Source organism: Sceloporus undulatus, chromosome 4 (assembly GCF_019175285.1).
Source record: "Sceloporus undulatus isolate JIND9_A2432 ecotype Alabama chromosome 4, SceUnd_v1.1, whole genome shotgun sequence".
NCBI lineage: Eukaryota > Metazoa > Chordata > Lepidosauria > Squamata > Phrynosomatidae > Sceloporus > Sceloporus undulatus.
In genome coordinates, this window is record NC_056525.1 from 135,894,695 (window position 1) to 136,036,859 (window position 142,165).

The window sequence follows — 142,165 nt, forward strand, 5'->3', positions numbered from 1 at the left end:
CTCATCCCAGCAACACAGAACTGAGAATAGCCCCCCAGTGGGTGAACTTTGGCATTGCTGATAATGTAGCATTAACCAGTGGCTGGGAGTTTTCTTCCTCCTTGGGACACATACTCTAAGACAGTGATGGTGAACCTTTTACAGACCGAGTGAAACTGCAACCCAGACCCCACTTATTTATTGCAAATACCACGTCCCTCTGGTTTTCTAGTAAGAACCCTGGTAAACTCTGGTGCTAGGGCAACAACATGTGTGCCCACAGGTGGCTCTGAGTGCCACCTCTGGCACATGTGCCATAGGTTCGCCATCATTGCTCTAGGACAGTCCTACTCAAAGTGATTTTCCTGGACCATTGAGCCATTGACTGCTGGTCCCTGACAAGTTTCCAAGAGAAGAAGAACAGTTGTACCCAATGGGCACAAATTTAGTGCCAGTCCCCTGGCCATTGGAAAACAATAATTGCCTGCCCTCACATCATAAACCACGGCCCTAGGGGCATAATCTTCAGGAAGGCTGCATATGTGTGGGAATGGGTTGGAGTTGGTGGAGCCATTCTCTGCCACTCATTTTCTCCTTCCTTCCTTCCTTCCTTCCTTCCTTCCTTCCTTCCTTTCCTTCATAAGCAGGCAGACTACACATTGCTGTTGCTAAGGTCTGAATAGATTAAACATTCAGGACTGCAGGTTGACCACAGATGGTTTTGCACTTAATATTGTTGCTTACATTTATTGTATTTAGACATTCTGGAGAAACTGTTTATATTAGACAAAGGATAAATGGATTTGTATGTTTTGTTTTTCAATTAGGACTGTAATATAGATAACTGTATTTGTCTGTGGGAGACATGCAAACAGATGATAAGTGTCACTTTTTAAACTTGTGATAAAAAAAAGTAAATGGAAAAAAAATTGGATTGACTGGAATTGTGTGAACATCCCATGGATATGTATTGGTCCTTTGGGTGAAGACAGAGGGTTATGGAATTTTGTCTACTAGGATCGATTGCCTTATAGTCAATCAATCATTGGGCAGGCATCTATAGAAGTTGGTTGCTGAGAGAGAGAGATTTGTAACAGTTATCCGGCACACCAAGAGAAGAAGACAGAAGCAGATGTGGATACCCCAAGCCTTCATAACGGCAGTGCTGCTGGAGGCTCGAGATTACTCAAAGGCCAAGGCTAAATCACTCACGATACAGCTGGAAAAAATATATATAATACCTTTTATTTAAAGTTATTTAATAAAGTTTGTAATGAAATCATCTTACTTGGATTAATGTATTGGAACCTCAGAGGTAAGATAACTACTGTTATACTCATGTATAAATCTAGAATTTTAGTCAAAAATCAACCCAAAAAACCTGGCTCATGTAAGTACTGTACCTTACCTTTTTTCAAAACAGGAGTTATTCCCTTCTCTGAGCAGAAGTGGCGAAAGTGAGAGCTTGTCCATCCTGGGCAGAACCTAAAAGAAAGCCCCGACTACCTCTACTGTCTCTGCCACAGTGGCCTTTCTGAATGTTTAAGTGGGGAAATAGTGGCATGCTTTGGCATAATTTCTTTTTTCTTCATCCATTACTCCTTTGCTACTGATCCCAAAATCTTAACCTCGACTTATCCACAGGGTTGTATTAAAAACCATAATTTTGGCCCCAACTTATCCTTAACTTCTACATGAGGTCAACTTCGCATCAGGTATATATGATAATTGATTAGCACATCAAGTTATCTATCAGGTTATTTTCCCTAGTGATTTCACACAACTTTTTATGTTCCACAATTATGCTGAAATTTGAAACAGTAGACTTTAGTCAGTTAAGGTGGATACCTCTCCCCTCTGTTGGTTCTGGGAGACCTGCTCCCTCAGAAGACTAATATTTGATGAAAGCGCATCACATGGCTCTGTTAGACAAGCTGTTCTGTTTGATTTCTTTGGGATAGATAATATAGGAAGTTCAATAGTACATGTAATGTTTATAGTTGCGTATGTACAGTCAGTCCTCCATAACGGCACAACTAGTCATCTGTGAATTGGAGCATTCCACAAATGACTCTGCTTTTTATCAATGGCGGTGCAATCAAGCAGCTGTGTCGCTCCAGCCATGCGCATGTCAGTGTCCCTTGTGGTTAATGAGACTTGAGGTCCCATGTTTTTGGTATCTTGGGGATCTGGAACTGGACGCTCGCCAATACAGGGCTGACTGTGTGTGTGTCATGGAGAATATAATAAAATATGCATCATATGTTTGAAAAAAGTATTTACATTTTTAAAGGAATAATGAGGCATTGTGGTACATATTCTTCATTTTGACAATAATCATGCAGTTTTGGTATCTATAATTTAATTAATGCAATGTTAGCATTTACATAATTTGCAACATATACATTTCTCTGCAGTACTGGGGTATGGCCAAATTAAAACAAATAGAAAACCAGTAGGATCTTTACTTAAAAGCTTGAAGACATCTAATAAGTTCAATACCAGCCCATTGCTGTTACAGTGTTCTTGGACATGACCAGATCATGCCCAATCAGACTGATCTGCATGACCATCATGTTTAGACTGGATAAGCTGTCAAACTTTATGGTCTAAAAACGCTAATCAGCTTAGTTCAGTCTTCTGGTCTAAGCATGACAGCTTGTAAGCACTTTAGGCTCCCTCTACATTTTCATAGTTGTCAAGGAGATTTGAATGCTGGTCTCTCTGTGTCCAATTCTGCACAGCATTTCTGTTAGTGTTGTGCACCTCTGTGGGGATTTTAAAAAGACTAAACAAAACTTTTCTCTAGGACATTGTGGCCTGTTACAGACAGCCAAAATAAGCTGCTTCGAGTCACTTTGGAGTATGGTTTTCAATGATGCATGAATCCTAAGAGTCTGGAGCTTCACCAAGCTGCACTCCATCCTTAGGACTGGAGCGTGGCTTTGGTGCGGCCTTTGCTCTTAGGACGCATGTATCATTGAAATACCATACCTCCAAAGTGACTCAAAGCAGCTTTATTTTGGCTGTCTGTAAACAGGCCTGTATATCCTCTAAAAATCATCCTTCAAGCAAAACATATGTTAAGTGTGACAACTATGCAGTGATGGGGGAAATTGTGCAGGGATGATCAACTGTGCCTCACCAGATATGTTTTTAACTGCAGCTCCCATGATCCCTTGCTATTTCCATGCTGACTGGAGAGGCACAATTGCCCACCTCTAATTTAGTGAACCTATAGAAAACCTTTAACAATTCTGTTTGTTCATTTGCTTACTAGGAGTAAGTTATGTGTGGAATCCTAGACTTCCTTCTGAGCACATATGTTTATAGAGTCCACAATTTACCAGCTTCCAGGGAAACACTCTCTAAGCTGGCGCTGTCCATACGTGTTGGACTACAACTCCCATCACCCTGGCTAGTTTAAAGCAGTGGTACTTTTGGATCATATGTGTATATTATTTATGTTTAAGTGAGAATTTGTGTGGTTCTCCAAATGTGGCTGCAACTATTTTTCACCATCATCTGTGGCTACTCAAGCATGGAGAATTGCAGTCTAACATCACACAATTTCTAATAAGACTACCTCAGTCCTTCAACGTACAAACAATTGAAGGTTGGCCTTAAAAACAGCATATTGCAATATTTAAAAATGCAAATCGAAGGGTCTGATACAAAACAAAATAACAATCTTGAACTTACATAATCTGCTAACTTACATACTTTATATGCTTTCATTCATTCATTCATGAATATTGGGGTGGGGGGATCATGTAACCATAACGATGTTGCTCTTTCCTTTCTTCCCCTTCTGGGTGATTTGTATTTGTTTTGTTCCACTGTACGTTGGCTCTCCTATAGGTGGATTTTTTATACATGGATTCAAACACCCATGGCTTGAAAATATTTTTTTAAAAGTAAAAATTCCAAATAGCAAACCTTAATTTTCCATTTTATATAAGAAACACCATTTCCTATGCCATTTTATTTAATGGGACTTGAGCAACCACAGATTTGTTATTCACAGGGTCCTGGAACCGAACCCCAGCGGATAACAAGCGGTAATTTAAATGTATAATATAATTTTTAATTTTGCTAGTTGTGTTTATGTCCATATTACCATGGCATTCAGTGATGTAGGAATTACAATATATGAGTAATTAGTACAGTGGACCCTTGTTATACGCTGGGGTTGGTTGTTCCACAAATCTGTGGATGCTCAAGTCCCATTAATATACTGACATAGCAAAATGGTTGTCCCTTATAAAAAATGGAAAATCAAGGTTTCATATTTGAATTATACTTTTTTGAACATTTTCAAACTGTGGATGCTTGAATCCGTGTATAAAAAATCCGTGTATAGAAGGGCCGACTGCACAAAATCATTCCTAAGGATGTCCATGGTGTGTGTGTGATGGAAGTCAGTGGGGGGTGGTGTTTGACACCATGAGTGACCACACTGGGTGATGCCACTGGGGTGCCCCATTCTCCAACATACGTTTGCCATGTGATCCCGAGTGCCTCTTTCTTTTCCAAACCCTGCTTGGACACCCCTAAATTTCTCCATGTGTGGTGAAGGTTGTAAAATGTGCTGTGCATTTTGGCATCACCTTTGCTTGCATGTGAAAACAGGTACACATATGTTTAGCCTGGGAAAAGGATGTTAAGAGGTGATACGACAGCCTTGTTTAAGTATTTGAAGGGTGCCATATTGAGGAGGGAGCAAGCTTGTTTTCTGCTGCTCCAGAGACTAGGACCAGGAGCAATGGATGCAAGCTAACGGAAAAGAGATTCCACCTCAACATGAGAACTTCCTGACAGTAAGGGCTGCTGACAGTGGAACAAACTCCCTTGGAGGTCTTTAAACAGAGGCTGGATGGCCATCTGTCAGGTATGCTTTGATTGAGAGTTCCTGCATGGCAGAATGGGGTTGGACTGGATGGCCCTTGGGTTCTCTTCCAACTCTGGATTCTGATTCAGGCAGGATTTTAAGGTGTCTTCCTAATTTTATATCCACTTGCAGGAATGGACTGTCAATGGTCTCCAAAGTTTGGTCTGTAAGGGCTTTTGGACTTCAGCTCCCAGCATCCCAGACTATTGGCCAACATGGCTGGGCTTCTGGGAGATGAAGTCCAAGAAATCTCTTCAAGGGCACAGTTTAGGGACCACTGGAACTGAAAACAATCAATTGACTAAAAATGCCAGAAAGAAGTGACGTTGTCAGAGTGCCAACGTCACTTCCCTTCCTCCTCCCTTTAACACCTTGCCATCCCTAGCCTTCCTTGCATCACCCGCCCTCAACCGGGCAAAAGAAGCGGCTTCAAGCTCGGCCAGTGCGCATGCGCGGAGGAGGCATGGCTGTGCGCTGCGCGCTGCGGCAAAAAAGGAGGCGTCGAGGGTGTCTCCCTGTCTGTCTCGTCCCTTCATTTTCGCAGCCATGGCTGAGGAAGAGCCTCTCAGGAGACAAGCGAGCTGTGCGGCGCCTGAAGAGGAGAAGGCCAGCCCTGAGGAGGTCAGGCTTCGGGTTGAGGTCGACTCTTGCGTGGTAGACTCGGGGCTGCAGCCACATTGGAGAATAACCCGGTTTGGCACCGCTTTAACTGCATAATGGCTCTTTGCTATGGAATTCTGGGAGTTGGAGTTTGTTGTGGGGCCCAGGGGCCCCAACAAACTCCAACTCCCGATTCCATAGCAAAGAGCCAGACAACGGTGCCAAACCGGGTTATTAGCCTCTGGTCCAAATCACACTGCAGAAATAATCCAGTTTGAGGACCGCTTTAACTGCCCTGGCTCAGTGCTAGGGAATCCTGGGAACTGTAGTTTAATGTGGCTCCAGAGCTCAATTGTCTCCCAAAACCTACAGTTCCCAGGATTCCCTAGCATTGAGTCAGGGCAGTTAAAGCAGTGTCAAACTGCCATTATTTCCACAGTCCCTGTGATGGGGAGCATTTGCAGATTGCTCTTTTTCATAGCTAACAGCTGTATAATCTATATTTTGGTTGACATGTATCTCTCTTTCAGATTGCGGAGCAAGTGGCAAAGCTATTGGAGATGAAGGCTGACATATGCCCCGAGGAAGGGAAGCATAAGTTTGTCCTCAAGACACCAAAGGTAAAACGTATGTGTAAAGTCACATTTGTACATCACACAAAGGTAAACTCTTTGGCTCTTTCTCACCTACAGGAAGAAGCACCAGCGCATAGCGCCTAGGTAGAATCTCATGGATGGTTTTGTTCCTGCGCAAAACTGTCTTAATTGTACAGTTTTAATTGCTGTGTCTTATATACATTAGCCGCCTTGGGTCCCACTTTGGGAGAAAGGTGGGATAAAAATTAAATAGACAAATAAAATGTTGTTCTGGCGCACCCCAGAGCCTGCGTACTTGTGCTTATTCGGTTGGTTTTTTAAAGCAGAAAGCTTTCATGGGAATCAACAGATTCTGACATCTCATGTTTTGTGGTTCCTGATGATCCTGGTCTAGCAGTCGTGTTCTGCTGGGATTAAAAATGTATGGCTTCCCACCATAGGACTACAGGGATATCCTTGTAATTTAGGCAGGTGTAGGTAGAAGGTAAGTTGGTAAAGATTTCTGCTCAAAACAAAACGAACTCCCTCCCAAATCCATCCCTTCCAGGGTTGGATCTTTGTATGGCGCAGTGAGATGGTTGTCTCTCTTCAGCTCTCTAATCAGAACAGCAGCACTGCACCAAGTTTCTGGCCTCAGACTTCTGTAATTCTCATTGTTTGGGTTTTTATTTTATTTTTTGTATCTAGCTGTAATTTGTGTATGCCACGAAAAATCAAAACCCATAGAACAATAATAATAATAATAATAATAATAAGATTTATTTATATCCCGCCTTTTCCCGAAGGAGTCAAGGCAGGTTACAATAAGTACAAAATGAAATACAGTACATAAAAATTCACAAGGCAGTACAAGAAATCTGAATTAAATCACTATCCCTTACATGAAATAACATAGCACTATTAAAATTATATTAAACATTACATTAACAAACAATTATAAAAAATACAATGAGTGGCATTGAATAATATCACTGTGAGGCCTGATTATATAGAGGAGAGAAGGGAGATAGTTGCACAGTTTCCACTCTCCCCAACACATTTTGTCTATCATTACAGTCTCCAGTGATATAGGAAAAGAGAGATGACCTACAATAATGTCTCTGAAGTATGCCTCTGAAGTCTTCCCACTCCTGAGACTTTGCCACAGGCTTGGAGATTTCTCCAAACTGTTTATCTGATTGTGCCATTGTTGGTGTTAAGAAAGAATGGCCCTGAAAACCTTTTCCTTCCTACAGTATATGCCAGTGATGGCGAACCTATGGCACACGTGCCAGAGGTGACACTCGGAGCCCTCTCTGTGGGCACATGTGCCATCATCCCAGCACAGAGTTTGCCAGAGTTTGTTACTAGAAAGCCAGAGGGACATGGCACTTTGCAATAAATAAGTGGTTTTGGGTTGCAGTTTGGGCACTCGGCCTCGAAAAGGTTCACCATCACTGGTATATGCTGTATGGCTTGGCTCATTTGCTTGAGTTGTTCAGAACCGGTGATTGTGCAAACAGGGTTTTGCCTTGATGTTCCTTTGGCCTATTTAAATTTGTATTCTACGTATCTTTTTGCAAACCTATGAATTCCAGAATTGCCCTTCCAGCTCTGTCACAAAATCACATCACATAATAACCTGACAAATTCACCTTAGGCTCTGTAATGGGTAGCATTGTACAAAATTGTTTGTTGTTATCCTGGGTCAGTACTGCTGTTAACTTAGCTTGGTATTACATTCCTGCTTCAGTCAGGAGGGCGTGTTAGTGCTGTCAGGGAAGGCATGTTATTAAGTTAAAATAATGGCACTGCTGCTTCTGTGCATTTCAAAGCACCGATATACCTAGAAACCCTGGGTTCAGACTTTTTTGCTAGAATGAAAAATTCCCACTTTCCTGTGCAAGTTTGATAAGGAGGGAATGGCATTTTGTATCTCTGATTTGTTTTAAAAGCCAGCTTTGAATGTATTGATTGAAGAACAAATTGGTTATCCACCTCTGGAGTCCTGTGCTTCATTTGGCTGTGAAATATGAGTGTTCACACATGTGTGTATTAAACAAAAGTCCTTCTTAGGATCCTAGTGGCTGTTCTGTTTAAAGCATTTGATGATTCTTGTGGATATGTGAAGGCCTTTAAAAAAAAAAAAACACAAAAACTGTGGGGGGAAATAGTCTTCACTAAAGGATTTTTAAAAAATTAGAAAAACTGAAAATGGGAAAGAATGGATTATAGAGTATTTTTTTTAAAAAAATGGGCACTACAGTGCTTAAAATCAGATATTTCTATATTGTTGTGTATCTTCAAGGTATTTCTGAGTTATGGTCACCCTGAGGGTTTTCCTGGCAGAGTTTGATCAAAGGGGGTTTGCCCTTGCCTTCCACTGAGGTTGAGAGAGTATGATTTGCCCAAGGCACCCAATGGATTTCTATGGTTGAGTGGGAGATTTTGGTATTATGAGAGACTGTAACATTTCTATCCATTCTCTTTAGCAGAAATCATACATTTTCAAAACTGTTCGTACCTATTTTTCTAGACAAAAAGTCCAAAATGCTATAGACTTTCTGACTGATCAAGCGTCCCTACCCCAAACTTTGAAAGAACTACCATGAAATTATTGTTGTTGTTGTTGTTGTTGTTATTATTATTGCTCAGTGGTAGAGATACAGTGCTTTATTCTGTCCAATTTTTCCATTTGTTTTCCTGAACATATCATGGGTTTAATGGGAGGAAGTTCCTCAAGTTTTTCTCTAACTTGGGTGGGGAACTCTGGTGGACAGGGAGACCAGATTTTGTTCCTACAATATCACAGTGGACTTGAGAGATCACAAAAACCAGCTGGGGGCATCTGTAACCTAGAGACCACCTTTCCCATCCCTGCTCTGATTTTATTCTTTTGGTTTCGTGTTTTCAAGGGAACAAGGGACTATAGTCCCAAGCAGATGGCCATCCGAGAGAAGGTCTTCAGCATCATAATCAATTGCTTCAAACGCCATGGAGCTGAGACAATAGATACACCAGTGTTTGAACTAAAGGTGAGATGGTGTGACTGAGATAAGTGCTAGTAGAAGTGTCATCAGTCATTATAGAAGCCAAATACAAATTTTAGGCATGTGATTGGCTGGTAAGTGAAAAAAATTATTGGAGCTAGTGCCCACATGGAATATATATCCTAATAAATTATACCCTAAAACTACAATCCTGTAGCCACTCATTTGAGAGTAAACTTCGAATGAATTTGATTGGACTTATTTCCACTTTAATATATATATATATATATATATATATATATATATGTGTGTGTGTGTGTGTGTTCAGCTTGTGCTTTATTGATTATAGCAAAGCGATTAGATTGTGTAGATCATGAAAAAGTATGCTCGCTGTTTAAAAAATGAGTGTGCCACAACATTTTATTGTCCTGATGCTTAACCTGTACTCAGGGCAAGAGGCTACCATCAGGATAGAATATGGAGAAACAGAACGATTTTCAGTTGGCAAAAGGGATCAGACAAGGCTGCATTTTATCACAATATCTGTTTAACTTGTACAATGGGACCTTGGTATCCGTGGCCGATCCATTGCAGATCCCCCATGGATACCAAAATCTGCAAATGCTCAAGCCTGCGTTGTCACCAATGGCAGCGCATGCACATGTCTGTGCCACCATTAGGGACAATGGGACTTCAGATGCACATGCCGCCACTAGGGACAATGAGGGCTGTTCCTAATGGTGGTGCAGCCATGTGCGCATGCCACCACTGGTGACAGTGCGCACTTGCCATCCAAGCAGGCTCAAATCCTCAGATAGCAAGTCCGTGGATACTGGGTTCCCACAGTACATTGAATGTATATGCAAAGAAGGATTAGATTCTGAGGAAGAAGATGTGAAAACTGAAGGAAGAAACAATTTAAGATATGTCGATGACACCATGCTACTAGCAGAAGATAGCAAAGACTTGGAAATCAGAAGAAAACTAGGACTTTACCAGGCTGTGCCTCTATATATTCAACAAGAAATGTAACTTGGAAGTGAACAGAAGTCAACTTCCAGTTAACACCTATATTCTCAGCCAGTTTTCAAACGTATTTGAAGGGGTCATGATACCTGGTGGAAAGTACTGTAAACCACCATGTTTGTAGGCATTTTTTCTGGATTTTGAGCCATTTGGGGTTGATTTTTCATCCCCCTTCCTCTTTGAGATATCCTTTGGGAGGCTCATGATGATTTGGATCAACAAAAAAGATTGTTAGGGCTGCGCATAGACCACACTAAAATGTCTAAGACCTAGTTACTCAAGGGATCACTTGTTTTCTATAGGCTTGCCCAGGTATTGAGTTAGCAGACGCTGTTCTCAATATCATGTTACAATGAGCCCAAGAGTCAGGGTCTTTTCTGTAGCAATCATGCAACTGGGGAGCACCCTTCCAGGTGTGGTATGTCACACACTCCCTTTCAGCGGCTCCTACCACAAACTGAAGACATACAGTCTTATTTTTTAAGCTCCTGTATATTTTAGTTTTCACTGTATTCAGTCTCTGTATTTCACTGTATTTGTACTGATACTGGTTGTTCTTTTTTAAACAAAAATACATTGATTGCGTTGTTTTTGTTTATTCATTTGTAAGATGCTGTAAGTGTGCAGTAGAAAAGGGAGAAAGAAATAATGTAACAAATTTATATGCAGTTCTCCCTGCTGTTTTAGGGCTCTATGAGAACATTTATGTACGATGATTCATTTGTTCACAAAAAAAATCAATTGACTATAAAAAATGTTACCTGTCATTATTCTTATGTTTTACTTCTCTTGTCCCCTCCTCCCATTTTTACATAGGAAACGTTGACAGGGAAGTATGGAGAAGACTCCAAGCTCATCTATGATTTGAAAGATCAGGGAGGAGAGCTCTTGTCTCTTCGATATGATTTGACTGTATCCTTAAAATATTGTGCCCCTAGCTTCGGCAGAAGATACTATTTAAGCTTAAACCTCAGATTCTTTAATTGAAACCAGCTGTTCATAACCAAGTATGTAAATCTTTGGAGCATCATTTTTTACTGTAGCTGGCTTTTTTTTAAAAAGATCATTCATTACGTCCATTACTTTGTCATGCATAGAAAGTGGGAGCACACATTAGGATTACAGGAACAGTCAATCCCAGGCCTGGTAGCATTTCATGTTAATTTTGAAAAGAGGAAGGGACTTAGTTGCCATTGCTCTTGTGCTCCATTTTTGCGAATGTTTTTATTTCAAAAATGAATATGCATCTCAAAATGGTGTTGTCTCCCCTAAAGCATTCCTTGGGGTTGGCTTCCCTGGCTTTTGTCGTATATTCCCTCCTTTTCCAAAAATCATGAATTTGCATCATTTTGTATCATTTTTTTTATTATTAATGTCATCTGGCAGCACTCAACACAACGGATTCAGTTTATCTATTTTGATGATTCACTTGTATACAGTTAGCTCTTACTGTGAGAGAAAAATAATCGAACCATTCTCTGCACTTTCAGTACAGTGTGTACAAGGGGGAAATAGAAAGATTACTTCCAAGTCATAGAGACAAACTGAAGTGAAAAACAAGAGAGTTTTATGAGAGAGACCATGGAGAGAGTATATGGCCTGATGCAAGTGAAGTACCATAGCTGCCAGAATGGTAGACTCCTCTGGGATTTGGTGGCTGTAAGGCTGTATTCATTTGTTTTTGTACTTTTAGCAGAAATGGCTAAAAGGTCCCAAAGCATAAGATGAAGCATTTTCAAAGAGAATTTTGACTGCAGTGGCACCTGTTTCCAACTCCCTGGAAAGATCATAACCAAATACAGCTCTCTGACCATGTATAATATTGTGAACACTGAGATATGTCTTGGAAAGATAATATGGGAGTCTTTTGTCTTCAAATTAGGGCAGTCCTTAGGCAGACACCAGTACCTGATCACAGTTCAGATCTCACTACTGCTGCCTATTTAAAATTAAAAGCTTGGAATTTGAGGGAGATATCCTGAACTACCAACAAGCTTAGAAGTGGCATGTCCTCCTTGTATTCTAATGACATAGCAATTACTTTTCTGTGGTTCTCTGCAATTTAACCCAGAGAAAGGACTCTTGAGACTTTCCTATATTTGCCCTGGCAGAACCTTACAGACAAATAAATGTGTGGTCAGCTCACAATTTAAAATGTTTATTGCCTGTTAAAATGTTCTCCTTAGCCTTTTCTTTTCAGGTTCCATTTGCACGTTATTTGGCTATGAACAAAATCACCAATATAAAACGTTACCATATTGCTAAAGTCTACCGACGGGACAATCCAGCCATGACAAGGGGCCGCTACAGAGAGTTTTATCAGTGTGTAGGTACAAGCAGGGTGCCTTCAGAGTTTTTGTGACGATAATAGCGTTCCTGACTATTCTTTTTTCTGAAAGCCTAGTTGACTTTTTCTCCAGTCATCATGCTTCTCAGTCTTGAATACACTAAATGTTTTCTTTGGCCAATTTAGCACTCTTTTCATAGTTCGTATTTGGGACTACAGTGCAAGGCTCAAGCTGCTATGTTCTATGCCACTTAACCTGAATGTATGCTAAGTTACAAGTCCTCAGTCACTGCCTATGTCCTTTGTTCTCAAGACTTCATATTTTTGACCAGTTTCTCTTTTGGAGATTTTCATTTCTGCAATTTGTACCATAGGATTTTGACATCGCTGGCCAGTATGATGCCATGATTCCTGATGCAGAATGTTTAAAGATTGTGCATGAGATTCTGAGTGCCTTACAAATAGGAGACTTTCGCATTAAGGTGAGTATAAGGATAGAAACATAGAATTTAAATAGTTATAGGAGTAGAATAATAGAATCACAGAATTATGCGGTGGAAGGAACTTTTAGAGCTATCTAGTCCAACCTTTCTGCCATGCAAGATTCTATACCTAAAGATCACCATACAGTGTCTGTTTAAAAATCACAAATGAAGGAGAGTTCAATACCTTTCAAAACAGTCTCTTTCACTGTTACTATCAGGAGATTCTTCCTGTTTAGATGGAATCTTTTATTGTAATTTGAATCCATTGATTCATGACCTAACCTCTGAAGTAGCAGGAAAAACAGCTTCAGATATTTAAAGATGGCTATATCTTTCTATCTTCTTTTCTCCAAAGCAAAATTAGAACTGTTCATAAGAATGTATATAGAAAATACACTTCTACTTAATAATCTTGGGTTTGGCAATGAACATGGCGTAAGAAATGCAGTTCAGTTTCTTTCATCTTAATTTGCAGCATACATTGAGTAAACCGTCGCAGGTTTGATCACCTGAATGTTTCCTTTCTCCACCATGTTTTGTTTATGTGTATCAGGAATTAAATGAAATTACTTGTAGAGCTATCTCCATGCTAGAAAAGGAAAGTGAAAGCTTATATATATAGAACGTGTGTGCTCAAATTTTCCCCAGGACATACATAGTGATAGGTTAAGTACCAGTTTTCCTGACCTGTTAATCCAGAAGTAACTAGTTTGTCCAGTTAAAATTTCTCCCAAAGCCTAGTTCTTCCATGTGCTAAACTCAATTAGAGATGAAGTGAACAGGATTGAATTAACATTCCCACACTAGAGGTTCCTTGTCCAATTTAAGGAACTGAAATAGTTTGGATAGTTGATGCAAATAAAGGCACTGCAGGGAATGTCATATCCTGAGATTATTTCCTCCTGCTGTTTTCAATTAGGGTGTATTATTGAGTACTGTATATTTTTATGGTGCATATATATAGCATGTTTTGTGAATTTTTATATTTGAAAATTTAATTGCTTTTGTGTTATTAAATTTTTAAAAATATTAACAGCTATTCTGATTTGGAGGAAACCTTCCAAACACAAAATCACCTTTCCTTCTGGAACGTTTTCTTCCTCCATCAAAGAAAACTCTCAAAGCTTCCACTATTTAGCCCCAATCAATTTCATTTAAGCTTTGTTTTTGTTTTTTGTCATGGTGCAAAAATAAAACTTTAATGGGTCTTATTATGCTGTTGTTGTTGTTGTTAACTGCCCTCAAATCGTTCTTAACCCATGACAACTCTGTGGATGAGGTATCTTCAAGACCCCCTGTCCTCCACTACTCTTCTTAATTCCTGTACATTCATATCTGTGACCTTCTTAATAGAGTCCATTCATCTAGCATGCAACCTTCTTCGCTTTTTACTTCTCTGCACCTTTCCTAGTAGTATTGTTTTTTCCAGTGAGTCATGCCTTTTCATGATGTGACTGAAGTACGACATCTTGACTTCCAGAGAGATTTCTGGCTTGAATTGCTCTAGGACCCATTTATTTGTCTTTTTGGCTGTCCATAGGATCCTCAGCACTCTTCTCCAGCACCACATCTCAAATGAATTGATTTTCTTCCTATCTTGTTTCTTTACTGTCCAGCTCTTACATCCATACATGTTAAAAGGGAATACAGTGGCTTGCATGATTCTAACTTTTGATTCTCAGTTGTATATTTTTGCATTTTGGGATCTTTTCTAGTTCTTTCGTAGCTGCCCTCCTCATTCTTAATCTTCTGATTTCCTGGCTGCAGTCCCCATTTCTATCAATATTTGATACCAGATATGAGAACTCTTTTATTGTTTCTTTTTCTTCATTGTCTAGGTTGTTGTTGTTATTATTATTATTATTATTATTATTATTAACCTTTATTTATAAAGCACTGTAAATTTACACAGCGCTGTACATGTGTGTAGATTCTCCATGGTCATTATTTTGGTTTCCCTTATGTTCAACTGTAAGCCTGCTTTTGGACTTTCTTCTTTGATCTTTCTTAGTAATTGTTCCAGGTCTGGGAGGCTTTCTGCTAGTATTATGGTGTCACCTGCATATCTTAGATTGTTGATATTCCTTCCTCCTCTTTTTACTCCTCCTCCTTCTGTGTCCAAGCCTCATTTTCTTACAATATGTTCTGCATATAGGTTGAACAGGTAGGGTAATAAGATGGAGCCTTGTCTGTTCCCTTTGCCAATTGGGAACCACTCTGTTTCTCTGAAGATGCTGATTTGGTCAAATCACTAATCCATGTAATTCATCACTGGCTATTTCTACTTCCATTCTTATTTCTCCATTGTAACCAATAATCTCCTATGCAATGTAACAGCAATTGCTTTAGAGTCCAAAATATGTCTTGTACAGCATCTACCTGAATAGCATATATCTCTCACCAAAATATTGGTGGAACTCCCTGCTGCTAGGTGGTCTCAACTATAAAACTTACTGTTGCTGCCACCACAGTCAACCCACTACTTTTCAGGAACCCAGGAACCTTTGTTACAGGGTAGGCATGGGATTTGCACAACCAGTAGCGACAAGATAAGCAAAACAAATATTTCTCATGAGAACCATTTGCAAAAGGAAATAAACTGCAATTCTTTAATGTTAAGGCTGCATTGATTTCCATTCCGGATAATTAAGAAAGTCTTCCCCACCTAAGCTCTCAGTAATGTTTCTGTCAGATTGAATTTCCTTAAGCCTCCTTTCTAGCCAGTCTTTCACAATCAGGAACAGATGTGGTACAATTTGCAGGAAAATTCTGTTTTAGGAGCTGTTTGCTTAATCCTCCTCTGGTCAGCATTTCTAGTGCTGAGCTCTGCTTCCTGATTCATTGCCAATACTTTGCAGCACAATTTCAAGTTGGGTTTCCTCAAACTGGGCTTTTTCCATACACAGTTCTGACTACTCTTCAGCCATCAACAATTAACTATCCCTAACATCCGACTTACATCCAACCTCTTTCAAATTCCCTGGCTGCATCTTTATTCAAACATGTTCCTTATGCAACTTCTAACTGCCATTCATCTTTGTACCCTCCATCCTTAATCAATCCAAATAAATGTAGTTTCTCCTACTAGTGATTTTCAAATTCAGCTAGAAGGTCCTTTTATAGCAATTGTTAGCTAGGCATCTGTAACTGTCTTACAATAAATAATGAAAATATAGTGTTTCCTCATAGATGGCCCTTGTGGTCTCTTCCAACTCTACAATTCTATGATTCTTACTTTGCACTTCAGAGAAAAGAGTGTACCTGGCATTAAAAACAGAGCTTGAATAGAGGGATGGAGGAAGATAACCATCCTGTCATATTAACTGCTATTATTATTGTCCTTTAGGATCAACTAACCTAGGGTCTAATCTTCCTTTGTAAAAGGGATGATGGAGGGAGGAGCAGAAATGACTTCCCCCTTCTCACTCTGCCATAATACCATCACAGCTTGTGGTCAGACCTAATGTTGATGAAAGAAGAATTTCACCATGACTAAATTGGTTTAATTTACAGTTCGTTTAGTGTTTTGGATCAGGTGTCCACATGCAGGAGAAACATCAGGCAGAAACAGCTGCATAACCTTCTGCCACTTCTTTCCACCCACCATAAAAAGGAAATGCGTGAAGATGTAGGAACTATGGGTTGCTACTGAAAACAATTCAGTTTTGTCATAGGTCAATGACCGGCGTATCCTTGATGGGATGTTTGCAGTTTGTGGTGTTCCAGATAGCAAATTCCGGACCATTTGCTCCAGTGTAGACAAACTAGACAAGGTAAGAACTCTAAGCTGTGAGGGACCTTAGCGTGATCAAGGCTGTTTGTTACAGTGACTCAAGTGAATGGAAGCCATGAGGAGGCCTTGAGATCAGTGTTACTGGGCTTATACAATGGCATTCTTGTAGCTGCTGCTCCTACTCAAATTACATCTGAAAAGGATGTATATATGCCTAATTCCCTAGACCATATAACTTAGACCAGGGGTAGGCAACCTGTGGCCCGCAGGCTGGATGCGGCCCGGCGAGGCCTTGGGACTGGCCCCAGCCCGGTCCTGCCGCCGATTGCCGCCAGGGACTTTGGCCTCTCACACGCAGGGGCAATTGTCTATAGAAGCCTCAGAAACATGCATTTATATTAACATTTTTTTAAAAATCAGCAAATTTCTTTGCGTGTCCTCCACTTTTTTTAAAAAAGTGTCCACCATTTGAAAATTTTGTCCTACATTTGTCCCGGTTTATTTATTTATTTAAAATTTATAAAAATTATTTAACTATTTATTTTTTGGCTTCGGCCCCCCAGTTGTCTGAGGGACAGCAACCCGGCCCCCGGCTCAAAAAGGTTGCCTACCCCTGACTTAGACATTAAGAAAGTGTGGAGAGGGATAATCAATATGGTATATCCAGCTTTCAGAATAACTTTTCAAGGGAACAGAATTAAAAATGTGGGCTCACAAGGTGATGAGAACCCATTCTGGTAGTTTGGGATCCTTTACTAATTCCCATTTCTACCAACACCACTTGTGAAGACCTTCTATGGTTCAGGTGTGGGACTCTTTCTTCCTATAATCCCACAACTAGACACCATTACCATTGAACAACTGCTGCTACCACAGACACCATCAACCAATAGCACTACAGTAGTGTAGTGTTCCCAGAGGCACTGATGTATAATACAAAATTAATATATTAGACCGATATACAATTTACAGTTAAAAATAAATTACTTACTAGAGCTAAATCCTAATTGACTCACTAACTCTCCATGTCTCCTCATAATCCTAGCTAAACCTAACTAACTGTCCTGGGTCTAACTAATATGCAGCCCCTTGTAACTGTTTGTCCCTCCCAGAGCCCCCTGGTTTTTACCCCCAAATCCCCCAGGAGATTAGGGGGCAATATTGCCATATGTTCTTGGCTACCTCCTGCTGGAGAAAAGGCTTCTTCTGGGCTAAAATGACCTAGAGAGGATAAGAACCATGGCAAAATTGACCCCACACATCTTAGAGAGCATTTGGTAACAAATAATATTCACAAAATTAGGGAGGTGCTGCTTTCCAAGGTCTCCTGGGAGGCCACGTTTTCAATAGAGGCATCTATCTTGTTTCTTCAGGGCCATCTGGTGATTAAATATCTACTTTCAGACAATTTTCTCCTGCCATGAAGCCAGAATAATTTCCCCAAAGGCTACTTGCATATATTCCCTGCCCAAGATTGTAATGGAAGCTTTCCAGGTGATCCTCACAAATATCCCAGTGCCTGCTATTACTTTGACTGTAAATATGTTCTACAGATGACAAAAGTGCCTGATTATCTTACTTTATTCTTTTTAAATTACAATGATGAAGCATTGAGTTTATGGAGATGGTAGATCTGATTCTAGGCCAGCATGTGGGGCAGAATTTGGGAATAGTTAAGTGGTGGGAGTTGAGTTCAATAAGAGATGATTTGACATTGTAATAATTTGTCTCCCAGAAGTTCAGAGGAGTTCAAATTATGCCAAAGGAGAAAATGGCTTCAAATGATTCTAGGAAGTGAGCTAGGCCACACACTATTAAAGGAAGCCCAGTTTTACACCAATCTGGTGAAGGCTCTGCATAAAACTTAACATGGAAATAAGGACCCTAGTTCAGGGCATAAAGAGAAATAATGCATCCCCTGTTTGTTGTACACAAACCCATTCTGAAAATAGTTCCACAACTCTGCTCCCAAATGTTCCTATTTCTCATCAGGGCAAGAAAAAGAAGGAAAATGGTATCTCTTCCCACTTATAAATGCATCTTATTGATGCAAGCTTTGACTACAAAAGATTTGCTTTTCTCATTGCATTTCATCCCAGGAATTGTATAGAATATTCTGACTCTTCATCTGGAGTGAAAGGCTTTTGAACTACAGAGAGAGATAATAGGCAGAACTGAGAAGGGACAAAAATGCTGCTGGCCTCTCCTAGGCTACTGCAAATGGTAAAGCAGAGTCAACATAGCTCTCATTCTGTCTACAGATGAGCTGGGAGGATGTGAAAAGTGAGATGGTTGGAGAGAAAGGACTCTCACCAGAAATTGCAGATAATATTGGCGAATATGTAAAGTTTCATGGTGAGTGTGAAAGCTGGTGCCATTTCTGTTCTTGAGTAAAATAGGCTAAATAAGAAACTAGAAAAAGTCTTACAATTTTACATTTATTCATTGCTGACTTCCAGTGGACAGGGGAACATAGGGAATTCAAATGGAACATGATGGTGCTTCTTTCCTCACATTTCCAGATGTCCAACTTAACATTTTCATTCACATACTCCAAATGTGGGCCCAAATTGTTACTCTGTTGGGGAGCCTATGTACCTCGAAGGGACAGAGGGTGTAGAAGCGCATCTTGACCATCCAGGTCTCCATAGTGTACATAAGAGAACTTTCACAAGAATTTCCCCAGTATTTTCTTAGCATTTAAAACTAATCCATGTACCTTCCTAGGGCTGTTTGAAAAGAGCCAGTCAGGAAAGAGTAAGGGCTTCTAATACTAATCAAAGCCACTCCTAATTCTGTGTAACACGGACAGAAGTTATGTAAGTGAAAATGCCAGTCTTCTCTCTCCCCCTTCCTCACATTAGGAGTTTTTACAAGCAACTCTGTTACTGTTGTGTTCACTGGAGAGTTTTTCTTTACTGATAGAAACAAACTTAATACACCTCATAATGTACTGGATCTCAAATGCTTTGTTTGCTAATTATGTTCGTTTCTGTCAAATCGTTAAAATACTAATTTGAAAAGAGTAGTCAGTCAACCCTAGTTTACTATGATAAACTAGTAAAGTATTGAGTTCCATAGTACATTTATGAAAATATAATCTATACAAGTTATTTCCAACTTATGTCACACCTAAGATGTGTGATTTGCTCTTAGCATTAAATAAGTCCCTTTCCAAGAAAGAAAAAAACACATCAGACGAGAAGGTGGAATGAAATGTAGCGCTGTTATGGATGGAAGAGGTTTCAAGGAATGTTGTTCGTGCTGATGTATGTTTTATTGCATGTATCAATTCTGTAGGTGGCCTGAATCAGATTGAACAGTTGCTTCAGGATCCAAAGTTGTCACAGAACAAACTGGCCATGGAAGGACTTGGGGAGATGAAGCTGCTTTTTGAATACTTGGCCCTTTTTGGCATTTCAGATCAAGTAAGTGAAGTACATACTATATCCTGCCCATCTCATCATATTGCCTTGAATGTTTCTTCCTCCTAATGAGGTTCCAAATCTATTCTATAGGTCTCTTTTGATCTGAGCCTGGCTCGTGGCCTGGATTACTATACTGGAGTAATTTATGAGGCTGTCCTTCTGCAGCAGCAAAATGACCATATAGAAGAGTCTGTTGGTGTGGGCAGTGTAGCTGGAGGTGGCCGTTATGATGGACTAGTAGGAATGTTTGACCCCAAGGGGCGGAAGGTGCCCTGTGTGGGAGTCAGCATTGGCATTGAACGAATCTTCTCCATCATGGAACAAAAGATGGAGGTAAGCAGCTCCTTTTTGTTTCCTCGCCTGGGTTTGTCTGCAACTACATATAAGTCTGCTTACAACAAATGGTTATGAACTCCACTGTTTTTTAGTCTGTAGCCATGTGACTTCCCAAGTTTTGCAGTTACTGTGTTCTCAGCATTTAAGAAAGCATTTTAGATCAATTAAGGTCACACAATATGAAGACCTACCTATTCAAGGTGTTGCAGGGAATGGCCAAAATGCAGAATATCAGCAATTATCTGATAATCAGGGTGCAGATACTAAATGTTTTTCTGATTAAAGTACAACAGCTACATAATCATATAACAATTTTCTACTACAAAGTTGTTATCAAAGTGTGAAATCAACTGAAGTTTATATCACTGACTCAACAGAACTGATAATTTGTGAGAAAGGTCATCCAGAGATGTAAAGTCTGCAAAATGATAAATAAGAGACACTCTAAGGAAGGCTGCTGTCTACTTCAGCAGAACAAATTACTCCATGGAATCACATGTATGAAAATACCAAGCCTAAAATATTATTTTAGGCTAAGATGCCTTGTAAGGACTAGAAGAGCATGGAGGAAGCCACCATTATGGAAGACAAGGAAAACAAGGGTGGATGGGGCCATGAATGTAGGTTATAAGGTGTTTTGCTATTCTTCCTTATATCTTGGTGTGTTTTTTTTCCTCCTTCCGTGCATGAGGGTGTTTCTCTTTCTAGAAATGGTTTGCTGGAGTGGAAAACTAGGTTCAAATTCTTGATTTTGTTTCTTGGAACATGGACCTCACCTGTGCCTTGTAGTCACCTGATCTCCCTTGGTAAAATGGATGTCGGCTGGCTGGCTATGAAAAGGGTGCTAGGCCAGCTTGGCTTCAAGGCAAACAATCACAGCTCAGAGAAGCTGTGAAAGGGCTGCAGGGGAAGAGATGGTATCAAAAGGCAGAAGCTTGCCTCTGAGAAGATTCAGACAGAGATTTGGTTTCAGACAGACAGGGTGTTGAAGTGATAGAGACAGAGTTCTAGATTTGAGGAAAAGGAATATACAGGGGAGCCTAAAGAATAGTACATTAGCATTTATTATATTCTCACACTGTGTTTAATAAATTTCTCTTGTTGTTTTAAACCTGTTTCTGACTGTCTGTCAAGATTAAATTAGAATCAGGCCACATATACTAAACCTAAAGAACCCACACAACTACAAGTCCCCATTTATAGAGATCACCCTGAAACCCAGTAACACAATTCAGGAATGGAGGAAACAAGGGGAGGATGAGCAGCAGGATTCCTAAGGGTTGGAGTTTTGGAGCCACTGGGGTAATGGGATTTGTCACACTCCGCCACCCCCCATGAGAGCATTTTATTCATAAGGGTGAGTGCCACTTCTTGGACCTTGTATAGATTTTCTTGTGAACAGCTCCAAAAACTTATTTCTCAACATTCTATTTCTGCCTTTAGGCTTCAGAAGAGAAGATCCGGACAACAGAAACCCAGGTGCTTGTGGCATCTGCTCAGAAGAAACTTCTTGAGGAGAGGCTGAAGCTTGTGTCTGAACTGTGGGATTCAGGAATCAAGGTACAATTGTAGTGTATCAGGGTGAAGCCCAGAATAGTGGCTACAGATTGAGTGTCTATCTGTCTTTACAGTTTGATAGCTAAGAATCATGAATATCTGACATAACACCTATTTCATCTCATTTTGATAAGTAAAATTGTGAGGTGCCATCTTGGTCATCCTTATGATACACCCCAAATTTATTAATTATAAGCCTGGTTGCAATCTTCCATCTAGAGAGTGAATCCATATTGCTGCCTTTGCTCATTCCAATAACTGTTGGGCTCGTTTCCAAAGTAAACAAGCTTTTCTCTAAAACAGAGTACAGTATATGATGCAGCTGATCATCTTCATCTGTCTCCAAGTAATTACGGGGTATTATGCCTAATGATCTTATTTCTTTGACATATTGACATCAAACCTTGCTTCCACCATAGATATCAAAGTGGCAAACTTAGATTTTACAGGTGGTTCTCCAGGCAGGCAGTAATAAGATCTTAGATTCAGCAAGGTGGCTGAATCATTTGCCTTGTTCATTAACTTCACCCTAAAATAGGTAAACACTTAAAGTAAGATGCTTTGAGATGCGCATAGTCAGATGACAACACTGTGTTTTTTTATAAAGGTATGTAACTGTGCCCCCCCCCCCAATCATCAGAGTATTAGATAGCCTAAACATCAGAGTTGCAGGCCAACATTTGGAGGGGCACAGTTGCCCACTTATTTTTTCGGAACCAATCAAAATGCCACACAATAGTTGTGAGTTCTCCAGACCTGCTCATTGAGTTAGGTATTAAGTAAAGAATTAACCAAAGAAGACAAACTGGCAGGATATTGAAGCCAATCTGTATTTACTCACATAGGGTGTTGTAGAAAATTGCATACCTAATTGAAATAGACTGTGCTAGCTGCTGTGCATGCTTCAAGTATCTAAAACACTGAGAAACACAATGGCTGACCCCATCTGATGAAAACAAAGTCCAGCGATTTCACAGATGTATAGCCTTTTTTCAAAGAAACAAACAGGTTATGCTTGGAGCTAGCGTAATTTAAATTAAATGTGTTCTTTGAGAAATCAGCATGTTTTGGAGGAATGGAATCTGGAAACTGTGTTGGCAGGTGCTAGGCAAACAACATGTATCAACTCATCTGCCAAAAAGTCCCCAAATGATAGTTGTGGATATCTGGTGTGTTGCAGCGGATTCTGGGGCATGTTCCCGTGTGCATGATTGATTCATATAGCCTAGCTCATCTCATTTGAACAGAAAATATTCCCTGGAATATTGTCAACACACAAGTCCAGATTACTGAAAGAACTGGGAAGGGGGGAAAGCTTGTGTGTCATTAGCATTTTGGTTTTACTTATACTTTGGGTCCCATATGAAGCAGGATATAAAACATTAATGAGAGTGTTCTTTTTATGAAGAAACCTTGAATAATCTTCCAAAGAGGATGGCAAACAATAAGGTCTAGGAAAAAGTAACTATAGAAAGATTAAAAAAAAAGTTTTATTATCTAAAGTATTCAACGAGTATAGTAATAGTAATTGAAAACATTGATGTTCACTCATGCACTTTGAATGTTGGACATTTTTATATTCTGTATGCCACTTGGGATTTATAGTTTTCCGCCTTTTATGTATATTGGCAGAATTTTTACTTTATACTTCGTATGTAAACAGACATTGTATACCTTACTTGTTGTTTTCATCCTCTGGCAAAGCACATTGCCTTGAATATACACAGTTGCCTGGATGTTAGAGAATTACTGTTACTATACTCATTAAATACTTTAGATAATAAAACGTTTTTATTTTTCTTTCTATAGTTACTTTTCCCTACTAGACCTTTCTGTTTGCCATTCTGTTCTTTTGGTTTAGGACAACACCTTTTTGCTTTTACTTAATCTTCCAAAGAGTCCATGGTGCACCATTTGAAAATATTGACATAAAACAACGGGGATTGGTCTCCAGCTTTGCCTGTGTAATTTTCCTTTGCTTTGCATTTTTTTTCCAGGCAGAGATGCTGTATAAGAAAAATCCGAAGTTACTGAATCAGTTGCAATACTGTGAGGAAACAGGAATTCCTCTTGTTGCCATTCTGGGAGAGCAAGAATTAAAGGATGGAGTAGTCAAACTGAGAGATGTAGCTACAAGAGAAGAGGTGGGTCTTTCCCTTCATTTTACAAAGATACTGAAAGCAATAACATAGCATTAAAATGGAATTCCTTTGTGTATTGAACCTGGGGAGACAGTACAGAGCACATAAATACCTGTAACATTGATGAAGTCACTGTAAGTCAACAGGCAGTTTGAAAGTATACATACATATATACACAAATTTGCACAAACATACTCATATCCCAACTTCCCTCAAAGATATCAGTACTGTATACATGGTTCTGCTCAAAGTTCCTTTCTGTTGTAGAATATGTTTAAAGCTTACAGTTCCTTTTTATTGTGGGATAAGTTTAAAGCTAAAAGATGGTGAGTGAGCCCAGTGAACTTGATAATGTGATTGGAATTTAGTCCATCAGTCAATTACTATGCCAGGGCTGGACAAAGTGCAGTTAACAGACCGCATGCCCTCTCCCCCACATCCCCAAAAATTAAAAAATGTCAAATAAGTGTATATGAATATGTTTGTAATAAATATTATTTTATAATACTTTTAAAAATGTCACCAAAAGCTCAAATCACCACTCCAAATCAGCATGCAGCTCCCTTCCATCCAACCCGCAGCACAAAAAAACTGGAGCTTCCAGCCAGAGGTTTCATATTTTTGGCCCCAAAAAGGGGTAGTGTGGCCCACTGTCAGTATGTGGGACAAAAATTAACACTGGCTGCATTCGCCCTTCTTGTACTACATCATACTTTAAAATCACATCATTCCTCAATTTAAGTTGAAAGTTGTTGCTGCTTATTAGGGTTACTAAATTTTGTTTAGGTTTCCAAATTCAGAAAACAATGAGTCTGGTGCTAAAGGAGACTAGAATAAGGTGTGAAGTACCTAATTCAGCAGGCAATGGAGTCTCTTACCTAGTGAACCATAAGTATTACTGTCAAAACAATCACAGCTTAATTTCATGCCCATTCCATAGGTACTTAAAGACAAGAGTCCCACTTCTTTCCAGTCTAGTAGTTTCCAAAGCAGTTTCAGGTTACATCCTCATTTGGCCAGCAGTAGCAGTTGAGCAAAATGATGGGAAACTAAAAGCTGCTTATTGTAGTGTAAGGAACTACTTGATTTAGGTGTGCAACAGGGGGTTTTCTTGCCTTTTTCTAATATGTAGGCCAAGATCTTGAACTGCACATATTTTGGGAGCTGTATTTCAAAATGGTGTTTGCTTAATTATGGTATGTGGCAGTTTCCTCTTCCCATATTACTTCGAAAATCTCATGGCCCCATTCTGTCACATCCCAAAATGTAATGTAGAAATATTTGTGCAGTCTGTTGCTCTAAATACATGGAGCCTTGAACAGTGGAAATGAGTGAGAAATGTAGAGAGACTTGACATACAAGTCAATGTCAAACAATATGCTTTGAAGTGATAGAAATGTGTCAAGTGTGTTTTGATGGTGAATGTAGGCTGGAGGGACAGCTTATCAGAGCACAGAAAGTTGTGTATGTGGGACATTCAAAAGCTGTAGAGGTGTGAAATATACTGGGGAAGAGAACTTAATGTTGTGTAGCTTAATCATATTTCTTTCTGCTTTGTAGGTGGATATTTCCAGAGGAAAGCTGGTTGAAGAAATTAAAAGAAGAACATCTCATCCACAGAGTGTGTGACAGAATTCCCTTCTTAATATTTGCTATATCCTTCACAACAATGACAAAGCACCCTCCAGTAGGAAGGGTTTTCCTCTATTTATTTTATTGTGAGGCTCCTTTTCATCAGGCTTGAGCAGTGATGGGCTGTAATTTTAAAAAGAAATAGGTCACTCCTGCAAAATAACTTTTCTGTCAGGTTTCTAGAAGATACCATCTGCTATATGAACACTCGGTAACTCTGTAGTGATGGTTTACAGTGGCAAAGTCGAGGCTGATTGTTTCAGCATTCCAGTCTAAGAATTTCCTTTGTTTTGCCATAAAACATTACAATTTTGGAAAATATTATTGGCCGCGTCTAATAAAATATATTCCTACCCCCCATACTTCCTGCTACGTTTGCATTTTGTTTCAGTAATAAATGTGTTGAACCATTATTACATTCCTAAAGCTGAGGTGGCATGTTTATGTCCTTAAAAAATGGCCAGAATTTAGCAAAGCTTATTGTAAGGCAGATGTGGGAAAGTGCAGCCCCACAATGGTCAATATTTTCTTTGCACAAAACACCCCTATGTTAAGTGGCAGGATGTGGAAAGCCTTTCCAGTGGGACCTGGGAGTATCCAAAACATGCCTGCATGTCCCCAGAAGGCATCTGGGGACAAAAGAACCGTTTGTTTGTTTGTTTGTTTGTTTGTTTGTTTGTTTGATGGGAGCAGGTGTGGTGGCTATCCAAAGTCTCCTGGAGGGCTAAAGTGGTATAGAACTTTCTTAGATAAAAAGGCAAGATTTTATGCAGGCTGTTTTGCACAAAATTGTGTATTTTCTACACAAATGAATTTTCCCCGATGAAGGATAGTGTTCATACTCCATGGACATTTTCAAAGCAGGGAGAAAACTGCTGAAATTATTTGTCCATGCATGAGGGAACAAATCAGTGACGATTCATATCCATAATCTGAATTTCTGTATGAAACCTTTAAATAAAAATTGCAGTGGATATGGATAATGTTTTGAAAGGTAGATGTGGGAAAATGCACATATTATACTTGTTTCCTCATTGTGACAGATTAAACCCTGAGGCCTAGCAAGCACATTCCATTTCAGTCTGTTTTGGCCTATTTGCTCCCTTTCAGTGGCCTATCTAAAGGATAAGGGGAAAGAGCTCTGGACTGGAGCAATGGAGTTATGTGGGTGCACTAAGCCAATATAACTAGTTTGGCATAGACAGAAGAGCAACAAAGGATGTAAGGCATTAGCGAAATAGCCTGCTTAGAGCTGGTAGACTTTCACATTACTCAGTAATAGCACTCTGATATCACTTTACCTGCCATGGTCCCATACTATGGAATCCTAGGATTGGTAGTTTTCATGAGGTATTTTGAATTCTCAGTCAAAGAACTCTCTGTGCCTCCTCAAACCACAAACCTAGTATTCTGTAGGATACAGCCATGGCAATCAAAGTGGCATAATTTCATGATGGTATGACAGAGACCTTGGTCTGCTTTCCTTTGCTACTATTACCTTGGAGAAGGTACAACTGCTAGCATCATGAACTAAGATTTGGGCCATGGCTTTCCGGGCTCATTTTGGAATAAAATTTGTACCATCCTGAGATATTCACAGTGTTGATTCCCGCAAGAGAGGAAAGTTACAGTCACTTTTGTGATGTCCAGAGGCATAGACCATAGACTGTATTGAAACAGACATTCCAGAGAAGAAACCAGTTTTTGGAAGCAGATGATGGTACTAACCTCTGATAAGCAAAATGAAACCTTGGAGGAAGGAACAGATGCAAGAGAGTATGGCTTTTGCAGTGGCCAGATATGCAGAATCTAGGGGATGGGAATAGGAGAGTGGCTTGCTGTTGGCAGGAAGAGCCCCCCTACCATAATTCATTTTTGAGAACTTGAGCTTGTTTTATTATTCACTTAGTAAATTGTATAGGCTATCCAATATCAAGCATTCCTGGACAACTCATAGAACTGAAGTGTAAAGTGAAGAGCAAGGAAGACTTCTCAGGAACAGCCTATATCTATTTGGAATGGGAAGACACTGCAGGAGTCCATCATGGAAAGGGTGACAGCTCTAAATAGACAAAGATAATTGACATACTTCTCTCATCACTAACATGTCAGAGCTGCACACTACTCATGGTCCTTCTCTGCTGGGCTCTGCAGTGCTGCCACCACCTACAACTGCATAAGGATGCTAAAAAAAAAAAGCATAAGGATGCTCAAGAGTCTTCAAGTTCTGTTTACAAAACTTTACTATTAAGTATATACAGCACTATATACACGACAAGGACTCTCCAACCAACCATCAACAATTAGCCACACTGTTCACAGATCACACCCATATTTATACATATTGACCATGGCATGATATCCTCACACAGGTGCCTGCAGCTGTCCTTTACATGAGCCTCTTGAGTCACCCTGGACATGCCCTCCAAGTGGTGTGATGATGACACTCCATGTCTGCCACTGGATGTTGCATCACCCAGCTGCCAAATTCTGACCTGTGAAATTCTTAATACTAGTGGTGTACATACATACATGCATACATACATACATACATACATACATAGACACAAATGCCTTTCAGCTTTAGCACTGGCACAGGTCCCAAAGGGGTAGGTGTGCTCCATCCAATGCAACAAAAGCAAGTTTGTGACAGCTTACAGAGCAACACTTCCAAGGATTATAGCTGGAGTTTAAACCTATGTGTGCACATGTGCTATAACTGGTTATGTCTATGCAGTGTTTTTAAAATACAAATCTCTTTTTGATATGACAGAAATTACACACGTACAGTCAGCCCTCTGCACAGGCGGATTCAAAATATTCAAAAAATATATAAAGCAGCAAAAAGCAAACCTTAATTTTGCCATTTTATTGAAGGGATACCATTTTACTATGCCACTCTGTATATAATGGGACTTGAGCATCCAGAGGGGGCCCTGGAGCCTAACTGGATACACCAAAGGGTCAAAACAAACACAGTATACAGATTGAACAAAGAGATGGCACTGAATTGGGGGGAATAAACAGTAAAATGGTTGCAACAGTGTCATGCAAAGCATAATTTTTTCGTTCCGTCAGTGCAGCATATATTGTAGAAGCCGATTGTGGTATTATGTGTTTATAATACAGCACTACGCAGGCGTGCAGTTACGTTTCTGTTTACATTTGTCAGAAGAAAGGACCATGTGTTGTACAGTTGACCCTCCTTTTCCATGGATTCTGCATTCATGCCTTGAAAAAATTCCAAAAATATAACTTCCAAAAAGCAAATACTCATTTTGCTATTTTATACATGGGACACCATTTTACTACACCATTGTATATACGGTTGGCCCTCCATATCCACAAATTTTTAAACCACTAATTCAAGCATCTACAGATTGAAAATATTGCAAAAAATAAAAATTCCAAACAGCAAACTTTGGTTTTTGCCATTTTATATAAGTGACAATGTTTTACTATACCACTGTATATAATGGGACTTGAGCATCCATGGATTTTGGCATCGATGGAGATCCTGGAACTAAACCCCAGCAGATACTAAGGGCCCACTGTAGTAATCAATCAGCATAGAATGTTCTAAATCAATACCATTCTGTATAAAGCATTACCTTTTTTCCTTCACATTTTCTCTCCTTTTTTTGAAATTGGGGTATGACCAATATAATTGCATTAACATTTACAACTGTAAATGTGAAATTGAGACATCATGCTTTGTCAAGGGAAGGTGGAGATTAATAATGTTATTTCAGTTAAAAAAAATATTATGGAAAAAATGAAACTGGAAGTTGATGGAGGTCTCTGGAAACAATCACATCTACAAATCAGTTTTCTTTTCCAAACAAACCTCTTTCTCTTCCAGCAGAAAACACACCTGCGTTGGTAGTTATAACAGAGTGTTCTCAGGTAACCAAACACCCTTATTAAGTTGACCATTTCCCTCCAAAGCTTCAACCATTCTCATCCAGGCATTCTATTTAGCTGCTTGATTTACAGCACAATAGGTTGGGTTCTGTATGCTGGCAATGAGGCCAAAGCAAGGACCAATGGAAGGTATGTCAGCAAAGTGGCCCCTGAGCCCTGCTTGAGCATGGCTGCCCTGCTGCACTGCAGTGAGGAGAGAGGCAGTTCATTCAGGACATAGTCCTGGTAATCCAGAGGGGAGCTGCATATGTAGTCATGAGGCCAATCGGGCAGCAAGGCCTTGCTGGTGGCCAAGTCCTGGATTTCCTTGATAGTCTGGCGGCAAGAACAATTGTAGAGATTGTGTCCGGCTTTTAAGCTATGCAGGTTTTTCAAATGCAGAAGGCCTTCAGTAGGAAGCTGCGAGAGCTGGTTGTGATCTAAACTGAGCACTTCTAGACTTGGAAGCCCCTTGACTGAGGGGATGGACTGCAGCCTGTTGTGGGACAGGTAGAGCTCTTTCAGTCCAGGGATGGAGAGGTCTAGGGTAAAAATGTGATTGGCACTCAGATCTAGTATCTCAATGTCAGGGGGCAGTGACCTGTCTATGTGTTCAAATCCTGTGCTGGACAAATTGAAAACACGTAGAGATGGTGGCCACAAGCAGGGAGAGGAGACGAGTTCAGGCACGAAATCATTCTGACTGAGGTCCAAATGAGTGAGCTGGTTGAGATGAGCCAGAGTCTGGCACACTGTCTCATAAGAGGTCAGATTGTTGCCATGTAGTTTTAACACCTGGAGCTGAGGGAAAGCACCTTTGCAGAATGAGTTTTCTCTATGTGGCCCTGGTCCTGGAAACGGTTCCTGAAAGATCCAAGAAGCGCAGTGCTCTCAATACTGTGCTGATTTTGCATGGGATAGATGTGACTTCTGACTCGGTTACTGACAGGTTTTCTAGGGTCTCCAGCCAGCTTCTCAGGCTGGATATATCAACTCTGTCGTCCAAAGAAGCAGCCATGACTTTGTGGAAATGCAAAGAAGAAACCTTTAGGTCAAATCCATCTGTGTCAAGCTGGTCAGCAGATCTAAGGAAAGTACAGTTTACAAACTTCAGTTCAGAGACCTGAGGTGTGTAGGAAATAATTTTCAGGGCTACTGGCAAGAGAACTTCTGGCACAATGAGGTCTGTAAAGATCAGCTTGCTTACCTGGAGAGCCTCCAGAAAGTCAATTTCATTTGACTTCAGCTCAGTTCTAGAAAAGCCATTTCTAAAAAACTGTGCCAGGTTTCCACCTTGAAGCTCATATGTAGTGGCTGGGAGGCAGTTAAAGAATGTTTGGGCCTCTGACTTCTTCAGCTCTAGTAGTGAACACACACAGTGCTGTTGGGACAAGTAACACATGCCTTTTGCTTTAGGGAAGTTCAAACCCAGCAGAAGGAAGAATACAAGGGCCTGAGTTCTATGCATGATGCACAGCCTGAAAAAGAGAAAAGCCACAGTAAAGCTACATCATGGTGTAGTGGTTTGAGAAAGAAATCCCAAGAAATCCCCACAATGGTGGCAATATGGGTGGCAATAAGTTGGAAATGTTCTGAAGGTGCACAAAAAAATAACAACATACTTCCAGCTTGATTTTCTAAAATGTTTCTGACAATAAACTGCAGGATAAGACTTTTTTTTTTTTATCAAAGGCAATCTGAAGCAGCGTCTGCTAAGTAACACCCCTGAACTCTGTGGCTTCTTAATGCCTTCTCCTTCTTAACTATTTTGCCCGTACTGGGTGATTGAAAAAGAATGCAAAAGTAAAGCTGCTCTTATTTATTTTTGCACCATTCTCTTTGAATCACTCTGTATATATAGAAGCAGCAGTTCAAAACTGACTCGTGGAATCTAGATTTTTGTAGATAAGAAAAACATGGGCAGGATAGAGGCAGGACCTGGCTAAATTACTCACTAATAGCTTCAGTTTGACCCTTCAAAGTATATGAGCCCCGAAGTAGGAGGTAGTGAGAAGCAGAATGGACATAGGAAGGGAAAGGCCAACAGAAGACCTGGGGGTCAACAGGCTGCAAAAATGTTTGACTTTATTATCCAGCCACCTAGCACCATATGAGCATTAAACACACTGAAGTAATACAAAGGAGTTGTTTGCTGTGTGCCAATGTCCCTTTCCCCAGTAGATAATCCCTGTAGTTTGGGATTTACCAAAGCCGATCTAAACAGGGTGGGTGCTGCTGGCCCTTCAGAGACATAGGTTTGAGCACCTGATGCAAGACCCTGCTGTCAACAGCAGCCTCAGCCCAGCCAAGCTGTAAAGCTAGTGATGTCTAACAAGTGTGTATGATGTCTTGTATGTGGCCACCCTGATGGTCTTTGGTATAGGAGCTATGATGGTTAGAGGTGCTCATGCCCCTGCATTCTTTGGCATGGGTGACTTGGTTTCTGGTGGCAATCTCCCAAGAATTCATGGTACGTAGTAATGCAGGGCCTGATCCATCTGCTAGGCATGGAGGCTGGTGCCCACAGAACAGGGCTAAAAGGAAACAAAGTGGGGTGTCAGAGGAACGAAGAGAAGGAAAGGACTGGAGTGGCTATAATGAAGAAGTTGCAGAGCAACAGCAAACACATCCTACTGGAGTGAAAGGCAGGACAAGACTGGCCTTCTAGGGTTGGCTCCACTCACGTGGGGTCACCAAACTACAGGATGTGGGGCTCTTATCTACTGGGAAATAGGACTGATTTTTTATATAGGCTCATTTTGAGCTCTTTACAAGTGTCCATTCTCCTCCTGGTTGGTTCCTTGGTCTTTTAAAAAGAGCATACAGGTTTTACAAATATACTACTACTTGCATGCAGCGAGTGAGCAAATAACAATCTGCTTCTAGAGATATCCTGTATTTCCATTTGTGCTTTCACTATACAGTGGATTTTAAAAAGTATTATTTTTATTATTACTTTCTTAAGCTCTACCTGGCATTTCCCCTGGCTACCTGCCCTCTGCTCCACCAGTCAATTGGCTGGTGTATAGATTTACATAGTTTTTCGTTCCCAAAGTGCCAAGATTTTTCTTTTAAAGCCACGCAGAACATTTTTTTGTTACATAGAGCGGACCATGCAATTTGAAGTTTACTCAAAAGCCACCTGTCACTCCAGCAGTGCCCTCCCCTCTCCCTTCATATTTTCATGTTTTGTTTTATTGTTGTTAATAAATTCTGGCCTACTTTGTTTCACTAAATGTATGGAATCAGGCTCCTCATTCAAGGCAAAAACTGCTAAACAGTGTCAGTGATGCCATTCCTTTACTATCAAGGCCTGTGAGGACCTCACTGATGAATAAATAAAGCCCAGATAATCTGCTACACCCAATTTAGACAGCATTCCTGTGCACACCTTTGGACGTAAACTGTGACTGAACACAGTGGGGGACTGGGTTTTGGGGAAATGTGGACAGGAGCGCACTGCACATGTGCTAGGATAGCTGTCTGGTAGAAGGCAGGAGAGGTATTGAAATTAAGCAACAAAACAGAACTTACTCACTATCCAAATGCTCTAGTTGTGCCAATTCCTTCTGCTTCCAGGATATCCTAGTTGAAGACACATTAATTTTGTTCGCAACAGAGCACAAATGACTTCTCTTTATTTTTTCAGCGGCAAGTTGCTCTTTCAAATCTGCTTATCGTTCCTAAACGGCACATAACCAAAACCAGCTTCTTGTCAGCACTTCTTCACAACGCATTTCAAGTGTTTTTTGAGGAACTCCACTTGCAGAAGGATATTGCTGTGACACTGTTACGTAACAGTCCAAAATGTGCAAATAGGAAGAGAGAGGAAAAAATATCCCTGCTTCTGTCCACTCTTTCAGTTCTGAATATCCAAAGCACAGGCAGAAGGCAATTACAAATAGCCTAACTGCAACAATGGTTTTTCTCATTCTTTCAGATTGCAGGTACAGTTTTGGTTCATAAAGGCAAGCTGTGAATTAGAGATAGGATAACATCAAATTTTAGGGCAGTGGTGGCGAACCTATGGCACATGTGCCAGAGGTGGCACTCAGAGCCCTCTCTGTGGGCACGTGTGCCACCACCTCAGCATAGTGCTTGCCAGAGTTTGTTATTGGAAAGTTAGAAGGACGCGGCACTTTGCAATAAATAATTGGGCTTGGGGTTGCAGTTTGGGCACTCAGGCCTGTTACAGACTGCCAAAATAAAGCTGCTTCGGGTCTCTTTAGAGGTATGCTATTTAAATGATGCATGGGTCCTAAGAGTCTGGAGGTCGTGCCAAAGCCACACTCCATTCCTAAGCCCTGGAGTGCAGCTTTGGTGCAGCTTCCGGATTCTTAGGACGCATGCATCATTTAAAGAGCATGCCTCCAAAGAGACCCGAAACAGCTTTATTTTGGCAGTCTGTAACAGGCCTCAGTCTCTAAAAGGTTCGCCATCACTGTTTTAGGGATTTCCTAGCCTTCAGAAAGTGCATGCCTTGTTTCTGAAGCACAATCTTGTTCCATACAGATAGAGTAGCATTTGCTTTACAAATCAGAAGCCCTTTGCACATGCCCACCAGTCCTTTAAAATCAGTTTCCCTGGGGGGGAACAATCTGCATATATTTGGAGGCATTCAGTCTAAGCTGTCAACACTTTTAAAACAAAAGGCGCCAACACTAATCTTGCCATCAGGTCCCAGATTTTAATGGACAATAGTTTCAATAATTGTACCATAACTGATTTTTATCCTACTTTTCAACTAAAAAATATCATGCATCCGAGAATACAGGCATTTGGATTAATGTACATATTTCCTGTTTGTGCAAAGCTACACTGGATAGTCCAAAATGTACCAGTTCTTTCCACTGGCATCTACTAACACCTCCCTCTTTTAGGATCGCTGGGTCAGGAGCAACCCCAGGCCCTAACATTTCAGGGCCGAAACTGATAACTTGAATCCAGTCCAACATTCAAGTATTTTAGTCCTAATCTCAAGTCAAGTCTCAAGTATCTACTTTCTAGTTTCAAGCTGAGTCTCCAAGATACTTCAAGTATTGCCAACTGCACTTGTTTTCTATTGTGTATTTTATTTACCTACCACACAAAAGCCACAGTCTTTTGGGTTAGTTTGTTGTTGTTGTTGCTTCTGCTGCTGTTGTGTGCCTTCAAACTGTTTCCAACTTATGGCAACTCTAAGGCCATAAGTTCATATCATGGGGCTTTTGAGGCTGAGAGTGTGCGACTTGCCCAAAGTCACCCAGTAGGTCTCCATGATTGAGCAGGGATTTGAACTCTGGTTTCCAGAATCACAGTCCAGTGCTCAAACCATTACACCACGCTGTCTCTATTGGTTAGTCTAGTGGCTCTTTGGAACCTCCAGATGTTTTGGACTCTTGACTTTGCTCTGTTCTTTCCTACTGTAATTTGGATAGAAAACTGTAGTTCTGCTGTCCAGCAGTAGGCATCTACATTCCCGAAAGAGAATTTGAATCCTAAAAGCCAGAGTGACATGGTCTGAGTGTTGAACTATGACTCTGGAGACCAGGGTTCAATCCTGATTCAACTATATAAACCCACTGGATGACCTTGGGCATGTTACACTGTCTCAGCCTAAGGTTATGGCAATGGCACACACACACACACACCCATAAGAAACATTCCAAAGGAACCCCATGATAGGTTCATCTTTGAATTGCCATAAATTGGTAATGACTTGAAGGCACACAAAAACAAGAAAAACAACAATGAGAAAATCAGAATCCCCTCATTCTATAATTAATTTTAAGAATTCTAATTAAATTGGAATTCAGGACTGAAGTCTCAACTGGCATCTTCCTCCTCTTTCTCACTACTACTATAAAATATTATGCATTAGTTCTTGGAGTCAATATCAAATGTAGTCTCATAGATTTCTCCCTGTTTACTAAACTGTAACTATAAAGACAGAAGCCTTATCCTTGAATCATAGAATCATAGAGTTGGAAGAGACCGCAAGGGCCATCCAGTCCAACCCCCTGCCATGCAGGAAATCTCAATCAAGGCATCCCCAAGAGATGGCCATCCAGCCTCTGCTTAAAGTCCAAAACATCTGGAGGACCAAATTTTGGAAACCACTGCTACTAATCCCATCTAAAATGGCCCAATGAATCAATGGTTGAACAAAAACCCACTGGCTAATCCAATTGATTGCTCTGCCCTAGTCTGGACTAACAATACAAATTAAGTCAAAATGTTTTCAGTAATACATTAGAATAATGGCTGAAGGCTATTGTTCCAACACTAACAACACTCCAGGATAGTTAGGAAAATTAAACACACTTTAGGTCTTCTCCAAGCCCAGTGCAGAGTGCAGGAGTCCGAAAAGAGCTCAATTTTGGCTACATCCACACTCCAGAAATAATCCAGTTTGACACCACTTTTACTGCCCAGGCTCAGTGCTGTGGAATTCAGGGACGTGTAGTTTTGTGAGCAATTCAGCCTTCTCTGTCCGAGAGCTCTGGTGCCACGACAAACTACAAATCCCAGAATTTAATCACAGTGGGCCATGGCAGCTGCAGTGGTGTCAAACTGGGTTATTTCTGCGGTCCAGATGTAAGCTTGATCAGCAGTGAATCAGAAGCAAGTTCAGAAAGGCTAACTCCCCAGAAAGAGAGTGTAAAAATAGGGAACAACTTCAGCAGGAGTTCCTCTAAACAAAAAGTGATGAGCAACAGTAGAGGTGATTACGCCAAGTTACTTTTTCAACACTGCATTGGGCAATGACCATTAATGAATTAATTAACTGTGGTGTAGTGGTTTGAGTGTTAGATGAGGACTGGAGACCAGCCTTTGAATCCCTGCTAAGCAACAGAAACCCATTGGATGATGTTGGGCAAGTCACATACTCTCAGCCTCAGAGGAAGGCAAAGGCAACCCCCCCCCCTCCAGTCTGAGCAAATCTTGCCAAGAAAAACCCATGAAAGGGTCACCTTAGCATTGCCATAAATTGGAATCAACTTGAAGGCACACATAACAAGTAACATGAACATTAGGGGTTTAAAAAATGTTTTTGTTCTGCATACACTCGTCTCTCCACATTTGTGGCTTTGACTTTTGTGGATTTGATTATTCACGGATTTTATTAATATGTTCTCTCTAGGAATATCTAGGTCCTCCGTTGCAACTCTATGGTTGACTATAACTAAAAGTCGCACTGAAAGACCTAGAGATTCCTAGAGAGAACGCTCCACTAGGCCTTTGTAGCTCCTCCAGGGCAGTCTTATGGTCAGTGTCTGCTGGACATTGACCACAGAGTTGCACTGGAGGACCTAGAGATTCCTAGAGAGGTGTCCTCTTGGGTAAAAACATGGTGTTTTGTGGGTTTCTACATTAACAGGGGTCCTGTGCCCTTAACCCCAGTGAATGTGGAGGGACGAGAGTATACTCTCGTATGTTACATATAAAACACAGAACAAAATAACGACGTAACATACCTTGAAAACTTACACGATCTACTAACTTACATTCTTTACGTACTGAACATTTAACAAAAGCGTTCATTCATTCTTGAATATCTAAAAAAACACGTAATGCATAACATAGACGTGTTCCTTCCTTGAGTCCTGGGTGATTATTGTTTTGTTCCACTTTTTTTCATATATATATATATATATAGTCTCCATATGTACAGTCAGCCCTCCTTATATCCATGGACTTTTTTTTATCCACGGATCCAAGCATCCACAGCTTGCAAATACTCCAAAAAAGAATACATTCCAAATAGCTAGACTGGATTTTGCCATTTTATATAAGGAAATGCGCCATTTTACTGTGCCATTGCATATAATGGGACTTGAGCATCCATACATTTTGTTATCCATGGGAGTCCTGGAACCAAACCCAGCGGATAACAAAGGCCCACTGTATGAATATTTCACTTTACTCCTATTCCCAATCAGTGGTCCCTAAACTGTGCTCTTTAAGGGGTTTTTGGACTCCATCTCCCAGAATCCCAGGCTATTGGCCAACATGGCTGAGGCTTCTGGGAGATGAAGGCATCTGGAGGAAGAGAAGCCTCTGGAAGCTCCACCGCAGCAGCAGCACCCAATCAGAACTAAGGAGCCTCTGGAAGCGCAGCAACAGCACCCAATCAGAAGCCTCCAGGAGGAACTGCCCTGTTCCTGGCGGGATATAAAAGGAGGCACGAGGGGAGAAGGCAGGCGTGGCTGCGAAGGTGTGGCTCTGCTGGGAGTTGCTTGCAAAGTGTGCAGGTGCCATGGCTGCTCCCCTGCAAAGGAAGGTAGGGATGGAGGAGGACTGGGTGCTTCAGGAGTAGGAACTACTTTTTGCACCTGAGGAAGTAGGTTTTAGCCTAGGAAAGCTTCTGCTACCAGTTTCTTTCTTTCCAGTGAGTTTCAAAGGGGCTTCAAGGTCTCTCTCTCTCCATACATTTGGACATTGCATGACATAAATGCACCTGAGGAAGTAGATTGAAATCTAGGAAAGCCCCTGTTGCCAACTTCTTAATTTCTGTTAGTCTCAAGGGGGCTTCAAGTCCTCTCTTTGCATAAATTTGGACTTTACATGCCATAAATGCACCTGAGGAAGGAGACTTTAGTCTGCAAAAGCTCCTGCTGCCAACTGCTTCCTTTCTGTTCCTCTCAAAGGGGCTACAAGACCTCTGTCTACATGCATTTGGACATTACAAGACATAAAATGCACCTGAGGGAGTAGACTTTAGGAAAGCTCATGCTCATTCTTCCTTTCAGACAGTCTCAAAGGGTCTACAAGATTATCTCTACATATTTTTGCTGTTGTTGTTGTTGTGTGCATTCAAGTGGTTTCTGACCTATGGCCACCCAAAGGTGGTGTGAACCTCTCCTGGAGTCTTCTTGGCAAGATTTCTTAAGAAGGTTGGGCTTTGTTATGTTTTGTTGTTTTTACCACTGTCATCCTCTGAGGCTGAGAGAGTGTGACCTGACCAAGGTCCCCTTCCAATGGGGTCCATGGCTGAGCTGAATCTCATCCTGGACTCGAGAGTTGAAGTCCAACACTCTATAACCATGCTATACATACAGCTAGTAGGTACTCAGCCTTTTCCACTGGGAAAACTTAATTTCTGTTCATGTTATTGTATTGTATTAGTATTGGTATTAGTATTATTAATGCTTATATATGTAGCACCATAAATCTACATGGCGCTTTACAGACATCATAAAATCAGCACATGCAGTGTTACAATCCTATTTCACCAATGTTTGATTTTATTTTTATTTTAGCTTTATATATGTGTTATCAGTTTGATTACAATTTACACTGTACCTCTATTTAAAAAAAGCAGTTTCAGGAGAGGGACCGGTTTTCCTCGTTGTCTCCATCATGACTTTTTCTGAATGAGGCCAGTGTTTGAATTCTGCCACTCGGCCATGGAAACCCACTGTGGAGACCTTGGGCGAGTCCACACTCTCTCAGCCTCAAAGGAAGGCAAAGGAAAAAGTAATCCAAACAAATCTGGTGGGTGGTAAGACTTGGGCTGCATCCACACTGGAGAGATAACCTGGTTTGGCACTGCTTTAACTCTTTCTGGCTCAAGGCTATGGAATTCTGGGAGCTGGAGTTTGTTGTGAGGCCCACAACAAACTCCAATTCACAGAATTCCATAGCCTTGAGCCAGGGCATTTAAAGCGGTACCAAACCGGGTTATCTCCAGTGTGGATGCAGCCTTGGAGGCACGCAACAACTTCGCTTTCCACTCTCCATGCTCTGTGCTTCCACCACCTCTGAAGCTCAAGGCTTTAAAGTGGTGATTCCCAAACTTTGTTTGTCCAGGTGTTTTGGACTTCAGCTTCCAAAAGCCAACAGTCAGGAATTCTGGGAGCTGGAGTCCAAAACATCTGGAAGACCATAGTTTGGGAACCACTCAATCTACTCAAAAGGGTGGGCAGCTGGTTTCAGGGCTTGGGCCTGACTCCCATCCCTTCCCTTCTGCACTTAGCTGACTGTGAGGCTCCTTTGCTCTTTCTTCACTTTCCTCTGTTTGTGTTACTACAGTGGTGACTTGCAAAAGTAAGCTGAGCTGTGCACATCTCAGAAGGAGTACTTCACAGTCAGTGAAAGTGCAATACACAAAACTGTATATTGCAGTGAGCTTCCCATCTATGGGCCAGTGTGGCAAAGCAGTTTGAATGTTGGACCAGGGTTCAATTCTCCACTTGGCCATGAAACCCACTGGGTGACCCTGGGCAAGTCACACTCTCTCTGCCTCTAGGGAAGGTAGTGGTAAAGCCCCACTGAACAAATCTTGCAAAGAAGACCCCATGATAGAGCCTTGGGGTCGCCATAAGTTGGAAGTGATTTGCAAGCGCACAACAACCACAGCCCCATCTGTATATATCTTCTCAGAAAGGGATATTTCACAGTGACTGGGTGTGTATTCCAGTGAATTCCCCCAGTTCTGTACACATCTCCTTCTGGGGCTGCCTCCTCTTTCTCTTTTTCATGTAGAAATCTGTGTTTATTGATCTCCTTCCATCATATATTTACTCACTGTTTATATAATTGAATTATTATTTTAAGGAGGTGAAAGGAAAAGGAGATGTCAATTTTGGAAGAAAAATACCAAAATCCATAAGAGGGCAAGAGGGAGAGGACTTCTGGTTCACTGCCATGTGGCCAGCTTAAACAAAAACATGGTTTAAAAACATTGACATAAGGCCTGAACAGACAAGCCAAAATAAAGCTGCTTTGGGTCACTTTGAAGGTATGCTGTTTAAATGATGCATGCGTCCTAAGAGTCCAGAAGCCACACCAAAGCCACACTCCAACCCTAAGGACTGCAGCGTAGCTTTGGCGAAGCTTTCGGACTCTTCAAATGCATGCATCATTTAAACAGTATACCTCCAAAGTGACCCGAACCAGCTTTATATTGGTCTATCTGTACGGGCTCTAAGACTGTAGTTTAAAGCTCCATATCCTAAGCTTGCTGGCAGGATTTCACATCATGATATGGGCAAAACCATTTTTATAATTCTGCTGCCTTACCTTTATGAGAGAAATTTCAGTTTATACGATGAACGTCAAGAGCAGGGTATAAATACTCAAATAAGTACGGAGAGGAGGATTTTGCCTTTTGCCTTAAAAAGTTCAGCCAGTGGGGAAACCTGCTGGATTCTTACCTGAGATTGTTGCATGGAGCTAAGCAAAAGTTTTGGCTTTTCATTCACTACAGTTACCATTGCAGGAGCTGCCTATCAACTCTGCTTATGGAAGGTCTTGGAGGTGTTGGGGCCAGTCTGATACATGTTTGTGTTGCAGGTGCCTTCTCTGACACTGAGTGAAATAAATCAGAGTAGAAAAAATGAGCTTCTGGCATGGGTAAAAGACACAGGAGTTAAGTTACTACAGATCAACGGCCAGAGAAAATATGGTGGCCCTCCACCAGGTAAGTAAAAAACTTGACTTACGAGAAGCATATGTTAACTATTTATTCCAAATAGTGTTATTGCTGCTGGCAATAAAAAGGCAGCATCCTATCTTCTGAGGTATCTTGCTATAGTGACTACTAGTTGCTGTGAATCTCTGTCCTTAACAAGGACATATTTTTCCTATGTCATGATTTGAGTAGAAGGAGCAAAAGTAAAGTGTATAGAGGAGCAAGGGAGAATTATTACCAGTCTGGCCATCTGTCCCCCCCCCACACACACACACCCAGCATGCAAAGCTCTAGACTTTTTATAGACGTATCTACTCAGGAACAAGATCTAGGGAGAGTATCACATGGGTCAGGTATACTGCAATTACAACAGAATAATTTCATTTTTGGTTGGGATATACTATATGATGTTATTCCTCTTCTGTTGTTCCCCTGGTAGGAGACCATTTGGAAAAAAATGTTACCTTTTCAACCACAAAAAATCCATATATAATCCCCTTTCCTGCTTGCTTCTGCTACAATTTATAATGTGAAAGTTATGCTGGTTTGGGGTGGTCAAGACCCAGGAGGTGTTCTGTGGGCGCCTTTTGGCTGTGGCTTACTTTCCTGCACTGAAAACCTTCTGTTTACCTCCAGTAGTCTGATGAGAAGGGCTAGGAAATGTAAAATGTGTTTCCTTTCAATTTGGGATGGAAAAGTAACAAGAGAAATTTTATAACCTTTGTTTGTTTGTTTGTTTGTTTGTTTTGGTGGTGGGAGGAGTCTATAGAAAAAATATTCAGTGGCAAATGACCCCTCATTCCCAAATGGGGGCTTGTCAGAAGTGGAGAAGGCAAAAAATATTGCTTCAGACTTCCCCCACCCCGTTTCCTTTTCCAGATAGAGCAGTGCAGTTCCTGTGTGTGTGTGTGTGTCTCTGTCTCTCTCACACTAACATACACCCCTGGAAATGTAAGTGTAAATGCGTCTCACAGTTAAAAGAGCATTTGTTTCATTGACACTGCCTCCTGCCTCTTCATACTTCCAGCTTCAGATTCAATTGCTGGTAGATGAAAGCCGTCAGCTGCTTTAGCCTGATCTCTTGTGAATCGAGAAGATTTTTTTTCCCCAATCCCTAGGAAAAGAAGACTGGAGGCAGGGAAACATTTGTTTTTATGTCTTTGTGATTAAATAAACACCCTTTTAAATGTAAGACTCTCTTCGTTTATATTTCTATGTGGTTCGGTCATTTCTCTGTGCAGCTGCGGCTGTGAAAAAGGGTGTGTGTGAATTTTCATGGCTTATATTTTAAAAAAGAAAAGATTCTAGTCAGGATGGGGAAAGGGAGGCTAATCTCCAGAGAAATTGCCAAATTAGAAAGAGGGACAGGGATAATGTCTTGGCAGAGGTACTAAGTGGGCAACCCTAAGTCCTGTGTGTGATAAAGTTTTAGTGCAAATGAATGCTATGATTCTGGAAAGTTTCCCGAGCCATTAAAGGAAAGAGAGGATTCCCAACTATATAATGTTTTTAAAAACAATGCTATTTTAGCAGGAGAAGAGCCTGGTGTTGAAACTCCCAATGCAAAAAGTATGGTGTTTAAAATTTAAATGTTTTAAAATTTCTTATCTCCAATCCCTGATATGGAGGTAAGAGCTAGATTTCACTGAACTGAAGGAACAAATCCAACCAGTGATTGGGGATACATGGGGATTTCCTGCACAAGGCTGGAAGAAGAAAAATGTGGCCTACAGAAAAAGCTTCTGTGCCAGATAAAAGTCCCATAGGGTGGATGTTCCCTATCCTTGTTGTAGGATGCCTTGTAATTTAATGAGGAAATAGCCTTTTGGTGATCTCTTTTTTTCTTGTTCTCTCCACAGATTGGTTTGGCAGTCCCCCACCATCTGGTACAGAGGTTTTCATAGGGAAGATCCCACAAGATATATATGAGGATAAACTAATTCCTCTTTTCCAAAGTGTCGGAAAGCTCTATGAATTTCGCCTGATGATGACGTTCAGTGGGCTTAACCGGGGCTTTGCTTATGCCAAGTATTTGAACCGGTATAGTGCTCAGAAGGCTATCACTGTGCTCAATAAATATGAAATCCAAATGGGCTGCCACATAGTTGTTTGCAGAAGCACTAACAAGTGTGAGCTCTGCATTGATGGCCTTGCTCCCTCCGTGAAAGAATGCCATCTTCTGCCAATGCTACAGGAGCTTACCACAGGAGTCCTGAGCATTTCCTTGCACCCTAGCCCCTTCAAGAGACAACGACAGCTTGCAGAGGTGAAATATATCTCCCATCAGGCTGCTGCAATAGCCAAGAAGGCTCTGGTTGAAGGTTTGTCTCAGCTTATGCTTTAAGAGATAGTGGGTGGAGCATTGGATGCTACTGATCATTTATAGTACACACCATTCATTGTGAGGTGAGAGTAGAAAACAGTTGCTCCTCCAGATGTTGTAGGGCTGCAGTTCCCAATCACTATCCCTTGTGTGGGCTGGGACTTACAAATGTTGCAGTCCTACAGTATCTATGCAGTCATGTGCTCCCAAATCTTTTACTGGGTGATTATTCTGGGCATAAATGTCACTCAGTTACTGTTGATGAAGAATTCAATGGTAATATTAATCACCCTAGATACTTGAGCTCTATATTTGTTACAATAAGCTATAATTGGTGTATGTGTAAACACAAATGATGCTCATCTGCAATCATAACACTGTCACTTCTTAATGTAGTATTTTTCCTTCTCTTGTCTTGGTGCATGTATACTTGACCTTCAGGATTAGAGCTACATTCAAACTGATAGATGAATTGGAAGATACTGTAATATAATTTGTTTTCTGTCATATGCAGGAACGTTGTGTCTGTGTGGAGACCAGATTGAAATAGACTGGTTGAAACCCAATATAAAACAGGAGCTACGCAGTTCCTCAGGGCAGGCCATCCCAAAGATCTTGTCAGCTGGTGGTTCTTGCAGAGATTCCCTGAATGAAGAGCTTTCTGAGCCTGCAGACTGCCACAAACTACCAATGTTGGGCAGCATGTTGGACTACCTCAACTTACAGTGTGAGAAGCAGCAGCTGGGGCGCCCTCAGTTCTTCACAAAATGTGTGCAAAGCAACCCAGAAGGGTGGTTGCAGTTCTGGTATCATGTAGTCATACCTCGGTATTTGTCTCCCTTCAGTGGATTTGTATGGATCAAGCCAGATGATTCTGGCCTGGAGGACAATGAAAAGGCCAAGAATGTTGTGGCACTGCAGCTACTCGGTGCTCTGGGTAAGTATCTTTTTAACATCTTTGTCTAAAGCTAGAATGAAAGCCAGCATGAATGTTTGGACTATAACTCTGGAAATCAGGATTCAGTTCCCCACTCAGCCATGGAAACCCACTGGGTGACGTTGGGCAAGTCACATATTCTCAGCCCCAGAAAACCACATGATGACAAACCGCCTTAGGGTTTGCTATAAGTCGGAAATTGCTTGAAGGCACAGAACAACAAAGCCAGAAGGTCAAAGCTGGGAGCTTTTAAGAAGGTGCTTTGCTTCTGTTAACTATTAGTTTGATCTGCTTGCCCAAGAAGGATGTTTCTTCTATAGTTTTTGTGGGTTTTTCAGGCCACAGATGCTGGTGAAACATCAGGAATAAACTCTTCTAGAACATGGCCACATAGTCCAAAATCCCCACAAAAAAACTATGGATGCCGGCAATGAAAGCCTTCAATGTTTCTTCTCTTCACACAGCGCAAAAGTGATAGTAGGTACAAAACGAAACATTAAAAGTTGATAAATTTTCAAGAACATAACAGTAGAACACACAGACTACTACTACTTTCTTACCCGCCTCTCCCCATTGATCAAGCAAAGAATAACAACAGCCCAAGAAATGCACCTTATCAGTTAAAAACACACATCAGTTCAAAATAACAAACAAGACACATACATATTAAAACAATCCACATTTTAACATGTATAATTCAAAATAGTCTGAGCAATCCTGTCAGAAGAAACTGGTCTTTAATGTTATTTTAAATTCAGACAGCGTATTCAGCTCTAAAGTTTCTTCTGGCAGGTTGTTCTACAGTCTAGGGGTGGCTGAAGAAAATGTCTCATCTGACTGAGTCTAGTAAATGTCTCCCTGAGGACCTGAGTGTACAGGGCAGACTGTTTGGGAGAACTTCTTGACAATAAGAACTGATCAACAGTGGAATATATTGCCTTGGAAAGTGGCAGAATCTCGTCCTCTGGAGGTTTTTATAAGAGGCTGGATGGCCATCTGTCGGGGGTTCTTTGATCGCATATTCCTGCATGATGGAGTTGGACTGGATGGCCCTTGGGCTCTCTTCCAACACTATGATTGTATTGTATTGTATTGTACAGTAACCTGGATTCAAACCATGTAGGGTTTAAAGGTAAAAACATTTTGTACCTTGCCCAGAAACTAATTTTCAGCCAGTGGTGTGGTTTTAATATTGGTGTGATATGATCGCTCCTGGATGTCACAGTAACCAATCTGGCTGCCATGTTCTGAACTAATTGAAGTTTCTGAACTTGGTACAGAGGTAGCCCAATCTACATTACAATGCATGTGCAACAATCTTTAGGTCATCCAGCTCTAGGTAGGGGCACAGCTGGCAAAGCTGAAGCTGTTACTCCTGGCCATTACATCTATTTGAGCTGCCATTTGGAGCAACGGAGCCAAACCTACCTCAAAACTGAACAGTCTTTCAGAGGGAGTTTAATACCATTCAGGATTGGTTGGCTCATCTTCAAACCAAGTTTAGGACCCAGTCGACAGTAAGCACCTCTGTCTTGTCTGGATCCTCATCCATCGTATTAATTTCCTCCATTCAGAGCAGACACACCGTCTACAGTTGAGGCTGTATTTGAAAGATTTAAAGAATGGGATAGGGTTGAATAAGAGGCTTCCCAGTCACCTCTTCACCCACCATTGTGATTGGGGGTGATCCTCCCCCCATCTGTGTTGTGTAGTGAATGCAGTGGGGAGGCAGAATAGGTATGTTAAGGATAATGACAGAACGCTTTGATTTAATGACTTCAGAGAGCAAAATCATAAATCAAACACCTTCAGCTTCATATAACATTAATTGGTAATGTTTACTAAAAAATTAGTAACTGGGGAGGTCTACTTGTATATCTCAAAAATATGACACCAACACAATACAAATGCTCTTTGGTACATGCTCTTACATACAGTGAGAATCAGTTTTCCATTCTGCTTAGCTGCATACTGTTAAAATTTTACTGCATCCCTCTTGAAAGTATCAGGCATTTGTCATTGTGTCCTTAACTTTATTATTATAATATTGGGAAGTAGATTGTACCGAGAAGAATTTAAAAAGCTAAGAATGTTAGGTTATCATGCTCTTCCAGATTAGTAAATTACAACAAACCAAAAAATAAACTAAATGAATGATGGGATGGCCAAAAGGATGGATATTCCTAACCTTTCATACTGTTTGTGTGACTCATTAGTATAAGAATGAAGAATGAGCTACATATATCTTGCTGAGCTGACTATTGGTATCTCCCAAATTTGGAGAGTCAGGAAAAAGTTACAATTAGCTAAAGGTCTGTGATAAGTAGTATGTCTATAAATACCTTAAAGATATCAGATCCTTTCTGATCTTGTAAGCTAAGCAAGGTCAATCCTGGTTAGTAGTTAGATGAGAGACCATCAACCGATACCAGGTGTTGTAGGTTATATTTTAGAATCTTCCCCTTCTAAGGGGAGACTTGGTTTTTCTTAAGCAAGGAATACTCAGAGCTGGTTTTGCCAGTTCCTTCCTCTGAAATAGAGCCTTTAGCACCCTGGTATTTGTTGGTGGTCTCCCATCCAAGTACTAACCAGGGATGACCCTGTTTAACATCCAAGATCAGACAAGATCTAGTGCCTTACATTGTCAATTACCTGTCATGTTATTTCTGTACCATGGTTCAAAACAGGAGTCTTCCACCCTTTTGAAGGGCACGTTTGGAACATCAGTAAAGTACCATGGGGAAGGGGTTGCCTGTTGGTAAAATGCACTGTTATATAGTGGGTGGGTGAGTGGAGCATAGAGATACAGATTCTCAGAAATTTGGAAGCCATGCAGGAGAGATGGGTATTTTCTGGTTTGTTTCTCCCCACAGAAGAGATGGGGCATTTTCAGAAAAGTTAAAATATATATATTATGTACATGTCAAGAATAAACTCTTCTAGAACATGACCACATAGCCCGATAAACCCACGTTTCGCCGTTTTCCCACTGGTCAAATTGAAAGATTGACCTAGGAACCAATGGGAGAGGGGGCTGTCTCCAATTTGTTCTGATTTTCTCTTTCTTGGGCCTTCATATCTCTAGTGTTGCCAGTCACAAATGATCCCAGAAAGAGAAAACAGGACAAGTGAAAGCCAGTCTCCCTGAGAGTCTGATTATGTCCTATCAAATTGCCCAGAGTGCAGCAGAACAGAAGTGCCTTACCTGCAAGCGCCTGCCATCTTCACTCCAAGTTCATGTGAGTCTGGAGGCATATAAAGGAAGGGATCTCAGTGGCACAACAAGAGCCTGTAGATGCCATGTTGGGAGCGCTTGGTTCAAACATTCCCTTTATGCCATGGTGGAAATGAGTTGCATCTACTTCCCATGTGAAACTCACTCAACTGCTGCTTAGGTTTTCACACAGACCAGTGTCAGACAATGTCTTTGAAAAGAAGGACCATCTTTTAAGAGTTGTTCAGACTTGTCTTTCTTTTTCTAACAGGGTGCCCAGTGGTCTAATGAATGTTGCAGAACGACTCCTACATGTGGAGGATGCCTGTGTGTCCAGCCCTTCCTCTTTTAAGTTGGCTCTGTAGGCAAACCTATGTGAATAGTAGGTGCCTGGCCTCCTTTGTTTTTGTTGGTTTGGGACATTGGTTCCTGTATCTTAAGTTCTACTAAATTGTTTGGTTGAGTTGTTTGAGCAGCCCCTACAGTTTTGGAAGGAAAGGATGCATGCTTGTTTGCTGGCAGACAATGTAAATGCACTAGTACCACGTAAGCCTGCAGAGGCCTGGACTTAGAAGCTAAAAGAAATGTGTAGTGTGCAGGAAACACTCACTTTCTTATTGTCTGGTCTGCTGTGCATAGGTAAGGAAAGCTTAAACATTCCCACCTCAACTGGGTTTTTCCTTGAGTTCACCTCCTCCCCAGATCACAGATGGAAAGGAACAAAACCTTTATTAACACCAGTTGTCTCCACCTCCCTCGTCCAGTAGATCAAAATTAGAGTGGGCCCATCCCATTTATCAAGATGTGAGAAAGAAAGCAAGGCTTTCCCAAACAGAAGGTATTAGGTGTAGTATCTAGTTGAGCCATGTGATGCCAGCTATGGTCCAGATTCAAGAGTAAGAGCTGTCTCCTTTTCTTTGTGTTTAAATCTTGTTTGTATTACGTTTGGAATATATTTTAATTTGTTTACATGGCAGTTTGAATCACATGCCATATAGCTTAGATCTTTTGGGGAGGGGTGCACTTAGCAAACTTATTGTAGGGGAACAACCAGATACAAGTAGATTTTTCTTCAGCCAGGCCTTTTTCTCTGATGGAGGAAAGAGGCTTGTATTGACGGTGCCTTACTGTGTTACAAGCTAGCTCTTGAAGATGAAAACTTAAATGAACAGGGTGACATTACTTCTGAATGCTTTCTGATACCTTTTAATAAGCACAGCACAGCTCGTGCACAGCCAGGTGGCTTTTTAACACAGGGAAAAAAATGTTCCCAATGAATGAGAATTTCAGAGGACAAGATCTGCTTGGTGCCTTAAAACTTTACATTTTAGAATTGCATGGAAAACAGTGAATGAGTGTGTAACATCAGAATCGTTGGTACTTTAATATTAAAGTAGTTTTGAAAGAAATCTGTGTAGTGTCCTTTTTCTTCTTTTTTTTAAGTGTCAAGAATCTAATCTGCAGTTTGCTAAAGTGCCAGTAGCAAGTTCCCACTGGGAATTTGTGAGTGGGGATGGTATGTTGCATGCTTCTACAATTTGTCCTTGATGTGCAATTTAATCTCTTAACTATAATAAAAAGTGTACATACAGCTTGTTTGAATAGAAATGTTTGCACTAACTCAAATGTAGATCCATGCAGTCTCCCTAATATAAGATATTCTGAATGGTTTCCCTCTCCCTGAATACCAGGTGTTGTAGGCTGTATTTCAGAGGAAGGAACTTCTTGCTTTTAAAAACCCTATGGGATTGCCATAAGTTGACAGGCAACTTGAAGGCACATATATGCACATGCAAGTACTATGATTATGAAGTCTGCTTTATAAAAAACTCTTGCTTTGTTTTTACCAATGGCTGTCTTGTGCTGAAAAAACAGAAGATGCTAAAACAGAATATGAGTATCACTTCTACTATACTGCAAAGAACCAGAATCATCAGTTCTTAATGTAGCCATATATTTAGTCCAGGAAAACATATTTAGTGGTTATCTCAGGAATTCCAGCCACATTTGTAATTTGAAGCCACAGCAAAATGAAGCTTTATAAATTAGCATAATATCTATTTTTATTAAATGACACTTTACGGATCTGCAGCATCAGTAATTCATGATGCTGTCTTAAGGAAAAAGCAGAGGAGGTAACTGATAATTGGCAGCATAATAGCACCAGACAGCCATTCAAAGTAACATGTTTTAAACTGGTTTGTCTAGAACAATTCCCCTGACAGCTTAAAGCAGGGGCAAAGAAGTGTAGTGCATGGGATACTGGTAGCCCCAACTGCTTTTGCAACCTCTTACCCCCCCCCCCCCAAGTGATCTTTCAAATCCCAACTTTTAAAAAAAGAAAACATTGGTTTTAGGGCAATCCTGGTCCAAAACTGGAATGCTCCCAAATCCCCTAAAAATGGCACAGTTGAGGTTATATGCTCCAATAAATCTTCCCAAGCAATAAAATGTGGCCAAAAGCAACTAAAATGGCAACTTCGAAGTGGTGTGTCAATTTCAGTGTGTCTAATTGGCTCATGCCCCCCAACAGTTTCCTACCCCCCAAAAGTATCCTAACTATGAGAAAGATTTCCTACCTCCAGAAATACTATGTTTGGGCCCATTTTATATGCATCATTGTGGAGGCAGGAAAAGAGAAATGTTAATATTTTATTCACTCCTGAAATTCACTACAAGTAATACGGACTCTTGTGCCTGCTTGATGAACAAAACAGTCTTCTCAGGGAATGGGAATGTAGCATCGTTACATACAAGTACAACATCTTTCATCTTAATTATAAAAGCCTACAGTTTGTCTCTTTTCAACTATTTTGTCACAAACCTGTTACACTTGGACAGACAAGTTTGTGGCCTCCAAGTGAGACTACAGCTCCCAGCATAGCTAAGGCTCACAGAAGGTACAATCCAAAATGTATGAGAAGTAGTAGCATTAAATTAGACAATTAGAATGGATAAAATACAGTGGGCCCTAAGTATCTGCTGGGGTTTGATTCCCATTATAATCAATAGCATAGTAAAATGAGCAGGTAACTTGCCCTTTGTTTGTTGAAGGGAGGCCAGTTCAACTGCTGTCAGTTAGAGAAAGATTTAATTACGTACTGATTTCGATTATGTTGGGTGGAGAAGATGCTCATGTGTTACCAGCATTCTTCAAGTATTAGCTGCTTATAAAGAGAACAATATGAAAAAGTGAGTAGCCCCAAGGTCCAATAGCAATATTCTATGCTACACATTTCATGGTAGCAAGAAAAGGAATTTTTTTAGTTAGGACAGTTTTTTCAACATTGTATCATAATCAGAATTACTGTATAAAAAAAGGTTAGACTGGAATGATCCCCTTCCCAGGGTTTAGCCCTATTAATGTGCTACAGGGGGGGGGGGGAACAGTTTTGTGGCACCTAAACAAAACCAGGAAGTTTGACTTTGCCAGAAGTATACAAGAGTTCATGCCAAATACAACTTGCTAGTTTCTAATGTGTTACACACTTCTTGTTCTGACAATCTCTTCATATTTTTGGTATCTAAATGAGGATCATGTCGGTACAGAATAAATTCAAGAGAAATAGAACATCATGAATCCATGTTACTTATGGAAAGAACCTGAGGCATTTATGGAGACATACAGTACTAAAAATAGTTTTACTCTGGAGTCCTGAGTGGTTCTATGAAATACTGGTAGGTTTTTGTGCAAATTGTTATTTACCAACAATTATGTGTATCTCTTTCAATTTAAAAAATATGGTATGAGAACCATTTCTTGTTGGGAATGTAGTTGAAAAGGAACCAGATCAACAGCTAGGTGAACAGTAGTGGAATTACACTTTTAATAAGGTCAGTGTAGGGGCAGCTATCTAAGTGAAGTAATTTTTATTAGGTGACAGACAATATGAAGCTGGTTTTAATATCAAAACACAAGATGCTATCATTTCTCTCACTCCAGAACTGGCTTCAGAGGATATGGAATATAATAATGCCTGAATGTGATCTTTTAATAACAAAATGGGACAACCAATTCTGTTCATGCTTTGGAAAACACAAGTGATGGTGTGCACTCCATTTCAGTTTTGCCCTTAATCTTCCCCCTCCCTTTCTTTGCAGGAAATGAGTGAAAAGGGTCTTTTTGACCTTGTATCTGGATATAAGAGTGCAGGTTGCCAGCTTCATGGCTTTTCTTTGGCCTGACCTTGGGAGATCTTACAATTGCCAGTAAGCCTAGACCTCGTGAGATCGCAGAAAATCTTTACCAGAAGTACACAAGATGTTACTGTTTCTCAAAGGTCTGGGGTAATCCTTACTTTGAGATAGACATACTCAATGGATAATGATATAATAAATTATTAATAAAAATGGTTGAACCACGGTTTTAATTCTGCTAGCTAGAAGCAAAATTTCTACAGGACTAAAAAGTCCCCTGCTAGGTGTAAACAGTCTGTGGCAAGTGCCTGTGTTACTTTCCTCAAGGAGTTGCTAGCATTTTCACCATCTAAATTCTAGCCTTCCCACCTTTGAAAAAAAAAAAACCTTCACTGTTGCAGCAGAAAAGCATATACTCAGTCCAACCATGAGTTTTGCATATTTTAGGAGGCAAAAGATTTCCATCAAAAATAATTTTAGTAACCATAATTCTAAGAAACTAACAGAAAATAAATATTTCCAAATGCATCAGCTGTTACCTGCATCTCCCCAATTTATAGTAGTCAAACTACTGTTCTCATGAAGGTATTTCAGAAAGACAATCTTGCTTTCACAGAACTGCCAAACATCAAGACTTGGCTTGACAATGTAATAGATTTCATTAGGCCAAGCAAGAAAGGTTGAAATGTTCTGTTGTTTGTCTCACAGTGCAAAGATGCATACTTGAATTTCTGCCAAACCATGGCAATTTCTGGTCAGACCCCTTGAGAGGAATAAGCCCCATCACACATGATCAGTGTAACTCTCAGTCACTGTCACTCTCAGTGGCCACACTGTCCTCTTCTTTTAGGCCAGCAGGTTCCTCTCTCAAATCTGCAAAGAAGTCATCCCCACTACCAAATGCTTTGCTACTCAGTGCTTTTAGCTGGCCACTTTTCTTCTTCTTCTTTCTGTAGTCATCCACAATCACTGAACGAAGAGAAGAGATGTTCCAGAACTTCACCTTCTGGTCATGGCCACAGCTACCAAGGAATAGGCCGTTATGACACTGAGCCAGCTGCTCAATAGGTTCCCCTACATGCTGCCCAATGCTGCCTATAACCCGGTTGGGCAAGATGTATACTGCCCTGAAACAAGAAAAGAAGCCAGATCAATAAGCAGCCTTTGTCATTCTCATAAATTCTGCTGTAAAATGTTCATGTTCAAGGTGGTAAGAGGACTCAGCCACGTTACTCAAATTCTTTTTAATTACATAGATAAGATGCCAAATGACTATAGTGGGCCCTTGGTATCCACTGGGGTTTGGTTCTAGGACACTCCTGTGGATGCTCAAATCCCATTAAATACAGTGGCATGGTAAAATGGTGTTCCTTATATAAAATGACAAAATCAAGGTTGGCTTTTTTTTAATTGACATTTTTTGAGGAATATTTTCAAGCTGTGGATACTTAAATGCATGGATTAAAAAAATCTGTGGATATGGGGGGCAACTCTAATTTTACAAAAGATACCTGTGTTAGTCTATTTCAGTATACATGTACAGGGAAAGCATTCTGTGCCATTAACACATCCCCCTTTTTATGTGGGAGTTGTATTAACAGATAGATACTATGTAAATTCTGTGTAAAAACATAATCAGGATATGAATGGGGCCAAAAAGGAAGAATACATTTTTTAAAAAAATCTCAAAACAGGGGACTTTAGTTCCCAGGCAAGAATAATGCATAAATACCATCATTTCTGCACTATCTTCACATAAATTGATCAGATTGTTCTATATTTATATCACCACGTTAGCAGTTAAATTGGTCAGCTGCCAATTCTCAGTGCTTAGGCAACTAGGTACAGCTTTTCCTTGTAGAATGTCTCCCATAGTCCAATAAGTTACTATCTGCCCAAAGACCTATTTTGTCTCTCACCATCTCCTACCAAGACAGAACTCTTACTCCAACATTCCCAACTGTACACTTGAGTAAGATCTCTGCTTACCTGCCTAATGTTAAACCAGACCCTTTCTTGGCAGGCAACCCAAGGTACTCTCACCTGATGACTCCATCTGTTGAGCCTGTGCACACAATATTTTCTGTTATGGGAACCATGCAGTCAATGGATTCTGCCTTCAGTGCAAAACGGTCACTGGTAGCACCAAAGCCATCCCAGTTGAAAAGGTAAATAGTCCCTTCACTGGAGCCACAAGCCACTTTCTTCCCTCTCTGACCAAGAGAGAAAAATAAGTTTTAATGGAAGAATGCATAATCATAATCACTCCACTCTCCTCCCTTGCAACATTTTATTGCAGATCAGTTCAACAGAGAATACTTAGCAGTAAAATATTCAGAGCTTTACTACCATTTGTGACATACCATCAAGCCCATGAGTTCCTAGCAAGATCCTATAGCAAGCAGCCCTTTCTTGAGTACTGACCTTCATAAGAGAGACAGCTGTCAGCTCTCCATTCTGAGGTTCAGACAGTAGCTCAAAACGCCTCCTCTTGATGTTGAAGACTCCCATTGTTCCATCTCCACTGCAAGAAATCAAATACTACATATTGCATGCATGTATTTACAGGAGAGTTATTTATTCCCACTTAAAGTAGCACCAAGGCAGCATAATCACATCTGGCTGAAAGGTGTTTTCAGGCAGATACAATCAGCTCTTCTCTTCCTCGGGCTTTGCCACCCATGGACTGGAGTATCCATGGGTGACCTCACCCTGTTCTCCCCAATAGTGGCATATGCACATGACCACACCAATGCAGCTGTGTGCACATTGCACCCTCTATTGAAAACAGCGGGACTTGAGGTCCTATGGAATTTGCTATCTATGTGGGGGGAATGGAACAGAACCCTTGTGGATATGAAGAGCTGATTGTACTTATATTTTATGTCCCAGAGAGAGATAACAACAGGAATCTGTGTCAAGGGCTCTTGTAACGAAGAAAAAAAAGCATTGCTTGTGCCTGGACACTTGTGGCCCAAGCTCTTTACTTTCCATTACAGAAACATACAAAGCACTGTATGCCAAAGACTAAGTCTATTTCCACATCTGGTTAGCAGCAAGTGCAGGAGTACCTGGTGGTGAGCAGCAGTTTCTTGTTTCCATCCACAGCTATATCACTGATGTACTCCTCGTGTTGTTTTGCTTCCATGATGGAGGTCCCTTTGCGTAGGTCCCACACTTTCAGTTCTCCACTGTCATCTCCTGTAGCAAACAAGTGCTCATCTATCACCAGCAGACTGTTCAAAGCAGAGCTGTAGAAATTCCAGGCATTTAATAGTGGGCAACATGCTTTTAGCCAGAATATTACAGAATAACTTAGAGCCTTCAGTAAGGTAATAAGATTGCATGCAGCACTTCTACTCTGAGCACACTATGAAGAAGGGAAGCATCTGCAACTCCTATGAAGAGCAAATACATAATTAACCTGATCTCATAAGACTCTTTAAACTATTGGAAGACTTGTGAAGAAATTATGTGGTTTTTTTTTTTAAAAGATGCTAAAATACACTTCAGCCATGCATGGTCCTTAAATAAGAACCCAAACACTCTTGCTCTGGCATTCTGACTTTGCTAGAGAAGCTCCACCTACTGAACTTGATATCACTCAGATCATCACACCCTTCTCTACAGTTTTCTAATTTAAAAATGGGAAGAAATAAAAAATATGCATAAATAGCAAAATATTATATGTACAGTAGTATGAATTGAATTGTCCTCAACCACAAACCTAGATTCCTTGCTAAATAACCTCTTGCAGAATCTACTCAAACATTCCTTCACTTCTTTTTCCATAGTACTTTTGTTCAGTCTTGTTTTCACGATGCTTTTGAATGGCAGCGCTACACACCATTTGAGCTTTTGGGGTTTTCCATCATTATGACATTTGTTGATCCTATTGCAGGAAATTTCACTTTTTATGCTCACTAATAAGGACTCAAAGAAAGTAGCAGCTGTGATGCCAAAATGGCCATTGGCTGCTTTGTGGAATATAAGCAAACTGGTACTTCCAAATTTTAATGGTGTTTTAATTTAATAAAATAAAATTTATTTGGTTTCATGGTGTTTTAGCAAACAGACAAAAGAGGTGAACTATGCCGGTGCCTGTTTTTCCGCCGAGGGAAAAAGAACCTGCAAAAAGTGGGCTCACCACACTGGCACTTGCATAACAGTGGTGGCGACCATGTAAACAGGGCGCTGCCATTTTTACGCTCCCATCAAGTGCGAGGGTTGCGGGGCACGTTCCCCAGGCAATCCTCACACATGATGAGAGCGCCTGAAAGGCCGGTATGTACCAGGCCTTAAATTGCTTCCTGAGAGAACTGCATTCTTATTTTAAAAAAAGGAAAAAAAAATTGAAAAAAACATCTGAAAATATATATTGTATTGTTACAATATGATGGTGGGACTAGAGTTCCCAGGTGCTCTATGTAAGAAAAAAATGATTACCAAAACGAACCAAAATTTGTAGTCTTTGTGGTCCTAAGAAAAGTATACCTATTTTTAAAATATGAATAGCCAGTTTAGGACTCTGTTTCTCAGTGGAAATTATAACAATGATATCACCAGGCATTTCTGCAGACCCAAGTGTACCAACAACCCATTGTTCAAGAATTAGAAAGAAAAGGAAAGAGTGGATGTATTAGGAGTGGAAAACATGGCTATTTAGTAACTGCCATGCCATCAAGGCTGAAGAATGGTGGGAGAGCAGTCCCTGGTGCTTACCTATGTGCTTTGGAGAAACGTGTCACAAGACGACCCTCTTCAACATTCAGGATATGAATAGATTTATCCTTGGAGACCGTGTAGAGCTCTAGAGGGCAAGGGGGAAATGACATATGTCACCATGCACGACTAAAACTTCATAAGGTGCATTTGCTTGCAACCATGAAAATAAATCAAATTCAGTATCAACAGATGAACAAGTTATTCCAGCTATTAGTACCCTTACAGATTTTGGAGTACATTAAAAATGTGATGGGTATATTGCACATTCATGGACAGATGTTACAGTCTGATGGCTGATTAGAGTTGTATTTCACAAAATTTACATCCAAGAAACTTGACTTTTTTTTGGTAAAGTATAAAGATATGACACATAAATGTTTGTGTAAAACCTAGGGCACAGGTGCTGACTGACCAGGTGAGAAGCTAACCTAACTAAACAAAATTAGAGAGAGAGAGAGAAGTGGCCTTAAAGAGAAACACAAACAGTGGAGTGACTTGTAGTAAACCTGACTACAGAGGGTTACTGGTATCAGATGGCTGATTTAATCAGATGGAAAGCAGCAAGTACCTCCAAGTGTTACATCACTGAGGAAAGGTATGTAGAGAGATCTTGTAGCACCTTTGAGACTAACTGAAAGAGAGAAGTTGGCAGCATGAGCTTTCGAAAACTTCAGTCTACTTCCTCAGATGCTTTTGGATGAGGAAGTAGACTGAAGCCTATAAAAGCTCACACTGCCAACTTCTTTCTTTCAGTTAGTCTCAAAGGTGCTACAAGATCTCTCTACATATTGATTCTACAGACTAACACGGCTATATCTTTGAATTCTATCGCTGAGGAAAAAAATAAAAGTCCTGACTGACTAGATGACAAAAAAGCCAAAACATTTATTTTATTTATTATTATTAATTATTATTATATTATTATTATTGATAATTTATTTATACCCCACTAAACATGAGTCAGTGTGATGCGGCAGCTAACAAGGCCAATGCGATTTTAGGCTGCATCAATAGAAGTATAGTGTCTAGATCAAGGGAAGTAATAGTGCCACTCTATTCTGCTTTGGTCAGGCCCCATCTGGAATACTGTGTCCAGTTCTGGGCACCACAATTAAAAAAGGACATTGAGAAACTGGAGCGTGTCCAAAGGAGAGTGACTAAAATGGTGAAAGGTCTGGAAACCATGCCCTATGAGGAATGACTTAGGGAGCTGGGGAACTTTAGTCAGGAGAAGAGAAGGTTAAGAGGTGATATGACAGCCCTGTTTAAATAATGAAGGGATGTCATACTGAGGAGGAAGCTGACTTGTTTTCTGCTGCTCCAGAGAACAGGACCTGGAACAATGGATGCAAGCTGCAGGAAAAAAGATTCCACCTCAACATTAGGAGGAACTTCCTGACAGTAAGGGCTGTTCGACAGTGGAACAAACTCCCTTGGAGTGTAGTGGAGTCTCCTTCCTTAGAGATCTTCAGAGGCCGGATGACCATCTGTCAGGGATGCTTTGATTGTGATTTCCTGCATAGCAGGGGGTTGGACTGGATGGCCTTTGCGGTCTCAGCCAAAAGGCTATTAACACCATTTACACTGGCAGAAGTTAGTAAAGATCTATCTCTGATTAGATGGAGATAGACTGGAGATACTATAAAACCAAATGTGAAGAGCCAGAGCCAGAAGGGAAGCTGAGTGAGGATAGTGTTTTAGAGTAACATTGTCTTCAGTATGCTGTTGTCACCTCAAAATGCAACATTGTAATTTGTAACACATTATCCTCTATCTGACTTAGAAGTACATATTACTGTGTGTAACAGAGATTACTTTCCAAAAGTAAGCACTGTGTGGTAGCCTTAACACTTTTTCTCCAGAAAGATGAACAGAAACAACTTGTATTTCCAGTGAACTCAATTCCAGTGTATTACATAACTGGATACAAGCCCTGGGGGGGAGAATAACTCACTGTGGCCATCATGGGAAAAGGACACTTCCCGGCAGGATTTCAAGTGATGTCCTGAAGACCAAAGTTCCTTGTTCCCACCTTCCACACACGAGTATGAATACCTGAAATTTTTAAAAAGGAGGGATCTTGTCACATACTTAGATATAAAAATTGTTCTGGAGGAGGAGAAAGAAACAGTATTGCTGAAGTTGGGCAAGAGAAACGTTAGGAAGACATTTCCGTCTGACGTATGACACACAAACATGTCTACCCTCCTCCAGCCCAAGCCATGAAAACTTTTGACTGCTTTCACACACTTCTTGTGGATGTCCTGAGACACCTAGTTGGTAATACCTCCAGAGCCATGATACCCTGAAACAGTTAAAGGACCTTGGATTAGATCAGTTATAGAAAACATTTGGAGGACTGGAAGCCACACTGGCCCCTATAAAACCTTTTGGCTGCCATAACAAGGTTTGTAAATGGACAAGGGGAAATTCACACCCACTTTCTACTACCAGCAATCCCGATCAGGCTAACGGGACAAGATGTTAGGTTAAAGATATAGGATGGGGGACACCTGGCTTAAGGAGACTACGTGTGAAAGGGATCTAGGACTCCACGGAGACCACAAATTGAACATGTCAACAGTGTGATGCGGCAGGTGAAAAGGCCAATGCAATTATAGACTGAATCAATAGAAGTATAGTATCTAGATCAAGGGAAGTAATAGTGCCACTCTATTCTGCTTTGGTCAGGCCCCACCTGGAATATTGTGTCCAGTTCTGGGACCACAATTCAAAAAGGACATTGAGAAACTGGAGCGTGCCCAAAGGAGGGTGACTAAAATGGTGACGAGTCTGGAAACCATGCCCTATGAGGAATGACCTAAGGAGCTGGGGATGTTTAGCCTGGAGAAAAGAAGGTTAAGAGGTGATATGATAGCCCTGTTTAAATATTTGAAGGGATGTCATATTAAGGAGGGAACAAGCTTGTTTTCTGCTGCTCCAGAGACTAGGACCTGGAACAATGGATGCAAGCTACAGAAAAAAAGATTCCACCTCAACATTAGGAGGAACTTCCTGACAGTAAGGGATGTTCGACAGTGGAACACACTCCCTTGGAGTGTAGTGGAGTCTCCGTCCGTGGAGGTCTTTGAACAGAGGCTTGATGGCTATCTGTCAGGGATGCTTTGACTGAGAGTTCCTGCATAGCAGGGGCTTGGATTGGATGGCCCTTGTGGTCTCTTCCAACTCTACGATTCTATGGTTCTATGAAAGCTGTCTCCCTCTTCTTGTGATCCTGTTCCACATCACTGTTTCCCCACTAATAAAAGACCAACAGTGATCTTGCTCTGGATTACAGCAGTGGAAACTAGGCAGGAAGGAAGTGGGTCCAATCTATCATGACTACTCTTCACCAGAAGAACACTCCAAGAGTGTTCCTATTAATATTTGTATTGTGGTCTGTTTGTTTGATTTCGCATCCCTTCATTGTGTTGCAGAACTTTATATTTTCCATCTTTTTAGCCAGCAGCAGGGATTATGGGAAACAGAAGGCACCCAATAATAAGACGACTTATTTCTGAAATACTGACCATTCAACTGTAGATAGGCAGCCCCTGAAAGGCTCTACTGACAATTGTACAAATGGATCTTTTCTGGACTACTAATGGGGAAAAGGGGAGCACTCCTGCAATTGCACAGTCAACACAAATGCAGTCAGAGAAGCTATACTCACACATATACATCACCGTCCACATCTCCAGCAGCTATTATATCTTGACAGGGGTGAAAGGCAATGGTATTAGCAGCAGCTTCAAGGGAAATATCTTCAGGGGTGTTTCGAAGTCTAGGTTCATGTTCAACTTCTTCCTCATCTGAAGATGCCTAAGTGAGGAAGAAAACAAAAACAGCATCAGTGAGAACATATCAAATTCGTGAATAATCAAAGCTGCAAATATGGAGGGATATATATATATATATATATAGAGAGAGAGAGAGAGAGAGAACCCTGAGAGATGGGAGCTTGGCACAGACATACTCAGTGTGAACTACATTAAATTTTACTACTCCTGACAAATTTCTGAGCTTTAATTTTAAGTGTAAATTGGGGTATTTATATTGACCCAAGGAGGATAAAATGACCCCAGGTTTTTGGGGGGTCAATTTTGGGGACTGAAATGTTCTAGATTTAAACCATGCTGCATCCACACTGCAGAAATAACCCAGTTTGGTAGCGCTTTAACTTGTCTGGCTCTCTGCTATGGAATTCTGGGAGTTGGAGTTTGGCGGCCCACAACAACTCCAACTCCCGAAATTCCTATAGCAGAGAGCCAGAAAAAGAGCTAAAGCGCTGCCAAACCGGGTTATTTCTCCAGTGTGGATGCAGCTGCTGCTCTTGCCTCCAGCAACTAACAGAGGCCTCTTTACAACCAGCCCCTTCCCCTGAGGAAGAACAGTAGGAACCCCCCCACAAAAAGGCGGCCCATAACTGGCGACCCTGGCTTTAGTAGGCCTCAGGGCCCCAAAGTCGCGTTGCTAGGAGACGCCACTTCCGACTTACTTCCCTGGGCGCCGCCATCTTGGGGACCACGCTTTGGAGGCAGGCAAGGGACTACTGCGCCTGCGCAGTAAGGGAAAGGCGGGGTCCGGGGAAGAGGAAGCCATTCTTCATAGACAACAATTACAAGACTAATTGCTCTGCTTGACAGTTAGCAAGAGAGCTCTGCTGCCTCCACACTGGAGAAATAATCCAGTTTGAGACCGCTTTAACTGCCCTGGCTCAGTGCAAGGGAATTCTGGCAGAAGAAGGGAAGATTAAAATATAAACATCCATAGGACTGAAGGGTTTTTGTTGTTGTTGTTGACAAACCCAGAGTCTTTGAGGCCATGTCTGCACTGCAGAATGAATGCAGTTTGATACCGTTCTAACTGCCATGGCTCAAGGCACTGGGACCTGTCATTCCTGAGAGAGATTTAGCCTTCTCTGCCAGAGAGCTCTGGTGCCACAACAAACCACAAATCTCGATTCCATAGGATGCAGCCATTACAGTTAAAGCAGTGTCAACCCAGATTAGTTCTGCAGTGTGTCAGCAGGCTCTATGTCTCACCTAGCAGATCAGAGAACCACTCCTTTTAGCCTTTCTGCCCTCTTTCCATCCATCTATTAAGATCTTAAAATTGAGAACTGATGTCTCAGGTGGCTTTTTGCCTTCTCTCTTTCTTGTATGCAGTTGCTTTTGAATGTTAAACCTGTGGACAGAGGTTTTCTCTCCCCTGAATTTTGTGGCCCATGCTAGGAACATTTTCAGCTAAACAGTGTGAAGAGGGACAGGGATGGTTTAAATAATGATGTTGTGAGCTTAAGTAATTGTATGTACCGCACTGTGTACATTTACAGCGCTTTATAAATAAGGGTTAATAATAATAATAATAATAATAAAGTAATGATGTTGCTTCACAGTAGTTCCCTCAGTATGGTTAAGTCTTGTCAGTGACTAGTTTATAAAATCCCAGAGATGTGTCTGTTCAGGACTACCAGTTGTACTTAGACCAATAAAAGCACATTTGAGTACCTCTATTCAGCCGCTGAAACCATAAGCTGCGACAGAATTATTGGTAATATTTGATGGAAGCGCACACACTGCTGCTAAATCACAACAAGATCTGTTAATTCAAAGGTATAGCCATGTTAGTCTGCAGAATCAGTATGTAGAGAGCTTGTGGTACCTTTGGGACTAAAGAAAGAAGCTGGCAGCATGAGCATTCATAGACTTAAGTCTACAGTACTTCCGAATGCATCCGAAAGTCTACGAAAGCTCATGCTGCCAACTTCTTTTAGTCAGTCTCAAAGGTGCTACAAAATGAAGATATATTAACTAATTCATAGAGACCTCACTGTGCTGGGTAAAAGGAGAAAGCAGGTGCAAATGTGGTGGGAAAGTGATGCTTTCATCAAGAAAATGCACCTAGTGTTGGTGTTTGTTTCACTTGTTCATACTCCTTGGGCAGTTTCATGCAAAGTCTAGAACTCTGAACATATCCTTTCAAAGGCTTTAATATTCCATGGCCTCAGTCCTATTACTCCCAACTAGACTGAATCAGGCGGATTTACCTGGGTGTTGGCTCTAACTTGGAAGGACCAATAGGTTTCCACCAATGTTTGTATTACCACAATGCAGACTAAACTAGAGCAGGAATCTTGAGATTATTTCACTAAGGACTAGCAACAGGATTTGTAAGGTAAATGACAATCGTACTGAACCAGTGCTATCAATTGTTTCCCTTAATTGTTTATACCCAGACACTTGCATGGAATAATCAGAAAGAATCTTCTGCAAAAACAGTTCTAATAAACTCACGCTAACTGCTTTGATCTTATTGGAAAGGCAGTATACAAATAAATATTATTATTAAAGAATCCCAAGTATAAAGTTATATAAGGCCTTCAGAAGTCCTACTTTCAGGCGCATAATTGAGAACTATCAGACTGATGCATACCTGGGCCTCACATATTTGGAATTGCCACTTCCATTTTTACTTTTCTTGTTCCATTTTGTTTTTACCTAGTAGTTTTTATGTTGGTAGCAGCTGTTTCTGTTGTTAAAACCCTTGTTATTTTGTTGTTGATACATATATATTGTTGATATTTTAACATAGAATAGGATGATTTTATCCTGAAAGGCAGAATCTGGTAATTGCGGGACCAATTAAAGTTTAGCTATTGGCTCAAACAAGACAGCATGAAAAACTAATTTCTTTCCAAAAACAAACATAGGCCTGTTACAGACTGCCAAAATAAAGCTGCTTCAGGTTTCTTTGGAAATATGCTGTTTAAATGCTGCATGCATCCTAAGAATCCAGAAGCTGCACCAAAGCTGCACTCCAGTGCTTAGGAATGGAGTGTGGCTTTGGTGCGACCTCTGGACTCTTAGGACCCATGCATCATTTAAATAGCATACCTCCAAAGAGACCCGAAGCAGCTTTATTTTGGCAGTCTGTAACAGGCCATACTCTCCATTTCCACCATGCATGGTAGTTTACATGCACTACCCTTTACCAAAGAACAGAACAAAGAATCTGACAAATATTTGTGCAGGTTTTATTACATGTACAAGAATTACCAGGCACAAAATCTAAAGTGCAGGCTCCTATGGAAGCACTGCTGCACACAGTACAAGACGAGGAAGACAGCCAGTAAGGTTCTTCAGAAGAATCAGGAATTCTTTCTTGTGTTTACACACTCAAGGCCCTGCACTATCCTGAGCTCAGGAATCATGTGGGCTTTGCACCAGAGCGGAAAGGGCTACTGTGATCCTCCATCAAAGTTGTATCCCAGCATAGAGATGTAGCCAAAGGGACTAGGAGCTCAAGAAGGTTCAATATTTTGGTCTCTTCACCTCAACCCTGAAATTAGAGAAATGTATGAGACACAATATATGGACGAGCACATTAGAGAACACAAAATACAGGGGGCAAAGAATGCTAAGATCTCTTCAAAGTCAGACAAACATAAACACTGTTTTTAACTCTCTGAGTTGCACTCACAAATCACAGATAGTGACATTCACTTAAAGGCAAATATGTCTGCCAATGCTAGAAGCACAGAATATGTGCAATAGTGTTTCATATATACGTTTTTAGAGTTACGTGAAGAAGCCAAGAGAATAAAATATGGCAATGTTTACTCTCAAAGATAGTAGCTTGAAGTGTTCCTAAGTATTTTCTATTCAGATAAAAACTTCATGGAGTCAATGAAACTGGTTGCATGTGAGATTTTAGCAATTTAAGTCAGCAAGAGTTTTCTTGGTAAATGCCAAGACACAAATATTTTATTTTGACTAACAATTTGAGTAGAGAATACATTTGCTAGAATCCACATGCCACCATGGTATAAAAATTAAAGGACCTGGTGTAAACAACAGTCTTTATACTAGACTGACAAACTGAAGCTTGAATATACAAATTAAATGGGAATCACAGCTTCCAGCAAGACTCACATATTGCCAGTAAAAAGCCTGTAGATAGGAAACAAACTAGGAACAAGTACTTTGGGCTAAAGTGTGTAAGGCAGGTACCTAAAATGTTTTGAATGTTGAAAGCAGATGGAATAAAAGTAAATCCTAATTTAGCTGTATCTGTATTGTAAAGAAACTCCCTAATATTGCTTTAACTGTTCATTGGTGTATAGTCAACTATACATCTATACATTCAAAGATTTAAGCTGCCATGTGACAAACTGCTTACCAGACAGAAAAAGAAATTGAATATAGGATGGCAGTATTTTTCGACTTGAACTCATCCTCCAATTATGAAATGATAAAAATGTCTAGCTGCATGGTTTTGAAGACACACAAGAACATGCACACTGCAAAGAACAGACTCAAAGGCATCTTTCAAACAACAACTTCTCAAGTAAAAGCAATTCTACTAACCCATCAGCCTCCATCTTCTTCCTTTTCTCAATTATCTGCAGAGAAAGTACAATTACTATATTGTAGATATAACAATTTCCTGTGTTAGGATAGCATTTACCTTCAATAAAGGAGTATGCAAACTGCACAGACTGAATAGACCAATTGGCTTTCTGCCACGTTTGGTCAGCATTCAATCCATTCCATTTCCAGATGGAAAACAGAGTCTTTCTTGGCTATTTCAGAACTGGAGTCCTGATTGGCATATGGTTCAATCTGAGAATGTCCAAGACTAATTCAGACTCCTTTAGGGTTGTACAGAAATGCTAAGCAATTGGTTTGTGTATTCTCCTTTAAATACCCCCAAAATAACTCTAGAAAATATCTGTGGAAAGTTCCAGAGAAAATTGCAATCCTTAGAGGATCACGGGGTTATAACTGAAGAATAGTTATGTTCAGGAAACTCACTGCACTGATCTTCTTCCACTGGCGATCCAATTCAGCCTTATCATTGGTCTCCTTGAAACGGCGTGTCTTACGGCCTTCAGACATCTTGATTCCATACTGAAATGCCGCTCTAGGATAATACAAACAGAAATGTAGATGGGGAAACTGTACCTTTACATTTGGGCAGAGAGGAGCTGGATGCTCTCTCACAGTTAAGATCTGTGCACTCAGCTCTGGTATAGCAGGGCAGGCAGATAATCTGGGTGGGTCCCCAACCATAATGGATTGTAATACAAGTCACACCATAAACCAGCTGGCAAAGACACACACACTTTCAGGACAAGCTACACACTCACTTGGGCAAAGCCTCTTTGTTATTCATATATTCGCTGTATTCTTCTTGTGTGTCAAAGTCCCAACGACCAAGTGGTCCTTTTTTGTTTCCCTTGAGGAGAAAAAGAACAGGGAAAAGCTTGGTGTACTGATGCATTAAAATGGTATGAACTAAACACTCTAGACTGCAAATCTTCTGTGTTTTAATGCTCATTACCTCTACTGAATAATTGAACATCCAAATTTATCTGCAAGTAATAAAACTCATCATGTGAAACAGAAAGGTTTGCTCTTAATATTCTTTTTATTTTATTTTTAATTTTAAAGTTGAGAGGGTCTTTAAAAAATGTCAGTCCCATACATGCAGTCTGAAGTGAGGCTGATAGCCACAAGCTATCATTCTGTCACCTCATATTGATGCAAACCAGGCCAAGATTCCAGTGGGAACTGGGAGCAATAAGATCTCTCCAATGACCCAGGATCTATATACTCTGAGAAACTAGAGGAATCATGCCAAGGAAATATTTTCCCACAGTAAAAATGGTTATGTTGAAGCTGTAAACAATTGAAAATATACCTGATCCATTTTGCTATAGTCTACTTCTTCATCACTATCCACAGCCATGTCATCCATTCTAGAAAGAAAACAAACACTTGAGAGCTCTCATTCTTCTACCCCAGTTCTGGAGGCAGCAGAATACAGGCAGCCACCACTGACAGTAGGCTTATCTAATCACAAATACTACAAGTTGATTTAGTATCAAGTAATGATAAATAATGATAGTAATGATAAGAATACACAAGGAAGAAGAACTGTTCATAAAGACACCATAAAGAACAACTGAGGGATTTCAGCGGAACTTCCCAAAACAACTCCAAATCTTTGATATTTTTAGACCACTATGGAAGACATCAAGGGCAGTATAATGCATAAAGGTAATCTGGATATAATGAGGATACACTTAATCCATATTACATTGTGAATATAGGGCCCCAAATGAGGCTATTAGCCAGTATATAATGAGGAGTTCAAACTGCCACTGGAAACTCAAAAAGGCAAATTTAACTTCCCTCCCTGCTACTACAATCTTCTGCTAAAACAAGACTTGCTGGGGCAAGTGAAGACTTCCTCTGACTATGTTCTATATCTATAATATATGGCAGAAGAATATCTTTGGTAAACCAATGTATGAGTTTTCTGTACTAGAACCAAGAAAGTAAACTCCTTCAAACAAACTTTTAAAGTCCACAAGACCACTACTAAGCCTACTTGCATTTCTTTAAACTAGGAGGGTTCAAATCTAGATAATGTTTTCTATGCTATAGGAATGTTTACTTGTCTTGAGCTAGGTGAATAATCATATACAGCTTTATTTCAATCATTCAGATGCTACAGTTCAATGTTTTCAGCCTACTAGGAGGCCTTTTGGTAAAAACAATAGACTCTGAAGTAACAACAGAAAGGTAAGCATCTACTTTGTTATGTTATGTGTATAGCAAGCATTTCAGAAGCTATTTAACACTTATTTTTGTTGTAAGCTAAGGAGCATTGCTGAAATAAATGTTCCTTGATCTGCAATTTATGCTCCAGTTGAAGAGCAAGCCAAAACCTCTGCTAATTCTATATTTTCAATCTGTCAGGTTAAGCCTAGAAGACTGGAAAACTGATATTTGTAATCCAATAATTCCAGCATGCTTCCCTAATCCAAAATTCAAACACAAGTGAATAACAATTTGATTAATGCAGATAATCTTCTTGCTTTAGATCAGCAGAAGGAAAGCTATCCCACCATGGCACTACCTTTGTTTACTGGTGCAACTGCATGCTCCTATGAGGCAAGAGGCTATGCTGATAGTAACAGTTAAGACTCTCCCATGTCAGACACAGGCTTTTTGCTGAGGAGCTAACTAAATGGGTCAAACAACTATAGGGCAACAGCAGTGTGTGTGTGATACTGGCAGAGGATCTCTCACAGACAATGGTAGTGGCACCATACCTTATACTTGTTAGTACTGTGAAGAATGCACACTAAATCCGATCTGAATGTATTTTACCACACTTTATGATAAGACAATCAAAAATTATACAAGGATAGATGAAGAGTCCCAGCAGCAAGGCAATCAACAATCTACTGGGGTTCAGTAGAGGACATGAGTACACTGTGGCTAACAAAGCAGCAGGACTCAAGCTGAAAGTACATTCAACTCTTGACATGCTCAGCGGTGAAAGGAAAGTCTGAAGCTGCACAACACATTTTATAGGAACCCAGAATGTGAAAATGAATCATGGGAAGCTAAACATAGCAAAACAAGAAATGGAATGTATAAAAGTTTAAATACTTTGCGTGAGTGAGCTGAAGTGGACAGAAATGGAACACTTTGAGTTAGACTATTACACACTGTGTTTTACTCAAGAAATGAAAATCTAAGGAGAAATGGAATGGCATTAAAAGTGAGAAGTGATGTAGCAAAATCAGTCAAAGGAGATAATGCAAAGTAAGATTTCAAGAAAAACCCATTAATATATTCATAGTTCAAGTTATGCTCCAAGCACTGAGACAAAAGCAGAAGAAATTGAAATATTCTCCAGAGATGTACAAGAGGAAATATCACACACCAAACAAGACTTCTTGTTAATCAAAGGTGGCTGTAAATCAGACTTGTAAATTAAATTATATGGAGTCTACTTTTGTTCTGTACAATATGACTATTACTCAAAATGGCAGTGGCTACTAACTGTTTCCACACAACCACCTAAAAGGGATGGGTCATTGAAAATCAGGTTAAGGCAAATTATTATTCAGCTCTGAGTGATCTACAACCTACCCATTCACCCACCCATTATAAGCAAAACTGCACTCTTACGTTGCAGGGTAGCATTCAGCATAGCTGTTCGACATTCCAAAGAAGTCACCCAGTTGCTTTTTGTCTTCGGCCTTTTTTAATGTGCAAGATGTTAAGGAAAACAAATTACGTTACTAGGAACTAAACCCACCTAACCAAAGTGGCTGCTCTTTCAAAATAATTAGACAGCATGCATTTACATGGAGTGGCAGAGGAACACTGTGTTAACTTCAACCACTAACAAGCCATTATTAACTAGCTAATGGCTCATACATTTGAAGGGAAAAGATGAAGCTTTCTCTCCCAGGTGGCCATATCCTTCAAGTACAAAATATGTCTCTTCTCAGTGTGTGTATGTATGTATGTATACCCTTCTCAACAAGCAAAACAAATATCTTCTTCAAATCAAGGTCTGAAACTAGAGTGGGAGAAAGCTTTCCTTCTGAAGAGGAGACAACCAGAGCTTCACCAAATAGACTGGTTCAGCTGATACACCCAATACAAACTCACAGGCTTAGTGCATGCATATAAAGGATATGATTCTGTCCCGTCCCAACCACCTGCACCAGCAAACTTCTCATTGATTGATTTAATTAACTCTTTGGCTGAGCCAGGGCCTGGAAACAAGGAAGATATAAAAACAAATTCATCATTGTTCTTACTGAAAAGCAATTCTCCTCGCTTGTGCAAAAAAGACTAAAACAGGTACTTAAAAATATTGTATGATTATTAATTTAATTTAACTTTATTACTCAAATATCAGTGCTATAAGCTACTGGCCTGTGGTATACTGTATATACTCATCTATAGGTTGAGAAATTTATGTCCCAAAATTGACCCTAAAATTTTGGGTAGACTTATATAAGGGTCTGTACATCAGTAGTGCTTAGAAAGGTCCTAAAGCAAGCAAACCTGATGCCCTAATCTCCATTGAACACCAATTCCTTTCCCCTCCAGTCCGTTTTGCAAGCCTTTATTTCCTATCAGAAAAACTCCCCATTTAAATGCACTTGCTTCTTTCTCTGGTCTGTTTTGCAAGCCCTGGCTTCCTATGGGGAAAACTCCCCATTTAAATCCACTTGCTTCTTTCTCTGGTCCGTTTTACAAACTCTGGCTTCCTATGGGAAAAACTCTTCACTTAAATCCACTTGCTTCTGCCTCAGTCCATTTTGGAAATCCTGGCTTCCCATGGAAAAACTCTCCATTTAGAATCACTTGCTTCCTTTCTCAATCCGATGTTAAAACCTCTCCTCCAGCACCTAGGAATCGGATGGGAAAGGTCCGGAGAAGGAGGGACAGAAATGGTATTTCCCCCTTTCCATCCTTCCTTATAGCCTCCTAATTTTTACCCTAGACTTATCCACAGATCATTTCAAACCAAGGATTTTGACCATGAAACCTTCCCTCGACTTATACATGAGGTCGACTTGTACACGAGTACATACGGTAAATACATTATCCTCCTGTCCACCTCAACAGCTAACAACAAAGCACAAGACAGCGCTTGACTCATGTAATATTCCTCCGCCACCATTCAGTGAGGCAATAGTCTGGTAACTAGAAAAGTAACTTTAAATGTAAGTTACAACTGTTATGTAAACTAACATTTTTGTTACTAAGTAAGATACAGGTAATTAAATATAAATAACTAATTATATGCAATGACTCCAAGCTCTGCCTAAATTACTCTGCTGAAATGAGCACTAAATGGAACACATTATACTCAACTCAGTTCTATTGCTTAAAACAAAATTTTAGGGCTCAAATAATATTACATTTGAGCATATTTCTTTTTTCCCCAGGCAAATGTTGATGCTTCTAGTAAAAAAGCAAAGGTGATTCCATAAAACTGAAGCCTGCCACACCTACTCTATGGGCTGAAATATTTAATAATATGGTACATCAGAACTGTGTAACATAGAGTTTTGAAAATAGTAAGTGCTAAGTATAGCCTAAGAAACCTTAATATATCAATTAAGAAATACTGAACCCTCATCTTCAAGTCAGGGCTAGTCAAATAATTTCATGCCCAAATTGGTTTAAATTCTAGGCAATATGATTAGCAATGAGTCCTGCTGGCTGCAACTAGGATTTTAAATCAACGATAGAAGCAGAACTTACCTTTATCAATGTCAACAGGCTAAAAAGAGGGAAAAGAAAGAAAAACACATTACCACAAGACCAACAAGAAAGATTGGCGCTTTCCCAGCTTTTGTAGTTTTTTTCCCCATTATAAAAAAAAACCTGAAATGTTCTCCTTAAGGCTTAGTAACTGGCAAGGAGAGCTTTAAGCTGAAATACACTAGATGTTTTTAGTGTCAATCTATTCCCTTTGGTCTCAGCCACCAATAGAACGTGGCTCCCCAGGGATGTGTGAGTGTGGCCCTCACAATTCTCCCACTTTTTAGCCAACTACAGCCCTAGAAGACTTTAGAGGATGCAACTGGCGAATCTGAGCCACAGTAATTTCCTCCCAAGCTGTTTTAGTTGTGGCGGGTGGAGGGTATTTCTTCTTTTTATGAAAAGCAGAAGGTGAACAAAAGTGGCCAATTTCACTCCTAAAGGGAATGGTTGTGGAACAGTGAGGGCCTAAAGTGGGGATGGTTGTAGGTCTCCCAATGCCTGGAAATTCCCATTTATGCAGCAATGACAAGACTGTACCACAGTTTCAAGGCTAAAGATACTTTCTTCTTACCTCATCATCAGGTTTGGGTTTCTCAAAGTAGCTGTGCCTCTTCTTCTCCTCCTCACGTTCACGTTCCCTCTCCCGATCTCGTTCACGATCTCGCTCATGCTCCCTGTCTCTCTCTCGTTCCCGCTCACGGTCACGTTCCCTATATCTCTCTCGCTCCTTCTCTCGAGGCACCTTTGCCGCAGTTGGCACATAATCTCCAATGTCCTCAAAAATACTATTTGTCAAACAGACACAAGTTTAAAAGTCGGTAGATGGAAATACATGAATTACATAAAAGAATTCTACAATGTTCCCTAAAAGCTTCACCAACATATATCATGGGCCTGTTACAGACTGCCAAAATAAAGCTGCATCGGGTCTCTTTGGAGGTGTGCTGTTTAAATGATGCATGCATCCAAAGAATCCGGAAGCTGCACCAAAGCTGCCCTCCAGTGCTTAGGAATGGAGTGTGGCTTTGGCGCGACCTCCGGACTCTTAGGACCCATGTGTCATTTAAATAGCATACCTCCAAAGAGACCCAAAGCAGCTTTATTTTGGCAGTCTGTAACAGGCCATTCTTTTGTCAGTTTCACCACCAATACTGTCCTCGCACCAAGTAATGAGGTGGGTGATTCTTGCTAAAACAAAAAGTAACTCCTGAACTCTGAAAAAAGGTAAACCAAGCTACAAACTCTGAAAGAGCCATAAGTCAAAATATATTTCTTTCCAAGATCTTGGAGAGGACCAACTAATAAGGTAGCAGAATCTTGGAAAGAGTCCCAAATGTAATGAGACCACTCTAGCTAAATCTCTAGAAAATAATTTGCTCCAAGAATATAGTTTACTTACTTCATATCTGCCTCTGGTGGTTTTTTCTCATCCAGTTTTCCTTAAAAAAATATAGAGCAATCAGAGACATAGTTCTGTAACCTTGTTATGTTGTTTTTGTTCTCTTAGGTGATAAAAGAAATACTATAAAGCAATGCAAATTCCTGCAGATGTTTGTAGTTCTTGTACATCATGATGTACAAAACTACACATGCTTGACAATTCAGAATGGCCTATCCCCCTTTGCTCTTACAGCTCTCTGCCTTTTCTTCAGTCTTTCAAATGAAGAAATTAAATAGGACTTGAAATAATGTCCTATAACTCAACAGGGAGAAGTGTCCCCTCATTACAATCTTATAAATTTTTTCTACATTTTCATGGAATTTTACTTTTTGATGCACTTAATTATGGAATGGGCTTTTGGGGAAGAAAAATATTTATGTTTACATCAACCCTGAACACATGCTCACCTTTGTCTTTCTTTTTGAGCTTTTTGTTGCGAGTGCCTTGCCTTAAGTAGGAAAGAATCTGGGTCAGTTTGCTGATGACAATGTCATTTGTAGTCAATGTGGTCTGAGCCTAACAAGAAAAATCAAAAGAATAACACTGCTAGATCCTATTATTTGCATAACATTTAACAAAACTGCTAAGTCAACAAAAGCAGTCAGAATAGTTACCTCCATTGTAGGGCAATCAGCTTTGCTTCTGATCAAGGTTGTAGGGATGTCTGTATCTGCATATTCATCATCAAGATCTACCACATAGGCCATTCTCCCCGGCAGGAACAGCTCATTTCGCTCATATGCCTTACCCTTGAACAGCATCCGGTATATGTTGCGACCTAGCAAGAAGATAGATTCAAACAGAGGCACCCAATGACAGTAGGACATTTCAGTTAGTATTCTAATGAGTAGTTCTTCAAATCACATAAAACCAAAGCCACAGTATCCAAAGAATGCTTACTTCCATCCTCTGGTTATGTACCATACTATCACAACCTGGTCCTGGATTAGCTGCACATATTAGCAAGCGTTTGAATAGTCTTACCTAAACGAGTCTTGAATTCAATTTTGTGTTCTGGATCTTCATCTTTTCTTTAAAAAAAGGAAACATAAAAACATAAGATTCTCTGCTATTTCCTCCTTTAGTCAAAACACTTACAGATCAGAATTCTACTTGTGAAAGGAACATACTTCGTTTCCTTCTGAGGCTTTTCCATTAGTTCCTCTTCTTCCTTTTCTTTGCTGGCAATCTCAGCACGGACCTGAGAAAAGAGATTTTCTTCATAAGATCACTTAAAGACATAATGAGCAAAATGTCCCAACAAATCAGAAAGGCAATTACAGGAATACGAATAAAGAAAAGAAAAATCTTGCTACAGTTCTCATTAAAAAATAAATAAAAGATGTGTTTAAAAAGGTAGTATATTTCACATCTGTTAAAAAGATTATTCTCCAAACTTTAAAAATAATTTGTAAGATTCTAACTAGATAAGAAACCATCACAGATAAGCCAAACTATAAACAGTCTTTGTGAACAAAATGGAAGCTCCTAAATCCTTTCCTTCCTCATGATATGAAAAACATGATCAGCAGCTAAATTGGCAGAGTGAGCATCAGCTTACTTGTTCTGTACAAAGTGGTCAACTTACACGTAGATATACAACCATATAATTTTAATAACTGGGGGGGGGGGTGTGGAGACGCCACCCCTTGCTGCCCCAGATGGAGTCTGCAGCAAACAAACGCTGCGGCCTCTGCAAGGCCTAAAAAGAACCCACTCCTGGCAGGTTCTTTTTGTACCATGTGCCACTGGCACCCTCACGCACAACAATGACTAAAAAAAATTGATGTACAGCGCTGTGTAAACTTACAGCGCTTTATAAATAAAGGTTAATAATAATAATAATAATAATTCGGCACTATTTGGGCACTGCATCATGCGGACATCATCGTTGTGTGCCATGTATGGACGTACGCACGCAATCATGGTGCCCGCGCGCCGATTGTAGGGCTGGGCACGTGCGGATGCTCAGCCCTACAAAACCCTAATTCCGGCCCCAGACTGACACAAAGTGCCAGTCTTTACAGGGCCCAAGTCTCTAGTAAATAATGCACAATATCAAAGAATGCTAAAAGATATTCCGAGGGTGCTTTTACACTGTAGAAGTAATGCAGTTTGACACCATTTTAAGTGCTGTAGCTCCATCCTATGGAATCCAGGGATTTTTAGTTTTACAAGGTCTTTAGCCTTCTCTGCCAAAGAGTGCTGGCACCTGACAAAAGTACAAATCCCAGGATTCTGTAGGATGGAGCCCAGCCATTAAAATGGCATCAAACTGCTTTATTTCTACAGTGTAAATACGTCCTTAGAAACAAGTAAAGCAGAAATCCATTCTTAAAGCAAGCAGAAATTAATCAAAAATCAAGGTGAATTAAGCACTGAACCTGTTATCACGGTGTTCTTGATTAAACAACAATTTTAATGTTTTGCCTGTTTCAAACAAGTTACAAACAGGTTCTGCAGGTCCATAAAATCTGAAAGAGACTGATATTACAAGCTTATGATGGAACAGTGCCACAGGTAATAGTAACTCAGATATAAGTGTTATTTATTAGTCAAGTATATTAGTCCATACAAATAGAGAAAATATTCCCTAAAGTGGATTGCTTTTGTGCTACTGCATTATCTGACTTACCTTTTGCAGCAAAGCAAAATCCAGACCCTTCACCAAGTGAGTGTGTTCCATGTCACCACCCAAGAACTTGGACTCCTGAATTAACTGTCGCCTCTTTTCTGCAGCTGACTTATCTCTAATATAACAAAAAAGAAACTGTCAAATCAAAGTCTCATTGTATCTTAAGCAAAAAAGGCAGCTTTTATGACTGTACTCACGCCTCTGCAGTGGGTCCCACTGCCCTGTAGTTGGCAGTTGTGCTGATCAGCTCTGTTTCCTCATAGTCCTTGTTGACACCATCTCTTCTCTCCTTGGCACGATCCCTATATTTCTCAGCCAGTTCTCTTTCTCGCTCAATCTCTTGCTGGCGTAGCTTTGCATAATAGCTAGCATCAAAAAAAATTAGTTACTATTAAAACACAGAAGTTATGATATTGTATGAAAATTCCAACTTCCCTTAACACATATATCAATCATCACTATTTCTGTGGAACTGTTACATCAGTTCCACTATTCATCAGTTCTTGTCCTACCTTGTCCATCCAGAAGGCCCAGAATATTTATAATCTGATTTGCCCGCATCTTAAACACACGAATCAAGACAATGCTTCATCTAGCTCCATGTAATCTAAGAATGTGAAGAATTTACAGTGCTTCTGGAAAATTTTCTAGTCTAAGTCTTAACAAGCCTTCAGCTGGAGGGACATCCACAGTCACCATCTCTCCACTTACCTTTACGGTTTATTCTTAAGTGACAGAATCAAGAATATGTACTTAGGAAGAGAGACAGGCACCAGACACAGCCCACTGATGGTAATGGTCACCATCTTGAATTGTGGCCAAAAACTAAAGGGAACTCATGCACACACAGGAATCACATGGTAAGGGAACACAACCTGGGCATCAAGCATATCTTCTACATGAAGAAGGCCACTGGTTCAATCTGTGGCATCAATATTTAATGGCCTTAATAGCATATGTACTCAGCAACCAATCCAGAGGCAGTGGTAACCTGCATTGGCTTTAAATTCCATAAGTATGTTGCCAATACTTCATGTACAATGATAGCAAAAAAACCCCAAAGGATCTCGCAAGATCGAAAGGGATTGTTCTCTTTCAATCTCTGGATGAATAATTAATAAAGACAAAACTGCAAACTCAGTACCAGGATAAAAGACAACTAGCCTAAGCCAGGAAAACAAGAATATTCAGGTATGACTGAAAATGCCCATCACCACATTCACAAACACATATAATGGCCCTTCCTCAAAAGAAGAGCAAAAAAGTGCATACATGAGTCTTCATGTAGCTTTTCACACGAAGACTGGATAACCAAAGTTAATAACCTTCCTGTAAAGAGCAGCCAGCATCTCCTAGACAACTTTTTATTGGACATTTTCTTCCATGTTAAGAAAAGCTTGGCTCTTCAGGAAAGCCCTCTCTCTTACCTTTTCTTCTTCCTCCTACGAGCAGCTGGATCTTCATCTTCATTGTACTCTCTTGGCATTCTAAAGAGGGCAAGAAAATCCAAACTCATGACAATAGCAGCTGTTAAAATGCAATACAAGAGAAAGCCAAGTTTCAAGGAAGAACTAACAATGATTTTGTACTAGGTGATATCATTCTTCATGAAACTGACTGATACTTTTTAAGAAATCCCAATCAAGGGGTGTGAAAGGTAGCTATGAAAGTCTTCAGAACAAAACCTTTTCAAGACTGTAAAAGCTATGTGATATGTGAAATCTCAGTTAAAGTCTTGACTCAGTCATAACCTCACTAAGTAGTTGTGGACAATTCAGTGCTCTCGCAGCCTCCTCAATTCAAACACCAAGGTAATACTATCTTATTTAATTGATGTAACAATTGTTCTGATCATGTAGATGAAATACTGTGAACATTCTAAAGCACCATATGAACACTAAGCATTACTACTTTTTCAAATTCAGTTTATTAGCTTCAATAGCCACAATGGTTGTCTATGCAGCACTTTCTTGTACATATAGATTATACAGTCGCCGTTCCTAACTCGCAGATCTGAGATCCACAACCTTGAAAATTCACAGAGGGGTGACCTCTGCTATTATTAATGGGCCGCACACCTAGAGCAAACACACGGGCATGCGCCCCATTCAAGTCTATGGGGCTTGAATATGTGCGAGCCTCTGTTTTCACTGGGGGGGGGGACCAATCCGCTGCGAAAACGGAGGGCCAACTGTATACATAAAATGAGACCATGCTAGAACCGGATATCAAATAAATATGCAAAATCTAGGGGACTGGTAGAGGAAAGGAGTTCTATCGTGTTCTTTTAAAATTACAGAAAATGCATGCTTACTCATGATGGCGAGATTTAGAAGGTGGTGCAGACGTTGGTGCTGCCCTTGGGGTCATAAGAAGCTTCCGGAAGTCTTCATTGGTCAGCTTAGATCTATGAGAAAAACAATAGGGTTTGATTGTAAGAAACACTTTACTCTTGCATTCAACACATACTACAACAAGGGTTGGTTAAGTGCAAACTGCTAGTGGTGTGGGATTCCCCAAACATCAATTTTATAGTTAACAAAGCTTCCTACCAAAACCATGAAGCCTCCTAAGTTTTGTCAAATTAGGAAGAGTTGCCTTAAAACTGTGAAAAACTGCATGGAATTGTAGTTTGCCTTTTCCACCTTCTCCAGAACATTTCAAGAGTTTTTGAGGGCTGGATTTCAGCTGAAAATGCTAACTAGAAACGAACTATCATTACTCTCAATGTGCTCCAATGCAGCTCACAGTGGCTGCAGATGAAAATCCATTACTCCCCGCCCCTAAGCTGTCCATCCCTGTACAGTCGTCCCTTCTTATACACAGATTTTTTATACACGGATTCAAGCATACATGGTTTGAAAATGTTCCAAAAAAGTATAAATTTACCTTGATGTTCCATTTTTTATAAGGGACACCACTTTGCTATGTCATTATATTTAATATACAGATTTTGTTATACATGGGGGATCTTGGAACCAAACCCCAGCGTATAACAAGGGTCCACTGTACTACAAGATGTAATGTGTAACGGAAATCAAAATGTTATTTTATGAAATCCATATACTATACCACTAGTAATGGGACTGAAAAAGTTGTGGTACTGCTTCAAGAAACTTGAACTGAGTGGCTTTCTTGCACTGCTCCACAGAGATGAAAATGCCACGGAAGGACATACCATTGCTCCAATATGAACTGTGTACTGGTTCATTTAATTCTCTCAGCTCCACTCATGAATCCTTGCATAGTGCTCTATGGTTTTTCACTGGAGACAAATGTTGAGACTACCAGAACCCTCTGTCCCTGACTTTCCACAGTGTAAGGTTAAGGGCAGTGCCCACCTCTAACTCCAAGTCTGGAGCAAGAGAGAAGGACAGGGATCATCCCTGCAGGAGTGCTGGGATTCTGCAGCTCAATATGACAGCAATGATTACTTGTGCCTCTTCCCCAACTCTAAGAGAGAGGGAGGGTTTGGGATTCCTCTCATCAGGAGGACAACTGAACGCTCTCCGTGATGAATGGCTCCACAGAGCCCTGGGAAGCTATAATGACCTCTTTGGAAACATTTAAAAAGAGATTGAAAACCGTACTCTTTTGCCAAGCGATGTCTACATGACCAATATGCCTGCCGACAATGATATTCTGTCTTACCCCTGGACGTTGGATGCTGTTGGATTGTTGTATTTTACTGATGTTTGTATAGACGTACCATTTTGTGTTTTTATAGTGTATTGCATTGCATTGTATGTATTGATTTTACTAGTCTGTAACCCCGCTTCGATCCTTTGGGAGAGGCGGGGAAACGCAAATGAATTATAATGTCAAATACCAAACACTTTGCCTACTTCGAAATACATTAAAGCGTCTCTACTTACTGGTGGAATGAGTGGGAATCCTCTATCTCATGGCCATCTGGGGCCAGAGGGTTGGAAAACGGCTCACCTAGAAAGGAGAGAGAGAAATGAGGACAAGCCAACACAAGACGCATGTCACACTCGCAGGCATGTGTGAACAACACTGACCCAACTAAGGGATTGATTGAAGAGAAACTGAACATCCAAGAGAGTAAGAGAGAGAAGCTAACAGTGGTCCTGGGGACACAGGGGATCACTAACAACCCTGTCATTCACTGCTCTGAATACTGTTTACCAGCCTTCCCTTGCACTCAATGCAAAACCATAGCAGGATACTGCTTGTGTTGAGGCATGCATTAGGGCCACATGATGAGGCAGCAGTGAAGCCCAACAGCAAGGACAGCTTTCTGGGAGACTTCCCTTGCATAGGGCCAGGGCTACATTCCTTATAGGTCTACTTCTCCCATAGGCCCTCCTCATTCTGCAACCCCTGTAGCCCCACAAGACATTTCACACTGACAAGCCAGAGAGCATACTTAGGGCATCTTAGACCGTTACGTGCCCCACAACAAACTCCAACTCCCAGAATTCCATAGCAAAGAGCCAGAAAGAGAGTTAAAGCGCTGCCAAGCTGGGTTATTTCTCCTAAGGAGAGAAGGGCCGCACTCACTCTCTCGTTCCGGCATTTTGGCTCCTGTCGGCTCCCGTTCCGAAGAAGGGAAACAAAACAACAACACTGCGGCCTAGGCCTTCCTTTTTCCCACAAGACACCGCGGCAGAAAAGGGGCGTGGCCTTAAACCAGAGCCCTCAAACTTTTAGTGAGGTGACTGGCGTTTCCTGTAGCCCCGCCTCCCGTCGGAAGCGGTGTTCGGATTGGCCCCTAATTCCTAACCGCGTTCGATACTTTGCATAGCCCCGCCTCCCGCGCGGATTGGTCGAGGAACGCCCACATGCTCCGTGATTGACAATAGGGCTGAAGAGCTAAAATGGCGGCCGCCTCTGTAAGGGTCATTGGGAGCAGCCTGGGTCGGAACCTGAAGGAAGTGCGGCTCCACCTTTGCCAGCGCTCGCCGGGCAGCCAAGGGGTCAGGTAGGCGGGAGGAGAAGGGGCCCCTGTCCTCGCTTAAGGGTCGCAGCCTCGGTTAGAGGCAGGAAGAGGGGAGCTGTTTGGGCTTCAATGCGGTGGAACTCTGGGATTTGTAGTTTTGCGAGACAGTCACCCTTCCCTGTCAGAGGGAGCCCTGGGGCCACTAAAGACTACAACTCCCATAATTCCATAGCACCCAGCCATGGAAATAAAAGTGGTGCCAAACTGGATTATTTCTGCAGTGCAAATTAGTCCCTGCTTTCACTCCCCACCTTTTTCCTCCCAGTCTGAAAAACCTGAGAAGCACAATACCAAAAGCCTGCCTCTTCTGTTCAAGGGCAGGGGAAAGTGTGGCCCTCCAGATCTCACATTGCATGTCTGGTTTTACTTACAGTGGTACTTAGTGATTCATAGTATGCCTACCAGTTGATTTGAGATTTCTCTTGACAGCAGGGACGATGGGAATTGCAGTCCGACATCTGGAGGACCATCTATTCTGCATCTCTACCCCACTTCCATACCCCTCTCACCCACCCTGCACCCCAGACATGGCTGCAACAGCAGTTTGTGTTGATGCCAACGTGTTTGATGTGGTACCTCACTGTGAAGGGCCTTCATTGTGGCCAAATCCTCTGTTTGGAGGGAGAGTTAATGGGTGTCATTTTGTATTATTGTATTATTATTATTATTTATATGACCAGGTCTGCCACAAAACCAATCGCAAAGCGTGTGGCACTGCCATTCCGACACACACAAGGCCACACATGTAGCTTCCCGGTTCCTGAGGTAGTTTTAACCAAGTACAGCAAAGAAGAACTGTGCAGAAGCTCAAAGGATCAGGTTGGATCATCAGAGGCCATGCTTCCCACCTTCCTTCTCTCTTTTTGCTGGGAGGCACATGATCCATGCCCCCTTTTATCCTCACAAGGCTGTGTGATAGGTTCAGTGGTTCCCAAACTTTGTTCCTCTAGGTGTTTTGGACTTCCAGCTCCCAGAAGCCCCCAAATTGTCAGGTATTCTGGAAGCTGAAGTCAAAAACATCAAGACGACCAAAGTTTGGGAACCACCGGGTTAGGCTTTGTCTGATGAAGCCAAGTCCATTTAGGTCAGTGGTTCCCAACCTTTGGTCCTCCATTTTTTGGACTTCATGTCCCATAATGCCTTACTACTGGCTAAACTGGCTGGGGCCTCTGGGAGGTGAAGTCTAAAACACCCGAAGGACCAAAGGTTGGGAACCACTGATTTAGGTGTAATGAGGTTCTCAACATGTTGCTTGCAACCCCTTTGGGGGTCAAACGTCACCCAAGACCATCAGAAAACACATATTTCCAATGGTCTTAGGAACCAAGACACCACTCCTCTGTGATTTGGGGGGGGTCACCACAGCATGAGTATTAAAGGGCATTAGTTAGTTTGAGGACCACTGATCTAGATGTTCTTTCTCTAGCTATGCTAAATTACAGGATCTGATGGATCTGGAGATATGGGTCACAGTGAGATTCAGCTTCCCTTGCTCATAGACCCCTTTGACGTTAACATTGGGCGTTCCTGCTGAATGGCGCATAGTTAAACTTGTACTGAAAACGTTGCACTTGAGATGGCAGCTAAATTGACTGTATCCCTTGGAACCCAAGGGTGACCTGGATGCTGTTTTGTTGTTGTTTCGTGGCAAGATTTGCTCAGAGTGTGTTTTTCCTTTGCCTCCCTCTGAGGCTGAGAGTGTGTGACTTACCCAAGATCACTCAGTGGGTTTCCATGGCACAGCAAGGATTTGAACCCTGGTCTCCAGAATCCTAGTCCACCGCTCAAACCATGCACCACACTGGCTCTTATGCTCTGTGCTGTGAGTGAATGATTGTCTTGCAGTCGACTAATATATTAGAAGAGAAACTTCAGGGAGCCAATTTGTGCTTCCATGGTGCTTAAAAGTTATGGCAGGTATAAACACTAAGGCTGGGGAGCAACACAGTGGTTTTCCATCTAGAAATAAAGACTTGGAACATGCAACACTCTTCACAGTCTTCAGTCTCGCTATTTCCAGGAATATACACTACAGGAGTGCTGTAGTGGTATTGGTGCTTAACCTGAATACAAATGCGCAGCTTTAAGGCAAAGTACATGAAGCAGTGGTTCCATGAAGCTGCAATTGCTAAAGGCAATTTTTGCTGCTTCAGTTCTAGTAAAAGGGAGCAGGAAACATTTTGGCCTGAACAGACAGGCCAAAATAAAGCTGTTTCGGGTCACTTTGGAGGTATACTGTTTAAATGACACATGCATCTTAAGACACCAGAAGCTGTGCCAATGCTGTGTTTTAGTCCCTAGGACTGGAGTGTGGCTTTTGCGTGGCTTTCAGCCTCTTAGGAGCATTTAAACAGCATACCTCCAAAGGGACCTGAAGCAGCTTTATTTTGGCCTGTCTGTTTGGGCCCGTTTGTCTTGGGGCCACATGTGACACTGCAAGTCTCTTTTCGTGGCCTTAACTCCTTCCAGATGCTCTTAATTGGTTCTAGTGGAGGTTTGCAGGAATAGCAGTTCACTTTTTAAAATATTTCAGGGTCTCCCTGTTCTGTTAAGCATTTGGAAATGTCTGTTTTTCAAAACAGTAAGTATATAGAGTATAATACTGCCTTGGTTTCTGTTCAAGTATTGTCACTTAAGACTTAATGCTTTAGCACAGATCTTAAACCTTACTCAAGGGGACACTGACACTCTTCAGAAAGTATAGCATTCTTCAGTAGAAAATAGTAACTTTGGCCAAGTGTCCACAAAAATAATGTTCTGCTGAATGCTTCTAAAGTGTATTCTCACTTGATATAGGAAAACTTTAGAGCGATTAGGAGATCCCCCAAACCTTCAACAGCAGAAAAATTGATGTTAAAAGTGTTCTCTGCAGATGTAGTATATGGAAACCATTATGCTGGAGATATATCTTATTAAATTGCTCTGAAGGTCACAGGGCTAACAGCCTTATTTCTGCAAAGCTGCTGACTTCGAAGATCTTCACTCTGATACATGTTAGTATGTGGGGGCTTCTTTTTGCAGAGACTTCATTGAGCAGCACTATGTCAGTTTAAAGAAGACAAATCCTGACTTCCCTCTCCTGATCAGAGAATGCTCAGATGTGCAACCCAAACTGTGGGCTAGATATGGTGAGTCGGGAAGGGCTTGTCAATAAAGTCTGCTATTGTAAATTCAGTGGCATCAATGGCATCAGTGTTTGGGTATCTCACACTTGGCTTCCAAAATAACCAAAACTTAGAATTTTTAGGAACCTAGCAAAGATCCTAAACCTAATCTGCTACCAAAAAAGATACCATATGTTTCTAGTAGTGTTGTCCTAGACTGGAATGGGGGTTGGGATCTTACCAGGCAGAGTAGTTAGACCACTGAGGTAGTCATTGAAATCTTTTTTCCCCACGTTTATCACCTTTGACTTCACACCAAATTGACTTCCAGGTTTGTGTCAGCCAAGGAACCCTAAGTTTACCACAGTAAATGACCAGCCTAGTACCTTTACTGAGAGTGATTAAGATAGTATTGTCATGATGGTGTTTTTCCTGAAGCTAGGATACTGTCTGTCTGCATGTTATCATATTAAAGTCCCTCCCTCATCCAATTCTTGTCTTTTTCCCTTCCCAGCATTTGGCAGAGAGAAGAGCATGCCACTGAATAACCTAAATGTGGATCAAGTTGCCAAAGCTCTGGAAAATGTTGTGAATAGTAAGGCATAAAGATAATATGTAACACCTGCAATTGAATCTAAATAAAGATGTAGATATGTATAATTTCTTTGTGTATAAAAGAATGTAACTTACAGTACAAAACTGAAGTGTCTTATTTTGTTGAAGATGATCTCTTGTAGGCTTATTCTTTGTACAGCCAGTGCTAGGTTCCCTAGTAGATTAGCGGGTCAAAGTACTGCACTAGAACTAGAATCCCACAAATCACCAGGTGTACGTATATTTATTTGCTGCCAAGAAGAACAGTCCTACTGGTCACAAATCAGCATAGTTCATCTGTATGTGCTACTGTTTCAAATTTTTAAACAAGTAAACTGTAGTTCTTCAGCTGAACCATCAAGGGAACAATCCTGGGGGAGAGCAGCTGGCTGGCTGATCGTCTGAATGAGGGCCTTGATCTGATCTTTCAACTGTAGGTCATTCTGATGCTGCTGTAATGCTTGCAGTCCTGACTGACCTATGAAGTCAGTGGTAGTCTGGGCCAAAAGAAAGAAATATAATGTTGAGTTTATGGGGTATTTGGATTATTTGGGAAATGCAGTACTACCAGGGTTCACCAAATGCAAATTTCTACCTCTGGCCAGTGAAGGAACAGGAGATTCAGCAGTTCAAGAACTTGGCCTACCACTTGGGAATCAGGAAGGGCAAGCACACCAATGAGGGAAGGAAGCACAGCCTTCTGGTGCAAAGTCTGGCAGTAGGCAACACCCTTAGCAGCCACATTGCATAGCACTGTTAGCACCTGAAAATAAAGTTGGAGTTGGAGAGTGATTAGTAAATTACCCCTCTAGTTGATGTAGTAATATCTTCTGCATTCTTCGATGTCATTATCATACACTGCTTTTCTATATAACACTTGTATGGATTTACTGCCCATACTTTCTTGGTGTTCTAAGCATATGTGGGAAATGGTGGTGGCTGCCAGAACAGAATATTACTCACCCTGGTTTTTTTGAGGTGCTGATCAGGCAACCCAAACAGAAATCTGGCACCCCTCTGACCCATGATCTGAGTATGACTATGAACTCAGACCTCTTCGGTTTTCCCTCAATTTCATGTTAAACAACATAAAAGTTATTTAAAAGTTTAAGAGCTGGTGGAGTCTATGGTTGGTTGGTTTAATTTTTTGTTTTTTAGATGTAGAGATTGCTCAGTGGAGACTTTTTTTTTAAAAATGGTCTGGTCATCTGGGTAAAGGGTGGATGGACTTTGTGCTTGTGGTACCTACCTTGCTTTTTTAAAACTATAACCCCTATGCCCAATATCTGGAGCTAGATGGAAAAGACATTCATATAGAATTGAAGGATTCTGAACCCAAAAATTTGTTTTGAATACCAAAACTGAACTGATCTTGCTGTTTTTCCACACAAAAGTCCACCCATAATTGAGAAATGTAGCTAACAATGGACTAATTTTGTTTTTTCTTTTGTTAAATAGCTGTCAGTCAGAAATCCTTGCTGATGTAATACAAATCACCAAGAGGTTTGCCAGTAGATACACCAACTCTAGATATGAGAAGATCCCAACTCAAATTAAGTTTTAATTTAAATTAAATAATTCTTATGATTATAAAAATGTTTTTGAGCACTTCCTAACCCCAGAAAACATATGAAGTTAGAGCACTGCTTCCACTGTTCACACATAAGGCATCTGCAAAAGCTTCTCTTTCTTGCCTTGTCCTCATGCCTGCCTCTCAGCTAGAAGTTAAGATTCAGTGAAATGCCAGTTGCTCCTATTACATTTGTGTAAAATAAATACACCATCTCAGACTCTCAGGTTATTTTTAATGAGGGGAAATTCCATCCCTAACCCTGATCACCATTGTTACTCACCATCAAGCTCACCATCTGATGAGAATATAAGAGCTGCAGCAGAGATGGAAAGAGATCCGAGTTGAGCAGGGCAGAGCATGATATGGTGCTGTCAGCTTGAAAAAGCAATTTTAAAAAAATCAATGATCATCCCTTGTATTCTGTTTCACTGAGAACCAAAGAGGGAGCTGCCAAGAGGAGTCATGTACAAGAGAAAGTTACATCATATAAGCAGCAGTTGGCTGAACTAGGCTTGAATTTCTGAAACTGAGGGCCCGAATAGACAGGCCAAAATAAAGCTGCTTCGGGTCACTTTGAAAGTATGCTGTTTAAATGATGCATGCGTCTGAAGAGGCCGGAATCCATGCCAAAGCCACGCTCCAGTCCTAAGGACTGGTGCAACGTTCTGGCACAGCTTCTGGCCTCTTAAGATGCATGTGTCATTTAAACAGCATGCCTCCAAAGTGACCCAAAGCAGCTTCATTTTGGTCTGTCTGTTTGGGCCCTGACTCTAAAAAGGGAGGGAAAGAAAACACTAAGCCCACTATATGGCAAATGACCCAGGGTGTGTGTGTGTGTGTGGCAAGGATACTGGATCTTCAACAACCCACATTTTCTTCCTGTTAATAGTCTAATAAATTCCTTGTAACTAAGTTATGCCTATTTATCACAATAAAGATGATTGCTCTTTAGCTATTTGGAAGTGCATGATAGAGACAAAACAGGAATAAACAGCTGTAGCATTTGCTCCCTTATCCAGAGTGAGCCCCAAGAGGAAAGTTCAAGCAACATACCTGTGAGATTATTTATAAGCCATAGACACTCCTGAACAATGAACAGTTGTTCATGAAGGAAGAACTGTATAAAGACAGACAAAGCTCTCAGCAGGCGCTCTTCCTCTCCCAGTAGTTGACTGCTATCAACCTCATCTTCTGCTAAAAGGTTGGCAACACATCGAACCACAGGACAGATAAACTGAAAGCAACAGAGAGAAAATAATATTCAAAAGAGAATCAGAGGTATAGCCTGGCAACTCAAATGTATTTGATATTTACTTTACCACTTCCAGACCATCAGCAGAAGCTGTTGATATCATGGAGGCCAGTTCTAGCAACAGATGCATTAGTGATGGTATAATATTTTGGGAGATCAGCAGTGAGTTGTTCACTCGGCTGCAGAAAGAAGGAAAGCGATTACTCTATGTTAGCTCAGGTTCTATCTCGCTCTGCCTCATTAAAACATTGCCTCTAATGTTCACTTTTCAGAATATTGGACAGCTGCGTATGAGAGATGTAATAAATAAATAAATAAATCACATAATCTCCAGACTGTAGAGATTCCAAAGATCCAACCACAGTAGAGGGAGCCCACAGCTAAAGCACCAGGATAGATGGCCATCACACCCCTAAAAACCTCCAATGAAAAGGATTCCACCAAATGCAGCATGGTTCAGGGAACAGTAGCCATCTATAAAACCTATCTATCTTGTTCTATTATCTAATAGCAAAGAAAAAAGGGCAAAAAGTTCAGCATTTGATGAAATAAGATTTAATTACTATTTACATGTGATAGACATATTTTGGAGCCCCTACTTTACAAGTTAAAATCATTTTTTTAACATCCAACATCAAGGGAATGGATGCTCTGAAATACATCAATTGCATGTAAATAGTGGTTAAAATTTTATCCAGCACCAGATTTTGTCTTCTTTTTTAAAATAAAAATGCTACCTATATGTTGATATCTCCCCGATGCTGCTATAATCTAGAACAGGGGTCGGCAACCTACGGCCCACGGGCTGTATGCGGCCCGCCAAGCCGTTTGGACCGGCCCCTGCTCGGTCCTGCTGCCGAGTGCCACCGCCAGAAGCCCCGCGGGGCCTTTGGCCTCTTGCGGAAGTGCGTGGGGCCTTTGCCGGCGGGCGGGGGGGCAAGGGCCTCTCGCGCAGCCACGCGGGGAGGAAGAAGGAGGAAGGAAGGAAGGAGGAGGAGGAGGGAGGAAGGTGGGGGAAGAGGAGGAGGAGGAGGAAGAAGAAGAGGAGGAGCAGGAGGAGGATGGTGATGGTGATATTGATATGAGCCAGCTTCAGAGGCATGGCCAATGTAGGTTGCTGTGATTTTTACAAACTCATGCGCAGTGAAGAAAAACCACAGTCCCTTGACCAAGTACACACTTCTGAGAAGTACATTTGAACCCGAGGGCAAATCACTTCTTGTGAGACCACCTTGACATGTTAAATATGCATAGCCATGTGAACCCATGTTCAGTGTGAAACCCAGAGTTTGGTTATGCAATAAGCCTCTGAAATATGCAAGAGATTGCCATGTTAAGTAAAGCCATGTTCAATGTTGAAATGTACTGTTTGGAATGGTGGGGAGGGGTGGCCAGAAAGGGAAGTACATTTCTGCCATCTGTCTAGGAATAATGCCCAAATGTCCTCCATTTTGATCATGCCTAAGAAACATGCATTTATATTAACATTTTTAAAAAATCATCCAATTTTCCGCATGTCCTCCATTTTGAAAAATGTGTCCTACATTTGAAAATGTTGTCCTATATTATTTAATTATTTTTTGCTTCAAACCCCCCCCCCCCCGTTGTCTTGGAGACACCAACCCAGCCCCCGGCTCAAAAAGGTTGCCAACCCCTGATCTATAAGTTCATTGCCTTGCTTTACAATGGGAAAGGGTTAAACTAAGCCTTCCATTAGTTCCTTAAGTGTGAAACAATAGATGTGCCTTACATGTTGGAAGTTATGTCAAGGACAGGGCTGGCTATAAAGCTATAAATAGGAAAGTTAGCTGTAGACAAATAACCATTTTAGACATTTCATGCTCCACAAAAACACATTTACCTGCTAATAATGTAGTGAAGACCCCATGCAAATTCCACTGCCGCTCCTATTCCTTCCTCCAGATTGGAACAAACCAAGCGAAGCATGTCTTTTGGGATGGTGGAATCTAGGATCAAGCTGAGTACAGGTAAAACAAATCTGTTTAGTTACTGAGAAAATCAAGAAAATAAGACTCATCACACCTTGAAGCAAACATCTGGCTTGGGTGGAATATCAGAAAACAATAATTGTACTGGCCTCCTTCAGTGATAAGATCCTTGTCATATACAATTTCACAAGTATCTGACACAGAATCTTCTACTTTTGGTTTCGCTCTGCATTTCTTTTAGCTTAAGCCCAGGGCTCAAGTGATATACTTATACTGTGCCAACAATTCCACCACCAGGTTCCTGTCTCTCCTCATGGAGGTCCAAACATAACAAGCCAGTGGCCAAACTGTTTGTGGGATTCCACAAATTGTAGGCTGAAAAAGTAACTTTTCCAAGCTCTGTGACAATTTATCCACATCCCAGCATATCTTTTGCCACACCTTTTCTTGCTACCTTAAATGTCAAAAATAACAAAATGAAATTGAAAATGAGCAGTTGTTGTCTATTTGCATAATTAGAGAACTTGGACTGTTGGGAATAAAGTAAATAAAAAGTTCCTTACACCAGGCCAAACCGTTTGAATGTCTTGCTTTCATACTGTGACCGGCTGTCCAGGGTCTAAGGCAAAGAGACTCTGGATCCTTTCTAGCTGGCAGACCCAAGAACTGAATGCTGGGTGTTCTATATACCATGTTTATGACCCATGTTAAAAGATTACAAGTTTTATCTTACTAGAAAGTGTTTTGGAAATATCCCAGATAGCGGAAAGAAACAGTTATTTCTGAGGAAAAGGTGAGAAGCTGTCTTGCATCCAGAAAAGTTGCTAAGCAGCCTCTGCTTACAGCACAGGTTAAAGTTTTAGAAATTCAGAGATGTATTAGACTCACAATAGCATTCTCATTTATTACATTAATACTGCTGCAACTAGCCACTGTGGTATAGTAGTTTGAACACAGGACTATGACTCGAGACCAGGGTTCAAATCTCTGTTCAGCCATTAAAGCCCCTGGGTGACCTTGGACAAGTCACACTCTCTCATCCTCAGAGGAAGACAATGGCAAACCCCCTCTGAACAAATATTGCCAAGAAAATCCGATGATAGGTTCTCTTTAGGGTTGCCATAAACTGAAAAGAACTTGAAGGCATGTTACCCAAATGGCAAGGGTCCCAAGAGGGCCCCCACAATCAGTATACAACAAGATAATTAAATTAGCTCAAATGATAGCTGAGAGAGGGCTTCAGGTAACAAAACCTGGTGTCAGGCCTGTGTATAACAGTTCCAAAAAACTAAATCCCAGAATGCAAGGTCCAAATGTAGTTTTATTTAGCAAAATGGGAAATCAACTTTCACACAAAAACACATACATACACATACAAGAGCTAATGTATAAAAGGTGTTAGCAGATAGTAATTTTCAGGATTGCAAAAGGTGATACCATACCAGTTCCAGAACAAAAGGTTTCAACCAGGGATTCTGTGAAGTGAAATGGTTCAGCAGCTCTCTATAGCTCTAGCAATGCTGAGGAGTCAAGGGAGATATAACAGGGTGTCTGTCTGAACTCAACCGACGCCAAATTGGAACTGCCCAAGTAGGTACATACATAGGGCAAGATCTATCCCGTGACAATTTTAGGACCTGAATGGATTTTCCAGGTAGGACAATGAGCAAGGAGGCTGAGAATCAGCTGACCATCCACACAGACGTCCTTAGACAAAGGCATATTTCTTCTGAAGGGAGATGCTCTTGAGCTTCTGTTTACTTGCCAACATAGATATCACAAGCACAATTGTTCCCATCATTGAGGGGCTTATGCAGATTTGTGAGGAGTCCTGGTGGCGCAATGGTTAAATGCCTATACTGCAGCCACTCACAAACCATAAGGTTGAGAGTACAATACCAGCAAAAGGGCTCAAGCTCGACTCAGGCTTGCATCCTTCCGACGCTAAAACGAGTACCCAGTTGTTGAGGGCAATTAGCTTAAGTGCACTGATAAGCGGTATAGAAATGTATTTGCTATTGCTATTTTGATCATTTGCAGATTCCTCTGGGTTATGGGCTCCCTTGCAAACAGCACATTTAAGCCTAAACCTCTTCACATCCCAGTAATCCTGTTCAACTTTGCCAGGATGCAGTGGAGGAATTAAAATCTTTTCCAGCCCAACGATCTTCAGAAGGATCACTGTAATGGGAGAAGGGTTAAGGTCCACCCCCACCCAGGTGATGCTGAACAATGTTGCTGGAACCTGGGCCAAGTTAAAACTTTCTCCCACCCCAGCAATCACTGGGAGAAAGTAGAAGCTTTAACCATACTCTAATTCCATTCTTCCTCTTGGAAAAGTATGTGTACAAGGATGACTTTCTTGTACATTCTCTTCTTCAGTGCTCTTGATTCTGTCTGGAAGGCTGTCAGGAGAACAGCTCTACAGGGAAACAGCATATGTAAGAATGACTCTTCTCATGTGTGGTATGTAGTACAACAAAGGGGTGGAAATTAGTATCTTCAGCTAGCCATACAGACATCCTTAGAAGGCTACATTTAGGCCACAGTATCAAGATCCAATCTATATGAAGACTCTGGTTGTGGTCATCCAAAGATTTGAGTGAGGTGCCAAGAATATCCTAATGATGCACTGCTCTCTTTCTTTCTGTCATCTGAAGCTGTGCAAGTAATGAATTGCTAACTCTGTGATAAATGGGCTAATTAACTGAATCTGAATCTTGGTAAATTAGAGGCATTCTGGGTAGGTGATTCTGAAATCTGAAAAATCAGTGCTTAACTAATTTTGGACAGGACTGCTCTCTGCTTTGGAGTCTCCTTGTACACAGTACTGATTTATACAACCACAATCTTAGACTAGTGCCCTCCTTTGTATAAATACCTGCTTCTGGGATGCAAAAGCAGACAAGAGTTGTGTAGTTCATACACATACATAGATCTACATATGAAAGATGATTTCACTTACGGTATAATCTCAGTGGGTGCTTCCCTTAATTGCAAGAGCTGTGACAGAACGTAGCCAACACCTTCTTGCATGGCCACATGAGGAGACTGAAAATAGAGTACAATACTTAGTATTCAACAGTTCAGAATTAAAACAGCTTGTAAAATTTACTTGTCTGGCCTACAACTTCCAAATTCCTTAACCAGTATAACTAGTGATGACATTAGCTGGGGGACTCCAGGAGTCAAAGGCTCCCACACAGGAAAGGTGCAAGTTAGGGAAAGCAGTGGACATAAATCAACAAAATCAACACAAACTGAGCTAGCAAAGTCAGTGTATAGAGAACTGTTTGCAATGCTGTTTGAACAGTTACCAAGGTCACCAACATTTCCAACAAAATGATGAAGGAGAAATGTGTTACACATCTTGTGAATAAACATATCAAGTCAAGGAAGATCTCCTAAATCCTAGTATATTCCTCCAAAAATCTCTCAGATAGTTAGCATTTTAAGCAACAAGCTCAGTGACTCTAAGAAAGAGTAATATCCACAATTAAGTGTACTCTTCGATTAGACAAGACTGGTATTCAGGATGCCTGACAAAGACTATTTATCACTCACCTGGATACAAGATGCCAGTACTGGGATAATGCCCTGGGGTAGAAGTTGCTGCTTCACAGCCTTCATTTCAACAACCAAATTCCCCAGCGTATACAAACATAGTTCCTAAAATACATTGGGGAAAATATGTTCCACCATCACTGTTCTGCAACTGCAATGTTTTTATTATTTTATTTTGCATAATATTAGAAATATCTGTTTGCAATTCTAGAAGTGAGAATTATCCTCACTGGAGCAGAAAACAAAAAAGATGATTTCAGGAAACAAAAATGTAGCTGCTCAACAAAGACGACTATGGAGCTGTACAGACTGGCTAAAAGGACCGAAGTCGGGGTGGAGTGGGGGCATTGTGACTGCATGCTGCACGCCCTGACTTCAACCCCAAAGTGGCATCGTGCCACCCACCCACCAACCAGACGATGGGCGGCATCACAACATTTCTCCAGCATAGCATTTAGACACACTGTGTCGAAGAAATGGAGAAGAACCGCATGGCGGTGGCAAGGGCGCCCCTTTTCCAGGCCAAAAAGAAGCGGCATTTTGAACACCTGATCGGAGCCACAGCATGCAGCTGCTGTGGCCCTAATCCAGAGCTCAAAGGAGGAATGGCTTTGGGGTAGTGTTTCTTCCTATGTGCGCATGAATTAAACAAATGAAAGGATATGAATATGATCAACAATTCATGCTAAGCATTCATATATGTTTTCATTAAGCAATGCTGAAACGTCAGTCAGAATCCATATACACTGGTGCCTCGGGTTACGAAATTAATTCGTTCCGCCATTCCTTTTCGTAACCCGAAAATTTCATAACCCGAAAAGGCTTTCCGTTAGCACTGGAAAGCCTATAGCTGCACTTTGCAGCATTTGAATTTCGCGCCGAAATGAATTTCGTAACCCGAAAAATATTTCGTAACCCGAAACAGTTTTTGCCAATCCAACTTTTTCGTATCCCGGAAATTTCGTAACCCGATCATTTCGTATCCCGAGGCACCAGTGTAATTCTTAGCTGCCACCCCACAGTAAAAGACCTTCTTTGCCATCTAAGTTCACAATATCGTCTGCCATTACAGACAGACATCCCCCCTCACCCCTTTCTGTAGCCCCTGCAGGATATGTTTCCAGCCCAGATGTGAAGGCAGCAGCAATTTCTTCCATATCTTTCTTTCTCACTTTCTGAGATCAAATGGCTTGTTCTATGACACATTGGCTTCCAAATGAAAAAGAACCCGCTTATCAGTTAGAGGCCTCCAAACTCAAACCTACAGACCCTGAATTATAGTAAGGTTGACAGCTATGTGCTATATTTCACCTTAGGCTACTTTTAAAAGACTCACTAGAGCATGTTGAAGAGACCATATTTTCAAACTTTCTTGCTCTGAATCAAATATGGACAATGGGATATGTTTCCGCCATTTCTGGCTTAACAGAAGAACAACCAATCAAGTACAGGCTTGGATCTTACCATGAGGGGTATGCTGTGCCCAGAGAGGTAGGTCAGGAGATAGGAGGTTGCTGGCAAGCATGCCTCAGCCACATCAGGGTCACTGGAGTGCGAGAGTTCATGTAGACAGTGAGCTGCATCCATCTGCAGATCTGTCAGACTGCTGGTGAAGAGGCCAATCAGCACACGCATACTGCCTTCCATCCTACCAAATTAAAACAAGCTATTGATGCAATTTCTTTCTGCTTTCACACTTTGCTGCATCACTGAAGGAAAACAAATGTGGCATTCAAACTATTCTAATATCCAGGTTACTGAGAATCTGCTTGATCCAGGAGATCAGTCTATTCCAGCTGAATGGAATTTATTGACCTTGAACCAAAAAATGTTGACTTATTCCAGTATATTATTCCAAAGTGAAAATCGTTTGAAGCTTCTTGAACACAGGTTAAAGCGAAGCACACATTCTCTTTTCCACCTGTTTCTCTTAAGATTTAGGTTATTGATTCAGAACTTAATTTTGATGTTTAAAAAACTGAGGAGAAAATATATACACTGTCCTCTGCCCTGGACAGTAATGAAAACATAAATCTAATATCTGTCAGATTTTTTTCCCCTTTGGAGAGATATTCATATTTCAATATTTCAATAAGCTACTCTTCTCAGGAAGGAAAGAAGGTATAACAGGACTGAAGCTTGATGTTCTGGTGGCGATCTCAGAAGCTGTTGAATTTGTTCACTGTTGAATTTGTTCACTCTAACAACTGACCTTAAATCCTGTATACACAAAATGTTTTATTTAAACTGTGAGTATCCCTTATGCATGTGAGAATTTTTGTTGGTTCTGGATACTGCAGTAGGCAGCAACCACCTCTAAGTGTTCAGACTTCAAGAAATATATTAATTGTAAAAAATACCAGTAAAATATTTTGTACCAAAGCTGTTATCATTGTCTTACTGACCTGTACTAAAACCAAAATGAAACAACTTTAGTCACAACTGAGCACAAACAAGGTTAAAAGTGTGCAGGCTTGGAAGCAAAACCTCCTTGCAATTATGAATATCAGAAGTTAACTGGAGTCGCCAGCCACAGATGCTGGCGAAACGTCAGGAAGAAACTCTTATAGAACATGCCCACATAGCCCGAAAAACCCACAAAAAACTATTAATGCCGGCCATGAAAGCCTTCGCCTTCACAGTTAACTGGATTTTTTTCTTCTTCTAACCATTTGTTGCATTTCACTCCTGCCTCTTTGTTATTTTTCTGTCTTCCCTTCTGTTAGGACAAACTGTTCTGCTTCATGTTTTTTTGTGGGTTTTTTTGGGCTATATGACCATGTTCTAGAAAATTTTCTTCCTGACGTTTCGCCAGCATCTGTGGCTGGCATCTTCAGAGAATGTTCTGCTTCACTTTGCAACACTATAAAGTTCACTTCAAAGGAGACAAGCCCAGACTGGGCTGCCTTATCCTTATCATTGTCAGAATCCTCTTCATTCAGTGATTCAGTGAGGATTCTGCCATGAGGATTGTATAAGTTAGTGAGATAAGTAGGGATAGCTTTTAGACACATAATCGTATGCTTTGGGGATTATGCAATGGGATATTAGTTGACTATTCATATGCTTTAATGGATTATCATGAATGGGTGGTATGCTGGGGTGGACAAGGTTTGGAGGGAGGTTGCAGAAGGGAAGTCCAGTGGGTTAAACTCTCACATATATATATAGTTATATAGATACATAGGTAGATAGATATATAGATAGATAGACATGATGGATCTTATGTCAACAACACCTGTATCTAACACTCTCAGGGAAAGGCATTCTGGGAAAGAGTTGCTGCCACCATAGGCTATGCTCAGGATGATCACGTATCTGGAACTTTCAGCTGAGAGCAGCAATCAATTTGTGCCAGTCAGGCAGTTTTATGACGGGGTGATGTTTAACAGATACCCTCTATTCCGGTATCCATAGATCTCTCAAGGCAGAAGAGACTATGAACCAAATGGAGCTTTCATTAGGACTGCTTTGATGTAGAATCCCCTCCTCTGTGGCGAAGGGGGGTGAGTTGGGGGGAACGATCTGGGTTGACCAGGAAAAAAGAGTGGGGGCTGGGGTTTTAAAGTGGGGTTTCTCTTTGGAGTTCTTCAGATTCAGCAAAAACGTGATCCAATGTATTTCTACCTTCTCTACAATAAATTTTTGTTTTACAATAGCTGTTGTGGATGATTGGCTCAGAATACCCAAGTCTCATAATCATGACATGTAAATATGCATACTGAAGGTTAAGGCAAAGGTGGGTCAGCCTATACTACAAGAAAAAATGGGTAATTTTGGAAGCAACAGATAGAAACCATAGATTATTACACATAAGAATGAATGGGAAAATTCTCTAAAGTAAGCAAGACATCTATTTGCAGACAACTGTCACAAACCTGGCTACCCAATCAATGTGGATCTATCCCTACTTATGTGGAATTACTCCTGCACTAAGCAAAAGGGTACTACACTTAAATTGTTTTAATAAAGGCTAGCATGTTCCCTGGAAAGGCATCACTAAGGGAATGCAAATTAGGTAACCTGATGAATTTCTGCTGAGTTTCTCTATGCTGCAATCCTTGTCGAAGACGGCGAAGTGATCTTGCCCGGGCTTCTGTTCCTCTCTGGATGTTTCTCAGCAGCTCTGAAACCTGGCCATGAACAATAATGAATAAATGACAAGTCTTGAATCGAAAACAAAAATATAGAAATGATTATTTTCTCTGGAATGCAGGGCTGAAACTATCTTGACATTTCAGGAAGTGATCTGAAAGTACTGTATATAATTGTCAGAACCAGTGTATTAAGTTAAGTTATAACTGATTAACAATATATATCAGAACCAGTAATAGAGGTTCTGCCTTAAAGGCGTTAAGGGGGGGATGGGAAGTAGAGTTGAAAAATGTTAGGTTAGCTGTAGCTTAGACTGGAGGGAGAGCATAGAGGGGGGTTAGTGGAATGTTAATGGAATGTTAGTGATAAGGACTTGAGGGCTGTCTTGCATTAACTGGCCTGGGAGAGAAGTGGTAACTATGGTGATGTGTGTGTGTATGTGCTATTTGGGCTGAGTAAGGAGGGGTTGAATTAGGGAGGGGCAATGGGCTTTAAAGTGCGGGAAATTTTCTTTATGCTTTAGATTTTGCAAGAACACGTCAATGGATAGTTTCTGCCTTAGTTCTTCAATAAACTTCTTTCCTTTTGAATGAGTTTTCTTTGTGGAACCCAGGTCTGACATTCACAGCTCTCACAGTTTGCAAAATCTCACCAAAGACCAATGGAGCTCCAGGGACAGGAGGAACCCCTGGAAGACACGCCGGTGGAAGACCCCGACCAGACCCAGTTACCTGCTATAGAAGAGCAGCTGGGGGCAAAACCCAAGAAAGGGAAATTGCTGGGGACCACCGTGGGAGAACTCTGGTTCCCACCGCCTGAGAGGGAGAGGGACTGCCACAGAGCTGGCCAACTGACTGCCTGGGATCAAGCAGTAGGAGAATCATTGGATGTGCGGCCACAAGCAGATGATGTTCTGGAGAACCTGCACAGAATAAAGGAGGACATCCGAGAACTTAAGATCATGATGGCATGGGTGGTGTCCAAACTGAGGGACCCCGAGGATGAAGCCACAGCAAAAGGGCTGGGAACTGAGGCCGCAGCATCAGCCCACATTCCACCAGACCCAGAGGAGGAATCCAAAGGAGGAGGTCGGGAGACAGCTGCAGCGGCCCCAGGTCACATCCCACCCATGCCAGCCAGGCCTGCAGAACCGGTGAGAGATCGGAGGGAAGGGTGGGCAGAAGCCAAAGTCTTAAGGGAGCTGCTGGCCAGCAATCTAGAAGCCAAGTTCAATGGCGATCCGGAGCAGCTGCCCTTTTTCTTGGTCCAGGTTGCGGGACATATGCGAAGCCGGGGAGCTTACTTCCCCAATGAGGCAGAGAAGGTGTGGTGTGTGGCCGGGCGACTGGAGGGGCAAGCAGCTCAATGGTTGGTGCAACTTTATGACAGTGGAGCACCGGAACTACAGGACTTGGCAGCGTTCATGACCGCCCTCCGAGCCCGATTCGAAGACCCCTTCAGAGTAGACCGGGCCAAGACCAAATTCATGACCCTCCAGCAAGGCAGTCAGTCCGTGATGGAATATGTGATGGAATTCAGAAGCGTGGCAGATCGTATACCTGACTATCCAGAGGCCATGAAGGCCAGACAGTTCCAAGACGGTTTGAATCTAGAGTTGTTGGAGTGGATCCTGAATCGAGCCAATCCAGGAAGCCTGAGAGAGTGGGTCCAATGGGCTGGAGAAGCTGAAGTAACCAAAGAGCGGGTGAGGATGGCGAAACAACGCGCAGCCTACCAACAAGGCATGACCAGCAATAAGACGTCAAGCTCCAGCGCCACCTCCAAACCCGCTGCAGAGTCCGAGAAACAACGCAGGATGCAGCTGGGACTCTGCCTAAGCTGTGGGAAGAAGGGACACTTGATCGCAGGTTGTCCAGAGCGTTCCAGTCCAAAGGGATCCCCCAAAGCAGAGCCAGGCTTCTCCAGTGACAGGGGTGGAGGAAAAGCCGGGCAGGCCACCCAGCCGGCTCCAACCACCCCTCAATGAAGAGACTACAGCCCGGATAGCAACCCAGGAGTGGAAGGACTGAAAGTGCTTGCTGAAACCAGTGGGGCCACTGACTAAGTGAAACAAGGAAGAACCTACACCATTGCCTTTATTGATTGATGGAGAACAGCATTACGAGATTATAAAATTTCTGGACTCTAAAGTTAACCAGGGACAATTGGAATATTTGGTTCAATGGAAACATTTCCCTATTGACATGGCAGAATGGGTGAAAGCTGTTCATTTTAAAGCTGACAAATTGGTGCAAGAATTTCATATGGCTTATCCTAACAAGCCTAAGGGAGGGACATAGGCTTTGGGAGGTGTTAGAATCCTGGTTGTATTCCATCAGATATATTCTTTGGGGTTTAGTTGTGGGGATGATGGGGGGTTGGGATATGCTTTGGGCTAGGGCAAGCTTAGATAGCGCTTGGTAGAGTTAGGCAGTGCCAGGTGGTGGTTATCAATTGGCCTTGAGACTCTTGTTCTCAGAGGCTTGGTATGCAGTGAGAGCTTGGTGGGATGATCAGCAGAGGGGGGGAGAGATGGGGACTGGAGGACTGTGAGAGAGAGGTGGAGATTGTCTGTTCGCGGGCTTTTGGCAGGGGGGTGGAGCAGGCGAGCTGGGGTTTAGGTATTGCTTTTGCTGGGTGTGGTCAGTCTCAGCTAAGAAGCTGAATGATGTGGAATTGCTGATTCTGGAGCTATCAATAGTGCTGTTGATTCTTAATCAAGCTGACTGGTTGATTGCCTTGGGTTCTGATCCCGCATTCTGACAGAAGGGCAGACTGTCAGAACCAGTGTATTAGGTTCAGTTATAATTGATTAACAATATATATATCAGAACCAGTAATAGAGGTTCTGTCTTAAAGGCGTTAAGGGGTGGGGGGTGGGAAGTAGAATTGAAAATGTTAGGTTAGCTGTAGCTTACGCTGGAGGGATAGCATAGAGGGGGGGTTAGTGGAATGTTAATGGCATGTTAGTGATAAAGACTTAAGGACTGTCTTGTATTCAAGGTTAACTGGGAGAGAAGTGTTAACTATGGTGATGTGTGTGTGTATGTGCGATTTGGGCTGAGTAAGGAGGGGTTGGATTAGGGAGGGGCAATGGGCTTTAAAGTGCGGGAAATTTTCTTTATGCTTTAGATTTTGCAAAAACGTGCCAAAGGATTGTTTATGCCTTAGTTCTTCAATAAACTTCTTTCCTTTTGAATGAGTTTTCTTTGTGGAACCCAGGTCTGACATTCACAGATCTCACAATAATTCATCTTTGAAGTTAAGCCCATCTACATCTGACATTACTTGGTTGGGAGGTTCCTTGTGAATTGATTTTATTTATTTGGAAGCACTTTACCTTGAAAGACTGCTCTTACTATGAAACAGACATGGTTCCCTACCCTCATCTCTTAGACTGAGGGTCCTTGACACTTGTCAGTTAAATTTGGATTCTGTCTGGGGTCACCTTTATCAACTTCTGGTCACCTTAGTGGCCAAGTCATGATGATGGTTAAACCAGGCAGAGCAAGTTAACATCAATATTCCGTTTAAGCATTCCCCTTAGAAATACAGATATGGAAATGTCTGGGTTCTTAACTTCATTGTTACCTTACATTGTGTGTAAGGAATCATGCATATAATTGCATTTAAGGATATGACTATTAGGATGTTACACTTTCATAGAAACGTTTATGAGGATTGAACCTTGCTCTCTCTTGGAAGATGTTTATTCACAAGTCTTCTTCTCTTCTTACATACAATTGTGGAAGCATTTCTTGTATTTATTTACATTTCAGAGCATCTAGCTTCTAGCATTTAACCCGCACTGTAGCCAGTAGCTAGTAATCCTGACTGATACAGACATACTCTCTCCCTGATCTAATTGCCTACATTAGTTCTTATGCCATTTAACTTACATTCCACAGGCTAAACTGTACTAGGGTAAATTCTGTCCTTTAAAGTTATATGAGCAGGCTGAGAAGCTGGCAACTGCAACAACTACACATATCACTGAAACAAAGCCTTGGAGTATAGAAAGGTCTTTGTTGGGTGCCAAAAGATATAGATCCACTCTCTGCCAGACCAGAGTTGGCTCATATCCAGGTAAGCCTCCTTGGGAAGGTTGTTCTAGAGAAATTGCTAGTGGCCATTCACTTAAATCTGCAAAGGCAGGACTACCCACAGGAGGGAAACATACTTAACATACAGCCAAGTTCATCTGTAAGAAAGCTTGCCTTCAGATACCTGTCCCAAACCACATTGGGCTTTAGAAGGAAACAGCAAGAACAAGCTTGGAGATAGTCTGGTACAAAGCTGATAAAAAGAAAACCATTGTAGTTCCCTAAACAAAAACAGATGTACGATAAGACAATATAGGATGAATAGTAGAGTAGAGAGTAGGAAGGAAGAGCCCAGGAATTATATAGTCTCTGTTTGACATTCCATGTTATGACATTCTATTCTGAAGTCGAAGGCTTTCATGGTCGGCATCCATAGTCTTTTGTGGGTTTTTCGGGCTATGTGGCCATGTTCCAGAAGAGTTTCTTCCATTCTGTTTGAGCCTTGGACACAGTGGTGCAGACATTTTGAATTACTGTAAGGATGTAGCTGATGAAATCTTCAAGGAGGAAACAAAGATTATAATTCCCAGGGTCTTCAATCCTACTCTCTACTGTACTATTCATCTTATCATCATTCCTTATCTACTTTATGGAATGTTTATTATTCAGGCACTTGGCATTTTTCCATCAGTGGGGGATTTTCTCTCTGAGAATCAAAATTTGATGTGAAAGCCTCAGAACCTCCCTGTGATATTTGAAAAAAACTTGGCATGTTAGCTGGGAACCTTTCTCAATGGATCCTATGGGGCATTAGTTATATGTACACTACATCTATGTTATATTATATCATGGTTTATGCCACTTGTTCCTGTCATATATAATGGATGAATATGGTTATAAATTCTTTGATATGATTTCACTGTGATCTTGTTATAATCTAATGTAACATTATACTAACATGTTTTATGCTATATTGTACATCTGTTTTTGTTGCTGGCATAGAGTTGATCTATTTTAAAACTGGTATGATATGCTCCCATCTATTGATCCCAGTTACTAACCTGGTAGCTTCATTTTGGACTAACCACAGGCCTTCAAAGGCATTTGCACAAACATTTTTTGCAGTTTATTCTGAAATTTACCATGACATGAATAACTAGGGATAGATCCTGTCAGGAAGACACTACAGCTGGTGTATATTGGGAGATTATTGCCACATATTGATATCCAGTGACCAATCTGGATTTAGCAGCATCCCCATACTTTAAATCTGATCCATTAGGCAGGGGTTCTTAACTGTGGATCAGAGCATCCACAGATGGGCTGCAGGGTCAAAGGGCCTGTGAAAAATGTGCAAAAAATTACATGGTACTTCAAGATACCAGGTGCATAAAAACAGATGCTTTAAAAACATGCATTTAAAATAAAGGCTTTTTAAAAAAATAAAAATGGTAAATACTAATTTTCTCTTAAATGAAATGTAGAGTAATATTAATTAAAATATAAGAATATTGGTCCTAACACTAATTAATTGGTGGGCATGTAAAACTAGGCAAGGAACTATTTTAAAAGATGTTCATTATTTATTATACATAGCCTCATATATTTCAAGCTTATGCAATCCTCCCTCCTCTCATCTTCATTTTATTTTTATTGGATTTTTAAAAGTATGATTGCAAAGAAAAAGGAGGAAAAAATTAACAAGGGAAGAAAAGGTATGTAGATATACACATGGGCTAGACCATATGTATTAGTATAAGCAGACCATCTTTCCAAAAATACATATTCAGAAATAGTTAAAACAGTAATATCTCCTGATAATTGAATGATAAAATTGTGGATGTTTTTTTCCAACTGAAGAGTGTTAAGTCTTGTAACAAAAGTATGCAGGATCCCACCATGTTGGTCATCAGTTAGACTCCAACCACTGACAGATAATTTTAATTTACACAGTTGTGGGAGTGGGAATGAGAGTGGGATCAAATTTAATAGGATCTAGAAAGATGCAAACAGACCCAGAAAGATTCATGATGTGCATCTTTCTAGATCGTATTACATCGCATCCCATTCCCCCATCTGCATAAATATGATCTGTATCCTGAGGTCTGGATATCACTCTGTGCTGCATCTGAAGAAGTGAGTGTATATCCATGAAAGCGCCTGCTAAAATAAAAACCAGTTAGTCTTAAATTCTTTCTCCCCCACCATTTCCTCTCTTTTGTGCTGCAAGAGTCTAACATGGCTACTTCTGTAAAAGAATATAGGGGTGTGTGTGTGTGTACAAACACAAAAGATTTTTGAAATAAAGTACCGATACACTGTAATACATCCAAGCCAAAAGGGGTGACCACTGAATATGCCCACATCACATGATGAGGTAATATTGCAGTTCATCTATCAGTTACCCACAGGTGTTCTATGGCAGTAGGTACAATTGTATCCCTACCTCTTCTTCAGTGAAAGGAGCTGCTGTCTCAACATCTGTTCCAACTTGCCCTTCATCACTCAAGGTATCATCACGTAAAAGACGCTTACTGATCAACTGCTGCAACCTTCGTGCACTTCTCAGGGCTGTAATGAAAGAGCATTCTGTTATTGGGATACCCTTGCCCACAGCGAGAGCAGAGAAGTGAGAAACTGTATTTTATACAAATGTGGGACTGCTGCACAGAGGAAAATATGCACAAATCTGTCAGAACCTGTAAAGTCACAGTCTTTTTGGAAGTCCAGGGTATCAACAGAACTCTTCTCCAATATAACATTTCAACGGACTTTCTTCATACAGTATTAGCTTTCTTCACTCTCCAGCTTTCACAACCATACATAGAAACGGGAAATACAATGGCATGGACAATCCTGACTTTAATATTTAAAGACATATCTTTACACTTCACCATAAAGAAATGCCAAGGTATAACTAATTAGCTGCAATTAATTAGCAAGAGATGTGTTTGGATTTGTTTGCACCAGAACTTGTGTGCATATAATATCTTCCTAATTTATAAAACCTATCAGAGATTTATGCCATAAATAATAAATTAAAATACATGTTTCATAACATTTCTTTATGGAAATAAATATTGTAAGCACTTTAGAGGTCACCATCCCACTCCATTAAAAAAAAAGTCCATGACATCTCCTAGGTCAGACACCTTAATTGTCGAACCCTTCACTTAATGCCAAAGTTACAGAGTCTCCTTCACATGCTTAAAATTACATAGCTTTTCAGAACAATCAAATACAATTAACAACAACTGCGACAAAAACTCTTTGTTTTACATGGGTTAACAACTTTCCAATTTCATTCAAACTCAAAACTGCTAGGAAGTAGCAGCTGTTAAGGTTATTTCTTTAACAGAGATGCTTATTATTATTGTTATTAGCCTTTATTTATAAAGCGCTGTAAATTTACACAGCGCTGTACATACAATCTTTTTAATTAGACGGTTCCTTTACTACTGCCCATATCTAATGGCATCTCAGAATGATACTGTATTCTTTGCTGTGGTTAGTTTCAACCATCACTGTTGTGGAGCTAAATAATTTTCAAGGGTACAACCAAGTCTCTAACTTATTTGTTGACTAAAACATGGAATCCAGATAATTTGATCTTGTATACAAATGAAGCTACCATTCAGTGTTACATATACACAATACCATCCAAACCAAATGAGATTTGGAAGGGATAGTTTCAATTGCAAAGACTCCAAATGTGTAAATCAGTGTCTGAGGGAAAAAAGTGTCCAAAAACCATCTACAAAATTACCATCTAGTCCTGATTAGTTTCTCCACAGTCAATCAGAATCCAGGTATTTGTTTTTGAAGAGAATCATCTTTCAGGATGTCCAGAGCCAATGAACATACTTCAAGACACCAACAGACACAGGAAAAAATAAAAATAACCTCCAGTACATTGCTTGGCTGTGGCAACCTAAATGACAGGGGAAAAAGTAGCTGCCACCACTAGCAGGCTTTCTATGAGATTAAACTGGCTGTGCATGTTGGAACTGCAAGTTGTATGTGTGTCTCTGAGACCTCTAAATTATTCATCAATTACTATTTCTTTAAACTGAAGCCCTGGCTGCTATTGAACTGAACATGAGCTGTTTCTTTTTTTTACAGTAGTATTCTACAGACACAAGTGATAGCTTTTTTGGGGGGAGAGGTTCAATTCCATGGAAAGTTTCCTCCTCCACACCTATTTTTTAATTCTGTTTTTCACTAATCTTGAAATTACTCTGTTTGCCTTTTTGAGTATAATGGGTTCCCAGTAAAGCAGAAAAATGTGGGGTCAAAGGAATACTTTATGCTATGCTTGTCTGGATCTTTGCCAGACCCCACTCTCTGGTTGGTATTTCTGATCTTTAAGTAACATGTCCAAGTTTGTATTTTCTGTGTAAATGCATTGTTGGTGGAAGTTGGAGCAGGAGAGGGTAACTGTAAGCAATACTATTGCAATTGTATTTGGGTCAGACGTCCACCTCTTGTTTTTCCTCAGTCCAGATTTACCTAAACTTCTTTTCTCAGGACTGACAGAAGAGTTTCTCAGAAGGAAACCTCACACAAACCTGATTCATGTTCTCTCCTCCAGGTCCGCAGTTCCTCAACATTGCAGCCATACTTTCGGTAACAATTTCTCCTCCAGCTCCTTATCCCAGGTGAGGTGACAGCTCTTCCTGCTTCAGAATCTGGGAGTTTTCCAAGAGAATGCATAACTAATACTCCAAGGCCTATGTTGCCTTGATCTGGTTTACATAGCAACAGCAAAATTTAGTGGGATCTTCCAAAGTGGGGCACTTCTGTGGGCAGCCAGCCAGCCACAATTGTCATCTCCAACAGGTGTATTGGTACTAACACATTTTAATGTAATACAGCTCCTAGCATCTGTTAATTTCTTGGTCCATCAAATTCAGCAAGAGGAGAGGACACCATCAGTGGTCAATGTCAGTAGCTCCTGGGGAGAGAAAAAATTGGGGTAACTGTAAAAAGATGTACCACTAGTACCTTATCACTAGGCAGATGTGTAGGGCCTTATAGCCTGGGACCACCCTCAACAGCAAAGTACATTTATGGTGATGATGTTGTGCGTTGAAGTTGTCTCTGACTTATGGTGACCCTAGGCGAACCTATCATGGGGTTTGCTTGGCAAGTTTCTTCAGAGGGGGTTTGCTGAGAGTGTGTGGCTGAGAGAGTGTGACTTGCCCAAGATCACCATTCCATGGTGATGACCTATGTCTTCTAAAAAGAAAAACCTTTCAGGGACCCACCACCTTTCTCCTCCTTTTTATCTTCCCTCACTCCAGTGCTTGCCACCCATTTCATGAGGCAGCAGCAGAACCTTTTCTTCCATTGCTTTTCTTTACATTTTCAGAAAAGACTGGGCAGGTGGCAAAGGAAGCTGCCACTGCACCCAGAGTTTTAATTTCTCCAAGGAGCCTCCAGAGGAGGGGTGAAGAATATGTATCCTTTGAGATACTGCCGGCCTTCGGTCCCAGCCAGCAGTGTCAATGGTGAGGGATAATACAGTGGACCCTTGGCATCTGCTGGAATTTGGTTCCAAGACCTGCTTTCAGTAACAAAATCTGTCTATGCTCGTCCCATTAAACAAAACGGCATAGTAAAATGGAGTTCCTTATATAAAACGGAAAAATCAAGGTTTGCTTTTTGAAAATTATATAATATTTTGAGGCTGTGGATGTTTGAATCTGTGGATTAAAAACCTGTGGATATGAAGCAGCAAGTACAGTTCTATACTGTTTATCAGTGCACTTAAGCACTACCTAAAGCGGTTTGCAATGTGTAAGCTAACTGCTGGCCCCTCCTTACTTATCAGACCTTCTTTCTCCTCACCTTCCCACCAGGGCCCTCCATTCTGGTAGTCAAGGGTTCTTGTCTCAGCCCAGGATTTCCTCTGCCCCAGATTCGCCCCTTTTCACTTGCTGCCCCCCACTCCTGGAACCTTCTTCCCCCACAAGCAAGAGCCATCACTTCTTTAACCAGCTTCAAAACGGAGTTGAAAACCATCCTGTTCAGAGAAGCCTTCCCAGCCATTGCATAATTGTCACTTACTTTTTGATGTTCTTTTGGTGCCTGTTTATCAAACCATTTAGTTTTATTGTTGTACTGATGTATTGGTGTTTTGTGTTTTTAACTTGTATTTGTGTGCACTCATTGCACTTTTGTAAGCCGCCCTGATCTTTCTGGAAGGGCGGGATAAAAATAAAGATTTTATTATTTATTATTATTATTTTTCCTGTATTGCTATGTACTGTATATGCATTATCCTACTTGAGAGTATGTATTTTCCCTGGAAAATGATTAACCATCCATTAAGAACCCAAGCCCTCCCTCCAGTCCATCTGCCTTGGTCCAGGCCTTGGAGGTAGAGAGGAACTGCTGGACCTCTTACCCTTTCCCTCCACCACTCCCTTCTCCTTCTGTGTCATGTCTTTTTAGATTGTAAGCCCGAGGGCAGGGATCCATCTAACTAAAAAGATTGCATGTAAAGCACTGTGTAAATTTACAGCGCTTCATAAATAAAGGTTAAATAATAATAATAATAATAATAATAATAATAACAACAACAAGCTGGGCATTCATTTCAGTGACCTCAGAAGGATGCCCAGCTTGTTATTATTATTATTATTAACCTTTATTTATGAAGCGCTGTAAATTTACACAGTGCTGTACATGCAATCTTTTTAGTTAGATGGATCCCTGCCCTCGGGCTTACAATCTAAGTCAACCCTGAGCCCCTGGCTAGTTGAACTCACAACTTTGTCGTTTGTGAGTGAGTGGCTGCATGACAGGCATTTAACCACCACCAGTTTAGCAACATCCAGAAGATCACATGTTTGCCATCTTTGCTCTAAACCGCTTTCTCCATGATGGGGGCCCAGAGGAGGAGAAATCCAGACAGCAGGCAGAGCTGCTTCCAAGCTCTATCTACACTGCAGAAATAATGCAGTTTGACACTGCTTTAAAGACACTTAGCCTTCTCTGTCAGAGAGCTCTGGTGCCACAACAAACTACCAATCCCAGAATTCCACAGGACTGAGCCATAGCAGTTGAAGTGGCATCAAACTCAATTCTTATGGCTACAAATTCTTATGGTATCCGCACCGCAGAAATAATCAGGTTTGACACCACTTTAAGCACCATAACTGAATGCTATGGAATCCTGGGATTTGTATTTGTTGTGGCACCAGAGCTCTCTAATAGAGAAGGCTCAATGTTTCACAAAATTCCCAGAATTCCATAGCACTGAGCCATGGCAATTAAAGTGATGTCAAAACTGGATTATTTCTGTAGAGCAGATGCATGTTAAAACAGGTGGATAAGGCATAAGGAGATTTTGTGCCACTGAAACACGCATTAGCCTTATCACTGCTGCTTTAACTCTGTTGCCTTTCCCACATCTCCCACAGGCAGCCATTTTCAGAGTCTGGGACCCTCAGCCTGGCACTTGGGATGCCTGGGTTGGGGGGAAGCCCCCTTTCCCCTTCCTGATCCTTTCTGCTCTTTTGCCAGCCAGAGGGGAGCTAAACCCTCCTAGTCTGCCTCCCTGAAAGACAAACCTACCAGAGCCGACGGGGACTCTATCATTTCCTAAGTCTATGGTTGACTTCGTAGAAGAGAACCCGGAAGTTGGAGGAAAAACGTGGAGGCCTCTTCCGCTGCGCAGGCGCACTGGGCGCCGTGGGCGGGCAAAGATTCCTTCCCAGAGTGAAGGAGGGGGCAGCGAGCTATCTCTTTCCCCTCCTTCCCTCTGATTGGAAGTCTCTGACGTTTTAGGTATCCTAGCAACTGAGCAGCGTTTCCCGGGCCTCTGAGGCTGACAGTCCTGATCCCGCCTTTACTGTCTGCGCATGCGCGTTAGGCTCCCCGCCTTCATTGTTTCCCTGACGGTTTATGGCGGCCCCAGGAAAGCCATATTAGGGCGGTGGGCCCCAAACTGTACCTTTTAAGAGAGTTTTGGACTCCAGCTCCCAGTATTCCAGGCTTTTGGCCCACATGGCTGAGGCTTCTGGGAGATGAAGTCCAAAATCTCTTAAAGAGCACAGTTTGGGGTACTATAATACTATATATCAGTGGTCCCCAACTGTGTCCTTTTAAGGGATTTTGGACTCCAGCTCCCAGAATCCCAGGCTATTGGCCCACATGGCTGAGGCTTCTGGGAAATGAAGTCCAAAATCTCTTAAAGGGCCCAGTTTGGGACCCACTGTCATAGGGCTTCTCAGACTTTTTAACCTCTCCGACCCTATTCACATACATCCCCTTGATGTACTACAGTAGTCCCTCCACATTCGCTGGATTAAGGGTGAATGTGGAAAAAACACAAATAAAAAAACATTGACCTGAGAGGAGACCTCTAGGAATCTCCATATATAACAACAACAACAACAATAATAATAATAATAATAGTGCCACTATATTCTGCTTTGGTCAAGCCCCACCTGGAATATTGTGTCCAGTTCTGGGCACCACAATTCAAAAAGGGCATTGAGAAACGAGCGTGTCCAAAGGAGGGCGACCAAAATGGCGAAGGGTTTGGAAACCATGTCCTATGAGGAAAGACTCAGGGAGCTGGGGATGTTTAGCCTGGAGAAGAGACGGTTAAGGGGGTGATATGATAGCCCTGATAGTATTTGAAGGGGTGTCACATTGTTGTGGATGGAGCAAGCTTGTTTTCTGCTGCTCCAGAGAACAGGACCTGGGACAAATCAAGCCTGAATTCTCCCCAGAAGCCAAGATGACTAAACTGAGACTGTCGTACTTTGGACATATCATGAGAAGACGTGACTAATTAGAAAAGACAATAATGATTGGCAAGGTGGAAGGCAGTAGGAAAAGAGGAAGGCCACATTTCAGATGGATAGACTCAGTGAAGGAAGCCACACTGCAGAGTTTGTGAGACCTGAGCTCAGCGGCTGATGTCAGGGTGTTTGTGTATTTTCTTTGTGCACATGTTTGCTGAATGTAATTATTTGTTGCACGTGCTTCTCTGCCAGTGACAAAAAGTGATGTTACAACCGGCTAAGGTCAGCAGTGATGGCTGCAGTCCCTTTCAGCAAGAAAACCAGAAGATGGGCAGAGGAGAAGGAGTACCGTAGTTTTGCAGATGCATTGACAGCCATGACATCACTGTGGATGTAGAAAAACAAGAGTGTATGTTTGTGGTGTGGTGAGGCACACATAAACAAAAAATCAACTGTAACTGAGTTAAACTTAAATTTCTTCCTTTATTATGAAAAGAATAATGTGCCTCTAATGCTGGGGGAAAGTACTGCTTTGTTTGGAGGGATGCATCTGATATGTGAATTGAACACAACAAGAAGAGTAAATTGGCAGTAAATTAAATGAGCAAGAGCTACAATCCCCAGTTCAGGAGTGAAAGTTAACCCATGGACTTGTGGCTATTGCTATTAAAGAACCTGAGGTTTTGGAGATAATTTGGTGTTTCAGAGGCCCTTATCACACAGAGGGTTTTGCATTTCTGATCCGAAGCTACTGCGGGTCCAACGATGCGAATTCACATTAAAACGTGATTTATTATCATACGTGACTGCTTTCTATGAGGAGTACTTCCCAGCCAGATCCAAAGCCAATCCAAAGTGACTCCTGATTTTTGTGAATTCGGTAACAAGCGAATTCACAAAAATTGTTTCCAAGTTCACTTCGATTTCAATCCGAATTGGTCTGGTATGGAATGCAACTTTGCTTCTGTCCTGGTACACACACCCCTAACCACCAAGGTTCCACATTTCCCATGATGCTGCACTGAATTGCCTTGGATTCGAATTGACTCTACTTCCCCTTCAATTCGAATTGGCTCTGGATTTGAGTTCCAGCCTCACGTGTGATAAGGGCCAGAAGAGCTGATCTGTACTTGGGATGTGGACACAACAGATGTGAAGACCACAAGGCCTGGTTTGCATATCCAGCAACATTGTAAAGACTGCAAAGACAAAGAGAGAAGTGTTTCTTTAGAAATAGGCAGCGCTTAGGCTGCTTGTAAGACTCCTGCCCAGTTTTGTCATTATCCCATTTACCAAAACACAAGAAGAAAAAAAGAGGGCGGTGAAGAGGAATTCCCCAGGCAGTGCATACATTGCTTTCAAGCACAATTACACTTCTGGAAGCCTCCAGAATCACAATTATGCTTGAAAACAGGGTGCACACTCGTTGGAGGATATCACATGACTGAAATTGGAAGTATAATCCAGTGTCATCCTGAATGGAATCATGAGTATTCACATTATTATGCGAAAGGTTACCACACACGATCACTGGCAGTCCGAACGCACTCCGAACGCAATCATGTGTCAATCCACAGTTAAGTAAATTCAGTGAACTAGCGAAGTCACAAACCCTATTCCTAGGCAACTACTGCCTGCTAATTAAGAGGCATGAACCGGGAACTATTGGATAACCATTATATTCATGTTTTAACGTGACAAGAGTGAATATATGCTCATTTTAACATGAATAGAGTATGTTCTTTCAACCATTCTTCCCGCCGCCCCCAACCTCTTTTGTAAATTGTGGGGTTCCCTGGTTCCTCTCTCTCACTCACCTAAATATGCTATATTCCAGTCATCTGGAGTCTCACTGCGCATGCGCAAGGGTGCCAATTTGCAATTAAGAACCCACCAATGTGATGGTTTACTTCACACAGAATCTGGGTCGCGTTTGGGGAGGCCATTACTGCGAATTTAAGGCGTGATAAGTAATCACGTAATTGCGTGAATTTTTGAATTGACCTCTTCTTTTTCGAAATTGAGAGCCTCCCAACCCGTTTGATAAACTCCTTTGTCTTAAAGGGGAATGCAGGAGGGAGTGGGATCTTGCTGCCAGGATGCTAATGAATTGATAGATTTAGTAGCTGGCATGTGAACCTAGTTTACTCTGAGGATTGAAAAAGCTGGCTTGTTTTGGTCTTTTCAGCCAAATTTTACAAAGTAAGATATTACCAGGTACCCAGGTAAATTTTAACTGAAAGAAGTAACTGAAACAATGGACCCCAATATGCATTTATATCTTCCCATACTGGAATCAGATAGCAACTTCAAATTACGGTTGTAATTTTAATTTTAAACATCTTTGGAGCTTATAATTAGTGGCTCTGGAGTCGTGCAAAGGAACTCTTCATGAGGAATGAAGAATGTATTTAAAACAAAGGGTTGCATATATGCTGACTCTGCTCATGGGCAGTCTGTGCCTACTTTATGAAGAAATCGTTCCTGCATTTTGTTGGAGTTTGGATACTCCACCGCATAGTTCCACTCCAGCAAGTGCAACAGTACTTAAAAACAAGGCACACACCTTTGTGGAATTTAATGATTCCTCATTTATCTGGCAACCGGGTATTTCCCAGAATTTAATGTCTTATCCCTCACTTTTTTCTTAACTTTGTGAAGCAACGCTAGACCTGTAATTGCTGGGCTGCCTGAAAGCCAGCATGGATTTCGAAGGCAGAAAGTCACTTGGTTGGATCTGTCTGGTTTTTCTGCACAGCAATGGCTATAATGCCAACACAAATTCTACCTAGAAGGTAATCTGATTTTCAGGCAACAGTTACAGGACAGATAAAATCAGAAAAAACAAATTTTGTGGTTAGACCAATTATAACATGGATCATTGCCACCAGCCTGTGCCTGGAAAGGGCAGTGCCATTTGTGCTGAATACAATGTTTTGAAGCTCAAAAGGGGAAGCAATCCCAGAAAATGGGATGTTTTTATTTGTTCCTCAATATTGCCAGATTCTGAGTTCTTTGTTATATAATAGTGTTTCAACCAAATCCTTCAACGTGGAAACTCTTTAAAGAGGCTACAAAATGAGAAGTAAAAAGGGATAGCTACAGCTTCATTTATTTTCTGATCCTGAGTGAAAGAACTATAAGCAGAGTGGAAAGAACGGGAAAAACTGAGACAGGTAATATGTATTCTTCTGCTTTTTTTTCCAGAAAGAAGGGACTCTATAGTAAAATAATGTATGATATCTGATACACTGATAAAGTGTGATGTGGCAGCAATTTTAGGCTGCATCAATAAAAGTATAGTGTTTAGAGTATAGTGTTTAGAGTGTTTAGAGGGAAGTAATAGTGCCACTCTGTTCTGCTTTGGTCAGGCCTCATCTACAATACTGTGTCCAGTTCTGAGCACCACAATTTAAAAAGAATGATGAGAAGCTGGAGCACATCCAGAGAAGGGACATCAAAATGGTGAAGGGTCTGGAAACCATCCCTTATGAGGAGAGACTTAGGGAGCTGGATACGTTTAGCCTAGAGAATAGACAGTTAAGAGGCGATATATGATAGCCTTGTAGAAGTATTTGAAGGGATGTTATCTTGAGGATGGAGCAAGCTTGTTTTCTGCTGCCCCAGAGAATAGGACCCAGAACAATGGATTCAAACTAATGGAAAAGAGATTCCACCTTAACATTAGGAGGAACATCCTGACAGTAAGAGCTGTTTGACAGTGGAACAAACTCCCTCAGAGTGTAGTGGAGTCTCCTTCTTTGGAGGCCTTTAAACAGAGGCTGGATGGCTATCTGTTGGGGGTACTTTGATTGTGTATTCCTGCATGGCAGAGGGTTGGCCTGGAAGGCCCTTGGGGTCTCTTCCAACTCTATGATTCTATTAAAATAATTAACATTTACCCTCCAAATAGAATAGCTTGGCAACAGAAAGAATCAAGCTCTATCTGTGTCAAATCCAGAGGATTTGTTTTCCTGCCTTGCAGCAGACAGACATTCCAGCAAATGTGCAACCCTGTGCCCATTTTTCACAGGATCCAGCCTCCCCACCACCACCACCACTTTGTTCAGTGATGGCGTATTTCTACAAGTATGCACGGCACTGTAGCCTAAATTTGGTATAGCAAATTTTCAGCTCTTGTAATCTGTAATCATTCTGTGGGATTTTTGCAGGTCTTGCCGTAATACTACTCTGCAGTTCTTTGTGAATTCTTCAAAGCTTCTGCATTCCTGAAGCAACAAGTGGAAATAATTACTATTTCAGGAGACAGTTATGGCTGGAATAATTCAGCAAAGGATAGATTTTAAAATCTCCCATGTTCTAAGCCTTCAAATATCTCATGCTTCAAGAGTTACAAGTGGAAGATTACTTTATGCCTATTAAGTCTATGAAGGAGGCAGTGTGACTAAATGATAAAAGCTTGGTCTGCAAGCAGTCTGTGTGCTGTATCAGTTGGTTAAGTAGGAGGGGCAGAGTTGTGTCACCTCACTGAACTCTATGATGAAAGCCCAAAGGAAGTATGGAGATCCTACTACTGGATCCTTCCAAATTAGGCTTTTACTTTGACATTGTGCTTCCTTTAGTCACAGTGCTGTCTACAGTCTACACACAATGGCTGCATGTCACTGCAGAATTAATGCAGTTTGACACCACTTTAACTGTCACTGCTGAATGCTGTGGAATTCTGGGATTTGTAGTTTGTGAGATATCTAGCCTTCTCTGTCAGAAAGCTCTAGTGCCACAAGAAGCGACACATCCCAAGATTCCATAGGATGGAGCCATGACAATTAAAGTAGTGTCAAACTGCATTAATTCTGCAGTGTGGCAGCACCCAATGTCATCTTCCACTGGTAATTTTCCCATGTTCCTTCTACTTCTTTGGTTTTTTCGTGCTCCTTTTGCCTTGGGCTGCCTTAGGTGTCTGTGGTGCAACTTCATCCCGGTCTGGGGACATGTGTCATCTATACACCATGACCCCAAATTGGTGTGAAGCTGGCGCTTTTGGCTGTGGTGTTTGAGGAGCCTAGAAATAGGGGGGAAATCCACTTTTGTTGGGGTTCCATGTCCCTAAGCCTCACAAATATGGAGGACTGGCTGTAGATTAATATGGGTCCTGGTATTATCGGTACCACAGTTCAGAATGGGGATAAGAATCCTGGAATCTCATTTTCCAGTGACTTACATCAGGCTTGCCCAGTAACCCTGCTGGACCCTAAATGGGACCTCTGGAGCACACCCCCCCCAGTAGCAGTGGCTTCTGGGGCTGGAGTCGGCTTTTGCTGTGCAGGACTCCTGTGGTCTGGCTGGGCAGGGGTGAGGTCTAAGGCAGTTTCCTCCCCCTCCCACAGCGGGTGATGCCAACCTGAGCAATGCCACTGTGAAGGTGGGGTCTGATGAAAACAAGAACTAAACTATGGAGTTGTTAAAGAGAAGCAGGATTTGTGGAAATCAAGCAAAATCACAGAAGGGACAGGTATTAATTATTAGACGTTGCTCTGCCTGTACCCCAATATAAATCTTTATTCTTATCCTACCATTATCCTTCAGCCTGCAAATCATGCTGTGCCTAAACATGCTATAGCGTTTGTACTTGATGAATCTGTATTTAATTTGCCATGCATTATTTTTAATGTCGTTCATAGGGTTTTTTTAGTTGGGAGGGAGGATTAATATGTTATTTTCTTATAAACAAATCTCTTTTTTCAGACTTTGCATCATGCATGCAACTTGGGCCGTTGTGTTTTTTCTTCTCTTTGGCTTCAACCTCCCCAAAGCAAAAGGCAACTGTTACTTGGAAAAGTCCCAAGAGCACTGTGTATGTTCACTGCTTGAGAGGATAAACATCCAAACCCTGTTACATTGCCTCCAAGCCACCACATATGAGCTCCGAGGAGGAAATCTGAAACAATTTGCAGTCTTCTCTATAATACATACAAGCCCAGAATTAATACAATACATATTGGGAGGAGTGAAAGTATGCAAGCTTATCTTTACAAATCTCATTGTGCCAGAGGTTCTCTTGCCAACAGCCATGCAGTTTGCTGCCTCCTTTCCTCAGGTCTCTGAACTGGAGTTTATAAACTGCACTTTCGTTAAATCTGCTGACCAGCTTGACACAGATGGATTTGATCTAAAGGTTTCTTCTTTGCATTTCCACAAAGTCATGGCTGCCCCTTTGGACGACAGAGTTGATATATCCAGCCTGAGAAGCTGGCTGGAGACCCTAGAAAACCTGTCAGTAACCGAGTCAGAAGTCACATCTATCCCATGCAAAATCAGCACAGTATTGAGAGCACTGCGCTTCTTGGATCTTTCTGGAAACCGTTTCCAGGACCAGGGCATAGAGAAATCATTCTGCAAAGGTGCTTTCCCTCAGCTCCAGGTGTTAAAACTACATGGCAACAATCTGACCTCTTATGAGACAGTGTGCCAGACTCTGGCTCATCTCAACCAGCTCACTCATTTGGACCTCAGTCAGAATGATTTCGTGCCTGAACTCGTCTCCTCTCCCTGCTTGTGGCCACCATCACTGCGTGTTTTCAACTTATCCAGCACAGGATTTGAACACATAGACAGGTCACTACCCCCTGACATTGAGATACTAGATCTGAGTGCCAATCACATTTTTACCCTAGACCTCTCCATCCCTGGACTGAAAGAGCTCTACCTGTCCCACAACAGGCTGCCGTCCATCCCCTCTGTCAAGGGGCTTCCAAGTCTAGAAGTGCTCAGTTTAGATCACAACCAGCTCTCGCAGCTTCCTACTGAAGGCCTTCTGCATTTGAAAAACCTGCACAGCTTAAAAGCCGGACACAATCTCTACAATTGTTCTTGCCGCCAGACTATCAAGGAAATCCAGGACTTGGCCACCAGCAAGGCCTTGCTGCCCGATTGGCCTCATGACTACATATGCAGCTCCCCTCTGGATTACCAGGACTATGTCCTGAATGAAGTGCCTCTCTCCTCACTGCAGTGCAGCAGGGCAGCCATGCTCAGGCAGGGCTCAGGGGCCACTTTGCTGACATACCTTCCATTGGTCCTTTCTTTGCTCTCATTGCCAGCATATAGAACCCAACCTATTGTGCTGTAAATCAAGCAGCTAAGTAGAATGCCTGGATGAGAATGGTTGAAGCTTTGGAGGGAAATAGCAAACGTAATAAGAGTGTTTGGTTACCTCAGAATATTCTGTGTTGATAGCTATAACTATCACTGCTGATATGCTTTCCACTGAAATAGAAAGAAGTTTGTTTTGAAAAGAAAAAGTGCATTGCTTTGTAGATGGAATCAGTCTTCACACTACCCAGAATATTTTTTCTTAATACTCTAGCTATAGCTCATGAAAACCTATGCAGTAATAACTTTGGAAACTGTTCCACCACTAAAATCTCACAGGGCTTTATTCTTCCTATAGAATGGCAGTGAGGAAAGGATACTGGGGCATACCTTTGACCACTGACTTTTCACAGGCAAGAACAAATTGCTTTTAGAAGTAATTTTTCAAGCTGTGTTCCAGCATTATCAACTGCATTCACGAACTATGGATAGGCTCAAAAAGGATCAATGAAAGCAAATCTTCTTTATTCCCTGCATTTCATTTTGTTTTAAGTGCAGGATTTCAATATGATATTACAATCACCCAGGCATATCCTTCATATGTCAAATGGATTGATAAAAAAACCCTAACCCTGATGTCTTTGTGCTTAGTTGGCTTCATGGCTAACATCCCCATAGATTATATGCATAGTCGGAGACATTAAATGAAATTGCAGTGGAGATCTAGGTGCAAAAATATATTAATCAACATTAATTTTCCTGTCTCCTTTCTTTTAATTTCTGGTACTCTGCTGTTTTAAAATTAAAAACACACACAAGTGAAATGTCTGTTATTTGGAATTGTGGATCTTTTTGCATACATATTCTCAAAAGAGTCAAATTTAAAACAACCAATTGGAAATTTTTGGATGCTGCCTCTTTCTATAGGTATGGTCCTACAGTAGATGCTAGTTGCTTTGTTAAGTTTTCAGAGGGCAGGCAGACAAAATAGGCAACAGAAATATTCCAAATAAAGGAAAGCATTTCTATCGTCTGTGTTTCATTCCTTTCATGAAAACTGTAATGTGAGGAAACCAACTTTATATACTCCACAATATTTTGAGGCAAACATATGATGGAAGATGTTCTATTTGGTTTTCAGAATTTTGTTCTTTGAAATATGGTTTGGCTCTGAACAATTGGAACCACAATTCATCGAGAGCCTGACTGTCCCTTGGTCCATATCTAGGCTTGTAGATATGAGGCATCAAGGCCTGGATACCTCAAATGTCCCCCTGACCTCCCCTCTGAGACAAAGATTGACTTGCCCTTGATTTCATGGGGCTGCATTTTCTTGCCTGCACATATTTTTTTTCATGTTGGAGATGTGGAGCTTATTTAATTCTCTCAAGCTGGAAGTTTTTTACAGCTCTGGCATTGGGAAGATGCTCAAGGAGGGCTGGAAAGAAACAGCTCTTCGTGCAAGAGGAAATGCAGAGGACTTGGAGGGAGGAAGAAGCATTCCATTTAGCCATCTATTTAGCCTTGATTGTATGTACAGTGCGCCTGCGCCATAGGCAAGCACACTGGTAGAATACTAACAGGATTCTACTGTCAGAGTTAGCAGCCAGAATCCCAGGCAATCAATCAGTCAATTTGATTATATAATCAACAGCACTTTATTGATAGATCCAGAATCAGACATGTCTCCTTCCTTGGAGGTCTTTAAACAGAGGCTGGATGGCCATCTGTCAGGGATGCTTTGATTTGGATTTCCTGCATGGCAGGGGGTTGGACTAGATGGCCCTAGTGGTCTCTTCCAACTCTATGATTCTATGTGCCTCACTCAGCTTCTTAGCTGAGACTAACCACACCTCCCCACACACAGACAAAGTAAAGGAATCACCCAAAGCCAAAATCCCCTCCCATGCAGAAGCCCGCCAAGCAAAGCCCCTCCTGGTTCCCACAGAACTGAAACCACATTCCCCGCTCAGAGAGCCAGGCCCTCAAGGCCACCCGATAAGACACCTGGCCCTGCTATGCACTAGACATCACTATCTACATTCCTAACTGCAGCTAAAGCCCCATCATCCCCAACTACTATACCTCAACACACTATCTGGTAGAATACTAACAGGATTCTAACACACACTACAGTATATGCGGCTTCCAGCATAAGCAGAAGCCGTGCGGGGAGAAAACAATGGTGCACGCTGCTGCACTGCCGCATGCATGCACCCCATTGTTTCCAATGGGATGCAAGCATACACAGATTTTCCCTTATGCAGGGAGATCCTAAATGGATCCCCCTCATAAGGGGAGGGCCTACTGTATTTTTACCTGGATCATCCACATTTCTGGGGTCTTTTCTTCTTTTCTCCTTTCTAAAGGACACTGTGACCTCTCAAGAACATGCTGTCTCCAGAGATAAAATATGAAAATATGGGGACTCCAAATGCAACATGGAATATGCAGGCTGTAGTAACACACACACACACACACTCTTTTAGCATTTGCATATCCTGCAAATCTGGAATAGAGGAATGCTCCTCCCAGCTGCAAGGGTCACGTTTAGGATAGCAAAGCCTAAAGGTCTGATCCCACATTTTAGGTCTTTAGCCGTTTCTCAGAGACTTGAAGAGAGGGAGGTAAACAGACCAGGAACAGGAATGAGGTAGAAGCAATTTACCTAAGGACCATCCCATCCTTTGCCCTTCTCTATCCAATCAGACATTTTAACTACACCACTTTTCTTTTTCTTTTTTACAGTTTTAAGGATGAACTAGGCATTATTTTAATATGGATTTCCACTCCCCAGTCCCCATGACCAATAGGACTAACAGTGCTTTTTGTATCACAGAAAAGAGGATCAGAGCCACCTCTACTATTAAGCAATGAAAATCAGGTTTCTAGGACAAGAGCATCCCCAGGACCTGAGATTTCAGGACCAATGTCCAAACTGCCCCAGTCATGTTATGGGCTGGTTTCTGGAGGTGTCTTTAAGCATGATACATTAAGCATCAACCACAGCTGCTCAGAGCATGTCATTGAAATGTTAAAAGTCCAACAAATAAGAATATATTTCTCTAATATGAAACACGTTTTCATTTGTTACCCTTCCCATTTTTTTTCCAAGTTCTGCATTGCAAATACAGATCTCCCCAGATGTTTTAATACTTACTTACGCATGGCTTATAACAACACAGTTGTTATAGTCCAGCCAAAGAAAGCTTTTAAAACTTTGCCTTGAACAATAAAAATATTTCTGTCCAGAAAAAAAAGTCTTCTTCCCAGCCACTTTAGGTCAGGATTGGACTTTTTACAAAAGGAAATGACTCAGGAGCCACTGTTTAAAAATTTGAGGCAACAAAAGCAGTCCTGGAAGCCATATGCAACTCATGGGATGCACTATGCCTATCCTGGGTTATACACCCAACATCACATTCTGCCAATACAGTACAAAGATTTTGACAATACCATATCTCTCCGATCTGGGGACAGAAGATTACTCTGGGATCCCGAGGCTCCCCAGCTAGCAGATACATTGAATATGTGGAGTATTGCAATGTGCGACACAATTTCAGAAAACAAAATAAAAATAGATGGGGCACATATGGTTCTGAAAAAGGGTGCCAAAGGCAGAAGATGGATGTGCTGCCAAAGACCAATCCATGGCCTGTTACAGACTGCCAAAATAAAGCTGCTTCGGGTCTCTTTGGAGGTATGCTATTTAACTGATGCATGGGTCCTAAGAGTTCGGAGGTCGCACCAAAGCCACACTCCATTCCTAAGCACTGGAGTGCAGCTTTTGGTGCAGCTTCCAGATTCTTAGGATGCATGCATCATTTAAACAGCATACCTCCAAAGAGACCCGAAGAAGCAGCTTTACAGTATTTTGGCAGTCTGTAACAGGCCTAAGAGACTGAAGTGTATGTGATGGGTGTATGTGAAGGGAGTAATATATACCCACTGCTAAACCTTCCAAGCCAACAGGAATCAGACCTGGGATATATCCACACTCTCATTTATGATAGTTACATGTCACTTTAACTGCCATGGCTTCAACATATGGAATCTTGGGAGGTCTAGTTTAATTAAGTACTTAGAATTCTTTAATGCATCCCACAGAATAAAAAACCCCATAACTGTCTGGCACAGGTTCTATAAGATGCAACCATGGCATTTAAAATGGAACCATGGTGCTATAATTGCGTAGTGTGGCAGGGACGTAGTCAGGATTTTGGGAAGGGGGTCCAGACTAAGTGCCACCATTATAATGGGGCTTGGGTGCGGTGGCGCAGCAGCATGCACCATTCATTTTATTTAACAGAAGGGGGGGTCCGGATCCTAAGTAACCCCCCCCTTGGCTACATCCCTGAGTGTGGCTACAATCCTGCTTGGGGGATTCTGAGTTAAATATGAGTCTCCTGCCTGTGCTTTCAGCCTTGCCTGAGTGAAAAGATTGGGAGGCATTCTTTCAAGCACCAAGATATGGAGCTGAGGACTACAATATTCCTGTAAGCACCAAATAATTTTCTATCCTAGCCTGTCCTAGTTCTCTGTCTGCTCATAAATCTGCCACTTGTTTTGTATCCTGCATTTACAGTGCTCCAGGGATAAGTGTCAGGAGCTTCCTTGGCCAGACACATGAATTAAATATTTAACAGTAATTCTATCACTCTAGTAACATTATCTGCTCCGCACAGCCCTCAAATGAAAAGTGTGGGCAAAATGAGAGCATACCGCTGCCATCAGCCATGGATGCTGAGCAGGTGGGTTTGTTTTATAGAATCAAATAGATTAAGGCAAGAAGGGTTTTATAGAGATAGCAGTTTCTAGCTGTAAGGGCTGGCCTGCCAGCCTGCTGCCTCTTTACTCATCTGCTGCTTGGGCTCTTGGGTTACAGCCATATCTGCCAGGGCTTGGGACCAGTCTGCCTGGCTGCTTGCCATTGCCTTCCTGAAACCTTTGCTAGGAATGGAGGCTTCTCCACAATCTCTACTGTGCTTTCTTACAGGCTGCACAGGAGATGCATGTCCAAGCTGCTGTGGGAATTCGACAGCTAGCAGGTACCCCACACCTAGCAGTCTCTTTGCAGATAACTGTAAATGTAAATAATTCACATAATGCATTTTTTTTCTTTTTGAACCATCCAGTGTGTTTTCCTGGTATAAACAGCTGTTTTTCTAAATGGATCAATCAATGCCAGTGATTTAAAAATACTACATTCTGTTGCAGTTCTTTCCTCCCGTGTATTTTCTTACATTATGGCTGTCTCTTTCACCACGTTTGTTTTCCTCGCGTCATGGGAATGATGATAAAGTAACGGTAACGGGCGTGTTTTGCTGCAACAACTCTTCCCTGTCCCCTCCCAGTTTTTGGACATTGCCAAGATTATTTTCTGGCCACTCTACAGTGATGATGATAGAGTTTAAGGAATAAAGGAATGCCTACTTTGGGTGGGGAAGTGGTCAGTGCAAAAGAAAAAAAAATGCTGTAAAACAACCAATGGATGTAAAAGTGAGAATGCTTCACTGCCGTACATCATAGAAAGAGTCTTATCCAAGTAGGATGGACTGTTAAATCAGGAGGAAACAAAACAAAACATCATTAATGTGGTATGAGTTGAAAACATATTACAGAATAATGCAAAAAATTAAAATTAAAAGGCACCAATAGGAATTGTCCCACAGACAAGTATATATTAGCAAGGAGTGGGGAGAGAGGGGATAGAAAGAGCTTTATCTCTAACATGCCTGTTTGTCTCATGTTCTTGCCAGGCTCCGTGAAGCAAGAGAGTTTCGTGGTGGTGAATGAAGATTCTAACCGTTTGATATTCATTAATAAGGCAAAGAAAGGGGTGCAGGTAAGAAACTTCCACAGTGACAGCTTTATTTATTTGTTGCACTTAGATCCTGCCTTTCTCCCCAAATGGCAGCTTACAATACTTTAAAAAACAGTAACAGCTGAAACATTGATTATAAAAGTTAAAAAAGAATTAAATAAGTTTGAATGTTGGACTACAATGCTGGAGACCAGGGTTTGATTCCCATCTTGGCCATGTAAACCCGCTAGGTAGCCTTGGGCAAGTCACATGCTCTCAGCCTCGGGGAAACAATGGCAAACCTCCTCTGAACAAATCGTGTAAAGAAAACCCTGAGTTAGAGTCATCTTAGGGTCGCGATAAGTTAGAAATCATTTGAAAGTACACAACACACAATACACTATTATGGTTAAAACATTAAAACACTTAAAATATATTTGCAATATTGCATCCCCAACTGGCTGGTGACAACTGATGAAAGCTTGTGGAGTTGGACTGTGATGTTTGTTCTTTGAATCCTCTAATAATTGTACTGTACAATTATTATTTTATTACCATTTTATTTATTTTCTTTTATACTGGTCAATGGCCAAATAAACAACTTACTTACTATTTGCATTATAATTTCATTTAAAGATTTAAAAAATACAGCACGCCACAACACACTCACTACGGAGATGATCGCACCACCCTTTTCTCCCATGCTAGACATGGGATGTAAACGTCAAAAGGTGGATTTTTTTCACACACACCTGTGCCCAGGAAGTAGGCATCCTGTACCCAACCTGGGTTTCTCCTGCACTTTGCAAATAACAGGTTCTTTGGCTTCTCGCACCCGTGGCATTGCGTGATTGGCAGATCATTCATGGGTTTGCCCCATGGATGAAAAGGGATGGCAGGGGCACAGTGTAGTGGTGGTGGGGGGTGTGGCATTGTGAGGTCAGCATCACTGATGATGCTTGCTTCCCAGAAGAATTGCAATTTAAAAACCGCATGTGATAATTGCCATAGTCCAATGCTCAAATTACTATACCAGACTGGCTCTCAGTACTGAGATACAGTAATTGATGTTTAATTTATGTAATTTAAGACCACTCTTGAGGCCGAGCTTGGTTATATTCTTTTACTATAAATTATATTGCAATATAAAACAAACTCAAAAGGGTTTAAAAGATGGAGATTCAATCACAGTATAACTGGAATATGCAGAAATACAAACACGATGAGTATAGGATTACATATAAGAACAACAATAGCCCATGGTTTTACCAGCTGCAATAAAACAGGCCCATCACAGACGTTTGCCTAGAAAAATCTGTGTTTCTCTTTTCTTCTTGTGTCATTCTCAGTGAGTGTTTTTGGAGTGGAAGAACTGGTGCTACTTGGAGGAGTACCAACTATACTGTCAATATGGCTGGGTTGAGAGTATATGTGCTTTTAGGGTTTAAAGCACAGTGTGGATAAGCAGAACAGGACAACAGTGACGGGTCTGTGCTTTTGCAGATAAAACTCTGATTGAGAGGATCACTTCATCCTTAAATCAATCTCTTCTCTTCCCAATTATGAGGATCTAGTAGGAGACCCTGTTGTATTACCATCGTATTTTCTCTGATCTACCTTGTATGAAAAGAAGGGGGGGGGGAAACAGAGAGAAATGGATTCCTTGAAAAACATGAATAAGAAAGAAATATAGATGAAAGACAACAAACATGAAAGATACTGGAAAAGTGTGCGCTCCAGAAGGTCTAAATAATAATTTGTGTACTGCTGCTTTCTTTCCAGGAAGGCTGCTTCACCATCAATGGAGTCTTCAATTTGGACACTGGTCAGGTACAAAATGTTGAGGATATTCTTTACTGCAGACAATATGCAGAGATTGATACCAAACTCTTTAGGCCAAGGAATACAATCAGAATTTTCACGTGCCAATGGGTTCACCTTGCCTCTGCTGGGAATTCTGATTCGTCCCATGCTATTTAATTTGTGACATGGCAGCTGACTAGTAAGAGATGTCCAACAACAGTCCCAGCTACAGATGGTAGCAGGAATATTGCTTGGGTAACCAGGGCTAATCTGTCATTTCCCATGTTCTGGGTGCCAGAAGAGCACAGACCTTAGGGCTTTTGAAGCTTTGTAGAAAAAGGCAGGCCTTTTGCAAATAGTCAGTAGAGGCAATCCTCCCTAGTTATAAAGACTTGTTGTTGTTGTTGTTGTTGTTGTTGTTGTTGTGTGCCTTCAGGTTGTTTCTGATACCACCCCAAAAGGTATAATTAATAGGAGAGTGAGTGAGAATTTCACAATCTCTGAATAGTCCTGTTTTAAAGTACAGTGGACTGTGGACCCTTGTTATACACCGGGATTTGGTTCCAAGATTCCCATGGACAACAAAATCCATGGATGCTCAAATCCCATTAAATATAATGACATAGCAAAATGGTGTCCCTTATAAAAAATGGAAAATCAAGGTTTAATATTTGAAATTTATACTTTTTTTTTAAATTTTCAAACTGTGGATGCTTGATCGTGTATAAAAAAATCCATGTATAAGAAGTGCTGACTGTATAAATCAATACTGTACTGCCCTGGTGGCACAGTGGTTAAATGCCTGTACTGCGCGCATTCACTCAAAACCACAAGGTTGCGAGTTCAAGACCAGCAAAGGGTCCAAGCTCGACTCAGGCTTGCATCCTTCTGAGGTCGCTAAAATGAGTACCCAGACTTGGGGGCAAATTAGCTTACTTGCTAATTAGCTTACTTGCTGTTCACCGCTATGATCTTTGGAATTGCGGTTATAAATAAAAAATTATTATTATTATTAAGGAGAGGATGTGTGGGAAATCAAACTGAACAAACAGCAGCAGCAGCAGCGCAGCAACACACACTATCACTGTGCATTTCTTTACATGTTTCTTTTGAATTGATAAGCATCAGCTGTAATAAATGAGGACCAAATGTAATATAATTATGAATCAGATAGATACAGCAGAAATTAAGAATCTCATTAAGTGCCGTATGGGAATGGGATGATGATTAAGAAAAGACTGCTGGGTGAGTCTATGGCCCACCTAGTCCAGAATTCCACTTTCTACAGTGGCCTGCCCATATACATAGCCCCAAGGACTTCCATGCACTTTTTCCTCAGCAACTGTTATCTGGGAGCACACTGCATCTGAACAACAAAGCACCATATAACCATTACGAAAAGTAGGCATTGGTAAACTTTCCTCTACTGAATTGTCTAATCTCCTAGAAAGCCACTGAAAGCAGTGAGACCATCACAACATCCTACATAGCAACAAATTAATACATTCTGTGAAGAATACTTCCTTTGGCTTGTTCTGAATCTCCCGCTAATTCACTTTCCTTGGACAACGCTGAGCCCTACTTTATGTGAGGCAAAGAATGCATCCTCCTGCACCACTTTACAGGTTCTGTCTTGCAGCACCTCTTGTTGTAACCAGCTATGACTTCCATCCATGCCAGTGGCATGGTGAATCTGCTCTCAATTTACTCCAAACTTTAAAAGAGCTCCCCCAGAAGCTAATCCCTGTCCTTAAAAACAGCTTCAACACTTTGGATAACTCCTTTAAAGTTCATATTAAAGTAGCATTGGTTCATTCCCTCACTGACCAGCTCCCACTGCTTATAGCCATCCTTTACAAACAAAACAAAACAAAAAACCCAAAGGCACATATCTGTTGACCATCATCAGTGCAGAGATAGATTTTGAAAATCTGAGCCATCTGTTGGTTTGGGGAAGGATCCTTGTGCCCTATTTTAAGTTTGCCTTCCAGTGACAAATCTAGAAGTGTCAGCAGTTTCACTAGAATTTGATGTGTACTGAAATATTCTAATTAGTTCCAAAATTACTTTGGGGAAGGACGTTTTCACTCAAATTATTTCTTAAGTAAAAAAAAAAAATCCAACCCACACACAAAAGTGTTTGTTCAGTTCTCACTATGCGTTGTACACAGGCCATTTACCCAGCAACTGAGTAAGTGGGGTGGGAGGGTGAGGGCATTGATGTAGAGAAGGAAGATAATGGTTGTGGCAACCTTCCCCCAATGCTTTATAGTGCTTTTTGACAGAACATGTAAAACTGGGTTGTTTTTTTCAAAGACAGGGCCAGCATCAGTCATGGGTATTTGGGTGTCTGCCTGACTGTGCCAAGATGTGGGCTCTGGACCAGCTCTAGTAGATGCTCATTCAAGGTAGCCTCTTTATCTTCCACTTCCAGGACAAGCTTTTCCTGGAACAGTTGCAACCTCTGCTGGCCATGGTGTCTCTTGGCTACAGTGTATCCTTGCTCATGTGTGATGCTCATTACTGTGGAGTCCAGGCACAAATCCAAGACTTAGTCCAGAAGGTAAGGGAGGACAAAGAAAGGTGCAGTAGCTACAGAATCAAATGACAGCAACTATCTTCCTATGTAGGGTCTGTCTCCTTTGCTGGGCACCTCGTATGCAGACCGTTCCTCCTGTCGTAAGAGACTGACAACCTTGTTATTGATTGTGAAAAAGGTTGGCAATTTTTACAAAGTCCTATTGTAGCATATCATCATGATGTTAAGGGAATCCTGCAGTCCTGAGAGCTATGTTAGCAGAGTGCATGTTCTAGCAGAAACTACCAAATTGAGAAGGATTCAAGAGCATCCCCACCTGCAGGCTGTATTTCTACATCAATGGATGAGCCTAACAACATACATAACTAGAAAGTTGGCAACCAGGTTATTAGTAGAAGGTTGACCACCAGGAACTGAACTAACAAAAGTAACTATAAACACAACAATTTGTGTTTTGGTGGGATGGAGAAGACCCTGCTCCATTTCCTTCTTTTTGATCACAGCAGTTCCATCTAGTGGTTTAAAAATACAGAGGGGGGAAAAAAACTATTGACAGTGTGGCTGGAAGGGCATCACAAAGTACATCAGCCTAACCTCATAGTCCAAGGGTGTTAATGGTGTTCTGCCAACCCACACATAAAAGACTCCCATTTCATTGTGCAGGTAGTTCTCCACAGATTTAACCATCCACGCCCTAAAAAAATTTTTTAAAGCATATGCACAAAGCAAATCTTGACTTTGCCATTTTATATAAAGGATGTCATATTACTACACCATTGTATATAATGGGACTTGAGTATCCATGGATTTAGGTATTCACGGAGAGTCCTGGCTGGAACCAAATCCCAGTGGATACCAAGGGCCCACATTACCACAAATCAGGACAACTAGTAGAACAGTTCAAAAAACACTAGACTGCAACAGCTGATATCCCAACATTGTCTGGATGGTTGGTAATAAATCAGTGGATGAAGGATAATTAATTCGTAGAAAAGTGGTAGTAAAGAATTATACATAGCAAGCAACTATAAAACTTGGTTTGTTACACGCTTTCCAAGTTTCTCCTATTTGTCCTTAGGTAATAGAATCTGTGTTCCAAGAATCCAGTTCTCCTTCAAATAATGCTCAGTTTTTGAAAACCATCAGCTTTGTCCAGGTAAGCAAATGTGCCTGGAACATGATGGCACAAGACCCATGTACACTGTGCTTTTCTCTAATGGAATTGCTATGGCCCATGGGATCACCATCCCACTTTGTTTTCATTCTCTACCTACATCACTATATTCATCTCCATACACTCATACTTGCCATTGCTATTTTACAGTCTTCAGATATCTGCAGGTGAACTGACTCATTATTTATATCTACCTCCTTTCAGATCTACTCAGATGGACAAGCCCAAGACCTGCTTAGTCCCAAAAGCCAAGTCCTGCGGGTGATGGACCTCCCCCCACTGGGGCTGTAAGTATCTGGTTTTGGTATTTCTTGGGCTTTAATGTTTACAGTTCTTTGATGACAAGGACACAGTCAATTCCATCTAACATTTTAGTCTTCTAGAATCAGGAACAATATAAGTTAGTAGAAAAAGGTCTGAATGGTTTAGAACAGATCTGAATGGTTGCCCTTCATGTACACGATGATTTAGCTGCAGATCTTGATGAGAGATGAATAGATCCCTAAATAGGCATGAAGAACTAAATGGATGTCAAAACCAGTATGCTATAGAGAATTGTTTGCCAAGCTGTCTCTGAATTAAGATTAAAGACCTGGAAAGAGAAATAAGGTAGCAGAAGATATGAAAAGCACTAGGTGTTAAAAAGACAGCCTTTTCAGGCTTCTGACCACCCACTTTATGTTTACACCTCAGCTAAAGATATTAGCATTGTCAACAATCTCTGCTTCTCTCCTTAGGGTTGTGGAAGAGGCAACTGAAATCATTGTGACTGATTCACAAGCTGCCACCCACTTCTACCGCTGTGGAGTCTCAGCGTATCAAAGGTGTTTCCAGCAACCTTTTCCAAAGCCACAAAGTGCCACGTAAGAGCCACAAGAAGGCAGGGGTATGCATTTAGGAAGGGAAGAAAGCAGTACGTACGTGGAGGTGGGTGGTTTCCATCTCAGTGGGGCAGTGAATCTGATTAAGGTTTTGTATTTTAAAAGAGATATACCAATTTACAGATAGGGCTTGGCACTGCGGATTTAAAGTAAAATATGGAATAAAACTGAGTACTCTGTGGACATGGAACACAGCAGTCAGTACTAATACATGTTGCCAGCTTTGTACTGGATTCTGGCCACTCACATTATATATACATCTTGGAGATCTCTCTGAGGCTGAATATTTTCAATCTGCTAAAATGTGTCAGTGAGTTAGCATGAGTGAATGGCATTAGTAGGCCTCCAGTCTGGAATCCAATGATGATGGCAGCAAACATGCACTAGCCATGCTTTCAGTGATGCTTCTAGGTAAAGCACTTACAGCACAATTGCTGCAGAATGAACACAGTTGGCACAGCTCTCCAGCGAACTGAAGAGGCCCCCAGTGCAGTCTGTGTGTTGGAGCAAGGAAGTGGTCGTTCAGAGCAAGGCATCCACACAAAGTGGCCATTAAGATATCCAGTGCTGCTCCAGTATAGGCAGTTTCTATGGCTACCCCAACTACAATGACATGCTCTGAGAAAGGATCCCTGAAGCACTTGGAAGGAAGTGGTGGTGAGAGGAAGAGGATGGTGGAAATGGGAGAAACTATGGGGAGAAAGAGAAATGGGGAAGGAGTGAGCTAGCGAAAAGCAGCAGCATGAGTGGGGAGAGAGCAGGGAAGAGGCAGTAGGGGTGATAATGCAGTAGGGGTGAGGATGCTCAAACGAAAAAGGAGATCTATGTCCCTCAGTGTGTGGAAAGCCCACTGCAATTCCAGTTGAAGCTTACAGTGGAAAAGAAGTGGTTTTATTGCACTAGGAACTTGATCTGGGTGCACTGCTGGCTTCTGGGACTTGTTGAAGATTTCCTGCTTAGACTGTAATAAAAGAGAACTAGGCATATTGCCCAAGCAGACTTCCCTTCAGCCATCCTTCAAGTGGAGAAAGGAATCTATGAAGAACTGCTGAGGTGCTGATTCAGCACATAGTCTGCCAGGAATTGTATTACTTATTTATTAGTTCTGTTTTCAGAACTTTCCCCTAATGAGCTTAATGGGAGTGCGCATGGTTCACCTCCTCCTTCATACAATAGGTCAGGCTGAAAGAGAGTGACTGGGCCATGATCATCCAGATAGTTCAATGCTCATTGGAGACTAGTTCTAAATGCAGTTGCTAGTCACAACTAGAATAGACCCACTGAATCAGCTGGATTTATCTAAATGTGATCACACAGCTACTGGTTCAGTGGCCTAAAATCTTAATTTCCCAAGTTCAAGACTCTAATGCAAACTGGGCAATTCCGAAAACTAGCAACCAATTTTTAAGCTCTGGAAACCACCACAGGACATACAGTACTAGGATTTTTTTTAAAAGCCTCCCAAATATGACAAAAAAAAATTAACTAGAAATGGCTTCCAGGCCATTCAAGTTTCTTTTCTTTTTGCTCATTGACCAACCTACCCCCCCCCCCCATAAAAACAATATGAAGCATCCAATAGGAGAAAACATGTTTTAGCATTCCTCCTGAATTTTTCAGGAAGGCTATGGGGGAAAGTCTATACAGGGATTAGTGGGTCACAGAAGAAGGTCACAGGATGCCCACTCCTTCGGCAATGACTATACCACACAAGATTTAATAAAGGTTGACCATTATACAGCAACCCTTTAGTCTTTGTTACATGTTGTTTGGTAATGTTAACTGCCATCAAGTTGACTTTGACTTATGGCAAACCTATGAAGGACAGACCTCCTAGTCCCCCTATCATCAACAGGTCTGCTCAGATTTTTCAGACTAAGGGCCATGGCTTGATTGAGTTTTTCCATCTGGAATGTGGTCTTCCTCTTTTCCTACTGTCTTCTATCTTACCAAACATTATTGTCTTTTCTGGTGAGTCATGTCGTCTCAAGACATGTCCAAATTATGACAGTCTCAGTTCAGTCATCTTGGCTTCTAGGAAGAGTTCAGATTTGATTTGCTCTAGGACCCATTTATTTATCTTTTTAGCCATCAGTATCTGTAAAACTCTTCTCCAGCACCACATTTCAAATGAGTTGATTTTCTTCCAGTCAGCTTTCTTCACTGTCCAGCTTTCCCAACCATACATAGAAATATGATGGTATTGATAATCCTAACGTTAGTATTCAGTTATATATCTTGATACTTTAGGATCTTGTCTAGTTCCTTCATAGCTGTTCTCCCTAGTCTTCCTCTGATTTCTTCACTGCGGTTTCCATTCTGATTAATGATGTAGCCACGATATAGAAAATGTTGAACTATTGCAGTATCTTCTCCATCTACTTTAAAGTGATGTAAATCATCTGTGGTCATTATTTTTGCTTTCTTAATGTTCAGCTGTAAACCTGCCTTTGCACTTTCTTCCTTGATATTCTTCAGTAATTGTTCCAAGTCTTTGCTATTTTCTGCTAGCACTATCGTGCCATTTGCATATCTTAAGTTGTTGATGTTTCTTCCTCCAATTTTCACACCTCCTTCCTCCAAATCTAATCCTGTTTTACATATATTTTTGGCATACAATTTGAAGAGATAAAGTGATAGAATTTCACTTTCTAAAATTTGTCTCATACTAAGTTTCATGAAAAATGAACCAAACTCAGCAATTTTCTTCACGTTAAACTGATCGGATGATAAGATGCAGCCTTGTTTGACTGCCTTGCCAATTGAAAACCATTCTGTTGATCTGTATTCTGTCACAACAGTAGCCTCTTGATAATTTGTAAACCATTCTTCATTCCTCTAGATATCAGGGTGCTGCTATACAATAAGTATAAAAACACACAACCCCCCTCCCAAAACCCTCCAGAAAAATAATCCTCAAAGCAATTAAGAGGTAGACCTTATAATAACACAAGCAATGATATGATTTAAAATACCTGGACAAACAAGAAAAATTTTAACCTGCAATGTTGATATCAGATACAGTGGTGCCCCGGGATACGAAATGATCGCGTTACGAAATTTCCGGGTTACGAAAAAGTTAGATTGGAAAAAACTGTTCCGGGTTACGATATTTTTTTCGGGTTACGAAATTTATTTCGGCGCGAAATTCAAACGCAAAGTGCGGCTAGCGGCTTTCCAGCGCTAACGGAAAGCCTTTTCGGGTTGCGAAATTATCGGGTTACGAACGGAACGGTGGAACGAATTAATTTCGTAACCCGAGGTACCACTGTATATCTTTTATAGCAGGGGTTAACATTATGCAGCCCTCCCGATGTTGTTGAACTACAGCTCCCAGCATTCCATATCATCAGCAGTTATGGTTGGGATGGTAGGAACTGCAGTCCAACCACTTTCCCACCCTGCTTTAAAGGAAGAATGTTCCACAATCAAATACCTTAGCACCAAAGTTTCTCCTTTGTTGTCGCATAATATACTGAAGATACTTGGAAAAGTGTCTTCCCTGCAGCTCTTTTGACACAGGCAAGCTATAGAGATCAACATTCTTTTGGGTCCAAGCTGTTTAGGCCTTTGAAGGGAAGCACCTCCACCTTTGAATTGGGCTCGGAAATGAATAGATAGCCATCTACACGAAGCAGCCAAGAAAGCATCTTCAGAATCTGTGAAATATGGTTCTATTTGGCTGTAGCGGTTAGAGTTTTGGCAGTTGTCTAGTACATGAGCTCAACCATCCAGATCCAATTCAAATGCTGCCTCCACATGCAACACATTTCAATGACCCTTTGTATTAGAAATCACATGGGATATGTAGTGTGGACTAGGAACATTGCAGCAGTAAGTTTAGCCTGTTGATTTACAAACATGCAGCACTGTTAGGTATGCACATGTGCACACTGAGAGCTATATGCATAAAATGCTTCTTCCCCACACATTTGGGACTTTACCTTTTTTATGGATCAAATCGTACAAAAGAAACAGCTGTGATATGTTGAGCTCTTTTCTGACACTGAAAATGTGCAGTTACCTATTATCCTTTCTCATCTTCTTGCTATTCCACTACACTGTGAGAGCAGAGATGAAGAAAGCAGTAAAAATTAACATGGTATACTCAAATAGTGAAGCTGAGTTGCAAAGTAGACATCTGAATGAGATATTAGCGGGGAACATACATAATAAACTATCTGCCCAGACTTAACTGCCTTATTTTCCTCTCTAAGATGTGGCATCCTCTTTACCATCACCATTGAAACAAAAGTGGCAGAGGGTCAGGGGCTTCAGCGTGCTACTGTCCGGATCTTTGAGTTCCTTGGAGCAAATGAGCAGCCCTGCACTGATCCGTAAGTATAGAGTTCTGAACAGAGCTCAGAAAAGTAAGTATTGGGGCTACATTTCCTAGAACTGTTTTCTCTTGCTAGCCAAGCTAGTTGAGGAATTGTGGGTGTACAAAAAGTCACTTTTCTGACGTCTGGGCAAAGTCACATTTTCTGCTCATCCCTCAGCCTAATTAATGTTTCATGTGCTTAGATACTCCATGTGCTTCTGTGATTATTTATTCCTTGATGCTTTTTCCTTGTCCAGCTTTTTGCCTCTTTCTTGGGCTTTATCTGCTGTGCCCCTTCCTCCTGAAGCAGGGTTTCTCCCCTGGATCCTGAAGCGACTGCTGGAAGACAACACCCTTACATTTTTGCTGTTATGCCTGACCCTGCCAGGTTGGTTTTTATCTGCATGGTGGTCCTGATCCTGATAACGGCAAAATGGCATCACATTCACTCTCCCTTGCATTTGAATTTTTGAAACCTCAAGTTCTTTCTCTGAATAAGAAGCAATTTGTGAATATGAGTAAATTATTACAAACTGAACTGACAGTTTCCAAATGTTCTTCAAAGGCAGCTCCATGTAGAGTTCATTATAGTAAGCCAACCAGGGGTAACTAAGGCATGTATTACCATGGTCATCCCTATCTGAGAAGGCCTTATTAGCCCCAGCGTGGAGTGTGACTCTTTACATGCTTTCTGAATGCGCACCACTACTGTGTTTAAGCCATTGTGCAAGATCTTTGCCTGTGTCCTCCATCCTTTGGGATTTTAGATCAAGAAACGGAGCTTCTTTGGTGCTTTTCAACTCTTTAATTTAGGAATTCAAGCAGAAGAGTGTACAGCATCTAAAAAAGAAAACTAAAAATTCTGAATAAATCAAATGTTAAATGGATTATGACTCCAAAGTGTTATGCATCAGTGATGCCTACTGGCATATCTAATTGCAATAGCCAGTATTGTGGTGAATATCCTTCTGCAAATATCATGGGTCCCCAACAAGGCATAGTTTGTGGTATGACCACTAACAAACTTTCACCATAAGATATTAAATCCAGTAAGGCAATACTGTTGTTCTGAGGGCTTTATCACATGAGCCCCATTCCTGCTGCAATGATGCTTGTCAACAAAAATGGAGTTATATCTGTTTGTATTCATTGCATCACTGCATGTCTTTGCAATTGTGTGACTGCTGCCATTGTGCTCTCTTCCTGATTCCCTCTTGCCCTATTCAGCATGCCTTCCATTTTTTAAATGTTTATATTAATTTTCACTTTTCTGTGCAATTCCAGAATTCTGTTACTGCAATCTAAGGTGTTTTTTTTTAAATAAAAGAAATAGAAAAATTAATAAATAAAGGTAAACAGGCTGTTTGGGAATAGCAAGGGGGAGGAGAGACAGTGGGAGTGGAGGGGACACTAACACCATGTCACTACCAACAACACAACTTCCCTGGCAGCAATGTTTTGCACCTGGGGACTAGCACAATTGAGAGTTCATTGGTAGGTTTCTCCCTTCAATGAAAAGGGGACCACACAAAGGGGGCACAGCAGTTACAGTTACAGGTCAGAGATGATGCCATGTGATAGGTATTGCCAAAACTGCTTTTTTTCCAGGACTAAACACAGTTTAAAAGTTACATATTGTAATCTTCCAAGACTGGATGGCTGGACATGAGGCCAGGAGAAAAGCATAAAGTTCACTAAACCTACTGTGAAGTGCATTGAGCACATTTTTTGTTATGATAAATGCAAATGATATATTCCCATGAGAACAAAATGACAGAGATTTCCTTCTAGACTACTCCATGTGCTAAGAAATTCAGAGATAATACAGAAGGGCCATCTTGAACCTTAGCTAAGAGTGTTGTATCTTTTTTAGATGCTTCTGGAGAAGAGATACTGTCTGCCATCTCACTGACTGAACAAGTGAGAACTGTAACAAAAAGAGTTGCACCAACCCACTGGGACCCCACTCAAGAGGCTCAGAAACGAAGAGCAGCAATAGGGGAGCTGAGAGCCCAGCTCTTCCTCAGTGATCAGGCAGAGCAGGGCAGGATAATCATTCAGTTGGAGAAGGTGATAAAGGAGCTACAGGTAATATGGTTACACAGCATCACTCTGGTAATACAAATCCTGAACAATAACGGCCTAGCTGTGCAACCAATGTACCAGAAATTTCAAGCACCCACAGCTAAATTTGAGGCACAGTATTTTGGATTGATAGAAAACTTTGGCCAATTAAATCTAGAATCTGGCAAGCATAAGTAGGGAATGATCTCATAGGCCCTATAGATGTGAAACACAGCCATTTGCACAGAGTTCATCCAGGCTACAGAAATGGAGTCATACTTGTTATCGTTAACTGCCCTTGAACTGACTTCAACTCTGTGAATGAGACTTCTCCAAGACCCCGTATTCTCATCCTCTCTACTCAGGTCCTACAGGTTCAGTCCTGCCCTCCACTTTTCCAAGCATGATTGTCTTTTCCAGTGTGTGATGCCTTCTCATGATGTGGCCAAAGTATTACCACCTCTATTTAGCCATCTTGGCTTCCAGGGAGAGTCCTGATCTATTCTAGTAGGCATTTGTTTGCTTGTTTGTTTTAGCCACCCACAGTATCCTCAGCACTCTTCTCAAGTAATATATCTTAAATGTGTTGATTTTATTTCTATCTACTTTCCTCACTGTCCAGCTCTCACATTTGTATGTTATGATGGAGAATACGATGGCTTGCACAATTTCTAACTTTAGTGCTCAGTTATATATCTTTACACTTTAGGATCTTTTCTATTTTTTTCATAGTTGCCCTTCCCATTCCTAGGGCCGAAACAGATAGCCTTGAAGAGACAGCTTGAAGCCATTCCTTCCGAAGATGGATCGGGGCCATGGCAACTACATGCTGCTGCCCCAATCCGCTTTGCAGCCAGCCAAAAATGGAATGGCAAAGAGACACTTCTTTTTGGGCCAGCAGAAAGGCGCCTTTTCCCACCCTGTGCGGGCGGCCCATGGGTGGCTTCAAGCTGCTCCGGTGGCACATGGCATACAAATGCTGTGCTGCTGGAGTGCCTGGAAGCCAGCCTACATCTGAGCACCAGCACAGCTTCTGGGCGTCTTGGGGGCATGTGGTGTCGGTATGCCAAGCCCCCAAGCTGACTGGAATCTGGCTTTTCATACCAATCTGTTTCCCTCCCAGTCTTCTTCTGATTTCTTGACTGCAGTCTCCATTCTGATCAATGTTTGATCTTAGGCAGAAGACAAGGAGTAAAAGGGGGACCAGACTGGTTTAAAATGACTTTGTAAAAATAAGCTTCTTTGTTAGTGGCTTTGTTAACTAAGATATGCCTGTATTAAAAACACTTGGGCCTTTCCTCATATATGGAATGTGTTCCAGTGTCCAGATGATTTGGTTGATCTTTTTTGTACCTTTCCCAGTTCACAATATCCTTTTAAAGATGGGACATCCAGATTTGTACAGTATATTTATGCCAAGCTATTAGTTTTCATAAGACGATAATGATTTATAAACAAAACAAAACACACTTCACCCCCTTTCTTATTAACCCTTACCAGGAGAATTTACCCCTAAAGCTAAAGGGAAATGAAATCTTAATAATATTGTTTTATTCCTGGGGCAGGGAGAATAAAAAAAATCAGATTTTAAAAAATGTTTTAGTTTTGAGAATTTTTGTTGTTGTGGGACTTGCATACATTTTATTTACCTAACCTAAGTGTAGTTTTCAGATAATGAAAAATTAGTTATGTTTCTGTTTTACTTTTTGTTAATTCCTAAAAAGACTAGACCTTTTGTACAGTGAGGTGCATTGATCCTTTTGGAATGGCCATGAAAGACAGTGGGACATAGTATTTTCTTGCTGTTAGGGTACCACTTAGGGTTGGTTCAAGGGTTTCTTGGTGATATGGCCCAAAGTATAGCCTGTCTTGAAGCTAACAGATTGTGTTGGACTGTTTTCAAGGTTCTGAAGAGTCAAAATTGGGAGAAAAAGGAGAAATCAGCTGATGAAATAAAGGAAGGGGACACTTTCCTTGCAGCCAGGGTAAGTACCCAATCTCAGTTTTTCAACCCCATTCTCTGATATGGGGGAACAAATGTTCCAAAAGAAGCCCTGTCCATTTTTCACAGCACATCACCCAGTAGTCCAAAGAGCTGAAAAAGTAATATTGTTCTGTTTGTTCATCCTTTCTCTCAAGCTTTTGAGGTACACCATCATTTTAAATTGGAAAAATCAACCTGTAGATTATTATTTCAGGCCAGTATGAAATAAACTGTATTATAGGTGTGTGCTCTTCGTTTTCTTTCCCTCTCCTCCCTTTTTCTAACGGATGACTAAATTTTGCTCAGGCACTCACACATAAGAGTGAGCTGAGAAGCTTCTCACTGAAACAACTTGCAATGTAACAGAAGCACCATAAGTGTGGGGGAGAGGGAGAGAAAGTCACCTCCTGTGTTGTTTTAACTAATTTAACTGTATTCTGTTCAGGTCCAGATCTCATCAGATATATATGACAGGGAAAAATTTGGGAACCATCCGAAAAGCCAGCAGAAACAAAATGATCTACATCAACAGAAAGAGATAAAAGGTCTGAACATTTGTCTGGGCAAGAATTGGCTACTACTAACTGTTAAGAATTTCAAAGGGCTTTCATGAAATTCAAATGAAGTCAATAAATGCACAGATAATACAATACCTTCACTTGTAGAATCAAGACACCTCCACTGTGTATCCAACATCCAGTGCAATATTGGCTATCTACCTTTCTACACAAAGCCCTAAAGGAAAAATCACCAATATTAAATCTGTATGAGGTTGTTCCTTTTACTATATTTGATCTGGTGTAGATGGACTTAGTTTTTACAGACAGATAATATAAAATACTATCAGTAAATCTCAAAAAGAGGCATCTGTGAAGAGCTGTTGTTAGAGGAAATACATTCTTAATGTAAAGTGGGATAGGATATGAAAGTGAGCACATTTTATCTTAACTTGTACAGCAAGACCTTATCCCACAGTGTCTGAAAAGTTTTCCATCTGCTAATTTGACATCTTTGTTTCTATGGAAGATGGTAGGATTCGAAATATCCAGTTTGGCCAAGTTGGTGGCCAGGAAGAAGCTACAAAAGATCATCATTTCACCAAAGAAGCCTATAACCATAGAGATCTGATCCTGGATGGGACAACCCACGCACAGAGCCCTGTAAGTGTCAAAGGTGGTGTGGGGTATCACATCCTGATTTAAACAACATTCTTCTGTCACCTTCAAGCTTAACCAATTTTATTTGTCATAAGCTTTTGTGGAGTCCAAATCAATTGCGTGGATTGTGGCATGGAAACAGTGATTTAATATTTGCTAACCACAATCTGAACCATGTACAAACTGCATTAGAGAAGGAAGAAATGGTAAGGAGCCACAGTTTTAAGCCTATGGTTTAGCAATATCCGTCTGAGCTGGGTCTTGTTCCCAAGCAAACAAAAGCTTAGGTTTAAAAAACAAGACAACCCCCCCCCCATCCAATGTTAATGGTGGTGATGACGATAATAATAATTTATAATAATAAAGAATCAGTTGCAGGGATTTGTTTCCCTTTGCCTCTGCTCAATACTCACTTAGTATTTCTAGTTGTAAAGCCTTCACTTAGATTAGAATCTAGTGTAGATTCCTCATCCAGAAGTTCCAAGGCAATCATGATCCTACAGGTATTTTTACTTCCCAGGCCCATCAACACTAGCCAGCATTGTCAATAGTGAGGCATTATGGAAGATGCAATCCAAAAGACTATACCTCTGCTGTAGAGTATGTATGGTTGTCATCTTTTTTTCTTGCAGAAATGGTGGGCCTGTTACAATACTGTGTTGAATTTTTTTCCCTATCTTTCGAGCAGGGAAAGCTTCATGTGCTAAATCTGTGCATATCAGGCAATCACCTAAAGCACAGGCGAGAACCCTGACAGGAAAGCAAAAGTAACAGTCCTTTGGCTGCACATATTTTCTGTGTATGTTTTACAGTACTCTGCACAGTATTGCAAATAGCTTGGGATGTATAAAACATGATTTATGTTGTCCAGAGGAAGCCAGACTGAAGAAAACGTGCACTTCTTGGATTACAGTACTTTAAATTTGAACTGTACCATTATGCTGCTCTCTTTCAGAACTGGGCTGGTGAGCAGCACCAAGGTATTAAGGAGAGGTTCTCTCTAGCCAAAGTCAAGAGGCAGCATCTCCAAAAACAACACAAACTCCTGATCCAGCAGGAGATTTTGAGAGTGGAAAAGGAGCTGGAAGGCCAAGAGAAGGTAAGAAGTTTAGTGGTTTCATTGGCAGCTCAGTGTTATTGGTCCAAAACACACTGCAGAAATAATTCAGTTTGAGATCACTTTAACTGCCCTGGCTCAGTGCTAGCGAATCCTGTGAACAGTTTATTGTGGCACCAGAGCTCTCTGACAGAGAAGGCTAAATGTCTCACAAAACTACAGTTCCCAGAATTCCCTAGCACTGAGCCAGGGCAGTTAAAGCAGTCTCAAACTGGATTATTTCTGCAGTGTGTTTTGGATCTTTAAGCTCCTCTAGGAAGGGAATAGTTTGTGTAAGAAATACTAAGACCACTCTGAGACAAAAGCATACAACATCCTGCAAGAGAGAAATTTTCTTAACCATCAGCAATACTAGAAACAGAATCAGGATGTAAAACTTGGGTTCAGTTTCCTTGATCCAGTCACCCTCTTACTTAAGGCACCAGAAAAACAGTCTTGGAGGGCTATGCTTTGCCCTGCTCTGGTGTAGTGACATAACAACACATCTGAAAGTTTTCTTCTGTTTGAATTCCAGATTTCCCCAGCCCAGCAAGAACCTCTACTCTGGCAGAAGGAAAAGCCCTTGTTCACTTTGTGTATGGATACACTGCAAAGAGAACAGGCAGAAGCAGAAAAAGATCTGGAGGAGCTGTACCAGGAATGCCAACATGAAATTCAAACTCAGAAGCAGCACTTCTTGCAGGTCACCAGAGCTATGATGCCCTGTTGCAAAGTGATCCTTCAAAGACTGAATCTACACTGCAGCATTTATGTAGTTTGACATCACTTTAACTATTTTACACTAGTGGCTCTCTGGCAGCCTCTTTGAGATGGGTGAGCTGAACCAGCTCACTCATTATTGGATTTGGTGGAAGGGAAGCTAAAGTCAAAGCTTGGGATATTATTTTTAAAGTAATTTTTTAACAGTTCTAAGGCTCAATTGTTGTTGTTTTTTACTCAGTTGCTGTTATTTTTTGTGGTGTACAATCTACAAAATACATATAAAACAATAAGTAATAATATAAGATAGAATTGGTTAAAATAAGCAGGCAACAATTAAAAACATCAACATCAACTATCCAATCAAATATCAGATAGGTAATCACATAGTGCATGGGAATGCTTCCCTGAAGAGAATAGTTTTCAACTCAGATGTAAAAGTGTCATCAAAGAAGTGATGACCCGTGTTTGTGGGGGAAGAAGGTTCCAGGAGTGAGGGGCAGCAAGTGAGAAGGGACGAATCTGGGATGGGACAGTGGAAATCCAAGCCTGGGACAGCACACCTTGACAGCTAGAACAAAGAGTATGAGTGGGAATGTACGGAGAAAGAAGTTCAGATAAAGAGGGGCCAGCCCATGCAGGGCTTTAAAGGTCAACAATAGAAACTTATACTGAATACGGAAGGGAAAGGGGAGCTAGTGAAGGAGAATATTACTTCCCTTGATCTAGACACTATACTTCTATTGATGCAACCTAAAATCGCATTGGCCTTTTTAGCGGCTGCATCACACTATTGACTCATGTTCATCTTGTAGTCTACTTGGACTCCCAGATCCCTTTCAAACGTAGTTTCGTTCAGCCAGGTGTCCTCCATCCTATATCTGTGCATTTCATTTTCCGCCCTAAGTGCAGTACCTTACATTTCTTCGTGTTGAAGTTCATTTTGTTAGCTTTGGCCCAGCTTTCTAGTCTATTCAGGTCATTTTGAATTATGATCCCGTCCTCTGGGGTGTTAGCTACTCCTCCTAATTTGGCGTCATCTGCAAATTTGATAAGTATGCCCCCAATTCTGTCATCCAAGTCATTGATAAAGATATTGAATAGCACTGGGCCCAGGACAGAGCCCTGTGGGACCCCACTGGTCACTTCTCCCCAGGATGAAAAGGAGCCATTGTTGAGCACCCTTTGGGTTCAGCCACTCAACCAATTACAAATCCATGTAAATGTTACCTTGTCTAGCCCATATTTTACTAGCTTGTTTGCAAGAATGTCATGGGAAACCTTGTCAAAGGCCTTACTGAAATCAAGATATACTATATCCACAGCATTCCCTTAATCTACCAAGCTGGTAATTTTATCAAAGAAAGAGATAAGATTTGTCTGGCATGACTTGTTTCTCTGAAACTCATGTTGACTTTTTGTGATTATGGCATTGCCTTCTAGATGTTCACAGACTCTCTGTTTAATGATCTGCTCCAGAATCTTTCCTAGTACTGATGTCAGACTAACTGGACGATAATTGTTGGGATCTTCTTTTTTCCCCTTTTTGAAGATGGGGACAACGTTTGCCCTCCTCCAGTCTGCTGGGACTTCTCCTATTCTCCAGGAGTTTTCAAAGATTATTGCCAATGGTTCTGATATTACATTTGCCAGTTCTTTTAATATTGGATGTAGTTCATCTGGTCCTAGAGACTTATATTCGTTTAGGTTAAACAGGTATTCCTGTACTATCTCTTTACTTATTCTGTGCTGAAATTCCCCTAATCTGTCCTCTGTTCCATTATCCTCAGGTTGAGCACCCTTTTCCTTTTCTGAGAAGACTGAAGCAAAAAAGGTGTTGAGTACTTCTGCCTTTTCTTTGACTTCTGTTAGCATTTTGCCATCTTCTGCACGCAGTGGCCCTACTGTTTCCTTCTTCTTCCTTTTGCTGCAGTAATGCAGAGGCTTTCCCCTTGTGTACATCACCATGCTACTTTTATTGATTTGGGTGGGATGTGAGGTTAAAACCTCCTCACAGCACCATGGCCATACTACTGAAGATCATTGCAGTAGCGAGGATGCTTCAAACTCACCCTAGTCCTAACATGATGAGGCAGAAATCTGCACCACAGAACCCTTTAAAATAGAGCATCTCACATGTTTCCCATGAGCAAGGTAAGATCATGGACCATTTTTTGAGGTAAAGCAGCAGCAATTGTGAGAGTGGAAGGTAAAAAGAGTATGCCAGCTCCCAGGGGAAGAAGAATGAGTAAGGTATTGGCAGCTTGTTTTGGAGGTTGCTTCTTGTATAGGGCGGGAAGCATTTCAGTAACATTGGATGCCCTTGGGATCAGATCCACTTGTTATACAGAAAGTTTAGAAATTCTTTCCCAGGCCTGTTTATCACTTTCTCTGCCATGGAGTAAAATCCTCTTTGGATTTCTTTTACAGGTGTTCCAAGCATTTAAGAGACATGCTGAAGAGCAGATGGATGCCCTTGAAAGGCAATATCGAAAACTGCTGAAGGAATCCCTCAGGGATGCCATCATCCTTTCCGCTCATAACCAGCAACTGCAAGCTGAGAAGCAACTTGCTTTCAGAGAGACAGCAACCCAAACTGATTTCCAAACCCTAAAGCAGAAGGACAAGAGCCATTCCACAACCTAAGATCTTGCGTTTGTGCTATTATTTTATCTGATTTTAAAAAATAATTCAGCACCTAAGCCCTATTAAATAAACAACACTCTATTAAGGTGGTCACGGTTATGTTTTAACAGTTTTAATTTGGTCTTCAGCTAATTGTTTTATTAATGTTTAGCCATTTGGATTTTGGATTTTGTTTAAATTCATCTTGTAATCTACCTCAGGTGTTGCACTGGTTAGAAGGCAAGATTACTTTCTAAGACAGGTAGACATTCCAAAATATTAACTATATCCAAAAGTCTTAACATTTCATTAAATTAACAAAGATAGAGACGGGTGTGTCATTTTAATTAAAGCTAACACTAGCTGGTTGTACTGAATATGTAACTGGCATATGCTTCTATGCTTGGCTTGAGAAGTAGTATCTCAAGCTGAGGTGTTTCTGGATAAAAGCACTTACCTCCACCACTTTCAATCTGTTGTCTATCTTGAGGATGGAAGCTGCCTTTTAAAGTAACAACTGCTGATTTAAAATAGACAGGAGAAAATGGCTCTCTTAGATCTCCTCCAGATACAATAGGGGTGG

General features: G+C 41.1%; 9 protein-coding genes across 12 annotated transcripts; 5 read left to right on the forward strand and 4 right to left on the reverse strand.

Moving 5' to 3' along the window:
- Positions 1-5,378: 5,378 nt before the first annotated feature.
- Positions 5,379-26,019, forward strand: HARS1 (histidyl-tRNA synthetase 1). Its single transcript, XM_042463629.1, has 13 exons — positions 5,379-5,491; positions 6,001-6,090; positions 8,961-9,080; positions 10,878-10,973; positions 12,262-12,387; positions 12,723-12,830; positions 16,508-16,606; positions 18,828-18,921; positions 19,867-19,994; positions 20,085-20,327; positions 21,774-21,890; positions 23,885-24,031; positions 25,589-26,019. The coding sequence occupies exons 1-13, from the start codon at positions 5,417-5,419 to the stop codon at positions 25,655-25,657; spliced, it is 1,512 nt and encodes a 503-aa protein (XP_042319563.1). The 5' UTR covers positions 5,379-5,416; the 3' UTR covers positions 25,658-26,019.
- Positions 26,020-29,126: 3,107 nt separating this feature from the next.
- Positions 29,127-33,286, reverse strand: LOC121929375 (toll-like receptor 2). Its single transcript, XM_042464903.1, is given in 3 exon segments — positions 29,127-30,431; positions 30,433-31,041; positions 33,098-33,286. Coding segments are annotated over 2 exon segments (1,380 nt in total). The 5' UTR covers positions 31,032-31,041; positions 33,098-33,286; the 3' UTR covers positions 29,127-29,650.
- A 4,443-nt stretch (positions 33,287-37,729) lies between these two features.
- DND1 (DND microRNA-mediated repression inhibitor 1) lies at positions 37,730-48,841 on the forward strand. Of its 2 annotated transcripts, XM_042465013.1 has the most exons (6): positions 37,730-37,826; positions 40,841-40,967; positions 42,818-43,279; positions 43,796-44,008; positions 44,127-44,218; positions 47,704-48,841. In XM_042465013.1, the coding sequence occupies exons 1-6, from the start codon at positions 37,803-37,805 to the stop codon at positions 47,782-47,784; spliced, it is 999 nt and encodes a 332-aa protein (XP_042320947.1). In that variant the 5' UTR covers positions 37,730-37,802; the 3' UTR covers positions 47,785-48,841. The 2 variants fall into 2 exon arrangements, with proteins under 2 accessions (XP_042320947.1, XP_042320946.1); XM_042465012.1 differs by having other exon boundaries at positions 43,796-44,218.
- A 1,223-nt stretch (positions 48,842-50,064) lies between these two features.
- Positions 50,065-60,973, reverse strand: WDR55 (WD repeat domain 55). Its single transcript, XM_042461190.1, has 8 exons — positions 60,793-60,973; positions 59,968-60,116; positions 58,249-58,349; positions 56,292-56,379; positions 54,641-54,820; positions 53,994-54,093; positions 53,613-53,782; positions 50,065-52,696 (listed from the first exon to the last, which is right to left on the reverse strand). Exons 1-8 carry the CDS (start codon positions 60,808-60,810, stop codon positions 52,375-52,377), a joined length of 1,128 nt encoding a protein of 375 aa, XP_042317124.1. The 5' UTR covers positions 60,811-60,973; the 3' UTR covers positions 50,065-52,374.
- Positions 60,974-63,316: 2,343 nt separating this feature from the next.
- Positions 63,317-79,137, reverse strand: IK (IK cytokine). The gene is made up of 20 exons (XM_042466253.1): positions 78,991-79,137; positions 78,342-78,408; positions 76,781-76,873; positions 75,894-75,953; positions 74,664-74,831; positions 74,467-74,581; positions 72,962-73,032; positions 72,816-72,862; positions 72,446-72,609; positions 72,239-72,347; positions 71,790-71,829; positions 70,962-71,175; positions 70,388-70,406; positions 68,805-68,883; positions 68,288-68,368; positions 66,000-66,057; positions 65,446-65,534; positions 65,111-65,219; positions 64,664-64,698; positions 63,317-63,635 (listed from the first exon to the last, which is right to left on the reverse strand). The coding sequence occupies exons 1-20, from the start codon at positions 79,004-79,006 to the stop codon at positions 63,608-63,610; spliced, it is 1,662 nt and encodes a 553-aa protein (XP_042322187.1). The 5' UTR covers positions 79,007-79,137; the 3' UTR covers positions 63,317-63,607.
- Positions 79,138-79,254: 117 nt separating this feature from the next.
- On the forward strand, positions 79,255-83,227 carry NDUFA2 (NADH:ubiquinone oxidoreductase subunit A2). Its single transcript, XM_042466260.1, has 3 exons — positions 79,255-79,411; positions 82,451-82,557; positions 83,048-83,227. Exons 1-3 carry the CDS (start codon positions 79,308-79,310, stop codon positions 83,137-83,139), a joined length of 303 nt encoding a protein of 100 aa, XP_042322194.1. The 5' UTR covers positions 79,255-79,307; the 3' UTR covers positions 83,140-83,227.
- A 125-nt stretch (positions 83,228-83,352) lies between these two features.
- Positions 83,353-107,344, reverse strand: TMCO6 (transmembrane and coiled-coil domains 6). 2 transcript variants are annotated; one of them, XM_042466254.1, is made up of 13 exons: positions 107,185-107,344; positions 104,172-104,557; positions 102,050-102,174; positions 95,489-95,598; positions 92,930-93,113; positions 91,466-91,570; positions 90,867-90,952; positions 87,814-87,930; positions 86,020-86,131; positions 85,754-85,934; positions 84,981-85,075; positions 83,723-83,890; positions 83,353-83,624 (listed from the first exon to the last, which is right to left on the reverse strand). In XM_042466254.1, the coding sequence occupies exons 2-13, from the start codon at positions 104,314-104,316 to the stop codon at positions 83,442-83,444; spliced, it is 1,611 nt and encodes a 536-aa protein (XP_042322188.1). In that variant the 5' UTR covers positions 104,317-104,557; positions 107,185-107,344; the 3' UTR covers positions 83,353-83,441. The 2 variants fall into 2 exon arrangements, with proteins under 2 accessions (XP_042322188.1, XP_042322189.1); XM_042466255.1 differs by lacking the exon at positions 107,185-107,344 and adding an exon at positions 105,673-105,691.
- A 3,872-nt stretch (positions 107,345-111,216) lies between these two features.
- Positions 111,217-116,398, forward strand: CD14 (CD14 molecule). Its single transcript, XM_042466256.1, has 2 exons — positions 111,217-111,538; positions 114,069-116,398. The coding sequence occupies exon 2, from the start codon at positions 114,079-114,081 to the stop codon at positions 115,450-115,452; it is 1,374 nt and encodes a 457-aa protein (XP_042322190.1). The 5' UTR covers positions 111,217-111,538; positions 114,069-114,078; the 3' UTR covers positions 115,453-116,398.
- A 3,728-nt stretch (positions 116,399-120,126) lies between these two features.
- LOC121930079 lies at positions 120,127-141,667 on the forward strand. Of its 2 annotated transcripts, XM_042466251.1 has the most exons (17): positions 120,127-120,166; positions 120,412-120,463; positions 121,175-121,260; positions 123,001-123,048; positions 125,456-125,584; positions 126,639-126,716; positions 126,939-127,021; positions 127,472-127,597; positions 131,833-131,952; positions 132,194-132,324; positions 133,810-134,024; positions 135,905-135,985; positions 136,430-136,529; positions 137,011-137,144; positions 138,097-138,240; positions 138,773-138,940; positions 141,388-141,667. In XM_042466251.1, the coding sequence occupies exons 1-17, from the start codon at positions 120,152-120,154 to the stop codon at positions 141,601-141,603; spliced, it is 1,926 nt and encodes a 641-aa protein (XP_042322185.1). In that variant the 5' UTR covers positions 120,127-120,151; the 3' UTR covers positions 141,604-141,667. The 2 variants fall into 2 exon arrangements, with proteins under 2 accessions (XP_042322185.1, XP_042322186.1); XM_042466252.1 differs by lacking the exon at positions 125,456-125,584.
- Positions 141,668-142,165: the final 498 nt, after the last annotated feature.

Excerpts from the sequence above, each read along its gene's own strand:
- HARS1 (XM_042463629.1), top strand. The coding sequence starts at position 5,417 with ATGGCTGAGGAAGAGCCTCTCAGGAGACAAGCGAGCTGTGCGGCGCCT. Across the intron at positions 12,388-12,722 it reads ACAGAGAGTTTTATCAGTGT|GATTTTGACATCGCTGGCCA; the intron begins GTAGGTACAAGC and ends TTTGTACCATAG. Across the intron at positions 16,607-18,827 it reads GTGTAGACAAACTAGACAAG|ATGAGCTGGGAGGATGTGAA; the intron begins GTAAGAACTCTA and ends TTCTGTCTACAG.
- DND1 (XM_042465012.1), top strand. The coding sequence starts at position 37,803 with ATGGCTGCTCCCCTGCAAAGGAAG. Across the intron at positions 37,827-40,840 it reads CTGCTCCCCTGCAAAGGAAG|GTGCCTTCTCTGACACTGAG; the intron begins GTAGGGATGGAG and ends TTTGTGTTGCAG. Across the intron at positions 40,968-42,817 it reads ATATGGTGGCCCTCCACCAG|ATTGGTTTGGCAGTCCCCCA; the intron begins GTAAGTAAAAAA and ends TTCTCTCCACAG.
- WDR55 (XM_042461190.1), bottom strand. Across the intron at positions 56,380-58,248 it reads CTTTTCCCATGATGGCCACA|AGCTCTACACGGTCTCCAAG; the intron begins GTGAGTTATTCT and ends CTTGCCCTCTAG. Across the intron at positions 52,697-53,612 it reads TCAACAGATGGAGTCATCAG|GGCAGTATACATCTTGCCCA; the intron begins GTGAGAGTACCT and ends TTCTTGTTTCAG.
- IK (XM_042466253.1), bottom strand. Across the intron at positions 75,954-76,780 it reads TCTAAATCTCGCCATCATGA|AATGCCAAGAGAGTACAATG; the intron begins GTAAGCATGCAT and ends TGCCCTCTTTAG. Across the intron at positions 66,058-68,287 it reads GCTGAATGCTACCCTGCAAC|AATGGATGACATGGCTGTGG; the intron begins GTAAGAGTGCAG and ends TTTTCTTTCTAG.
- NDUFA2 (XM_042466260.1), top strand. The coding sequence starts at position 79,308 with ATGGCGGCCGCCTCTGTAAGGGTCATTGGGAGCAGCCTGGGTCGGAAC. Across the intron at positions 79,412-82,450 it reads CCGGGCAGCCAAGGGGTCAG|AGACTTCATTGAGCAGCACT; the intron begins GTAGGCGGGAGG and ends TTCTTTTTGCAG. Across the intron at positions 82,558-83,047 it reads CAAACTGTGGGCTAGATATG|CATTTGGCAGAGAGAAGAGC; the intron begins GTGAGTCGGGAA and ends TTCCCTTCCCAG.
- TMCO6 (XM_042466254.1), bottom strand. The coding sequence starts at position 104,316 with ATGCATTCTCTTGGAAAACTCCCAGATTCTGAAGCAGGAAGAGCTGTC. Across the intron at positions 93,114-95,488 it reads ACTCAGCAGAAATTCATCAG|GATGGAAGGCAGTATGCGTG; the intron begins GTTACCTAATTT and ends TTAATTTGGTAG. Across the intron at positions 86,132-87,813 it reads CTTCACTACATTATTAGCAG|CCGAGTGAACAACTCACTGC; the intron begins GTAAATGTGTTT and ends TTCTTTCTGCAG.
- CD14 (XM_042466256.1), top strand. The coding sequence starts at position 114,079 with ATGCATGCAACTTGGGCCGTTGTGTTTTTTCTTCTCTTTGGCTTCAAC.
- LOC121930079 (XM_042466251.1), top strand. Across the intron at positions 123,049-125,455 it reads TCAATTTGGACACTGGTCAG|GACAAGCTTTTCCTGGAACA; the intron begins GTACAAAATGTT and ends TTCCACTTCCAG. Across the intron at positions 134,025-135,904 it reads AGGTGATAAAGGAGCTACAG|GTTCTGAAGAGTCAAAATTG; the intron begins GTAATATGGTTA and ends ACTGTTTTCAAG.